Raw genomic sequence first — 144,179 nt, 5'->3', positions numbered from 1 at the left:
AGTGTAAAGTAATCAATCTTAACTTAACCAGCATCAAGATGCTAGTAGAAAAGGAGACAGTTTCTAGCATACATATGAACTTGAGTAACGTGGGTGGGGAAAACCTGAGAAGATACACCAGGTTGATATGTTTAAGCACCCAATGGTTGGAAGTTTACCTGGTGCTTGTTTGAACCTGTATAATCCTCTTGCATCTGCAAAAGTATGATGGGTATCTCCAGAGGGAATGCCTCTTTCACAGCAACTAAGGACCAGCGCACACCTCACCACCCTCTGCTCCAAGTGAAAGGAGCACTTCTTTGGCTCGCTTTTTCCAATGCAAATATAAAACAGTGTGTACATTTTTAAAGAAGTCCCCCAGAGCAAAAGGCTACACAGCACTGCACATACAATTATCCCCCAGTAGAGAAGTGGTCTCTGTGCACCAGGCAGGAGGCATCTATGCTTTGACAGTTCAAGGGGGCTGCTAGCACTGGCAGACCGAGATGGTGGCATAGCTGGAACAGGTTAGGCCTGGGCCATCCTTCCCCATGGGAGTGCATAAGTCAGTAGAAGAGCAATGGAGGCTAGTCTGAGCCAGATCCTCAGAGTTAGGCATCTAACTTCCAAATACCTTTGAGGATGTGGGCCTCTATCTGCACCAGTTGAATAGATGCTCTGCTCCTTGTCTCAGCACCTCTGATAGCGTCATGCCCTACAAAGACCTAAGGCCTCCAGGCACTCTGCTGAAGTATACTCCGGGGTCCCTTCCTCAGGGCAACTGTGTGACTACAGAGGCAATAATCGAGCCCCTAGCATGTATTCCTAGTACATCCTCCTTAAGAAATTTCCAACAAACTATTTTGTAACTGTAGAGAGAGAGACACTGCTCTCTATCCAGGCACTTGCTACATGGAGCTCTGGTACTGTTTGAATCATAAATTACATGCTAATGGCCTAATTCATAAACCATTGACATTTTTTATGAGTCCTTAACATTCAAAAATGAAAAATTTGTGCTCAAAAAATAATTTGCATTGCAAAATTCAATAATTTAGTTTCTCATATTCGTTAATGCTTAAGCCAACAACACATAACTTATCCCACCCTAACTACACTCCCCAGCACACTGATAAAAACAAGAGACCCCAGAGTCTCCATAAAATATTTCTATTTGCAACTAACACTTTACCTGCTCTGACTGATTACATATGTAGAGAGGAGAAATCCAGCTATGCGGCAAGTGTGATGAATGCACTATCCAATAGCTGCTTTCAGCTCTAATCCTGTTTCCCCCCTTACAGACACCACCCCATAGCATTAACTACCAAAAAATATGTGAGCATGAAGGGTAATGATAGCAGATGACAAAATCATCTGGCAGTTTGCACAGTCCCACCATATTAGAAAAGGATGCACGTTTCAGTGATGAAGAACTGCTGTGCTTTTGACCAAATGCCATTGATTGTCAATAATAGTAAATAATTCATAGATTCATAAATTCATAGTTCCAAGGCCAGAAGGGACCACTGTGATCATCTACTCTGACTTCCTGTATAATCCCAGCTATAGAACTTCCCCAAAATAATTCCTAGGACATATAGTTTAGAAAAATATCCAATCTTGATTTAAAAATTGCCTGTGATGGGGAATCCACCGTGACACTTGCTAAATTGTTCCAGTGGTTAATTATCCTTGCTATTAAAAGTATACAGTATGCCTTATTTCCAGTCTGAATTTGTCTAGCAATGATAAAACCTAGCTCGAATATAACTCTTTTCATCCAAGGTCTCAAAGCATTTTATAAAGGAGGCAAGTATCATTATTCCCAGTGTACAGATGAGAAACTGAGGCACAGTGAGGGGAAGTGAATTGTCCAACGTCATCCAGCAGGACAGCAGTAGAGTTGGGAATAGTCCCCAGAGTCCCAGTCTATCCATTAGGCCACATTAACTCTTTAAGGTGATCTAGAGTTTTAGCAACCTGAAACTATTACCCCTGAATAATTGAAGGGTCTGTTTGTGTGGTGGCTGTGGGGGAAGAAAAAAAGAGGGAAGGAATAACAGAATTGTGAACTTAGAAAGGGATGAAAAGAAAACTATATGTAATTAGAAATATCTCTCAACACTGCTTCTGTCCAAGAGACCACCTTGAATTGGCATTAGCATGGAACTTGGATTGCCCTGCCCTGGCACATTCAGATATGCACATGTGGCCGAATTTCTAAATGGCTCTCAACCAGGACTCTACATTTTTGTGGTTACAGTTTATGGTGCCATTGATATCAGTGGACAAGTGGACTTTGCTCAGGATTTGTGAAAGCAAGTTGAGTAGACGTTAAACACCCAGATTCCATGTGCAAACCATGTGGGCATGTGAAACTTCAGTGTGCGAATTATTGTGTACTAATATGGGGTCCATTTTAGAAAACATGATCCTAGGTTTCTGGTATGTTTCATTTACTGTTTGCAGCTCATGTCCCAGCTGAGCTGCACAGAAGATGGCTTTGAAATGGCAACTCCAGTGTGAAAAGCATAAAGCAAGGAAAAATGTAGACATGTCAGGATTCGGGAAGTGTTCTGCAAAACCCTGCCCTTCTCATATTATGCTGCCATTTCCACTCTCATGCAGCTGTATTTGACTTTTTGAACTTCACTTGCTGTGTCAGTGGCTTTGGAACTGCAGCAGCCATGATGGTTGATAGTTAATAAAACAAAAAGCTGCTACAATATGACTGCAGAAATTCCTGCACGAGGTCAGTCGCTAAACAGACCCGAAGAGTTGTTCCATAATTAATGTAATGGTAAAGGCTTCAGGAACGACTGAACCATGGATTGTTCAGTTTTAAAGGTCAGCTGAAATGCTACTTTATCATAAAATAAATCAATACAAAAATGTTCAGCTGCTGAATTATTATTAGAAAATGTGGATTTTTAAATGGCACATATACATGCAGACACGCACACACACACACAAGTGTGTCACTTCTTTATTTATTGAACTGGAAAGGCCCAGACTGAGAGTTCTGCATTTCTTCTGCGGCAGTGGATGTCTGCGCAAGCAAACAGGGTGGTGTTAGAGCTGCAGGAAATGCAGATCCTATACTGCATTCGGTGTTAGCAAGGAATCACTGGTTGCACGAGGAGGACAGAACCCAAACTGTAGCTTGGCATGTATCATTTAAAAAAAAAACAACACAGTATTTTGGTTGCTGTGATATAGGGTACAGATCTTTTAGTGCCCAGTAGAGAGGATCTGTAGCCTTGTCTCTGCCTGTCTTAGTGGTGCCCCTAGAAAGTGGCCCTGTCATGCTACAGAGAGCAGGCTGGGCTTTGGGGGATTAATTTGCAGCAAGGGTTTAGAATCATGTCAGGGAGGCACTCTCAGCTAGGAGCTAATTAGTAGCAGTGGGTTGTATTGCTCCCTTGGTGGGAGAGATTGGATTGGCTGAACAGAAACCAACAAAAGGGAGACAATGCTGATTTTCCCCCAGAGATCCCTTTCTTCTGGTTGGCCACCAAACCCTGCTTCTTTTTCCCTGTACCTAATAACCTGCTGCCTTCAGTGCACATTTCACACACATTCAAGGGTCCACCTGAGTGGATCTGACTGTGGAATTGGACCAAATCCTTAGTATCCAAACTCTGAGTCTGCAGTTGGCTTCACAAGTTTCAGCACCTTGACACTTTCAGATTACTAGCTTAGAGCAGTTCATAGATATTCAAATCCTGACTCATTATTCAAGATGCAGAGAATAGAGACGTGCAGAGAAAATAGCATGATCTAATTGGTTATTACTTTACACAAAAAAGTGCACAGCTGCAGAGAACACTAATTTTGAGCAGTGTTTTAGAACTCAACTCTAAGGGCCACATGGTCTTAATTGTAAGCAGAGTCAGGATGAGCTCTACCTTGACATCTGGTGGTGAGTTGTGGCAAGTTGTGGAAAAGAACTTCAGGGGCTGATCTCATTTGCATAGACACACCCACCCCACCTAGCAAGAGCCCATAGCTTCCCAAGTGGTCACTTTGGCTGCTGTGGGATCCCCAGTTTCTCTCTTATTGGGGCAGGAAGAATAAATTGTTATTATCCTGATTATGTGAATCAAGGACAGTGGAACTGCACTTGGCCTTTTGCTATGATGGAGGGACTCACCATCAACTAAGTAGCACTCGCTAGGCAAGGGACATGGGTTCCAAAACTCAGTAAATTGAGAGAGGCTGGGGATGGGTATTAATACTTGGTGGTATGGGCCCCCAGTGAGAGCCCTGTGTGCTAATTGCTCCACCTCCACCTCTCTCCACTGTGGAATATCAGAGCTAATTTTGATTCCATTAGGAGTCTAGTTATAGGCTGCTGAGCTGAACTCACTTTGGGCCAATGGTGTACCAGCACTGAGGCTCCCCTACTACAAGCTGAAATCACGAAAGAGCTAAAATTACTAAGAGCTGAAATCACTGAGTGTTGTGTTAAGTAGTGGGGGAGGGGCTCGAAGATATATTGTGGAGCAGTTTGCAGGATGGCTCACGGGGGGGTTGGGGCTGCCAGAGCAGAGTGATTCGTGGGACGGCTGGTAGAGCGGAGCAGGGCCCCATGGAGAGGTGGGGCAATCAGCTTTGGACCATGTAAGGTGCTCCCTTAACCCTCCCATTTCCACCCAGGTTGGGAGGTAAAACTCAGCAGACAAACTTTCAAACTCTGGGGCTGCACTAACCAGGGACAGAGACTTTTGGTTGTTGGACTTTTGGGACTTCGGGTGACTTTTGGGTTGCTGGACTCAAGAACCAAAGGGAAAGGGAAAGAGCATGGCCCAATTTGCTTGGGATGGGTTTTGCTCATGGGTTGTGTTATGAATCCTGTTGGTGGTGTTTCCCTAACATAATGCCACATTGTTTCTCTCTGTTATTAAAAGGCTTTTGCTACACTCAGACTCTGTGCTTGCAAGAGGGGAAGTATTGTCTCTTAGAGGCACCCAGAGGGGGTGGTATGTCTCAGGTCACTGGGTGGGGGCTCGAGCCTGTTTTGCATTGTGTTATTGGAATGGAACCTCTAGATACTGAACCCGGCCCTTGTTGCTGCCAACTCTGACAGGCAGAAGGGTTACATAATCATCATAGCTGGAGCTTTGTTGACCATCTAAGGATATGGCCATTAATCTGTGATAGATACATTCAATTCAATTGAATTCCTTCCCTTCCCTAGATCTCAAGTTGTAGTCATCTGTCTGCCTTCCATAAGGCAGACTACAGTTCCCTTGAAAATGCCCAAGTGCTCCTGCTTGGGGGGAAAGTAGATGTGGTGATACACCAGAACTTCCGTGTGGATAACAAGTCCAGGTGCCCCTAAGTAAAAGTAGCACTGAAGCCAGAGGCAATTCGAGCCGGTAGGAAATTTTTCAACAAATCATTTTCCCTCAAAAATGCTGTTTTGTCAAAACCAAACTGTTCATGTAACAGGGTCGGGTTTGGTGAACTTCTTGACACAGAACAGTTAAGGAAATAAGCATGTTGTTTTGATATTTCTTTTAAATGAAAAATTCTGATTTTTCTGGTTTGAAATGGCTTTTTGTTTAGATATTTAAGCTAATTATACTGAGAGTTTTTAAAATGAAAAAAATCAAAATTGACACATTTTGAAATTACTGAAATGAAGCATTTTGACATGAAACTAAAAATCCAGTGTTTCTGTTCATGAATACTGTTCAGCTTTTGACTTTTTGGCCCAATTTGAGATGGGAGAATAATTTCAAACTCTCAAATATTCACAGGTCAGGAAAGTCATTTCAGCTCTATTGGTAATTGCACCAGAAAAATCAGCCTTCCGCTTCTCCTCCGTTACATTTTGTATGTGTTGTGTCAAATCAGTTTTCTGCCATTGCAAGGGCATTGGTGCACCTAGGTCCCTCCTATTCTATCTGTGGCACACACCAGTTTATTCTCTAGAGGGCTGTAATACTTTAGTCTAATCCAGGTCATTGGGCTCAGTGCAGGGGTAACTTGGTGGGGTTAATAGCCTGCAGTGTGGGGGAGGTTAGACTACATGATCTGATGGTCCCTTTTTGACCTTAACCTCAGACACTATGACTCTATATCAAAGGGAAGTCTCTCAAACATATGCATTTGCATGAGATGCCAAGGTAGCATGGACTTCAGTGTTACCACTGCCTCTAAGTGAAGCCTGCATTTGTAATTTAAAGGTTTTTTTTTTTTCCTCAAAGAACTGATGGGAGCCAGGGAGTCATTTGGGGATAAAGAATATCAATCCATGTGCATGCAGATCATATTTTGCTTGAACTAATTCCTCCTGCTATGTTAATATCAAACATAACCCATGTGAGTTTTAGATATCAAATATATGTGGTATTTCAAAAAAAATAATTAATAGTGTCAGTTTTATTAATGTGCTCAAATATGAATTAAAAACATGACAAATCAACGAGAAACAGCAGTCTGTTTTAATGAATATTTCATCCTGTACATCAATAAATCATAGATCAAAGGGGATTCTCCAATATTTCTCTTCTGTCAATGTGTGGTTACTAAAAGTTTTACAAGTTAGTTGGCACTTAGTTGCACTTTTGAATTAACATCTTATGGAGGAGAAAAAGTTAAGGGTTTGAATCCCAGAAAAGTCTATCATTCAAAACTGATGTTTTCAATTCTTATTACTTTATCACTTTAAAAAAAATCATGATTGATCATGTAAGTGAGGGTGTGTTAGGTCTGGTGTGAGTGCAGGTACTTTGCCCTTCTAGCATTCCTAATACAGCCCTCCCAATTGACCATAAATGGGGACTAAAATAAAACCACCACATTCATAGTGGTTAGAACATCGTCTGTCCATCATGACTCCCTTTCCTAGCTCTGCAACTGATTCTCTCAGAGGGGCTTTGGACAAATCAAATTGCTCTGTGCCTCAGTTTACCCATCTCTACATGTAAACTGAAACATAGAAAGTGTATTAAGATCTTTGGAGGAAAGGCACAGTATAAATGGAAAGTATTATCACTGTTACCAAAGCTTGTACCTAAGCCAGGAATTTGAACTGGAAAAAGGTAAAAGGTTTGTGGATTCACTCACTAGCTCACTTAACCCTCTAATTCCATTATCAATTAGCTTCAGGGCTCGAATTGTGAGAGTACAGGGATAAATGGCGAGCCCATCTCTCCTGAACAGCCATCTTTTGATATAGAATCTCAGCTTTCCTTTAAAATATAAAGTCTCTGCCCTTTATGGCTGAAATATGACTTTTTCAAAATGTGGGCCAGTGTAACCAATGCAGCCAAGTCTGCCTGAGTTTGCAGACACTGAAATAACAACTCAGAGGGGAGAGATACCCTTGTTCATCTCAATAAGGTTTTAATACAGTTTCCAGTGGTGACAATTTAAATGTCAGTATTGACATCTATTTCAGTGCTCAAAGCATGTAAGAAAGGAAAGGGAAGAATATAAAATCTGCTGAGAGCGGCATGTTATTTTAGTTTGAGTGGAGGGAGCCTGGAAAAAGTATCCTTGCTTCCACCTCCCCAATTCAACTTTGCATCCACTCTAGTCAGGTATCCTTCCCATCCAGCACTGGGGCGCCTCAAGTTGTGGGCACTTTCTCTGTCCTTGAATCCCATAACCAGCTCTGGAGCTCCTCAGGCATCTTTATTACCAAAAACACATAGTGAGAGTCAGCTCATAATCTGAATAGATGAGACAGAAGGGAAACAGACACAAAGGGGTTAGGTTGCAAAGCAGGTTAGTGTCCAGATGAGGAACAGAACCCAGCTCACCTGACTTCCAAGCCCTAGTATCTGCAAGACCACGCTGTCTCTCAATCGGTATTTTTGGCTTCCCTAGCTACCTGCCCATTTCTGCAGTGACATCTCTGACATCTCTGTTTGCAGAAATAGGTGAGCAGGTCCGCAAGATCAGCATTGTGGGACATCTGCCTGAAAGGCAGGAGACAAAAGGAGATTTAAGACTGGGGAGTGGTATTCAAAATGGAAGCACTTTTCCAACTTCAATTTAAAAACCAGAAACTTTTTTAAAACCAGACCTCAAGCCAAATATTCCACTCAGATCTGCAGGGCAAATGCCATGTGCGTATGCAGTACAAAAGATTTCTGTCAATATCCATCCTGTTTATATCAGAGAAATTTTACCCCAAGACTGGCTTTTACTCTATTTCAGCCTAATTTATTTCAGAAATGGTGTACTTGAAAGTAAACCTGCTAAGCATTCTTCAAAGTAACTCTTGGAAAAGCTGATTAATAAGGATATTTGTGTGTTCTCAGGAAATTTTGTTTCAGTTCTCTATTTTCTGGAAAGTTGGTTGCTCATGTTTTTATAGACTATGGCCATCTAGCTGATATATTCCATGGCAAGCAAGAGAATTTTATTTGCTAAACATAAATTTCTAACTACAGATATTAGGCAAAGCGTCAGATACGCTACATGACTACACAACCCAATGAAAAGCCTCCCATTCACTTAAGTGGGCTTTGTTTTAGGCCCACACTTTGCAATAGTTAACTTATAACTAGAATTGGTACTATTTATACCAAACAATGTATTTGTCCAGTTTAGACCATTTTTGTTTTCATGAGTTGTCTGGGAAAAGGTTGTGAGATCTGGAAACAGAAGCTAACTTTTCGAAAGAGGAGGGAAAGTGAATGCCATGGGAACTGTGACTCTCTCGGGGGAGATTTCAGCGTAGCAGCCGTGTTAGTCTGTATCCGCAAAAAGAAAAGGAGAACTTGTAATGCTCAAATAAATTTGTTAGTCTCTGGGGAGAGTGATAAGCAGCAGACAAGTAGTCCATGGACATTGCAAGGAATTGTAAAGGGTTTCCTTTCCACTCTTCCACAAGAGTACTATGATTGGGGTGACCGTATTTCCCTAAGCTGAATACAAGACATCTGGTAAAATTCTTATTTCTTATTCAAGCAAGTTCAATGGCAATCAATCAGATCTAGTTAATACAAACATTCAAATTATCATCAAGTTGACTGAGGCCCTGTCAAAAAGAAATACTGCATAGTTGGATTCTTTTTATTTACCTTCTTATCTTTAAGGCTTTAGGGTTCACACCGAGAGGGGTCACACGCATGTACACGCACACACACACACTGTTCCTCATGTGTTCTTGTCAACTTTTGGAAATGGCCCACCTTGATTATCACTAGAAAAGGTTTCCTCCTCCCCCCTTCCCCCTCTCTTCTGCTGGTAATAGCTCACCTTATTTGATCACTCTCCTTACAGTGTGTATGGTAACACCTATTGTTTCATGTTCTCTGTGTACATAAAATCTCCCCACTGTATTTTCCACTGAATGCATCCGATGAAGTGAGCTGTAGCTCACGAAAGCTCATGCTCAAATAAATTTGTTAGTCTCTAAGGTGCCACAAGTCCTCCTTTTTTAGAAAATATGGGACAATTTGCCTGTTTTTAAGAAAATGTTGGGACACCCGCAGGAGGGCTTAAATAAGGGACTGCTGCTTTTAAAAACAGAACTTCTGGTCACCCTAACTATGATCTGGCTGTCTGCACCCACATTTAAACAGCCTGATTCAAATTTCATCAAGAATTTGGTGGTCCTATGACAGTAGATTGAATGGAATGTTCATGCATGCTCTGTAGCCAACCCCACACATTCAAAAATCATGAATCGAGGCTCCAAAATATACAATTAATAACATAGCAAAATGTGAGTGTTTTTATTTGCCCTTTGGTGTTTGAGCCCTTAGGGTTCACTTTTTTCCAGCTTTTCTCTGAAGCCATGAGGGCTAGAAATTTACTTTTTAATGAAAGCTGACATTCTCGCATAATCAAGTACACCAGGAGGGGGCTTGAAAAAAACATACAAACAGTGTCAGAGTTGGCAATGTTTTGCACAGTATCTTTTCTTATTTGCCTAGTTCTGTTGGTAACTTCCCAGTCATCCTGCCATCCCTATCTTCATTTTAACTTTCTAAATAACGAATTTAGGAATTAACCGTCAAATGCTCCTACATCTTGGAAAGGCAACATTGCTTTCACCCATCACCTGATTACATACCAGTATTTTGTGCTGTACAGAGACTGCTTCAAACTATACTCTAAACCAATTCACTGTTTGGGAATATATTGCAGGACAAATTCACAGATGATTTCCACCCAAACTATCAATTCAAGCAAAATCCTTTCAAGGATAGTTTTATACACTCTGTATTAGAGATAAAACAAAACAAAACAGCAGATCCCATCACTGCTGAGATTTGGATGGGAGGGATATTAGAATCCAAAACCAGATCTGAACTTTAGCTCTGACACCTTCCTCTTTATAGTGGGCTGGGCCAAACCCTGGGTCCAAAATCCCCAGAACTTTCAGTTCGATACATAGAGCTTGGGCATATAGGGACAATGGGCCAAAAGTTCTACAGACTTAAATCTTGTGTGATTTCAGTGAGTCCATTTTCTTTTCTTTTCATTTTGACCCAGCTAGCTTGAAGTCAATCGAGTGAGTTTTGCAATACTATTATCCTCTCCCAGATTTTTCATGGTAGGGGTTGATCAGGTTAATAAACTAATAGTAAATGTGTCTCTGGTTCAAATCCATTCCTTAGAAGTATGTATCAATCCCATAGATGCATCCAAGAAAATAATTTGGCTCTCATTATAAAACAATTCTACCCTTTCCAAGGAATCCAGCTGCCTGCCTTCTATCTAGCCCACCGTTTTCATTTTCCCCTTTTGCTCTAGAAGAGCTGGAACTAGGTATTATATTAGAATACGTTTAATGGGATCAAGGGAATTCACACAGATGTCAGTGTCCATTGCATTTCAAATGACTAAACTGACCTTGATTTATATCACTGATCTAAGTAACAAGACCCCAATTTAACTTAAAATGACTCATAAACTTGGTGACATCTCAGAAAATAAGAATCATTTGGGTAATTCTAGTGGGATTTCTTTATCAAGATCTTATTTCCTAGAGCTGGAACAAATTCATTTAGTGGAATTTTTATGCCTTTGAAGAGTGACGATTTGGCCTAAGTACATTATTTTAGATAACACACTGTAAGTACAGAAATTATATGAGATGTTTGCATAGGAAAATACAATAACTATTCAGATCTAATGGTGTTGGCTTTTCTTACTGAAGTTCAAGGAAAGCACTCTATTTTGACAAGTATCCTGTTAGAGTGGTGAAATGCAGGAAGTCTGGGGAATAGCAAAGGATATAAGAATAGGTGCCAAAAAGCACTAAGGAGCTAGAGAGAACTCAGAGGGTGAAATCCAAAGACTGACACCTTGATTCTGCATCCATGGAATTTTTCCAATGACTTCAGTAGGTTTAGGATAGAGCTTTGAATGGATTCAGTCAGTGAGGGAACAAGAAGAGGGCCAGGGAATTTCCAGGAAAGTTAGAAACTAATGATAAACAAGTCTTAAAGACAGAGGAGGCTGAATGCAATTCAGAGAGTCACCCAACATGTTGCATGCTTCCATGAAGCAGAATCTGAATAAAATGAGCCATGAGTCTGTCCATCTGGTACTGTAATATCTTCATTGTAGCAGCATCCCAATTATATAAAGACAGAAACAACAATGACAGTCTCTCTCGCAATATCTTTGCGGGAAGAGTGGGGCTGGTGTGTGGGTGTGTATGTGTGTGTGTGTGTGTATCTATGTATGCTGTCTTTATTTAGGGAAAGCCAAATCACTGAGATATATTTTTCATTCAGTTCTGAATATGCTGAGACCTTGTGGCCATTCATATCTCTTGCTGGACTGAGTGGCATAGTCTAGGTCCAGCTGCTGAGAAGAATCCGTCTTCCAGGCTCATGAGACTCCTGCACGTTGGTCAGCAGCTGCCTTGTTCCAGTGGAATGCAACTGTGTTGGATCGAATGAAAGGCACCTTCTCAGATTGCTAGGCCCAGTCCCAAGCAGGATATATTTTAATAATATAAGAAATCCTATTTAAAAAGAAAGAGATGGAAAAGCGGTGAGACAAAGAAATACCTGAATGTTGTTAATGATAGTAGGAGGTGCAGAGGCAAAGGTTCTCATACCAATAATTGTGTGAGCCAGGTAATGCAAGAAATAAGAGGGGTCAGGGATAAAAGTAGAGACAAGGCACCAAAGTCATCCAAGATATACCCTGGTGTAACTTGGTTTCTGTGTGTACTTGAGTGGAGTTCCACCAGGGATGTCTGTGTCCCCAGGTCTAGGAGGTAGGCTTGAAACATCTCTATGGAAGAGTTTAAAAATAAGGATGGCAATTTTGAATGGAGACTCAGTGAGAATGGGAGCCAGTGAAGGTGTCTGAGGATATGTGTGATATAGTCCATAAGAGAAGCCAGGCAGCAGCATTCTGCACACGTTGAATCCTGGTTGAGGCTGGAGATGCAACAAGAGATGGAGCGGTACAAAGAACTTGTAATGGACGCTAACCCAGCTGTGTTGTAAAACTATTGGAGCCAGAGTGCCTGAGAGCTCCCAATTATCAAGAAAGAAAAACCAGGTAAAGAGAAATCACATAGACCAGCATCTCAGAAAACGTCACCTCCATGTCTGACGGGAAAACTGAAATGACAGAATGTGCAGAGATTAATCTGAAATAATACCAGTTGCTGCCCATCATTTTCAGTATATTTGACATAATTACCTTACATACAGTCTAAAATTGTTACATTGTTGAAGCTGCTAGAAGAAAGAAAGGAATTCTGTTGATATCCGGTGCATCAGGCAAGAATGCTGAAGAACCCCCTGAAAAGTTTTAATTAATCTGTTTCTCCTTTTCATACAATTGACATTATTTTAGGCTCATTTCTTCCAGAGACCAAGCAGTTGGCTGCTGGTTTTGGCACTTCAATGAAATAAAGGTTTCTCTAGAGAGAAATAATAAAAGATGAGGCTATCTGCTGATATGAAAGATGCTGCCGGGTTACCTTTAAGAAGGGATGGTCGCCACCATTATGTGCAGCAGAACTTCATATATCACCATTGACACAAGATGGTGTTTAAATCCATAATTTTTTTAAAGCATTTATCTTCTCTGGCTGAGATCCATTATTTTATTGTATTAGTTTGAAATGACTACACTGCATGACACAACCATGTTTTTAATTAGTCTGAAAGGTTTTAATTGGGAAACAAAAGGAGAGATCCTGTAGATTATTATTGCAACCTTGAATTGCCTGTCCCGGGAGACTATTAATTATCATGATGGGGATATGACACCCACTTTTGAACTGGAGCATTCATGTTTACCCTAGCTTTGCAGAGTGTGGCACCTGTTGACTTTCTTCCAGATTTTCATTAGTAACTGCTGTGATAGGAATTAACTACAGTAATTCCATTACAAAACCTGCTGTCCAGTGGAATTTTTCTGGGAGTTTAGATTTCTGAAAGGGAAAAAGGCCATTTAAGCTAAACATTTCCTCAAGGTCCAAAGTAAATAACCAATGGAGAAGGTCAGAATGAATTTAGGCTCCTTAAAGGTCTGATGTACGCTTGCATGCAGTATAAGGAAAAATAAACAGCACAGCTTTCCAGTATGGTGGTTTTTATTGTTTTAAGTGTTTCACATTTCAGTTTAGAAGAAGAACAACATAGAGGATGAAATCTGATTGAAATGGGTTTACTTAGAGAAACTGCAACATTTTAAACAGACATTTCAAGGTTGAAGCGTTGCTGGTAACAGACATTTTAGATTGCTACCAGAGGCAAACACTTGTTATAACCATTAGGGCAGAAAGGTCTGGAGAGAAATAAAATAACCTTGAGTTCTGTTCGTGGCACAAAACATCTCAGCAGTGTATGGAGAACACACAGATCGCTGGGTTTGGGAACAAGTGCTTTCTGTACTTTATTAACTCCTCAGAATGCTTTGGCCCCAAACATGTCTGTCTATGGTAGGGTCTCATGTGACCCGTATTGGGCCTTGCTATCTAGGTGCTTTGTATAATGAGAGTCCTGCCCGCCTTGCAGCATCTGGGATATTTTCAAGATGTGGTCATTTTTTATTATGTCTATCATTGATTTTTAATTTAAGAAATAATAGTAAAGAGAAAGTCCTTTGCTATCAAGTTTATCCTGTGTCTGAGTATTCAAAAGCAGAAGAATGTAAACAGCACAATTAACTATGGCGGATATTCCATTTTTCCCAGAGACAAGCAGGATCTCCCCTGTGAGACAGATTGTGATTGGTACTGTGTACCTGTGCAAATGACCCACACCATCCTCTGTGACCCAATGCGTTATCTTAGAGCTTGGGTTCATGAATAAGTGCAGCCATGTTTCTGCTTTATCTCTCTCCAGAGTCGGTGGCTCCAGAATGGGTGGAGCCTTGTTTCCATACACCAACCCTTTTTCCCCCACTCATTCACCAGCACAACCCAGCTGGTGTGGTCAGTATCCTAATTTACTGATGTTGGAGCAATGAAGTAGAAGTGTATGTCTGAGTCACAGTGCCCCAAGAGTGATTGTGAGGATTGTACGATACAAAAAAAGACAAAACCCTTGCTTAGCACCTAGCCCTTCTTGATTTTTCTCACTAGCCATTCTGTGTGATAAGTCATGTAAAATCAATACCAATTTGTTGAACATATGGTATATTCCAGCATAGGGTGTATGTTTGCTTGTCAGGAGGAAGTCAATAAAAGGAGTAGATTATACTTTGTGTGTGTTCCCACTTACCAAAGACTGAGTGGGAAAACAAAGTTTTAACATCTCCTGTATTCATTTGGGGGAAATCTTTCAATGACCTCAAAAATCTTTACATTCCCTCTGCAGTAGCTACAGTCATTTGCAGCAAAGAGGCTATCAGTGATGCTAGAATGTTTTCTGCAGCAGAGCTTTGCAAATTAAAAGTCTGATGGTGCATGTTGATTGAATGCTGCAAACTACTTCCCTCTCCACTGTCCTTTATTTTTTCTTCTTCTCTCAAGATGCTGTCAGTAGTAATCCCTTTCCTAATATACTAAAATGGGGAAAATCTCTTTGGGATTTTTTGGTTTGTTTGTTTCCTTTTCAATTAATCTCAGCTACACCAACTTTCAACAGATGACATTGGTTTGCTATTCACCTGGGCAACGCTGCATAATATAGATGTGCCATGTCCAAAATGCTCTGAGGACAATATTGAAACCAGAGGAAAATCTTTAGCAATGCAGGCTGAGTGCTTAAACTTACAAACAGAATTACTGTTAGTTCTGTATTGGTTACTGATTTTAAAGGCGTCTTATTGGTAGGTTCATCTAACATCAAAAATTACTGTGACTTAGAGAACTTCAACAGTTCAAAGAAGCAATCACCAACTGACTGAATAAATCAATGATGGCATGGCTTTCAAAGGGTTTGATACCTGCAGCTCTCGCTAACCAGAATGATTGCCAGTGTACTTACTGGAGCCTGACTACATAAATTGTGTGTGCATGTGTGATTGCAGGGCAGGATTGTGAGATGGCTTCTACCCAGGAGGTTGGATATGTAGCTCCCAAACTTTTAGGTAGTTCATATCTGATTGAAACAATGTGACTTAGGTCTCTCTGGATAAAATGAGCTAAACTGGAAAAACAAATCTGAATGCCCCTGAACATGTTGGAAATTCAGATCCCATCGATTAGAGTGGGAGTTTCAGGTCTCAGCACCATGGAAAATTAAACCATGAGAGTATCAATTTATTTCATTTCACACAGACAGCACAATTACTGTTTTCTGATTCAATGAGCTTTACAATCCTATACATTTCCCTTCTGACGCAAAATTGGGGTGGGGGGAGTGCCTTTTTGGAGAAAATGAAAACAAATGCCACTTGGTTTCTGAGAGGTTTGTATACCTTTGTATACAATAATTTACCTTCTCTTGGTTCAGCATGAAAGCTATTGTAACAAACCCATAATCATTTAAGAATTTCATGTCTGACACCACGCTGTCATGCCTACTTGGAATGTCATGCCAAGAGTAAAGAATAGAACCCAGATCCTCCATTTTCCAAAGGAGATGTCCCTACCATTTGCTGGTAAAGGAGAGAACTACATCATTTATTAGCAGTATAGGGCCTTTCACTCATAGCTGAGCAGTTCTGATCTCACCCAGAGGAAGGGTAGTCATACATATAAACACTGGTCAGCTTGTTATGGTATTTCATAGGTGTTATGGAATTTCATTGGGGTTTTGGGGGTGCTTATACGCCCCCTGGCTTCAAGTAGTAATAACAACCCAAATACATGTTTTCCACCTTCAGCACCCCCACTGTAAAAATTGTTCCAGCAGCACTGTGGTACTTATATAAACAGGGCCCTGTGCTTGGAAGGACTGTGTGTCTTAGTCATCATCTTGCTACCTAGTCGGACAGTAATTGCTTGTCCTCTCTTTCCCTTCTCAAAATAATGCTATTTCTCTTGACTAAGTGCAGACATACCAGATAAGGGGGCTCTTAAAGCTCTTGCCAGGAAAACCGCTTTATGATAGAGTATGACTCATATACATCCGACATGATCCTGAGCTGCAAACTACAGCTCTGAGTCCAAAATTTCACAAACTACAAGGGTCCCAGAACCAGAGTTTCTGTTCCGTCAATTATACAGAGAGGACTATCTGCAAATTTGGAATCTGGATTCATATTCAGATCGGGGAGAGTGGAGGAGAAGAGGTTGTACAGAAAGTTATCTGACTCATACTGTTTGGATCTGGATCCAGATGGTTCATACTCAGTGTTTAAACCGGTCTCATATGTAGACAAACTCCATTTTACATGATAGAAATCACTAGGCTGTCTGCAAATATTTCTGTATGCTGTTTCATGCTAAGTATTTAACTCATCCCCATGCACCTAATATATGTGTGTGTGTGTGAAGCACTTGATTCTGCTTCCTCCAGGCATTGTTTGGTAATGAAAATGGCTAGATAACAGTGAGCCAGGTGATTCTGCTTTACATAATTAGAGTCTGCAACTGAAATAAGGTGAATATTTATTCACAAGGTAATAGAATCATAGAACTGTGGGGCTGGAAGGGACCTCAAGAGGTTGTCTCGACCATCCCCCTGTGCTGAAGCAGGATTAAGTATACCTGGACCACCCCTGACATGTGTTTGTCTAATCTAGTCTTAAAAACCTCCACTAATGGGGATTTCAAAACCTCCCCAGGTGACCTGGTGCAATGATTAACTATCCTTATAGTAATGTTCAGTTTCAATCCCTGCCTTGTGTAAAAAAAAAAAACAAAAAACCACAACCCCCCACACACATATGAGCGGCCCATTATTGTTGTCTCCTCCTTGCAGTTTTTCAGACTCAATCCTGCAAGAAGTTACATGAGTGCTTAGCTTTTCAGATGTCATCTAACTATTCACACAAGTAGTTCTTTGGCTTCAATGGGACTATTCAGGCAGGTAAATTTATTTGTGCATGCATGTTCAGTATCAGGCCTCTTGCCCCATCCTATTTTAAATCATTTAACATGTTTGCTAAATGTTAATGTATTGGGGATACAAATAACTATAGGATCACTGTATAAGAAGGAACCATGACATGATTGTATTTGTCTGATTTTTGCATGCACATTGTTACTATGGAAAGGGAAGTTCTGCATGCCTCTGGCGTGGAGAAGCAGTTTATTCTTATTTCTGAAGGATCTATTCTTCTCTTGAGGCATGCTTTTAATGTTAATGGGAGTTAGGTGTATGCTTCAAGGGGAAAGTTCACTTTGAAAGCAGGTGGAAAAGGTGCCAAATAGGTGCACCAGAAGACTTAGGCAGGCTTCTTTCACTCAGTTTGACTTGTGTATGGCTAATGGGCTTGATTTGCGTCTCCTTCTTCAGCATTATTGATTTTAGAGGAATTACTCCACATTTACAGTGTTGTAGGTGAAAGGAGAATCCAGGCCAATGACTGTGTTGGCTTCACAAGGTTGGAGGGCATTTGGAGGTAAAAGAATCTCGGGACTTGGAATGTACCTTATCTTACCAACTGCTCCTTGCCATCCTTTTCCCTCCCCTGTGCCCCAGTGTCTTAGTGTGCCCAAGGTCTTTTGCATGTATGGAGACTGGATCGCCTTTCCTTGTGTAAATCAGGAATTGAAAATATCATATTAAATTGAAAATATCATCTTTCCTAATATTACTTTTCCACCTAAGCAGTTGCCATAGGGATGGGATGGGATGGGAAGTGATCAGTGTGATTGCAGATGCAAGGGGATGATTGTCCTTGATGCAATCTATCTGTTAAGATGTAGCCCAGACTATGAAAACTGTTGAGTCTCTCCTGTTGTAACCATCTTGTATCTGTATGGGCTTCTTGCAACTAGCTAGTTTGGTGCTGGTACCATTAGCTAAAGGGCCAGATCCAAAGCTAATTTAAGTAGGTGGAAAGATGCCTTTAATGGGATTTAGATCAGGTCCCAGATATTGTTCTGGACCTGGACTGTTCATAGGGTGTGGAATCTGGATCAGGAATTAGATCACTAGGATGGCTCAGTGGCTCCCATCATCTTTCAGAAACAGGATGCCTGCTTTGAAAGGTCTGGATTAAGCATTTACTTAAGCACATATTCATAGATTCCAAGGCCAGAAGTGACCATTGTGATCAGTGACCATTGTGATTAGTCTGATGTCCTGTATATCACAGGCCATTCAACTTCCCCCAAACAATTCCTAGACCATATCTTTTAGAAAAGCATCCAATCTTGATATAAAAATTGTTAGTGATGTAGAATGCACCATGACCCTTGATAAGTTGTTCCAATGGTTAATTACTCTCACTGTTTCCAGTCTGAATTTGGCTAGCCTCAACTTCCACTCACCAGATCATGTTATTCATTTCTCTGCTCAATTGAAGAGCCCACTATTAAACATTTGTTCCCAATGTAGGTACTTATAAAATGTAATCAAGTTACTCTTTAACCTTGTCTTAGTGAAGCTAAATAGATTAAGCTCATTGAGTCTCTCACAGTAAGGCATGTTTTCTAATGCTTTAATCATTCTCATGGCTCTTCACTGAACTCTCTCCAATTTATCAACCTCTTTGAATTATGGACACCGCAGTATTCTGGCTGTGGTCGCACCAGTGCCAAATACAGAGGCAAAATAACCTCTTTACTCCTATTCAAGATTCCCCTAGTTATGCATCCAAGGATTGCGTTAGCCCCTTTGGACACAGCAATGCACTGGGAGCTCATGTTCGGCTGATTATTCCACACAACCACCAAAACTCTCTTTCAGAGTCACTGCTTCCCAGCATAGAGTGCCCCCAATTCTGTAAGCATGGCCTATATTTTTTTGTTCTTAGATGTATACATTTACATTTAGCCATATTAAAATGCATATTGTTTGCTTGAGCCCAGCTTACCAAGCGATCCAGATTACACTGAATCAGTGACCTGTCCTCTTCATTATTAACCACTCCCCCAATTTGTGTGTCATCTGCAAACTTTATCAGGATGATTTTCTGTTTTCTTCCAGGTTATTAATAAAAATGTTATATAGTGTACGACCAAGAACTGAGCACTGTGAGCCCCTCTGGAAACACAACTATTTGATGATGATTCTCCATTTACAATTACATTTTAACACCTAACAGTTAGCCAGCTTTTAATCCATTTAATATGTTCTATTTTTAATTTTATATCTCTCTAGCTTTTTAATCAAAATGTCATGAAGTACCAAGTCAAATGTCTTTCAGAAGTCTACGTGTATTACATCACTATTACCTTTATCACCCAAACTTGTAATCTCATTTAAAAAAAGGTATCAAGTTAGTTTGATAGGATCTCATTTCCATAAACACGTGTTGATTGGCATTAACTATATTACCATCCTTTAATTCTTTATTAATCAAGTCCCGAATGAGTCCCTCCATTATCTTGCCCGGGATCAGTGTCAGATTGACAGGCCTATAATTATCTGGATCATCCCATTTAACCTTTTTAAATATTGGCACAACATTAGCTTTCTTCCAGACTCCTGGAACTTCCCCTGTGTTCCAAAACTTACTCAAAATCTACATTAAAGGTCTGTCAGGAATAAGGCCTGGCAGCTGCACTTGCTTAATCTCCTGACAGCCTGATGAGTATAGCTGTGCTGCATCAGCTAGACTGCTGGATGGAACACCCCACCTCACTGGCTGAGGAAGCAGGCTTGCTCTTAAGCCCAGCAACAGTTCACTGACTGCTCAAAGCATTCACGTAGGGCTGCGATAGCTCCTGATTTGTTCCCACCTCTTGCCTTGCCTCACCCCAGGTAACTGTTCTGACCCTTGGCTCGGATTCCTAGCTTCCTATATTTTATAGCTGCCTTCACTTCTTTAAACCAGGTCGGTTTTTTAACCATGGATGTGGCTTTTTGGGTATCTGGTAAAGTGATCGTAAACAAGTCTCAATTATCATTCACATTTTTCTGCTTAAATTCTTCCTCCCAACTGATTTGGATCATGCTTGTTTTCAGCTTTGTAAAATTGGCCGTTTTAAAGTAACACACATATATATTGCTGGTCTGGACTGTATTCTGTTTGCACATTGTAAATGTGATCAAGTCATGATCACTTCTACCTAAGTTACCATTTAGCTCTGTGATCAGTTCATCTTTATCTGTCAACATGAGGTCTAATCTAGAATTTCTCTGTGTTGGATGAAATACTTTTTGAGTTAGGAAATTGTCATCTATAATATTCAGAAATTTCAGGGATGTTTTAGTACTGGCACCATGAGACCTCTAGCATATGTCACTCAATTTGAAGTCCCCCAGAATCGCTGAGGTTTTTTTCCCTACTTGTTATAGATAGATACGTAAGGATTTGGTCATCCTGTTCCCTAGTGTGATTTGGTGGTCTCTACCCTGTCTTGTACTTTATCTGTTAAGACATTGATCCAGAAGCATTCAAGATCATTTTGTTCCAAGTTTACAGTGACTCAGAAAAAGATAATGCCATTTTTTGTCCTAAAGTGCCTCTCTCCCTCCCTTCTTGCCCACTCGATCCTTCCTAAATAGATTATAACCATTGATTTTAACATTCCAGTCATGGGAATCATCCCACCAGGTTTCAGTAATACCAGCTAGATCAAATTTAAGCTCATAAATTACTCAACTTTAAGCACATAAGGGTCCCATTGACTTTAATAGGACTCCTCAAACACTTAAAAGTTAAATGCTTTACTGGACTGGGGCCAAGATGAGGGGCTTGTGAAACAGTACTTTGAGAGTACGTAGGGTTGCATGTAGCATCAAAGTGAGTTGCAGTTCAATACAGGGATTTTGTGATTACAGTCATTGCTCATGTATTTGCAACAAATGGCAAAAACAGTGGAACTTTTAATAATTTCTTTTCAAGTTTTTGACTGGCAATAGTTATTTTTTATTATCCTATATGATTAGATCAGGAAGAGAGAGAACTCATTCACTGGTTGAATGCAAAAGGAAAGGGGGATTCACTCAGGAGACCCAGATCATATGTTGAAGGTGGCAGAAGACTCTCTCGGAGATTAGAATCCAGAAGAAGAGGTGGAGCGTTGTGCATTTTAATTACAGCACCATATGTCAGACTATGCTGTGTATATAGCACCCTATGGGAAAGCATTGCGAGTGATTAGCAAAGCAACATGAGGAGTAAAAAAAAGAAAGTGTAAGTAGCAGCCATAAGCTGATCAAGTTAAAATTAAAACTTTGTAGTATTCAAGTAGTGAACGCCCAAGTTTGATAGATGTCCAATATTTTCTCTTCTTAGCAGCTGTGATAGTATGTTAGGTTGTACAGCCCCTTCATGGGTGTGCAGGGTTAATCTGACTGACTCAGCCTTGCAGTCAGACCAGATAGGTCTTTGTAGCTGCATAGCAGGAATATAACAGGTGCGGTCTCTAGGCAAGAGAGGGCCTTCTGGTGAGTGATCTCACAAGAAAAAACTAAGTAGGTGGCTCAAGAGGAAGCACAATCTACGGTCTATGTTTTTAGGTCTTAAATTTAGAATAAAGAAAATCCATGGGGCCAGGGCGTGATTTTAGAAACTAATCCCATATGGTGTGCTATGTAGAGAGCTCAGCCAACAGCTTCCAGCTGTTCTCAGATGCATTTCAAATGGTTTTGTGGGGATTAAGCCATTTGTTTTGGAACTAAACTGCCTAAGTCTCTCTTGAAAATGGAGGTGCTTATCACCTTTCTGCCAAGCTGAAAACACCTATCACTGCCCCCTTCAGCATGTCACTTTCTTTTTATAGTTTCAAGGGTTGTTTAGATGAGCAGTTACTGCGTGGCAAGCTGGGATGTAAATCTACTTCACGCTAGCATGCTGTGCACGAAGTGTCCACATGGACTTTGCTGCCTACCAATGAACATTCCCTAGTGCACTTTGATCCACTCCACTTTGAAACAGGAGTAGTAGATCAAAGCACACTAGGGAATGTTTTGTGTGAGCCAGCAGGATCCACATGGACAGTTAGTGCATGGCATGTTAGCGCAAAGTAGCTTTACACGCCAGTTTGGCATGCACTAACTGTTCATTTCTAGACAAGCCCTCTGATGCAGGGGTTGCACAATTATGACACACTGGGATACTGACAGAGACAATGGAATCTCATCACAGCACATAATGAGTCCCATTTTAAATGAGAGAAAAATAGGTGTTTCTTGCATGGTAACAGTGTAATTATAATATGTAATTTCATAACTTGGTTCTTCTTTTGGGTGGATAACAGACCTATCACACCATATTTTTCTAATTAGTTTATTCTGTACAACCTCAGTATGTAATTACTCCCTCATTCATTACAAGTTCCTCTTGAAATTTCCCTTTTTAAGAACTAAAAACCTCCAACACTGTGACTTAAAACATTCTTTGTATTCCTCCCTATTCTTTCTAAATAACATCTATCCTTTAATAATAATCCCCTAATTATTTTCACCTTCTGCATTACTTTCAGATATGCCCATAATACCATATTTCTTCTGTATGACATTTACTTTTCACCTATATTTCTTTGCTGAATGAAGATTTTCATAAAGTTTGCTGTAAACTTCTTAGTAAATGAGACTGCTGCCATATTAAGATGAGTTTGTTATTACCAGGATGGTTCAATACCTGCATAAACAAAATATAGTACACACAGTGCATGCACAAAGTTCCAATCCCTGCTGTTGTCAGAGCTGTACTTCACATTCACCATGTAGTTTGCATCCATATAAATAGTCACAGTCATGCTCATTTTCTTTCTGGGATTTGAGTCACTGCTGTGATGCTCAGTTCTCCTGTAAGTAGCCCTGATTATTGTAAAATGCCTCTGACAACACTCTAGTTCCAAACGGTTTCCATGCCTCACAAATAACATGCTCTCTTTCACACAAGCTCAGATTCCATTTTTTTCATCTTGCTTGTCCTTTGAACAAGTTGACACTATGTTAAATAACTGTGCCATGATTCCTGAACTTTCCCTCATTTTTCAAATCGGGTCAGGAGGTCCTCTCTCCATTCATCAAAATAACAGATCTCAGACATAAATCATGCCCCCTGAGACTGAGATTTTTAGGGGATTTGGACTATCTTCCTTGAAAATTAGAGGATTTAGACATAGCTTCCTATTAAGATGTTTTGAAAATCTCAATTTGTCTTCCCCTGCCTCTGTGTGACCTTGACTCACATGTGATGTGCTTTTTCTACACCTGAGAACTTGGGAACAAACAAAACTCATGAGATTTAGAGTTTTAACTTCACCTTCTGCTATCTGGTATAGCCTTAAATTCACTGCCAAGGTTGCCTGAGTTTCCCTGTCTGCCTTAAACCTTTTTCTGCCTGAAATAGAATACTAATTTAAGGCATACTGTGCTACATTGCATCACACCTGTTGAAATTTATATGCCAAGGCACGCTACACAAACAGAGGAGGAAAGAAAGACATGAATCAGAGGACAATTGTGTCTGCAGACAACATAGGTTCATCACAGATCCCACAAGAATACATGGGTTGTCAAATACATAGTGTGTGTTTCATAAGAGAACTGGCCACAGGCGTTGTGAAGGCATGCCCATGGCAGGCACTGACGCAAGGTACCAACTCAAACATGTAAGAGTCAAGGCAAAAGAGCAAACAAGCTGTTCATACACCTTGGGAAATGAGAAAAGAGCTAAAGGTCCATCACCCCAGTTGGCCCTTTCTGAACAGCATACAATACTCTTATTGTACAGAGGCAAAAATGAGGCACTGCACATGTTTCAACATGAGACTGTTACCTTGATTTTCTACTCTGACTGTGCAATAGAAGGAGAAAGAGCAGAGAGACTAGGCAATTTTGCTTTTAGCCACAGCCAAGCAATTGTTAGATGTGGATCCAAGCATCTTGCTGCAACCATAATGGTCTAGAATAAAGATGACCAATATATTGATCAGGGTGTTGTCCAAAGGACTGTACAATAATAATGTCCAAGGCCACCTGGAACTGGGGTACCACTGACTCCTCTGACCGACCTGCGTGGGCTCTCCCTCTCACTGTGCTTCTGTTACAACCTGCAGACCCGCTACCGGTCCTACACTTCCACCAGCATTCATACAGGTACGGGGGCGCCCAGCTGTAGTTACATGCAGGCTCTCTGACTAGCCATTGCATGAACCAACAGTAGAAAGGTTAAAGTCCAGGTAACTCTCAGCTCCCCAGACACACACACACCCCCTCTGGAGCATAAAACCAAAATTATTCTGTCTTGCACTGCACAGGGATTTGTACTGTGTAAGCTTATAGAGTTCACCCCTCCCTCAATGTGGAGAAGAATATTCAACAGCCTTTGCCCCTTGAGCTACAATTTCCCATGTATTTCACTTAAACTCACTGGTTTTTATAAAGCAAAAACAAGTTAGAGAGATTAAGTGATGGCAAACAGATTGAAGCAGATGACCTAGTAAATAAACAAAAGTGCAAACTATGCTTAACATACTAGAAAGATTGGATTTGAATTAACAATATCTCACCCTGGTGGATGATACAAGTGGGGTGCAGATTCTTAAGGCACAGCTACATTTGCTTTGCAACTAGGGGGCCCCAGGTGTTTCATACACAGGCTAGAAATCCCTTGGGCCTGGGTCCAGCGCTTCCCCCAATTCACTCTTTGTTCCTCAGATGTTTCCAGGAGTCATATTGTGTGGGGAGTGAAGAACAACAGATGATGTCAGTCCCTGCCTTATATAGCTTTAGCATAGGGCAAGAGCCCTTTGTTTCAAAACTTGGTACCCAGAGTAGTTTGTGGAAAAATACTGACATCCCAAGATGAAGTCCAGAGATATGTGGTCTGGTCACATGCCCTTGCAGTGTTATAGCAGCCATTGCTTACAGGCTGACCAAAATGCCCACAGGAAAGTCAGCTATTGTCTTTGCTGATGGGCTATCAGCCCCGTCTGGCTTCTTCTGTACATGAAAGACTGGCTGTGGATGTTTTCCAGAGTAATCCCATTTCAAATACAGACCCCTAGTCAATATTCATAACTTCAGATACAAAAATTATACATGCATACAAATAGGATAATCATATTCAGCAAATCATAAATGTTCCAATGACCCCTTATATGACTTGTCATGTACAAAATGCATCATAATTATGCCATATGCATATTATTATAATATTACTATGACAAATATGGGGTGCAGTGTCACAAGTGGCTCATTTAGTCCAGTATCCTGTCTCTGACAGTGGGCAGTGCCAATTGCTTTAGAGGAAGGTGTAAGAAATCTTGCAGAAGCCAGTCCTGGAAGAACCTCTCCACAAGGAAAATTATCTTTAAGCCTCCTTAGTTAGAGATTGCCTTGTGTCTTGAAACTTGGAGAGGAGGGGGGCATATACCATCCAAACATTCTTAGGATTGGTTGGGTGGATGTTTAACCCTGATCATTTTAATCTTGGATATCCTTATTATCTCTATAAACATTGTGGCAAGGCACCTTCTCTGTCTCACTAGCCTCCACTGTTTTTAGCCTTAGTGAGATGGGCTTGGGGTAAAACAGTCCCCCTTGGCTGCACAGGGGCAGTCCACTCCTTCTCTCAGCCAGTCTTTTAGGTTGGTTTTTCTCCCTTATGGGAGGGAATGCAGCCTCCCCTCCTGGTGAGGCTTGCTGTCTTGCTGCTCCTCACCTACTGGCAGCTTGACTTTCTCCCCTCGCCAGCAGGGGAGGGTTTAAAAAGGTCTCATGCAGCCCTTAGTTGGAATCAGCTGATCCTAATTGCCCTCAGGTAACTCCCTCTCAGGTGATCATTAACTGATCTCTGGTAGCCCCTTCTCATCTGAACCTGATAGACCTGTAGTCACCCCTCCTCAGTTGATAGGGAGGAGGACCTTTTACCCTTCTGGGACTGTTTTCTACCCCACCCTTGTAGCTGTCTGTCCTGAGTTTATCACAACATCCAGTCCAGCTCTTGGTCTCAATTTATCCAATGGCAATGAGTTCCTGAGGCCAGCTGTGCATTATGAGGTAAAGCATTTCCTTTCTCACATTCAACTTTGCCATCTTTCAGTTCAATTTCCCCTCTTTCCTGGAGTATTTTTCTCAGAATTCAAACAGGAACAGGTACATAGAAGATGATCAAGAGAATGGAAGGCTTACCTTATAAGTGGAGACTGGAAGGGTTTGGCTTGTTTAACCTAGCAAAAAGAATGCTGATATGATTGCTCTCTATAAATACATTGGGGGATAAACAATCAGGACGGTGAAGAGCTATTTAAGCTCAAGGACAATGTTGACACAAGCACAAAGGGGAATAAACTAGCCATAAACAAATTCAGGCTGGAAATTTGAAGAAGGTTTCTAACAATCAGAGGGGTAATGTTCCGGAACAGCCTCTCAATAGAAGTTGTGGGGGCAAAGAACTTAATTAGGTTTTAGAGAGCTGGACAAATTTGTGTGTGAGATTGTTTGAGGGGTTGCTTGTGATGGTAGGGCTGGGAGCAGGGTTCCATATCATAAGTGTTGCTTATGGTGTTTTATAGGGGCTGTGTCCCACAATGGGTTGGAAATAAGTAAGTGATACTTAGAATCAGAACCTTCACAAGTTGTGTATTAGACAAGCCAGAATAGTCAAGCTCTTCTGAGGTGATGTATCAGGAGTAACTCCTCTGAAGTCAATGGAAGCTACACTACTGTAAAAGTGGTCTAAAAGAGATCTGAATTAGGCCCTGTATCTCTTGATAATGGAATCCTTAATGTGTGCCTTATATACCTGTCAATGAATGATTGCCTTATGTATCTGCCCTTTTTAGTCTAGTTTGGCATATGCCAACAGCAATAAATATTATGACTGTAACTTTAAGGATGTATCAATATTTTTATCATAAATCCATTTTCTTGTGCTTTAATAACACAGCATTTTAATAAAAATTTTAGCTAGAAGCGTTTTTTTTAAAGTTTCAATGTCTGGCGTATTTTTCCCAGTTGTAAAAAGAAAACTTGTAGTTGTTTCTATATCTTTTTATTTGTTCATTTGCTTGTCCCTAGTTTCAGATTTAGTTTCATACCCCAGATCCTAACCTCCCAGACAAAGGGTTGATCATATTTTGCATGTAACAATAGCCTAAGTCTGTAAAACAACAAATCACTGTAATTGTAGGGGAAAATGCATTATCTTTGGCCCATCTACAAACCTATACTCAATTATTTAATGGTAAAACAAAAATCCCTTGACAGTTAATTTGCCTCCATAAGTGGTTCTTCAGTACAATATTATGTAATGTAATAGGTTAGGAGAAGAAATGGACAAAAAGCCCCTGTTCAACTGCTAAACGACATGAGGAAAAGTTGTTAAAAATATTTCACAATGTTGAAGCTTTACTGAAAAGCCTAATGGTTGTCATACATGTTGTCAGTAACTTTCAAACATTTTCTGAAAAGTCGACAGCTCTGTAAGTCCCCTCCAAGTTACCTGTAGCATTGGAACTTTTCAACTTTCTTAACCCATCCTGTTACTTGTAGGAAAAGAAAGGTAAAAAAGCGAGCGCTGTCTGTCTCTCGTTCCACTTTTAACAGAAGCCATCAGCCAGTATCTCTGACAAGCTAGCAGACTCCATGTGATTTGTTTCACCAAATATCTTACAGGCCATGCATTATTAAAAGGGACTTGTTCCTTTTTGTTTAGAGTTCATCAGGTCAAGATACATATTTTCTCCTATCTTCTGCTTCACTGGAAAAGACAAAGTGATTTGAGGGAGAAAAAAAAATATTTTCCTTCCCTCACCATTATGCTCTCATGTAGCAATTGCTGAACTCAGCTGTCTGCAGAGGGGAAATTTAGTCAGTAGCTGTTTTTAAAGAGCAAGATGAAGCCAAAGATGTTTAAAAATGGATTAGTGGAAACATAGGGATTGTCTATCTAACTTTGGCGATGGAGATCATACAAGTGCCTTAGTATGAGTGTGTCTCAATTTTTAAGGTATTTATCCTGGCAGTGCCCCTGTGTGGCAGGGAAGAGCTATTATCCCCATTTTACAGATGAGAAACTGAGGCACAGAGTGGCTAAGTGATTAGCCTGTGGCAAAGCAGTGAACTGAATCTAGGTCTCTTGAATTGCAGGCTAGTGTTCTAACTACTCGTACCCTCTTTCCTCTATTGTGCTAGATGAGATCACTGGTCCATCTAGTTCAGAACTCTGTTTCTGAAGAGGAAAGAGACAGCAATGCTGTGGTAGGCAGTTATGGGATAACCTGTCCCCAGGAAAAGTGTAGAAGGCAATGTCATCTTTAAAAAAATAAATCAAGCCAGATTTTGAACAGTGTAAATTGAGATAGCTCCTTTAACTTCAATGGAGCTGCCATGATTTACACCCGCTGAGGATCTGATCCATAGTGTTTGTTAGCCCTTCTTCTCACATTAATACTTTAAAAAGAGAGAGAGAGAGAGAGAGAGAGACTTCTGCATAAAAAAATCTTTCAAAGTACCCCACATCTCTGCTGTTCACCCCACTATGGACCCACATACCATGTTATGTCAGTGACATTAAATACTGACCCCCATCACTATTTTTTACCTTCTAAAACTGGTGGTTGTTCTTTTTAAGTTTGGGCTTTTGTTTGTTCACCTAGGACCACAGACTCCATATTGCCTTCCTCACAGCCAGAGACAGACAAAGGCTGTCATTGTGTAGTACACCCAGCATATCAAGTAACAGAGCCCGTTCTTCTGAAGTGAAGACACGGTTAATTATTCAGAGTTGTCTTGTTCTTCTACATCTTTTTCTTTCTTTCTTTTTTTTTTTTTTGCCAGTTCAAACAAGAAGGCACAACTACCCTGAGCCTCCAGTAGTGAACAGCGGTTAGTGAGGCTGACCAATTATTTGCACTACACACAGGTGGCTAGGAAAGTCTTGTCTGGAAGTGCACACATTTTGTTTCTTGTCACTGCAGAAGTTACTTTCTTAACTGCAGGGCTTTGGTGAATCGATTCTTTTGCTTGGGGGAATAGATTAGAAACATGCCATCAGGTACATTGTGCACTAGATAGCTACTATTGTATCGGCCTGTCAATCTGCTACATGGAATTGTCCATGGGGCACAACTCATAACACTGGTTTTTAGAGGGGTTAATTTGCTGCTGGTAAATTATCTATTTTTTATTACCTCACATCCTCAGATTGTCAACATCCTCAGCTTATTGCCACAGCTAATTAGACAGGCAAAAGTCTTGTAGTCGAAAGAACCAGTCTGAGCTAAGCACCTGCCAAAAGATCTGTTGTTGTTTTTTTAGGAACTTGAGTGTCAAAGTGTGAAGGGGCTACAGATTGCATTTAAATGCTCTCAGCATCAATAAGATGATTATACCCCCAAGACAAACTTTCAAAATGTCTCTTAGATGACCACTGAAGGAAGGCAAAATAAAACCCTAATAGATAAAAATCACTGTGCACAATATCAGAGCTAATTATTTTGCTGAACTCCTGGAGAAATCTTGCAGGGGGTGTTGGACTTGAGCTCAGTGTGGCTACTTCTGTTCAGGAGAATGATGTTTAATTGCCTAGTTGAATGCAGTCTTTTTGGAGAAAATATGGCTTATAATCATAGCAGTTCCTGCTACCTTTTGAGGCTGTTGTGTATACAATAGATCTGGGCCAATAACTGATTTTTATTTTGTTTTTTGGTTCACTGGTGGTTCCAAAACATTGACAAAAATTCATTTTGTGTCATCCTGAATTCAAAAAGTCAGGAAAGGAAATTTGAGGTTAAAAAACATTAGAATACCTGCTCTGGAGCAAGGACATAAATCCCAGTCTCCCACATCCCATGAGTGTCCTAACCACCAGGCTATTGGCTGTTCCCTGGTGGATCTCAGTCTCAGTTGAAGATGTTCTATTTTTATATACAATATAATTATTTATACAATTATATATTCATTGGAACAGGGACTAGAACTAGGGTATCTTCCCTCCCCGGGAGTGACCTAACCACCGAGCTAGAATGTCATTCTGTTTCTGTCCCAACAAATATTTAATTATTTATTCAAAGTAGAATTTTGTACCTTTTTGTATTTCTATCAATGTGCTCAGGAAAACAGAAAATGCAGAAATGTGTGTGAAATTCATCAGAATCGTCTTTGGGGGGAATCTCAAGAGACCAACCTTTGGACACAGTGGAAGCCTTTCACTGTGTTCAAACAGTTCATTGCCTAGCTGTTGCATGTTTCCTGCTGTACTTCTGCACAATCCCCTAGTATTATTTGTACGAATTACAGAAGTGCCCAGAGATCTCTCTACCAATTGTGGCTGGTGCTGTACAGACACTGTGAGAGGTAGCCCCTGGCCTGAACAGCTTCCTGTCTAAATAGTCAAGACAGACAAAAGGTGGGAGGGGAACCAGAAAGGTGCTGTGATGTGTCCAAGATTACATAGTAAATTGGTAGTGGAGCTGGGATTAGAACCCAGGTCTCCTGCCTCCCGGTGACTGCCTTAGCCACTAGACCATGCCGCTTCTCAGTACTGTAGTAAATCCTTGTGTTTTCTGTATTAATCTCCAATGTTTATTTATCTTCATATGTTCCTCATTCTTTGAAAAGAAGAAATAATGTTGCTCTTCAGATTTCTACATTCGGTGTTAATACACATGAATTCTTCTATTCCTCTAATGTTATGAAAACTGACAGGTATGTTTCCCTGACTTTTTTCATGGTTTCCATTTTAATCGAGGATATGAGCAACAAATTTAGTTACACAGGGTGCATTTAGCTTAAAATATTCTGTCCCATTAGTTAGTGTGTTCAGATTGCTGTGTATGGAAACAACCCCAAATCATATCTGTACATAGTGATAAAACACACACATAAACACAGCCACAACAACAACTTGCATTAGAAATTGACAATTGAGTTGCAGACAGGATTTAAAATACAGAGCACCTATAAAGTATGCACCAACTTCTCTTCATTTCTTGAGCTCTGAATTGTTGTGTTTAAAAAATAATGGGTGGCGAGGGATATTGAAGGGTTGTCCTGCCAACGAGTTTCAAAAAAACCCACTCTGGCATGCACAACAGATACGTTTTTCTTCGTTCTATCCATGTATGCACAATGTGCCCAGCCATTTAATGGTGTCATCATCAGCCAGGTGGAGAGCTAGTAGCCTGTCATCAAAATACGTCAGTGGGTACTCGGCAATGACATAGTCTGAAGATGACTACAGCTGCATCACAGTGTGACATTATGCCCCATAGTCTTCATAGAAATATTGTTATGATATCAATGTGGCATAACTAAGATATGTTTTATGCAAGATGGGTCATGTGAGTATCATTGGAAAGGTTATGATTTACTGAATGTGATTATCCAGTTTGTATGCATGTATCATTTCTGTATCTGAGGGTCAGAATATTGACCATGTAACAATTACAATTGTGTATTAGGTATTAGGCCGTTAGGAAGGACAATAGGACTTGGAAGATACTAATCTCCCTCCTTCCTGAGACGTTTTCTGGGATGCTGCTTTGACACTGCAGGGTCATGTGATCATATCACCTGGTACAGGATACCATCTTGAAATGCTGTTCCTTTTCCACAGGAAGGGAGTGGGGGTCAAAACTGGGAAACAAAGGATTCCAGCCATATGCAAATCCCATTTAAGGCTGGGGAGTGAGTTAATCTGGGCATCTCACCACTGCCTCCCCACCTAAGAAGGAAGACTGCTGAAAACACCTAAAGAAACAAAGGAACTAAGATGTGGGAGGCAGGGGCTGAGCCTGGGTCAGAAAGGTCAGCCTGTAAAGGGTATACGTGGAGATTTAATCTGCAATCAGTACAATTTACCTTCAAGAAACTCTGCAACTTGCATAAAACAACATTTAGGATGAGAAATTACTATTTGTAGCCTCATTTGCATGTTTTGTTTTATTTGCTCAGTAATCTGTTTTGTTCTGTTTGCTATCCCTTATAATCACTTAACATTTACCTTTTGTAGTTAATAAACTTGTTTTTGTTTACTCTAAAACCCAGTTTGTGCAATTCATAATGGGGGGGCGGGGGAGCTGTGCATATCTTCCTCCACGTTGAGGGAGGAAGCGAATTTCATGAGCTTATGCTGTACAGATATAATTTTAGGTTTAGGCATCAGAGGGTGTGAGCACAGGAGTGCTGGGCAATTCCCCTAGCTGAGTCCTCCCACACAGAGCTGATTGCAGACTCAGTGTAATTCTACAGCTGGGTGTGTCCCTACTTGTGTGTGTGCTGGAAGGAGGCTTGAGAGCCTGTCTCAGAAGCACAGAGTAAGAGGAACCCAGGCTGTTCATTCTATAATAATTCCCAAGTGTTTAACCAATGTGGTTTATACTGTAGGTTCTAAAACAAACTGATCATAGAGCAGAGCACATTGCCCTCGTGATAGCTACAGAAGTCTGGTATCATAACACATTTTTGGTGTAAAAATATGTTGCATTCTTCCTAGAGCTGGTCAGGAATTTTCCACAGGAAACTTCAATTTTGCTAAAACATTTTCAGGTTACTACCAGGAAAATCTAAATGAAATACTTAGTTTCAGGTGGCTTGAATCCAAATCAGAATATTTCATTTTGTTAACCTGACCCAAAATGTTTCAGTTTGAGTCAGCTGAACACTAAACTCTGTTTCCCTGCTGTGGTGCATTGCATTGTGAGAGTTTTAGTGCAGACCCTGTTTTCCCTTATGGCCAGGTCACAGGGGAGAACGATGTCTCCCGTAACGCAATGCAGACTCCTCTCTGACCAAACAGTGTGGTGCATCATTGGAGTCACATGATCGTGGGTGCATCATGTGCAATTTAGTTGGGCCAAGGAACCTGGGCTGTAGGGAAAAAAAGGGGCATCAGTTTCCAGAACTACAACTCCCATAAGGCAATGTGCCATAAAAGGGAAATACAGTTTAATGTTGAACAACTGATTCAAAATTAAGCATTTTCAGTCAGTTCAACAAACCAAAACAAAGCATTTTGATTTTTGAAATGTTGGAATTACAAAGATAATATAATATGTGAAAGTTAACACTCGAATATAGTTAATATTTCTGTTCAAGTTCAACCCCTGTATTTTATTATGTTTTTTACTCAAAACAATTAAATCTAAGTAATTGCTTTCTCTGGGGTCATAAGCGCAATAGGATCAGGATCAATTCCTATTGACTTTAATCAACTATCCAAGCAGAGCAGACCAACACATGTTCATTTTCATTGTCTGAGTCAGATGCCACCAGCAGAAAGTTAATTTTCTTTTTTGGTGGCCCGGGTTCTGTAGTTTTCACATAAGAGTGTTGCTCTTTTAAGACATCTGAAATCATTCTCCACCCCTCGTCCCGCTCAGGTTTTGGAAAGGACTTCAGATTCTTAAACCTTGGGTTGAGTGCTGTATCTATCCTTAGAAAGCTCACATTCGTACCTTCTTTGCATTTTGTCAAATCTGCTGTGAAAGTGTTCTTAAAATGAACATGTGCTGGGTCGTCGTCTGAGACTGCTGTAACATTAAATATATGGCAGAATGTGGGTAAAACAGAACAGGAGACATACAATTCTCCCCCCAGGAATTCAGTCACAAATTTAATTAATGCATTATTTTTTTAACAAGCATCATCAGCATGGAAGCATGTCCTCTGGAATGATGGTCGAAGCATGAAGGGACATAAGAATGTTTAGCACATCTGGCATGTAAATATCTTGCAACGCCAGCTACAAAAGTGCCATGCAAATACCTATTCTCACTTTCAGGTGACACTGTAAATAAGAAGCAGTCAGCAGTATCTCCCATAAATGTAAACAAACTTGTTTGTCTTAGCAATTGGCTGAAGAAGAAGTAGGACTGAGACTTGTAGGCTCAAAATTTTTATATTGTTTTTGAGTGCAGCTATGTAACAAAAAAACTATATTTGTAAGTTACACTTTCACAATTAAGAAATTGCACTACCATGCTTGTATGAGGTGAATTGAAAAATACTATTTCTTTTGTCATTTTTACAGTGCAAATATTTGTAATAAAAAATAATAATATAAAGTGATCACTTGTACGCTTCATATTCTGTGTTGTAACTGAAATCAATATGTTTGAAAATGTAGAAAAACATCCAAAAATATTTAATAAATTTCAATTGGTATTCTATTGTTTAATGGTGCGATTAATCACAATAATTTTTTTTAATCACAATACTTTTTTTTTCGTTAATCACATAAGTTAACTGTGATTAATTGACAGTCCTAGTTTTTTCATATTAAGTTTGTACCATGATAGCTTTCTGGATTTGGAAATGTCTGATACTGCAACGGATAAGACGGAGTATGGCTTATTCAATTAAAGTAGGGGATGTATCATCTGCTCACACCAAAATATTGTTGATTTTGAATTAGTTAAGCAAAAGAGTCTCAGAAGACTGAAAATACTAAGGAAAAAATTGGCAGACTTTTTCTAATTAAAAACTGGATGATAAATTTTTCTTGGTTCTTAATCTAGCCATAGGATGTCTTTCTATCGATTTCACGACATATTTAAAAATAAGGTCCAAATCCAAATTATTTAGTGTTAGAAAAAATCCACTCCACCCTGTCAATAGCTTTCTGAGCAATGAGACTTAAGATAGCGTTTTCTTATTAGAATCCTCAATTGTTTTATTATATGAATATTGTTTAAAAAGCTCTTCCTGCTACAAAGGCAGTATGAACTGAATCCACAGTGATTTGAGCACTTTTGAAAATCCCAACCTATACTTTCCACCAGTGATAACACCACTTGGAAGTTTTTCTACAATTCCCTACCATAGAAATGACTTGTGTTTTTCTCTTCAGTCTTAATCAGCAGCCATCATGCTTTCCATAAATATGCTGCTTTTTCTCTGAGCCTTTACTCTAGGCTCTAACACAATCGCTACATGTTGATTTTTAGTGGCTCACAACTGTAGTTAGGAAAAATGGAATGAAAGGCATGTGTGTGAGAGAGAGAGCAGTGTTGCCATATAGATTAGCATTTAAAGAAACAATAAACAATAACACAAAAGTGAATCAAGTTTTGTCACTAACTGGAGTTGGTCCAAAGGCCCAGAGCTTCTGAAGTACTCTCTTATCTCTGATATTAACAAAGTTGAAAGAAGTACAGCACTGCTTTTATGGCAGCACAGCTTGGAAAGAGAACGAGTGATTTAGGAATGGCATGAGAGCCAAACAATCTATTCTTTAACAGACCAAAGTTCTTTGTGGTGGCTGCACAGCATAAGAGACTCATTTCTGAGGTACTCCGTGACCTCTGTCTCCTCAATAAGAAGAATTTTTGGGGAAAAAAACAGACTTTTTAAATATTTTTCCTGAGAACTAAATTGCCAGCTTGAAAAGAGATTATTTAGTTGCTGTAGAGTCATCTGAAAAAAGTTAAAATGTGATAGAGTTAAGACAAATGCTTTGCAACATTATGTGGGTGTGAATGATACCAATGAATATGAATCGCATGTAGTCTTGTGTGAACTGGGGCATTCAATATTGTCTCATAATTTTTTTAAATGAGGTTGGATTTTAAAAAGAGGAAAGGTTGTGAATTTTTTTCAATTTTTTTTTCAAATTAAGTACCAAAAGACAAATTAATTGCTGTTGGATGTCGGTTCAAGTTGCAAAACTGGACAAAACTCTGTTTTGTGTAAAACCAACAGTTACAGCAGAACAGGCACTGAAAAAAGACATTCCTGATTTTCAGTATCTCACACTATAGTCATTATATAGACTGTGAACACATGTATTGTGATTAACATAGAGGTGGTTAGCAGCAGGCAAGAAGTACTTCATGTTTTTGGCAGGGGAGAGGGGAATTGTGGAATACAAATCGGTGACCTACATTTTAAAAAGTGACTAGTGATTTGGGATGTCGCCAGTTTTGGGGGTACACAAATTGAAGCACCTTTGAGACACTTGGGGTAAAACCCAGACCCCATGGAATTTTACCAATGATTTCAGTATCAGTAGGACTAGGATTTTTAGAAATACTGAGCATTGGAAATAGTACTTGGGAGAAGTTGGTGGTAAAATTATTATTTATCTGTATTAGAGTCTAGACTGAGTTCCCACCTGGAGCTAATAAAAAAAAAGAGTGAAGTATGAAAAATTCAAAATGTGGAATTTTTTTCCACTTTGCAGAATTCCAAATGAAACCATTTTTTCCAAAAAAATGTGAATTTTTAATTGAATTTTCAAAATTTCAAATTTTTGCCTTTCTGTGTCTCTTTTGGGAGTGAGTGCACACAATAAAATGAATGATGTCCAGGATATGTTTCTCTGGATATTTTGTAAACATCTCCAACTTTGGAAAGTTGCAGTTGGAAGGGTAAGAGTTAGTTGCATTTCCCCTTCTAACTTGTCCAAAATTGGGGAAGCTTTGAAAAATCCATAATAGGAAAAATAAAATAAAGAACAAAAGAAAATAAAAACAAGGGAAAAATCTAGGCATGCATTCATTCATTCATTCTATTTCATTCAATAGCAAAAGGGAAAGAAGGGAAACTTCATTTTACACTGAAAATTTTGATCACACACAAAAGAACCTCAAAAAACCAACACCCCCAAAAGCTTGTCATACTTTCTTTTTTAAACAAAACCAGATTTTTTTTTCAAATGAAAAGTTTGCAGAAAACATCTTGACCAACTCCAGCCCCAAACAAGATTAGGGCCCTGTCCATGTGTTTATGCTTGGCACTGTACAAACACCTAGCAAGAGTCAGTGTTTCCCTTGGAAATCATACCATCAAAATGGAGAAATGAAGCAAAGGATGTTGGAGAAACAGAAGCAAACGGAGGTGAAAGGCTTATTGAAACTCACACAGCAGCTCAGTGGAAGAGCTGGGAATTTGATCAAATCTTCTGACTGTCAGCATAGTGCTACATCACAGACCTGGCAAAAATATTTCACAGAGCCGGCAGAGCCTGGTTCTTTTTATGACAGTCAACTGTTAGCACACAGTTTGCAAAGGTTGATTTTTATTTTTAAATGGTGACCACTACTGTTAAAATCAGTAAAGAGAACATTTAAGAAAGAAATAGATTCCTGGTTGGACAGACGGTATTTAATTGTTTGTGCAAAATTGTCTCAATGCATATAAGACAGGCAGATGAAGAGCTTTCCTATGAGTTTATCAAATCAGATGCAGTTTTTAAAGGCAGAGATTTATACGGTGGTTCCGGGTGTACTTCCACCTTTCCTGGCAGAGGGGTAATGTCATTTTGCAAATCCTGGTGTTGGCAGAGGAACTCACTCAGCTTTTTGGTTCTCCTACCCTAGAAATTCATTCCTTGTCTGCCAAGACGTGAGGCAGCACATCCATAATCCATAGCTCCTACTTAGTAGAGCTTTGCTTTGCATGGATTTAAATAAAGGTTTTTGCAGGTCCCTGATGTATTTTTCTAAATTTTGGTTTTATCCTTAATACATTCTCTATATCTCCAGGCTCTGATCAGTTTGTTTTTTTTTTATTTTAAGGGAACACGACAATGATTCCACATTTTCATCTGCAGCAAAGCACACTTTTATCAATGTATTACTCTTTTATCTCCTGGAAGTCAACTTTGAGCAGGAATGTAAAATAAAAATGGGTCAATTTTAATTAAAGTGATGAATTTGAAATTACTCCTAAACTCGCCTGTAAAGCCCTGTACACTCCTGAAATGGGTCGCTCTGAGAGCTGCCCTTGCAAAGTCTGAAATAGTTTATTTGTAATTAACTGGAATTAGTTTCTAAATCATCTCCACAGTTAATCAAATCCAAGAAGCTGTGTCCAGTGCTCTTGTGGGGTCTGCATCTGAAAGGAGGTGCACTCACTGCACACGGGCAATAAGGAGGTCAAGAGGAAGGCTAACTTGAACTGTCATTCCTGTGAATCAAAGTGTAAGCTGATGTCCTCTGAGCACAGGTGTAGAAGGGTTGGGCTAGTTCCTCTTTCAGTGGATAAAAGAATTAAAGCCTTATTTAAAGGTCCAGTGCTTTTCCTCTCCTTTGTGATTAGTGAATGTAGTGCTGGTGAAAGGCACTTGGATGCCAGACAAGATATCAAAGTCCTCCCTCCATGCATAGCACACGTTCAGCACAGGTGATGGCAGTGTAACCTTCTCCATATGGGCCAGCCTATATTCCTCAACAGTGACTTTGGGGGTTAGTGGGTTGGTGGTGGTCCCTCCCGCTCTGGGTCAGTGGGAGGCCACTCTGCCTCACTACGCTGTTGTGTGTCACCCACCCACCCTGTGTGGGAAATTAGCGGGGCAACACATAGCCTATGGCTCTGGCCTTCAATCAGGGCAGAGTAGCAAACAGTTATGGCTCCAGCCCTTAGTCCTGGTGGAACAGTAAGAAGTCTTATGTCTCGGGTTGTACTCAGGGCCGAGCAGCGAACACCATTAGGAGCCCAAGCCCCTAGTCAGGGCGGGGCAGTAAGAGTCTCTGGCTCAGGCCTGTATTCAGGGTTGAGCAACAAGAGGGTCAGACATCCTAGCTCTGGTGGACGGCCAACAAACGCAGGCTTCTTGGCCTAGAGAGGGGGAACTGACACCCTGGGGGGCGGGTGGCGGCCGGGGTAGGGTCATGGGTAGGGGCACACAGGTCCATCCAACTCCTGTGTCCCAGCCCAGGGCCCTGACAGTGGCAGGGTGATCTGCCATTGGGTCAGCGGGGAATCCAGCCATAACACACTTACCAGGTCTCTGGTAACAAATGCAGCTGGGTTGGCTGTCCCTGGATCACTTCTACCTACCTCTCAGGATGTACCTGGATCCATAGGGGTTCATCAGGGTAGAAGGCCTGTGGCAGTCCTGGCAACTCCTCCATGGCTTGGTCAGCGGGTGGCTCCAGCAACTCTGGCCAGTCCTCAGCTCCATGGCTGTCTCACAACTCGGGAGCCCACAGGAGGCATCTGGCTCCTTCAGCAGCTGCCACCCAGCTGAGCTCCAGGACCCACCTTTTATACTTCCTGTTCTGTACACTGTTCCAAGCTCTGCTGCTGACCTGCTGTATGATCTTGGGCAAGTCACTTGCTCTGTGTTTGTACAGTGCCTAGCACAGTAAGGCCCTACTCTCAGTCCTGGTCTACACTACAAAGTTTGGTCAACGTAAGGCAGATTACGTTGACCTAATTCTGTAAACATCTACACTAAAAGGAGCTCCCACCCATGTGATTCGCCCACTACATGAATTTAATAACTCCACCTCTGAGAGGCATAGTGCTTAGATCACTGTAGTTAGGTCAACATGGTGTCAGACAGTGTGTTGCTTATATTGACTTTTGCTGCCTTTCAGAACCCATCCACACTGCCCCACTCTGAATCGATGCAAGTGCTCCTGGTGAGGATGTGTACCAATGACACAGAGTGTAGTGTGGACTTGCAAAAGTGATTTAATTACTATGGTGGCTGTACATTGATGTAACTTAGGTCAACTTAATTTTGTAATGTAGACTTGCCCTCATTTGGGTCCTCTAGGCACTGCTGTAATATACATGATGATGATCCATCTTCTAAGAATACCAACATGTCTGTGAAGCTGTCCATTGTGATTGGTTTTGTGTTTGTCTGAAGGAACTAGGTTGAGACCCATCATCTTGTTTGACGTATCCCTACAGATTGCAGCTATGAATCCACTTGTGACTAACAAAGGTGAATTATCTGTATTGCTTTATAAGTAAACAGCAGAATTCATTAAGGATGGAGTGTGACTCAATGAGGGCGGCTTCACTAGTTATCTAGAGGCAGATTTCATGGCTGCTCATTAATTTCATTACTAGAGAGTAGTAGAGACATCTGAGAGGGCACATAGCCTTCAAATATGCTGAGGGCCGTCATAAAGAGGACAGTGATCAATTGTTCTCCATGTCCACTGAAGGTAGGACAAGAAGTAATCGGCTTAGTCTGCAGCAAGTGAGATTTCTGTTAGACATTAGGAAAAACTTTTGAACTATAAGTTTTCTATAACTATAACTTTCTAACTAGTTAAGCACTAGAATAGGCTACCTGTCAGGCTGTGGACTCCCTGCATTTGGAGGTTTTTAAGAACAGGTTAGACAAACACCTGTCAAGGATGGTCTATGTATATTTAATCCTGCCTCAGTGCGGGGGTGACCTCTTCAAGTCCCTTCCAGCCCTATGATTCTATTGTGTTTCTCTCTGCCACCACCAGCTATTCTAAAATGGGGCTGTATCTCAGTAAACTAGCTCATTTGTGTTTTTAAGTGACAGATGTCATAGATAAGCATGGCTGCTTGATTCACCTCTGCTTGTGCACCCTTTACATGTTATCTGTATTCTTTAAAATGGGCTGAGCTCACAAAACTGACTATAAATAATAAGTTTCCCAGATCCGAAAAAGAGCTGTGTAAGCTCGACAGCTTGTCTCTTTCACCAAAAGAGGCTGGTCCTTTAAAAGATATTACCTCACCCACATTGTCTGTATAAATAGCATCATGCATGTGTTTAGTGCCTGGCAATAACTTCCAGTTAGATTTTTTTCAGTCTACAGGTAGAAAGATTTTTGTTTGTTTTCTCTCTGCAAACTCAACTTGGGGTCCAAATCTTTCTGACTCACAGACATCACCACCAATAATAGAAGTTTCCTGAAAGAGGCATATCTTAATGGTTTAGCACCTTTAACATGCAAATGTAATGAGCTTCATCTTGGTCATCCTTGGGAACTGAGATTCCTATGACCTTTTTGGGAATCTCAGTGGGACAAGCATGGGTGAGAAAAAGCAAGAATGGTACTTCCCTGCAGGTACGATTTCAAGGGCCCAAGTTAGTCCTAGTTTTAAATGTCTCCAGCTTTGAGGTTTTTTACCCTTCTCTTTGCAAATTTTCCAACCGATTTATAGATTCCACCAGTACCAGTGTTATCTGCTGTTCAGTCTACGTTTTCCTTTTTCTTTACTCCATCAATTTCTTCTTCTTAGTTCTCCCCTACTAGACTTCTCCAACGGGAACAATTTAGGGTAACAGAACTCCATTGTTCCTCCAGATGAGCTCTTGCAGCTGGAAGATGATTCCAAAGAATCTAATATCTGTGCTCATGCTCAGGAGGTGTTTAGAGGTTATTAGTGAAGGGCCTGCTGCTCCGATATTCTTTAATAATAAAAGGAAATGATGTCTCACACACACACCCTTTGCCATTTATTGTTTTGGGTTGTTTTATTGCAAAATATCAATAAAGTGTTTTTAAATGTAGCACTTGATCTAAGAATACCCTTCTTATTGACCATATAAAGCCCTGAGAGAGTCTCATAATTCTGCTTTGTTTTTAAATAAGTATTAGTTGTCCCTCCACTAATAACTAACTGATCACACTCGGTCTTAATCTCCCACCTTGTGAAATCACAATGATTTTTTGTTTGATCCTCAGCTAGTGTAATAAATTACCCTCCATTCTATTTCAGCATGTTCTGGGATTTGGAGAGCAGGTTTTGCTTTGCTTTCTCTAGACACTAGCCCCGATGTCTGTATTTCATTCTCTGTTTACTATAGTGTGTCCCGAAGTGCATTTCCTTATTTTTGAGAACTTTGGTTAGTGCTGTTGAAATATAAAATACCTTGCTCATCCCTGCATTAATTTCAACAATATTACACCTAAGGTACATTAAGCTACGTTGTGGCCCTGTGCCCAGTAACAGCATTTTGGATATTTGCCCCCTCCAAGGCAATAGAGGGGTTTTCTGACCATATTTGATTAGCTGGTTAGATTCTGATATTGCTGACTCTCTGTATGTAAGAAAACAGAGTAAGTGTGATAGAGGGTGCAGGTGTTTAGAATTAGATCAACATTTTCCAAAATGCCTAGTGATTTTTGGATGCCCAGCTTGAGATGCTAGGAGGGGCCTGATTGTTAAAAAGTACTGAGTACCCATCCTCTGAAAATCAGATCCCTTTAAGTTATTTCAGCTAGGACTCTCAAAATCACTTACTTTGGAAAATCTTGACTTTTTTTTCCTCTTTAGCGCCCCCTTACTTAACACTGTTCTATTTGCTGTCCCATATCAGACCATTCATTGCCAAGTCCAGTATCCTGTCTAGCAATGGACCTCATGTCTCAGAGGAATGTGAAAACACCCGATAATGCATGTGTGCTACTATAGAGGACAGGAAGTTTCTTCCCAGACCCGTTCATCAAATCAGGTGCATCCAGCCAATGCACTTCTCCTTTGCTTCCACATTCACTGAACAGCACCTTGGAATTCCATTGTTTTCAGTGGAACCATAGTTTCAAAATGAGGGTGAAGTTTGCCGCTAAGGAGGTAGGACTGAACTAGCAAATAAGTCTGATTGCTATTGGTCCACTTTTGGAGACACATCCAATTTCCCAGTCCTATTGACTTGAAAGAGTGACCAATCTCCTTCTCTTTGGCTGTACATAGCATTGATCTGTTAATCTATTTAACTTTAATCCAGATGAACTGGGACTCTGTTAACCAGGACTGGCTATAATACCCTGCTTTACATAATGTCCATTAGTAGCATAGCTTAGGATGTTAATATTTCTGTCATTTCAAAGGGTCTTTTCAAACTGTTTTCTCTTGGTTATTTACAGCAGCTTCCAGTCATCCATTGTTTTAAAGTATTTCATATGCTCTTGCTTGAAATCTGGAGAGAGAATTCTATGTTTGCCTGTAGATATTGAAACCCACACATCACAGCAGTGTGCCAATAATATGAGATCCAGCAGGTGGAATGTTACCAGTCTTTGTTTTGCCGTCTAAGCTGAGTGACGTGCCAAATGTAAACAAACACTGCAGAAAAGGAAACTGGATTCTTAACATTCTGAGTGGTGTTAATCTGATGACCTGACCCAGCAAATGCATAACAACTTGCCTCACATTTTTCATGTGAGAAGATTGATTAGGATCAATGGGAGTAAAGTGAAACACATGCTTAAGTATTTGCAGCATTGGGCCCTCATCTGTCTATCTTAGGTGTTTATATGTCCCTAGCACCATAGTATATGAGCACTTGACAATCTTTAATGTATTTATTGTCATAATATCCTTCTGAGATAGGGTAGTGATGATGTTCCCACTTTACAGATGGGGAACTGAAGCCCAGAGAAGCTACATCCCAAGATCACACAGGAAGTCTGTGATGGAGCAAGGAATTGAGGACAGGTCAATCAAGTCCTAAAGTAGTTCCCTACCACTGGTCCATCCTGCCGCCTATACTGCTTCTGTGATTCAGGCTTTAAAAACCTTTGTGTTTTTATCTTGACTATGTCACCTTCAATAGAACATTTAGAAGGGGCAAGGTTAATCAGCGATGATGCGTTAGTCTACACATCGCTAACCCTGATGACTATAGGAAGTGCTAGCTCATAAGAATTGAGTTATGAAATATGTGAACATTTATCTAGTGCTGTGGATGGAAAAACCTGGAATCTTAATTATAAACATTCCTGGGGAGAGGGAAAGAAAGGGTGTCTATACACAGAATTCTGATGCTGTGTTGGCCAGAGGTCAAAGCTACAGTGAGTTCTTCACCAGTTGCTTGTTCTCCAACAAATGGCTAACCTCAGGACCATGACAAAAATTCTCCATGCCTGTAAAATCCATGATGCATTTTTTTCTCTTCTCAAACTTTTTCCTGAAAATGAAAGGTTGGAGAACTGCGTGATAACTCCCAAACCAAAATCAGTTAGTTCTGCAGTGCTCTGCTCATTCAACTCATTATGGCAGTTCACAATTCTGCCGTAGAGCCACAGTGATCCGAAAAAGCTTCCAAAGCAGGAGCTGTTCCAAACAATATGAAAGTTCAGGCACGGATTATGAACTGATGCAGATTACAGGCTGTTTCCTCTGGTCTGTGTGAGCTGAGATTTGAGAGAGAAACAAAAAGGGAAGTATGAATCAGATGGAATCCCCAAAAATGATTTAAAGGACTTATTTTTCCTTGGGCAGAGAGGGTGAGTTTAAATGAAGTGGACTTAATGGACGATATGTTATATGTAACCCATCATTGAGGAAGATGAGATAGGCTTGTCCTGCACAGCTCAAAATTAAAGTTAGGATATCTGAGCACATAAGTTTAGTGGGGAAATGTGTCTTTGGCTGAGTGTCTATTAGGGCTGGTCAGAAAATTGCAGATGGAACACTTTCCCATTGGAAAGGGGGTTTTGTTGAAAACTGGCACTGGAAAAGATCAATTTTGGCAGAATTCTGTGTTGGTAAAATCTACTGAAATAAGAACGTGCCAGGCTACAAGATGTTCTCTCTGCAGTCTTGAAATCTTGGCCTCACTCCTTTCAAACCTGCAATGTTAGACACATGCACTCTATTGGAAAGATTTTATTTATTGTTTAGCAACCCCTTTGATGGAATGAATATACAGTGTGTGCATTCTGTGACTATACACGCTAGAGTGTGTTGTGTACAGTTCAGCAGAACGTAAACGAGCTAGTTTGTCCCTGCAATGGGGCCTTCATACAAATAAGGAGGTCATTGCAAGGACCCTAATGGAGAAACAGCAAGAAAGACACAAGGAACTGGATCTATTAGAGGGCTATGGAAGGAAAGGGAGCCACGTTTCTGTTAAAGACTTACAAGAATGAAAGGCAAGGTCTTATAGAATTTAAAAAGGGAGCTGTGTCCATGTCAGGAAGAGATCAGAATGGGAGCAGTTTATCCAGTCTGATACCTACCCAGCAGCATCAAGATTTGCAGGGGGTAGGGGAGAAGGTATGTGAACCTTTTTATTCATTCATATTTATTCCAAAGTAGCTTACCCAGCCCCAAGAAAGAGCCGCTTGAAGAAGAGCGTGAGAGCAGTGCCGGATCTCAATGGAAAAAGCCCACTGACCTCCGCTCAAAACCTCACACATCATGGTGGGACTTGCTCAGGAGAGAGAACCTGCGCCAGACGAGTGGCAGCACTGATTGCAAGGGAGCTACCAATAACCTTTTGTGAGCTGTTGGAAGTGTTTTGCCGGTTTCATTTGGATTGCTTTACACTCCCGCAAGAGAGAAGACTCACTGAGAGACACAGCTGGAGGGCTGCGTCCCGGATTTTGAAATTGATCTACACGTATGCCATTGTCCCGGGAAGGATATCCGAGATGAGAAGCACCCATCCTTGCCCCAGTGGGGTGCCAAAGCCGTATAACCTGTAACCAGAGGTGCTTTTTCCCCCACTTCCCCAGTACCTTTAACTCATTTCTGCCTGTTCTCTCATAAAATGGACACTTCCTGAGTAGTAATTTAAGGTGGCAGCTCTGGTTTGCGTGAAGTTCTCTCAGCTCCATGTGTTTGGGAAGCTTTCATTGTCCAGGGCAGGCTTTCAGCTGATCTTAATCCCACAGTCCCCTCAAGAGTACATCTAAAGCTGCCTGTCTGATTTCCATCAAAGATTGGGTTTCTAGGGCCTGGATTCTCTGCATAATATATTTTGTTCCAGCACAGCCCTTCAGCGTATCGCAAACACATTTGGAAATAATTTGAATTATGCATTCCCTTTGGGACCCAGAATCTTTTGTTTAAAACATTCATGTTTTCCTTTCTTATACCTTATTGTGATTAAAGGATTCCCCCCCTCCCCCATACGTTTCAGAGCTGGGAACACTAATTTGACACTGTATTGTGCAATGATCAATTAATACACTTTGGTGGGGGGCAAGGGACCGCAATGCAATGGGGTTTGGCGATTGATGGGGTGAAATAGGAGGTTTTATTTTCCTTTGTAATAAACTATACATTCTACAATGTAAAAAACCCACCAGAAACAAGTTACCTAATTATAGACTCGATATGTGATTTGTAGGCGCCACCATCTGGACATACTGTTTATTAGCAACTAGAATATAAAGGCTAAAACAGGTAGGAGATTCAGGCTTTTCCCAGATTGTCAAACAGGACTTGTCACAATTAATAAAGGGCTATTTTATCTGAAAAAGACATGTGTGTTGGGTGTTTGGAGATGATAAACAACAGCTAGTAACAGTGTTACTCTTCTATGGTTTAATTCATCACTCTAGACTGCTGGGACCAAATCCTAGGCTCCTTGAAGTCAGGACCAGAATTTAACCCCAGAGCTTCAACTCAGCAAGCTAAACTGCTGATTGGTGTGGTGGAAACATCTCTTTAGATTATAGATTCTCATACTGGCTTGGGTATCTGAAGTTTTTCCTCCCACTTTTGGTTGGATGCTTGAATAATGTTACAGCATGTGCTTACGTTTTCTGAACGGTTTGGGTGGAAATCTATGCTATCTTTGCACAACCAAGGTCCAGCTTCAATGGCATGTATTCAGGAGAGATGTGTATTGCAATGCACTGTGATACCAGCATGCAAATGTCACATGCTGTGCTGCGGAGGAGCGGGCCCAATCTTTCTCCGGGCAGCCAACTCAGAAGAAGCCTTTGTTTCAAAAGCCTGTCTCCCTCCAGCACCTCATAATGCGGTCCAGGGAGCAGCAATCAAATACAGGATTATCTAACCTTGTGCACAACAGCCAGACCCATCCTTCTTTGGAATCACACATATTTGTTATCATCCCCTTCCCAGGGATTTCCCCACACCCCCCACCCTCTGCCCCAGCCCTGTTTTGTGAACTAGTTACATGCAGTGTTGCCTGTTTAGTGATTGTTTGGAAATGTGAATTGAAATTGAAATATTAATACACTTTAAAAGCATATACAGTGTATGATAAAATACGTGCATCTGAAAAAGTATAATAGATTTGAAAAGTATAAACATAGACTAGCTTCCTTATACAGCTGTTGTTTTTTATGACAATGCCAGTGCATTCATTTTGGTGATGTTGGCCAACCTAATAATTTCAAATTATGATTTGTAAGCAAAGTCTAAATAAGCTCTCCCTGACAACTAGTGATGAGCTGGGGGCTGGGGGGAAAGGCTTCAGGACCAGACTGTATTTTACATTCACACCTAATCTACCTAGGTATCTAGCAAACAGAGCTGAGTTGCCCAAGTGATAGATTTTGTCTGGGGTTGGGTTACAAATCACTCGAATGCGGGGGGCTGGGGGAGTAATGAAATGTTGTTATTCTTATTGTATGAGTAAAGGGCAGTAGAATTGTACTTAGCCTGTGCTGATTGAGGGCAGAGAGAGAGAGAGAGAGGGTGGGGACAGGTGTTTTGCTTGATGGTCTGCCTGAGTCACAAGTACTATTTGACCTGCCCCTCTCCACTGCTTAAAGACAGAGCTGATTAGGCTCCATAGATAGTCTTTTGTTTTGTTAAGTGACCACTTTAGCTGAAATCAGGTCTAAGTGCTTAGTCCTGCTGTGGGACAGTGTTTCTGTGGAAGAGGTGGCCCAGTCTGCACTAGCAGCGAGGTTCCCCCACTGAGAGCTCAGCTGAAATCACTGAGAGCTGGGTGGAGCCTCAAGAGACCAACTCGCAGAGGTCACAGTGGCAGGTGGCAGCAGAAGGTGACGGTGCAGGGCCATTGGCAACAAATCAATGAAGTGAACAGTGGCACAAAGAAAAACAGTGGCCAGAGCGAACAGTGAGCAGCTGGAGGAATGAGCCAGGTGCCTTCTTGCCCCCCACCTGGAAGGTAAACTCATATGAAAGCACCTCTGAACTCTGAGTCTCCACTGACCAAGGACAACACTGGTGAGTGTTAATGAGGCTGTTAAGAATGCTGAAGACACAACATAATTCATGCGAACAAACATGGCTGTGGCATCATACTTTCTATTTAAGCAAGAGATACCACACACTACAAACTGGAGGCCAATGTTAAGTGCATTGTCACTTGTTCATCCTGAAGTTGAACACTGGTTCTAAACAAGACCAGCAAATGCTCACTATCCTTCTGCAAGAAATTCAGCTGACTGGCTAGAAGCACGTGGTGCAACAGTGAAAGATGCAACAGTTGAAAAAATGAAGAACTCTCTCACCCCAAAAAAAATTTTGCATAAATGGCTGATGAATGCACTGATGCAAATGGGCATCAAGTATTAAGTCATTGTGTACATTATCTTGAGGCCAGTAGATGCATTTCTAGATGTTCAAGTTATAGAAGACACATCGTCTGCATCTCTGATAACCCACATCTTAGAAGAGTTAAATGCTTGTCAATTGGACCCCCAAACAGATGGCTGCTTGTGCATTTGATGGAGCTGCAAACTTCTCTAGAAGACATGGTGGAGTACAAGCTTTGCTCAGAGAAAAGTGTAATCCTAATCTCTCCTATACACACTGCAGAGGCCATCTACTCCAACTAGCGCTACTACGAGCTGCAGACTCTTCAAAAGACATTTAAAAAGCTATAAATTTAATCTCTTCATTATATTCTGTTTTCAGCAAGAGTCCAAAAAGACTGAATATCTTTGAAAATATAGAAGATACACTGGGACTGAAGTTCAAATTAGTCCAACCTGGGAAAACCCTCTGGCTTTCTCATGAGTGATCCTTGGCTGTTGTCTTAAAATTACTCCAGCCATTATTACCAGCTTTGGAAAGTATCTACCAAGATGAGATGGATCTAAATAGTGAGGCTTGTGGATTACTTTTGCTACTACGTTCAGAGAAGACTATTGCCATTCTCTCCCTTGTAAGTCTACTGTTGAAACCACTTGGGTCATTAAACAATGCCATCCAGGCATCTGCTACAATGGTAGTAGATCTTTGTCCCGCAATAGAAGCTGCATTTGGATCAATCAGAGAGCTATCCATTGAACAAGTACTGGAAGAAGCAAAGACTTCAGTCCAGAAGTTGAGTAATGAAGGCATTTATATTGAATCCTTAAGTGAAGAGGACAAGAAGTATTTATTAAGACAACTGAAAAAGTACACAGACTTGATTCTTAAAAATCTACAACAGCGACTTATAAATTCTACTCAAACTGAGAACCTGATTCTCCTTGCCTTGTACCTTATACGGTCATTGACACCTGCGCAAAGTAGATGAAGAACATTCTACCCCCACTTTCCCATGTGCAAGGCCGATGAGAATAGAACCCAGAGAGTGAAATCCTAGCTGCTCTGAAATCAATGGAAGTGCCCAGAATCTCTGTTCTAAAGCATATTGGTCCTATCTGAACATACATAGGAACCTGTTTCAGAGTAACAGCCGTGTTAGTCTGTATTTGCAAAAAGAAAAGGAGTACTTGTGGCACCTTAGAGACTAACCAATTTATTTGAGCATAAGCTTTCGTGAGCTACAGCTCACTTCATCGGATGCATACTGTGGAAAGTGTGGAAGATCTTTTTATATACACACAAAGCATGAAAAAATACCTCCTCCCACCCCACTCTCCTGCTGGTAATAGCTTATCTAAAGTGATCACTCCTGTAATATTTGATCCATAAACTTTAACGTCATTAACATATAATTAATAATCTGGTAGTGAAATATAATGAAATAATCAGATTTTAAATCAGGGCCAGATGTTGTTAATAGAATCTTTTATGTGAACAAATCAGTTGGTTGGGACACAATGGATCATAGGAGCATTGATGATGATTTTGTCTCTGCTCCTGCTTTCTCTTCTGAAATTAATATTGTTCTCATGAGAAGGTAAGACAACATAATTCTTGTTGATTTCAGAGCAGAGCTAGCTGCCCAAAAGCTAAGTCTAAGTGGAACATGGTTATTAAAAAAAATGCCAAAATATCTTGCTTTGAAGTCAGCACTTGAAGGTTGCCCCCCATTTTCAGAAGCCCCTGTTCACCCTGAGATTTTGGGAAGGCCCTAATGCCATTGGGTAACTGGGATTGAACTGTCTGTCATAGAAATTCTAGCTCAGAAACAAATGCAAAGAGCACCTGAATTTTAAAAAGACGCCTTGATCTATTCTTTACATGTTTCATTCTATGGTTTGAATAGTCCAGGTGAGTTTGTTGATTTGAGGGGGGGATGATCCCATATGTATCCCATGCTTCATGTATCTAACCTGTGTATTCCTCCAGCTCCTGTAGGTGCAGCTATGTTGTATTTATTTCTATATATACACTATTACCTCTTCCAAAACATCTCCTGTTAACTAGTTGCAATGCACATGAGACAATGCATTTAAATGTTACATCGATTTGCTGGCGTTCATTGAGGTATTGCAGTTGAGAGATAAATGCACACTGGTAAACACTCTGTGCCATCCCCAAGGTGCAAAATAGATTAAGGTTAGAAAATAGCGTAAGTGGGGTATAGGGTCTGGGAGTCCAGAAGAATATTCCTATATCTGCTGGAAAGGCTTATGAAGTATAGCCACTCCTTTTTAAAAAAAAATGCAGCTTTTTTCTGGTCACCAAACATTACAATCCTTTTATTTCTATCCAACCTACATTTCTTTTCCCCAATGGCTTATTCTTGCCTGCCTCGGGCTTGGGTATTTGCTATTTCTGAAATACATTGTTAGCTGTATCTTTATTAGGTGTTTAGAATGTACCAGCAATTTGGTCCCTCTCCCCTGTCCTCAGCATTGGAGAGGAGCTGAATGTTTTTCTATAAAACAAAACTAGAACATTTGGGGAGGGGCAGGGTTTGGCATTGGTGGTTTCACAAACAAAAGAGAAAATGTCACTTTTAGCTGGTTCAGAGTTGATTGTTCCCTGCTATAATGGTATAACTTATATTGGTGAAAACAAACTATCGTGGTGACTATGAGCACAAGGGACTGTGCTATGCCAAATTTTGGTATTGATTATGTGCCTGTGTAATCCACTAGTGAGTGTGTGCTGAGAGTCCCCTCTGTACCTGATCAGCACAGGATATGCTGTGCCGTTAGGGAGCCTTGTCTCTTTCATTCAATCTGTAGCATCTCGTGCTTTTAGGTCTTGAGGTCCCTGGTTCAGTGCTCAGTCTGTTGGCCAGCATGGTGGCCTTCACACGTGCAATTCCCATTGACTTTCCTGGGAGCTCTGCACGTGTAACTGTGCACACACATTTGATGTGATGAGCTGAGGTGAGGTAGGGGAACACTTTCCAAGTATAACTGTGCTTTAGATAGCATAGGTAGAAAATTAAGCTGATATCATGGAGGCTATTTTTAATCTTTTTCAATTTTTTTTCAAAACTTTTTGAGAACTACAGTAAATTCTACTACTCTTGTGTTTCTTTGAATGTAGTGCTCCTAGGGCCACTCAAGGACCACCTGCATCTGCCTTGGTCTTCCAATAATGATTATTTTAGCTGCCTTTTTCAAGTCTTCAGTGTCTATCTGTTGTTATTGGACCTTCCATCAGGAACATTTCTATCACTGTTCATTCATTTCTATTGATCTTCCCCATTATCTTTGTTGTTTTACTTATTTTGCATCAGCATCTCTTACCAGAAATGGTAGGCATCTTTGACACTGAGGTTAGTGTCATGTGAAAAGTGTCCTGATCTAAATATCCTCTACTGAGAGTCTGCTCTACAGCAGCAGAGTTCAACTCCAGAAATGCTGTAGAGTTTTCTTGATGTGTTCAAGCTCATCCTGAATTTGTTCGTTTTCTTCCTCTATTTTCAGTATTTACTCAACCAGTTCTTTTTGAGAGGTCACTTTCATCTTTCCAGCCATTGCTTTGTCCTCATATCTTGAAAGATGATATATCTATGATTGCATTTCTATCAGTGTGCTTAAGGGGAAAGTCTATTGCTAATCCAATGCCAGTTGTCGCCTTATTTTCTTCAAGCTATTGATTAACCAGCTTGAGAATGTCTTAGATCATTTTTATATTGTATTTTCTGATGGTGTCTTTGATTTTTGGCTTCGGATCTCAAAAAGCTTAATGAATTCAACCATATCTTTATATTGTAGTCTCCTTTATGCAGCTTTTCCCTTCCCATAGATTTGGATCTTTTATTCCTCTTACCAAAGATCTTCTATTTTCAATGCTTTAACTTTTTACATATTATTTTATATTATTTTGCTAATTTCTTAACTTCTCCCTCAAGTTCATCAGACTGATTCTGATTTCACTTACATTAGCTTAAACCAAGAATAACTGAATTGGAATCAATGGAGTTACAACAGTGTCAATTTTGTATGAGAGGACAACCGGGCCCCATATTGCTTAGTTACAATGTTAAATAATGACTCTTACCACTCCAGTATCACTGAGTGACACAAAAAGAACCACAAATCAAAAATGAATTTAGAACTTATTATTGTAACAGAAAGACATCTGGGTTTAAGTTTAAAATACAGAGACATGATTCCCAGCATTCCCAGAGACAGCATTTTTTGTGGTTGACTAATTGATTTCTATGCTGACTCTAGGATTCTTTTACACAAGACCTTCAAAACAAGTTCCTAACTCCTCTGCCTAGGGATTAAAGTTTCACTAGATCTCTGTATAGAAGTAGGTATGCTCTCTCAATAAATTCAGGGTGCTTGGTCAAGATACCACCTTTCACCATTGCTGTGCCATTTTGGCTTTCTGGTCATTAAGATCTGTATGACAGTTGTGTATCTGGATGCTGCCTTCCACCCCAGAAAGGGCTACAAAATTAGTGGGATTTGGTTCAGGTCCATATAATATCTCTTAGTGCTGTAACTGCAGTTTGAAAATCAATGAAAGATTAATATAATATTTCCCTTTGAAGTCACTATTCTGTGTCTCCCCTCCCCTGAATGAATAAAACCACAAAGACTGCAGAAGGTGTGAGAGCTCAGAAATTAGCTGCTTTGGGACTCAACTTAACAAAGTGCTTAAACATATGTTTAAGTACGTCCCTATTCAGCAAAGTTCTAAGTCATGACTTCAGAGAGATCTAAGTCCATGCATGACATTAAGCACTTATTTAAGAGATTTACTGAGTAGGGATGATTTTAAGCACATGTTTAAAGTTAAACGTACTTAAATGCTTTGTTGAACTGGGGCCATAATCAACAATGTCAGTACAGGGGTCTTAACCTTCAAGACGGACTTCAATTTATAAATTGCTGTGATTTTTTGTTTTCAGTTTTTCAGGTAATTGTGCTATATAGAAGATTTTACCTATGCCTTTATCTTTCCATACAAATGGGCTAGATAAACGTTACCTTCTTCAGTTGCTCACCATCTAGGAACAAGCTTATATATTTTCCACTAAGCACTTACAACCTTAACAAAAGGATAAAATATCAACCTATAGGGCTTTTTTTGCTTCAGTTCTACTTTTCCGTGGTATGGCTCTATTAGTAAAACTGACATATTTGAGCCCTAAGATACACATCAACAGGGAATGCATTGCTGATATTTTCAACCTAGGATCATCCAAAAAGCCCTATTAGCAGAAGAAAAATGCTTTCTTGTATTTCAGGAATATTAAAGCTATCTATACTGAGATCTCAGTGTCCACTTTATTATCTACATTCTTACAATTATCATGTATAATGTTTCTCATGTACAGAGCTACTGGCAACTAGCCCTAAAGGCAGAAACTAAGGGCCACTGGGTTATTCCAGTTTTACCCTGATGTAATTCCATTGAGTTACACCCACATGAACCTGGAGTAAACACAGATGAATCAGCCCAATGTGTATGAATTCTAAGGTTTACAATTATAATACAACTCTTAATTAATGGAAATCCAGAATGGCACAGTTCCTGTAAAACAGAGCCATATGTGCTGCAAGAGGACTCAGAATAAACTATGGGCCAGATTTACAAAGGCATTTAGGCACCTAATAATGCAGATAAGTGTCTAGTTGGAGTTGCATAAGTGCCTCAAGTAGGTTAGGTGCCAAACTCCCATTTGAATCACTTAGCACCTATCTGCACAGTTAGGTGCCTAAATCTCTTTATAAATCTAGGTCCAGATCCTCAAATGTATTTAAAGGCCTAAATCACATAGAAATCAATGGGAGTTAGGCACCTAGATACCTTTGAGTATCTGGGCCCTGACCCTTAGACTTTAGGCACAGTCCTGTAAAGTGCATTGCCTCTAGAGTAGCCCAGGGAGGAACTGTTCCATCAGACACACATCTCTGAGGCACAGTTCTATCCCTGCTCCCCTCTTGCTCTGGAAAGGAGTGGAGGGAATAAATTACTGCAGCCTTTGAAGGAATATTGCTTAGCCACATGGCTAGATTCTCTGGCCAGAGGGTCAAGAGGATGGAACCAAGGTCACTTGCCTACATGGAGAAGTAACTGGAAAGCAGGGGCTGTGCTCCACACCAGACTCCTCCCAAAGGTATGGGTAGGTCTTAGTCAGTCTGACAAAGAGGTGAGAGGGACCCTATTCCCCCTGCTTGGCTGGGCACAGCCTAGCCCTTTATATTACTCTAGTTCTTTTTTATGCTATCTACATTTTAAAAAAAAATTATTGCTGAAATTATTGTTCAAAATCACGTCAAAGGACTTATTCCATGAATTTCGCCTGTTTTTCTGTTTGTGAGCAGTCTGTTTTTTTCTCAGTCAACAGAGCACAGCTACTGCAGACTATACAAGGAAGACATGGGGGGAGAGGGTGGATGGCCATTGTTATGGCCAGAACATAGTTTACAGCAGCCCAAGGCTGCGCTAAGCTGTAGGAGGGCAGAATTGGCCTTCACTTGCTCTGACAACATGGGGAATTTGGAGGAGGATTATAGCCACCTTCACATCTCCCATTGATTTTTAGGCTTGGGGTGAAAATAGAGCAGTAGAGAATTCGGGCCAAAAATTACGTTGGTTTTTTCACTGAGATCATTACATTGACACAAGTCAAAACATTAGGCTAAGTCGTTCTAATACTAAAGTGGAAAGCAGTAGAGGAGAGTGCTTCCCGTTACCTCCCTTTATAATGTGAATAAGTTTGTGGCATCTGTTATTTAATAAGGCTGAGATAAGGGGACTGTACTGTACATTGATATAACTCATGTGAGAAAACAAAACCAGAAAATACATACCAGACACAGTCCCAGAAAAACAGCTCCACTTGACCCAGTCAAATGCCTTTTTGGCACTTTGAGAGTTTAAATTTATACCTTGTTTAATGGGAAACAGGATTGTGTGTATTGCCCACTACTCTGTACATAGTATTGAAGGCAAATATTCACCAAAAAAAATTGCACTTAGTCTTTATGAGTGGGACGATCAATTACCTTAAATACTCAAGGTGCTGGGTTTGGTTAAATCTTAAGTTAGCATGTGTGGAGAAGCTGGGTAACAACATAAGCAGGCTTGTCCTCCTTCAGTTCTAAGATAATACTGGCAACCGATATGATATTGGGTAATTATTTAAAATGCAACAAATATTTACCACAGGCTGTGTTCTGCCACCCTTAGGCACACTGGATAGTACCTTTCTCTAAGTCCCATTGAAGTCAGTGGAGCCTGCTTGCAGTGTAATAGACTACTCAATGTGACTAAGGGTGGCAGAATTTGGCTGTCAGGTAAAATCCTCCATCCCTTATATATCTTTAATTAAATGCTTGCTCTGCAACTTTTATGATCTTACAGTGGTTGTTATGCATAATTGATATGCCTTTTTGCTTAGCCTGGTGTGGGGAGAGGAATAATTTCCCAGCCCATTTGCTCCTAAATGTTTCATTCTCACTGTCAGTTGCTAGTTCAGTGAACTTCTTGTAGCAAAACTAGTTCAAAGTCCTTTTGCAAAAATAAAGCATCTTTTTTTTTAAAGGGTGACTTAACCCTCTGGGGCCAGATCCTCTGTTGGTGTAAGTACTCTAGAGTCAACAGTTAAATCGTCAGAGAATTTGGCCTTTGGAGTTGCGATACATACACTCACAGTTGCTAAATATTGCCATAATAAAGATATATCCTTAACTAAGAACTTGATTCTGATACATTTATTCATCTTGAGCTGAACTGTAACCTTGAACTCCAGCCCAAGTGAAGGACAGCATGCATTTGTTCAGGTCCAGGAACAAGGCAGGAAACACAATGTGACACTGAGAGTGTCACTGCTTCCTACTTCCCCCTTTGCTCCTATGGGGAAGTAAATCTATGTCAACTTACCCTTCTGCATGCCACATTGGGGGTGCATCCAAGGCCCTGGGCATTCCCCTGTCTCCAGCACAGGAGGGAGAATAGCAGCCTGACAGCAGTGGATCACCCCTGTGCTTAGGCTCTGCCGATGGGGGTGGCCCATAAAGAAAAATAAGGAGATTTCTTACTCCCCTGGGCAGAAAGGCAACAGGATCCTGGTTGGAATCCTTAAAAATAATATCTTCCATCTTAAATTGTGCCATTGGAATCAATGAAAAGGCAGGAGTGTGGATAATAAGAAATCCAGAGTTATCCAGAAATCTAGAAATCCAGAAGGGACCACAAGGGTTATCTAGTCTAGCCCTCTGCCAAGATGCAGGATTTGTTGGGTCTAATCCATCCAAGACAGATGGCTATCCAACCTCCTCTTGAAAACCTCCAGTGAATGAGCTTCTGTGACCTCACTAGGTGTTCTGTTCCATTGTCCTACTCTTCTTACAGTTAGGAAGTGTTTCCTGAGATTTAATCTAAATCCACTATGCTGTAGTTTGAACCCATTGCCTCTTGTCTTGCCCTTGTGGAAAGAGAGAAGAACTTTTCTCAATCTTTTTTATGGAGCCTTTCAAGTATTTGAAGACCACTATCATGTCCCTCCTTAATCACCTCTTTTACAAACTAAACATACCCAGTTCCTTCAGCCTTTGCTTATGGCTGGCATTCCATCCCTTTGATCATATTTGTCACTCGCCTCTGAATCTTCTCTTGTTTCTCCACATCCTTTCTATATATTAGTGACCAAAATTGGATACAGTACTCCAGCTAAGGCCTCACCAGTGCTGAGTAGAGCAGGACTATCCCCTTCCTTGACTTGCATGCTGTGCCTCTGTTAATGCAACCTAAAACTGTATTTGCTTTTTTTGTAACAGCATCTCATTGGTGACTCATTTTGAGGTTGTGATCCACCACAACTCCCAGATCTTTCGCAGCAGTGCTACTACCAATCCAGGTACCCCTATTCTGTATTTGTGCATTTGGTTTTTCTTCCCTAAGTGTAGCACTTTACACTTGTCTTTGTTGCATTTCATTTTGTTGTCTATTGCCCAGTTCTCCAGTTTATTAAGATCCCTTTGAATTTTAGCTCTATCCTCCAAAGTGTTTGCAACGGCCCTAGCTTTGTGTCATCTTCAAATTAGATCAGTACGGTCAGTATTCCAACATCCAGATTATTGATAAAGATGTTAAATAACACCAAACCCAGAACAGAGTTCCTGAGACCTCCTTCCAATCTGACATCCTTCCATTAATAGTTATTAATTGTTTGCAGTTGTTTAACCAATTATACATCCACTTAATGGTAGTTTAGCTGAGCCCATATTTCTCCAGCTTACTTATGAGCATGTCATGTGGGACTGTGTCAAAAGCCTTGCTAAAGTCCAGTTCTATTATGTCCACCACATTCCCCCAATCCACCATACCCCTTCCTCAAAGAAGGAAATCAAGATAGTTTGGCATGACTTGTTCTTAGTAATTCTTGCTGGCTGCTAGTGATTACCTCTTCATCCTCCAGGTATTTGCTGATTGAATGTTTTATACGTTGTCTAGTAGCTTCTCAGGTATCGAGGTCAGGCTAACTGGTCTATAGTTTCCCAGCTCCTCCTTTTTCCTCTTTTAAAGATGGGCACTATGTTAGCCCTTCTGCAGTCTTCCAGGACCTCTCCTGTTATCCATGAGTTGACAAATAATATTGCCAGTGGCTCCAAGATTTCTTCAGCTAATTCCTTCAGCACCAGGCCCCACTGACTTGAATTCATTCAAATTAATCAGAAGATCTCTGATGTGTTCTTTACTTATCCTTGGCCTAAGTTAATTTCTAGCTATTAGAGATCAGGATGAGACCTAATGTAGGGCACAGATTACTCCACATCTACCTACTGCAGAATTCTTACACCTTCCTCAGAAGTATCTGATACTGGCCACTACAGGAGAAAAGATACTGAACTAGATGGACCTCAGTTCTGATCCACTTTGGCAATTCCTGTGCTCCTATGTGTTACTCCACGTGTGTGTAAAATCTGGCTCTTAATGGGTCAATGACAGAATTATTTTTGTTGTCACAGTAATGCCAAAGTGGCCGCTCTGTCCTTTGTAATATTTACCAGAACATCTGCACTGCTTGAGATTAGGTCAGGCACAGCAAAACCACTGGCAACTGGAGCAAAATAAAAATCAATCAGGTAACCTGTGATATGGACAACCACAGCCAGGCACAATAAAAATATTAGCACAGTATGCATAAAAATCCGCTTGCAACAGAAAGTAGTACAAACCTCCACGTGGGTGATACCATTTGTGATTCATGGCATGAGACAGGAACACAATTTTACAGAGGAAAGAACACCATACAAAACAAAATAACTGAAAGGAACATGCATGTTATATAATTGCCCTCGAACAAAAAGTATATTAGCTGCCAACACTGGCGTGCTTTCCACCTCCTTGCTATGGCAAGCAACCACAGGGAAATAAAACTTAAAAGTTAATATCAAAAGGTGGTTAATGCTCTCTGTGGGGGATTATACGCGAAAACACAATAAATAAGAAAATTGTTTGTTTTTAAAACTTGGAATGAGCAATGAAGAGCCCTTTAACTTGGAATTGTAAAAATGCACCAAGAATTTCTAACATTTGCTAAAAGAAAAACAACTGAAAGAACTTGGTGCTGGCTGGAGATGAACTCACAGATATATTCTGGAGCCACGGGGACAGGAAAAAGCTGTCTGACTATTTAAGCCCATAGAAATAAGGGTCTAATCCTGCAAACCCTAGCTGCTGGAGTCAATTGGTCTGCTCATATAAGTAAAGGTTTTCCCAAGTGATACTAGGTACATCAACAGTTTTGTCATCAATGTTTGTTCATATTAACAGAAATGTGCCGATTTCACTATTTGAGTGCATGTACAACCAGTTACTGAACCAATAGCTATAACAGAATCCTCTCCACTCCTCGGGTGCAACAGAAAAAGTAATTTACCATCAGCTCCTGGAAACCTGTATCAATACGCCTCTCAGAATGTCAACAGGGTCAGCAAACTTGGACTCAGACTAAGGGGAAAGTGAATTCCATCCTCCAGGGATCTTGTATTTAACCAGATGAGCTGTTGGCTAATCTCGGCTGCTGTCAGTGTTATCTTGGAAGAGGATTAGACAGGAACCAAGCTATGCAGGGAATCAGAGGTCAGAAACAGCCCAGTGAATTGCACCCATAAACAAACTGCAAACCCGTGCAGGTCCCAAATCACAGATGTGAGAGATGCTGTGATAGTGCAGAATCCGTCTGCCCACTCTATCTTCAGGTGTGCCATCCAGGCTATAAATGCCAGCCACGTGGAGCTAAAAGCTATTGATAAACTTATCTCCAGGATCCAAAGAAAAACAGTCACAATTTACTCCAGGGATTTCTGAGGAGAGCAGTATCATGCACTAGGAAAGGACAATCCTGCAAACAGTCTCTCAGTTCCTGAAGGGGATTGAAAAAGGGATGCTCTCCTTCAAATAAAAAGGTCAGCATGGCTGGTTACCGCACAGATCAATATCCCATTTGACGTGTTCGTCTTTATGTTTATTCCATTCTCCCAGCACTTTCAAATTTTCAGCACTTATGGTATATCTGGATGAAAGGAAATTTGCTTACACTAATTTATGGAGTCTGTTTTATCTTGAAACCAAAACAGTTTAGCAATAATGTGATGTGGAGGCTCGTTATCTTTCCCTCTAGCTTCAAGAGGCACCATGAATTCATAGGGCCCATTTCAAAACTCGTGATCCCGCTTCCCATTTGAAAACATCATTAAATAACTGATACACATACACACAAAATGAGGTTTGCCCTCTGCTCCTTCTACTATGGACTTAATATTCGATCTTCTGCTACAGTGTTCCATGTTTTAATTTTGTCAAGTATGAAACCCCCATCTCTCCTCAGTTCAAGACTTTCCACCTCGGCCTGTCTTTCTTTGCTCAACAACTTCTAGGCCTCCTTTCTCTTTCTCTGTTTATTTTAGGAGCCTGATTTGCCATTAAAATTGGGTCCAGAGTTTGTCACCTCACCTGTTTTATGCAGGGTTTACATTTGTCATCTTTGAGTCTCACCCTCTGATTCTTCCATCAGACTAGCAAGGCTTTCAGGGACACTTCTTTATCATCTTGAGAGAGAAGCTGGGCAGGAAGGCATAGAGTAATCACTGCTGGATCATGCTGGTGGGCAGATCTGGCCAACTGCCGCCAGATTACTAGAAGCAGTGGTGGGTGTCTCTGGGACAGAGGGAAATAGGGGCCAGGAATAGAAGAGATCCTGCAGGGAAAACCCTTGGAACATGCAGTATTGGGGAGAAAGCTATGGCTGAGATGTATGTTTTATTACTTCCATTTCAATAAAACCAAACTGCAGGGAGGAGATAAATTTTGGATTATGTAAAATCTGACCCTGATCCTTGAGTCCAGCTAAGCTATGCAGGACATGATAAAGGGGCTGAGTGGGACTGCTTCAGCAGTTGGGGATCACTGTGCACTCTGGCCATGCTCCCACAGTACCTTTGGCATGCCCCCTGAACTGGGATAAGGGGAGCAGCTTCAGACAAATGCAGAGGTGTTTTTATTAATAGGACAGGACCAGAGAAGGATCATTGTATTTGCACAAAGCTCCTCTAGAAAAAAAAACAGAACAAAAAAATCAACAAACATCCACATGCACACCACCCAAGTACTGAAGGTTGGCCAACATGTAACCCTCTGTTCAGTACTGTCTGTAATTGCTTGTTTAAAATTCCAGAGAGTCTTTTTTTTTAAAGACAATTCTAATTTTTTTGCCCACTCATTGTATTTCTTGGCTGAGAACAGTGCCTGAACTATAAGGGCTATATATTGATCACACCAGCCTCTGTTTGCATTATTTAGCTCTTGAAAAACATCTGCTGAGCGTTCATTAGTTTTGTCTGTATGCCATCACCATACGGAATGCCATCTGGTGGTTGAGTCAGGGATGTGCATTTATGCACCCATATATTCCGATACAACAATGCTATTAACATCTGGTATACCATGGTACATGGTTACTTTTGTGGCACAATAACAGGAAATGATTCATTCCTAACTACAATGAAGCTCCTTAATGAGAGTCACAGTAGTGACTCAAAGCCAAGTTAGAGAAACAGTGCTCCCATTACTATCTGTTCAGGCCCAAATTTGATGTGGAATATTATGTGGCACTATCAAATCCTGGAACTTTATTTTTATAACCAATATAAAAATGATGACTTTGGATCATACTAATGGTCTCTCTAATTATGCAGACTGTCTCTGATCATAGCCAGAACCATGGGAAGTCTACAGATGACAACTGTGGAATAGGCTGCTCAAAGGGGAATTGTTCTTCCTAACAGCCTTCAGTTAGAGATAGGCCTGTGCCCTGATGCATGGGGGATAATTGGTGTTGTATTTTTTTAATCTGTTGATGAAACTGTGGCGATTGTCTTTAACCAGATACATGTCTAACCCTCTTTGAAATCCCATAAAATCTTGGCCTCAGTGATATCTTGTTGCAGTGAGTTCCACAGGCTTAATTATGCATTGAGTAAATAAGTATTTATTTTTATCTGTTTTGAAATGTGTTGACTTTCAGTTTCATTACATGGCCCCTTGCTCTTGTAATATAAGAAAAGGGTAAAAAGGAGCACCTGATTTCCATTCTCTTGTTTGCATCCCCTCATGTCAATGGGATGAGTCACAGACTTAAAGTTAATCCACATACTTGTGTGTTTTGCTGGATTGGATTGGATCCCAACACATTTGGCAGGAACTAGGTGAAGGAACTATTTAAGATTCCCTTGGAAATGTACTTTTACATCATTGGAATTTGACATTTTTCTTTCTAGCCCCAAGAAGCTTCCCAGTGATCAGAGGACCATTTGTCTCTTTGGGGACAAAGATATGCTTTTATATAAATATTATCCTTGCTGAGCCATTTTGATGGGTAGCTGCCAAGGCACAGGGAATAACTGTGTCATATGGATTTGCCACATAAAATCTGGGGGTTTTACACTTTAAAATACATGATTTATATGAGTGCCTAGTGCTGTAGTGAGAGTGCCTGCCATGGGAGATTGTCAGAAAATTCTATTTAAATGTAACACAAAAACATTTTTCCCTTGGAATGCTGTCATGTAGGTAGGGTCAGTCATTTACTTAAGAGAATCTAGTTAGGTTTCCACTAAAATTATCTTATAGATATTTGCACCTTGCTCCTACTCTAGAACTGAAAGTGCTTCCCTATCTGCTTGGGTCATTCCTCAGCCCCGGAGTTGTCAACCTGTGGGAAAGAACAGGTTAATAGGGGTCCTGACTACCCTCCTTTTTATGGAGTCATGGTATGGAGGAACCCTTATTCCTTATCCCCGTCCTTCTCCTCTAGTCATGAAGGTGGGTATTTGAGATTCTGGTTAAGGAAAGGGTGCCAGGATGTGTCTCTTTACAATCAAAGGTGTTTGCGTTCCACATTCATTTTGGAATCTGTATGTGAAGAGGTCACATTGCCAATCCCTTAGTCACAGCGGTGAGCAGTTATTCATATAGAGTAATCTCATCTATGTCATTGTTGTGAGAAGTGATTGGTAATTTGGCCCAAATAAATTAGAACTGGGGGTCAGCAGGGGAGTCTGGGAAGTATTTTCCAAAGGTACAGTGCCTTGCACAATAGGTCCCTATTCCCGATAGTACATGCTGGTATGATAACCACCATGAGCAATTGCATTCATGTGTTTTGGGTGGGGGTGAGGGGGTGGATATGACTCAGACATGTTAGAAGGAGCTAATTTAGGACCAGATTCCTTGGATTTCTAACGTGAAAATCTGGTTAGTGTTTGAAAAGTTAGTTAATTTAAATTGCAGGGAGGGGAAGGAGGAATTATGTAGACATTTTCTCAAAGGCAAACAGTATTTCAGAAGAAGTCTTTCTGAAAGACCTGTACTACTTCAATCTACCTTAAAGGTGTCCCACATCTATTTTGATACCGTTACTTATTTCTCATCTGAAAGTAGTTGCTAGATTCCAGGACCCCTCCAGCTCGGTCCTGGGACAACCATTGAATTACTTATCAAGTGAAATCCAACCAACAGATTTACATTTTCTCCCGAGTCTCTGATTCAGACTGTAGTTGCCAAAATTCTTTCAGAGAAGCTGGACAAGGTCATGACTGCAATTCCTTCATGGCCTTCTAAACCAGAATTCTCAGCTCATGGGTAGACTTCTTAGTTGTCTTTAGGAAGGTTATCATCTCAGGGAATCGCTTCAATCAAAAAGATTATTCTTAAAAGCTGTTGAGTTATTTATTCAGTCTGTCGAGCCTCATTACATTAGAAGGCTTCATGACAGAATATCCAAGAAATTTATCTTTTTGTTCATGGAAGGAAATGATGGTCCCACAAAGGAAACTGCAACTTTAATTATATAGTTTTTTCCTTGAAGACAAAATTTCCAAGGACCTCTATATGTCAGCATTTACATTCAAATCTTAATAGTCAACATTGGCCTTCATTCCCTCCTGCTAACACGCTTCAAGAGACACTGTTAGTCCAAAGCAGTTTTCTTGGTCACGGTTTTGCAGCCCTTACTTACTTGTAATAGTATTTACTCACCCTACTAGTCCACGTAGAATTCAGTGGGACTACATGTATGAGTAAGTACTGGTTAATGTAAAGGTTGCACAATTGTGACCTTAATTATTGCTTTAAATTCAGTGTTAAAATCTGTGTGGTCCAGTGAGTACAACAGTGGATTGGGAGACCTGGGTTGTATTCCTGGCTCTGCCACTGACTCACTATGTGACCTTGGGCAAGTCCCTTAATCCCTCTGTGCCTCAGTTACCTCCTTTCTAAGTAAGAGAGGGTGATGCTTGCTTTCCTTTGTAGAGCACTTTGAAATCCATGAATGTGCACTGAAGTCAGTGGAAAGACTTCTTTAATATAAGACTATTTAATAGTAATACCTATCTCTTACATCATGTTTTTCATTAGTAGATCTCAGAGCACTTTACAAAGGAGGCTGGTGGTATCATTATCCCCATTTTACAGATGGGGAAACCAAGGTACAGGGAATGAAGTGATTTGCCCAAAGCTACCCAGCAGGCCAATGGCAGAGCTAGGAATTTAACTGAGTCCCAATCTAGTGCCCTATCTGCTAGGCATCACTGCTTCCTTAAATTACCCCTTCAATCTTGCTTCTCATTACAACTTTCCTGTCAAATATCCTTTTTCTTTTCCTCATTTTTCTTTCTGTCTCTGTGACTTCTTGACACTTTTTGAATAGCTGAATCGTTAGAGGGAAATTCCTGATAGGTTTGAAAGGGAGGCCCTGTTGGATAGCAAATGCAAAGCTCAATCTAATGACCTCCCTATTATATTCTGCCTATTTTTTTGACCCTAATGGGGTCCAGATTTTTTCTTGGCTCAAAATAATTAATACATCTTCCCCAATTTAATAAAAAAGCACGCAGTTTCCTTATATATACTCTTGGCCCTTTAGAGAATGCCAGTATAAACAGCATTAGGTCCTGGATCAAATCCATTCAGAGTTATTAAGCCAGCATTGATCTGAATCTCACTCCATTAAAAATTTGAAGTTTAAAGCAGTTCCTGCTATGAATGCGGTCTCCCAAGATTCATACATTAATTCATCCCTCTCCGTTGCCAGATGGTCAAGAACTAGAACGTTTCACCAACTTTAACAGTGCCCTTTGCAAAATGACTCTTTCCAATTAGTCTCCATTTCATCCATTAACTGTAAGGTGCTACTTCCCATATGTAAACAAATGGTGATTCATTACTGCAGTAACAGAGAAAAACAGATTGCCTTGAAATGCACATATAGGTAGTTCTGTTTCTCTTGGCTGGGATGATGAATCACCATTCTCCTGCCCACATGCTTTTTTAGGCACTTGCATGTTAATTAGTCTGTCTCTTTACATAGGGGAGAGGAGGATGGAGAAACTCTCTGATCACTTTTCCTGAGTTTTCCCCCAAATCATTTCTGAAAGGGTTATAGGCAGCAGGCCTACCCCTGGCTGAACCAGCCATGGCTCCACCCAGAGATCTGGGAAGAGCTCTTCTGCACGGTGGGCCAGTGCCTCTGAGCCAGCCCTTGAGTCCTTCACTCTCCTCTCCCTTCGTCTCTCACACAGTATATTATAGCCATGCTGCTGGGGTTTCTACTAGCTGGTTCCTCTGGTCAGTCCCAGCCCTCCCCTGTGTTTTGTGTCTAACACAGGGGGTGATGGGTACCACTTAAAGCAGTCTCAGTACTTCACTGCTGGCATCACGTCTATCCCCCTTTTGTTCTCTGCCAGCCCTCACTCCAGCCATGGATAGCGTTACATGGGCGATGGTTCTTAGTCAATAATTGCCTCCTCCCGTCCCCCCAAACAATCACACTGTCTACAAAGGATGGGTGAGATCTGCACCTCGGGTCTTGCTTGTGCTGGCAAGGCCCTAATGTAGGGGAATGGGTTCTGGAGGCTCCTGAAATTCCAGGCCACCAATCCGCTGCTGAAGCTAAAGCTCTAGGCAGTAGGGTGGGTGTGTGTGTGTGTGTGTGTTGTTTCTTTGAAAACAGATTATGTGCTGTACAGTACGTGATGAAGCAAGAAATTCCTGAGCTTTCACTGTCTAGCTCATTGATTTTTAAGAGACTGGGAGTTTGGAGGCTTTGGAAGCAGCTTGACACGTAATGTGAAACCTGCAAATCCTGCAAATTGCCAGGGAAAGGTGAGAGAGGTGAAAAAAATCATTTTACACTGTAGACTTTGGCTCATTTTTTGACAGTGAGAAAACAACTTCTGCCAGTGAAAGCAAAACCTGCGCAGCACAGGGTAGGGTGTGATGAAGTCAAGGAGGGGATCGGAAGGTCAAACAGTCAAATCTGCACTCGCTGCACTGGGCCCGATGCTGGAGGCCTTGTGTACCCAAAGCTCCCCAGCCAAACCAATGAGCTTTCACATGCAAAATCCTGCCTGCCTCATAGACAGCATTTACACTTGGGACAGCAGCTTTGAGGGCCAAGGAGGTGACTGGCTGTCAAGAGTCAGTGCTCTGGAGGAACGGCTGGAATTTTACCAACAAGGTGATTTTAAGCAAAATCTTTGGAGTTCATCTTTAAAATAATTGTGTGAACTCCATGCTGCTGCATGCTTGTGGGTGGTTCCCCAGTATCCCTGCACTACCCACATGCCCTGCCCATCCTACCTCTGCTGCTACTAATGAATGCACGTGTTGCATTTACATATCAGCTTTTTTCCGAAGGTCTCAAAGTGCTCTACAAAAGGAAGGAATTAAAGCTCTCGAAACCCGGGGTGAAATCTTGGTCCCACTGAAGTTGATGGGAGTTTTGTTGCTGACTTTAACGTGGGGCCAGGATTTCAGTACCAGTGAAGTAGGAAGAAGCCCCATTTCACAGACTGGAAGAGTGTGCTAACAGCAAGTGGGGAGCCAGAGAACAGCGGTACAGCTGCTAACTCAGCATAGATAGGGGAAACAGAACCAGCCTGGACTGTGGGGGGAGTTTAACCCTTGGACGCCAAGCTGAAAAATGAGATATTTTTAAAAGACAAACGAAAACAGATTCTAGAGCAGAATATGGCCCCTTCTGCAAATGCAAGGACATTGTGGAAAATGTTTAGAAAGTAGTTATACGTTATGAAAATATCCCTGCAGATGTATGTGCAGTGGTATAGCTGTCGTACTAGCTCTCTAATCGGGTTTTATACTGTGTCCACGATCACCACAGGATCTGAGTGTCTAGATTTTTTTATTTTAAGGTCTTTGGGGCAGGGTCTGTGTCTTCATACAGGCCAGATCCTGATACCCTGAATTTTGTGTGAGTGGTCCCACTGTACTCCGTGGAGCTATCCATAAGATGTTACTCAACATAAGAGAGGATATTGCAACCTGACCCCAAATGTGTGGAAAACATCTAGTACTACTGCAATATAAATAACAATAATCCATAATCATATTCTCCAATGAGCACCAATGCAAACCTCCTTGAAGCAGCCATCCTTAACTGAGGGCACCTCCGTCTGTGCATGCTACACATTCTAGAATGTTCTAGTTCAAGGGCTCTGCCACAGGGTGACTAGCCCCTTTAAGAATGAGAATGGTCCAGGGTACCAGTGATTGGTAAGCTGCCTCCCAGCTGGAGTTACAAGAAGGCACCAGGGCCATATAAAGGGGATAGACAGGAAGGAGCAGGTGAGAGCTGCTTCAGACAGCAGAAAACTCTTCAAGCCTTCTCTAGGAATAGGGAGGAATTGGCTTGGAGACCCATGGAGGAACTAGCTGGCTGACCATCCTAAGCTGAAAAGCCAGTGCTGGGAGGCTGAAAAGGGCTGAGTCATAGGACTGTGTTTGGGTAGAAGAATCGTGAGATTGGTCACTCTCAGTTGGATGGCCTGGAAAGTGCAGTCCTGGAACAAGGGGGAAAGGTAACTGGGAACTGGTGGACTCATGGATGGGTGATCTGGAAGTGATGTCTCTGGAAAGGGGAATGGAAAATTGCTGTACCATGGTATGTTTTACTGTGGGAACTGGAGAATGTTTTTTCCCCAAGGACGGGGAAGGTCTATGGATTATTGTGTGTGTAAATGAATAAGTTATGTCCAGAAGTGAGACTTTGTATTGAACACTGACAATGAGTGTGCTCTTTTTATAAGTTGATGAAGGGGAAACTGAGGCAAGTGAACTACTTGTGCCACAGGAGGACACCCCAAGGAGGTGGAGGGGAGGGTTGTCTTATTGCAAGTTCCATGAAAATCCAAATAGAAAATATTGTAATACACTGATGTCAACCCTTACCATTCATATCTTAACTTGTAAACCACGGAACTGATTGTCTTAAGACTTATTTTGTTTTTCTTTCTTCGGTTAGGACCATAAATCAAGCTAAGTTTGAAGTTACAGCTGTTTTTTTACTTATGCAAATGCGAAGTATATTTCCCGTCCCACCCCACCCCACCACCCCACCCACCAGCACACACACACACACACAAATCAAAAACAGTTAAACCAATTTTACTGACACTTGCTAGAAAATATCAGCTCTGGGTTGAAGCTGAACATGGAAAACTTCAGCCCAACAGGAATGCATATGGGTGACTAGGAGCAACTGAATAAGATGGAAACTGGAGCATTTAGCTCTACTGTTTGTCATTGGCAAGTACTATATTCTTAGCTTAATAAATACTCACTAGATATCTCAGGTTTTAAAATATGATAACATATCTCTTGGGCTTCTACGTAAAATAACACATTGGAAAAAGTTAAGTAGGGCATTTATAGTTTCACTATTTTTTCCTGATATCTTTGGTACTTTTTCTGTTAAGAGCTATTTTGCGACGATATAAATGATGATTTTTTTTTAGAGGCATAATTCAAAACCTCATGAACTGAGTTTGTTTGCTGAAGGAAGTGGATTGTCATTATCCCAACTGTCATACTTTTTTTTTTTTAAGCAGAGACTCCTCAAACTGTCTGGCAGCTCTAGTGATAAACTGTGATTTAAAGTGCTCCAATCCAACCTGCTATCACATTTGCAAAGAGCTTTCTGAAGTATTTGGATGTTGGATGCCAAAAACATTGATAGCTCTATATCATCACATCTCTAGCATTCACTTGATGTGCCATCTTTTGTATATTAGTATTATTGTTATTATTTAATTATTCTGGAGTTTACTTCTGGAGTGAACCCAACTGCACTGAGATTCATTCAATTACCAACAGAATAATCTAGACCAAGCATGTACTAAGAAGCCCTTCTGAGAACATTCCCCACAAACCAAGCTCCAGATACAACACCTGATTATCTCTTTCTCCTGTGCAGTCTCTCTTAATAAAATTATGACAGTAGCTGATTGCTAGGAAATTATCCATCTGAATGCTGTTTGTGTGTCTGCCAACAAACCTTAGCATGCTAAAAGCACAGGCTTTGACTTTCATCACTTTGCTTTAGAGGAGTGCTCCTCATTATGGAATAGTCCCTACTGTTGCAGTCTTTGCTAGAGCAGTGCTCCCTTGGTAGCTTGCTTTATGAAGGGAAAATCTACAGGATAAGCTTATTTTAGTAATTATAATGATATGCTTTATCATTCCTTTGCAATCCAACGTAAATCCCTTATGTGCTGTGCTGGAGAAAGTAGCCTTTTGAGTGAAAATCTCCTGGCAACAATCTCAAGACTAATATTTATTCTGAGAGCTGCAGAGGAGCCTGCTTTATCTGACAGAGAATTGCAGTGGAGAGAGGAGGATGGGAGGGGGGGTCAAATGTTGGACAATTGCAAATTAAACAGATTAAGCACAACAGGCAAAAAACAAAATCCCCACTCTGTTTCCTTGTTTCAAGTTTTTGGCAAATCCTCCGTGTTTTCTTTAGATCCATCTTATAGGAAGTTATGGATTTCTCACCATGTCAAAAGAATATAAGGAAGCTCTTTACATTTAATTGATGTGGCTGCAAGGTATGGGAGGTGAATGGTGACATTGTGGCACGAGAGCCATCCCGCCAGCTCAGGGCTTGCTGAGAGGAAATTCGTCACTACCCATTCCTTGCTGTTCCTACATCCACCCATACCTTACCCTTTCCTCCATGCATTACTACCCATTCCTTGCTGTTCCTCTGAAAGCCCATTCCATTGACTTCAATAAGAGTTAAATTGGACTCTTGGGTCCCAATTAAGCAAGTAATTAGTCATACTGGAGCCAGTGGAACTACTTGTGCTTAAAGTAAAGCATGTGTTTTAGTGCTTTGCTGAATTAGTGTCTTAAAAAAGAGCAAAGTTGAACTATTAGCTAATGCTTTGCTACTGCTGGCAACCTATGCTATAGCCACATGGCAGCCTGCTCAGGGCCACTTTGCTGTCCAATTACACTGCCTTTGGGTCATGTGAACATAGTGGAGTGGGAGCAGGTCTCCATTTGGGCACACTTCAGCATGCTAGGTAACAGTCTTTGTCTGCCACTGCATAGAGTGTGGAAGAGCCTCCCCTCCTCCCCCACCCCGCAATGCTCTTCCCTACCTCCCCTCACACCCTTTTAGTGGAGGGCAGCATTCCCCCCATAACAGTAATGCCTGCCTCTTACTGTAAGAGAGCACCTGTATTTCCCTGAAATCTGAGTATCTTTAATGCTGGATTTATCCTTTGCATGGTAAAAGGCCTAGTTTTGCTGGCTGCCTCTGTGCAGCTTACAACAATAGGCCACTCACATTGGAAAGACATATTATTACCCCAAACCTAAACATATTGTTTTACACATCTTGGCTTCCCTGAATTCCTTTGTGCCTCAGGGCTTCTGAGCAAAGAGTGGTTTCATTTGGAGCAGGCAGCGGAGAAAATACAGTTAGGAAGATATTACATTTCTGTGCTCCCTCCACTCTGTTCTTTCATCTTTCAGTGGCAAGTTGGGGAGAGGGGGTCGTATCTGATGGCTAAAAGTTGTTTCCATATCTACAATATTGTTATATGTGGCAGACCCATGCTTCACATTCTCAGCATGAACACTGGCAGCTGGATCCATGAGTTGGTCCCTTGTCTTTCATTTGACCCATGAGTTTGGAGCAGAATCCTCAGGGAAAAAATCCTGCAAGGTGATGCATACTGTGCTGGCTGTGGAATACCATCCTGGAGGGCACAGAGAGGTGCCCATTTCTGACTATTAGGCATCAAGTACCTGAATAGGCAGGATCTTACCTGAATCCTCGTGTTGTCTAACAGCCAAATCCTTAGCTCAGCACATGGCCCAAATATCAGGGCTGTGTACTGAGGAGTTCTGCATGGGCCTGGCCTTTACTGCATCTTCGCTAACTCTAATCCTACTCTTCCCTCATCCTGCTACTTAGACAGCACTGCACACAATGAGACCGCAAGCCCTGACAGAACATCGCTCCATGGCACGCAGGATTTAACTCCATGCAAAGGATCCTAGAATACTCTCCTTTGGCAGCAGAGTCAGAATGGCACCCCTGGATCAGGGAATTCTGCAGCCACAAAGAGGAGAGACCAAGGTTAGAGAGAACCATATTGCCAACGAACTGTTATTGCTTAATGAACTGTTTCTCTACAGCGGCAGATAAGAGCAAATTAACTGAAGATAACAGATTAATGAGGGGAGAGGGATAACTCAGTGGTTTGAGCATTGGCCTGCTAAACCCAGGATTGTGAGTTCAATCCTTGAGGGGGCCACTTAGGGATCTGGGGCAAAAATTGGGGATTGGTCCTGCTTTAAGCAGGGGGTTGGACTAGATGACCTCCTGAGGTCCCTTCCAACCCTGAGATTCTATATTCTATGAATACTGAAAATCCCTCTCTCTCATTGTGACAAATATGTATAAATATTCACAGCAATGTTATTGGAGGTGTTTAGGCAGCGAAGTACCCTCTGTGTCGCAAATTATTCAAAGACAATGCAAAGGGAGAGCTTCTGTTGCATATCAGAGTCATTAATTGTCCCCAAGAATGAAATCAGGTGAAAGGCTGCCTATGTACATTCTTTTGTATTTGCCAGAAGTTGGGTTTGGCCCAGCTGTCATCCAGAAAACAGTACATGATCTGCAAATAGAATTTGCAAACTTTTCTAAAGGTATTTTCTTTATCATGTAATATTACATGGCTACTAAATAGCCAGGTAATATGGAGCAGGGCTTTAGCCAGTCTCTAACTATTAAAGATTGCAAAAAGAAAAGGAGGACTTGTGGCACCTTAGAGACTAACCAATTTATTAGAGCATAAGCTTTCGTGAGCTACAGCTCACTACGAAAGCTTATGCTCTAATAAATTGGTTAGTCTCTAAGGTGCCACAAGTCCTCCTTTTCTTTTTGCGAATACAGACTAACACGGCTGTCACTCTGAAACCTATTAAAGATTGGGATGAGATTTATGTGGGGCAGGTTATCTTGTATCTGCCTCCTGTGGGGTTCTTATACTTTCCTCTGAACCATATGATGCTGGCTACTGTCAGAGATAGGGTGCTGGACTAGACTAACCTTTGGTCTGATCCAGTCTGGCAGTGCTTATGCTTCTATGTAATGATGTATGGTGAAAAAGCTAGCAAGTCATGGATAAGACTTATTTTGAAGTTAATTAAAAAAGTTTACTCCCATACCACTCAACCTCTATCAAGTTTGACATACTCAGAATATAAGTCCTCTCCAGTGACATGGTTCACATACAACTAATTGTACCATTAACCATTAGAGCTGGTCAGGCATTTTCTAAATAAACAGAAAATACCAATTTGTCAAAACTTAAACTGTGGGAAAGGGTCACTTTTGACACATCTCCAGATCTGAAAATCTTTTGGAAAAAATAGTTTTGAAATTGTCAATGTTTTGTTCTAATGTTTTTGGAACAGTTTTGTTTTTGTTTCAAAATGTCTTTGTTTTGAAATTTAAATTAATTTATCCTGAAACAAACAGAAGGCCAAAATCAAAACATTTTGAAATTATCCAAATTAAATGCTTGGAATGACCCAATCCAAAACTGTTTTTGGATTTTCAGTTCACAATCTATTTTTGAGATTTTGACTTTTCATCCTGATTTCAGATGGTGGGGTGGAGTGGGAATTTAATCTTGAAAACTCTACTGGGATGGGAAAACCATTCCCTGCTTCCCTGTGTTAACTATCCAGCATTGCATGCAAAACTTTTATTGATTTCAAAGGGAGCTATGCCAGTGTAAGCACTGTAGGATGAGTGTTTAGAAGTATAGATGTGCTGATTGCAAGAATTCCATTACCCAGAAAACAATGGACTAGTAGTTCCAGTGCAGGGCTGGGATGCAGGAGATCTGGATTTCTAGCCTGTCTCCAATTTCTGTGTGTGTATAAGTCACAGAATTATGCTTTAGCCAAATACAGGTCTTTGGGGTATATGGGGGTAACTGGGTTAAACTGAATGGCCTGTAACACACTGGATGTCAAACTAGATGATCTAATGGTCCGTTCTGGCCTTAAACGCAATGAATAAGAATATAGACTGTCTCAGTCCACAAGGGTAAACTGGAAATGCTGATATTTCTCTGCCTTACATGGGAGTTGTGAGGATACATTTGTTAACTTTTGCAAAGTGCTCAGGTATGTGGAGTTAAGTTGAGACGGGTTTGGCTTTCAACTTTCCAATATTTTAAAACCAGACACGACAGACCACCCCGTTGCTTGCTCCCCCATCCCCTGGGACTCACCTGACACCTGCAGGATGGGCTGGGAGCTTGTCTGTGTGCCCATTCGGGGAATGGCAGGGCTAAGTGGGGGTGGTCCTCAGAGCAAGGGGCCAGGGGCAATCATGGCATAGCAGGGTGCGAGGGAGTCAATCCTCAGAGCAAGGTGCCAGGGACAATCAGGCACGATGGAACAGAGAGGTGATTTTCCTCAGAGCGAGGGGCCAGAGAGAGACAGGGCTCAGCTGAGAACATGGTACCTACCTCCTCTCTCCTGTAGTTGGCAGCCAGTTCCTAAGCATCTCTCCAGTCCATTAGCTGATCTCCTCCAGCAGCAGCTGCTCTTCCAACCCTCCGAGCAGCAGAGGCCAATCACTGCAGTAACTGGACTTTTGGTGTCCGGTCAGCAGTATTGACCAGATGCTGCACAGGTCCCCTTTTGACCGGACTTTCTGGTTGAAAACTGGACATCTGGCTACCGTACAGGCGATCTGGCCAAGATTTTGAAAGTGATCTAGTGACTGTTTAAGAGTTTGGGAACACAACCTGAGACATAAAGGGGCCTGATTTTTCAGAGGGCGAATGCTTTTCACTTTTTGAAAATAAGGGCCCTGTAACTGATCTCAAATTGGTCACCTAAAAATTCTGTTGCGCCTTGTATTTGCTTTTTGACATGTTGACTCAGGCCTAATGCAAAACTGACTGAAGTCCTTCTATTAACTGCAATGAGCTTTGCATCAGACCCGTGATGAGAACAATCCTGAAAACGTAAAACTCCTCAATTAGAAACTTCAAATAAATATTTGAAAGGATGATAGTGCCTGAAAATTATTCATGAAAGCCCAAGTCTTTAATATTTAAACTCTGACTTTCCCTCTGCACTTGTGTTAATTAGTGATGGAACTGCTGCTTAAATATTAAAAATAAATTTTTAGAACTGAGTTTGAATCAGGCTTACACCTTTGTCTGAAACATTCAGTTGATTGATTTTTTTCACTCAATTCTTGGTCCCAACCAAGTGCAGAAATTAGGTAACTTTATTTATAGGAGGGCAGTAATGGCATAGTATTCTTTTGCTCAAGGAAATGCAAATTCAGGGTTCAGCTGTGCCCCTAGGTGGCCCTATTGATGCACTGGCCTTGTTTGATGGCTTTCCTTCATTTTGCTCAGCATTTGTTTGAGAGGGAAGCTCCTCCCTCTCAGACAGGAAGCCAGCCCATCCAGATCATGTCACAGAGAAACCATTGTTGCATCTGTGTTTTGGATGTATAAGAGTCTTAAGCACTCATTCTTCAGGCAGTTGAGATGGAGCAGAAGAGAGGGGGTACCACAGCCCTGCTGGGAGATGTCCAGAGGTGAAAGTAAGCTGGTACAGCGTACCGACAAAAGCCAGTGTGCTGTACCGGACCAACTTCCCCAGGTGGTGATTTAAAGGACCTGGGGCTCCTGGCAGCGGCTGGAGTCCTGGGCCCTTTAAATTGCCTCCAGAGCCCCGCTGCTGGAGCCCCCGGGTAGTGTAGGCGGCCAGGAGCCCCGGGGCTCCGTCAGCGATTTAAAGGGCACAGGGCTCTGCTACGGTAGCAGCCGCTGGGAGCCCCCAGCTCTTTAAATGACCGCCGGAGCCCCACTGCTGCTACCCCAGGGCTCCGGCAGCGGGGTTCTGGCAGTGATTAAAGGGTCAGGGGCTCCCAGCCACCACTACTGCAACCGAGTCCTGGGCCCTTTATATCACCACCAGAGCTTTGAGCCCCAGGGTAGCGGCAGCAGTCAGGAGCCCCCAGGACTCCATCGGCAATTTAAAGGGCCCAGAAGGGACGGGACCTCAACTGGAAGAGGCAGGGCCTTTAGAGCCCTGGGCCCTTTAAATCAAGTAGAGTTGGCAGGGAGCCCCAGGCCCTTTAAAATCACCACCCAAGCCCCGTTGCCGGGGCCCTGGGGTAGCAGCGGCACCCAGGAGCCCCTGGGGCTCCTTTGGCAATTTAAAGGGCCCGGGGCGCCGCTGCAGCTAGCGGTGGCCAGAGCCCCAGGCCCTTTAAATGACCCCCAAGCCCCGGGGCTCTCAGCTGCCTCTACCACAGCCAGAGCTCCTGTGAGTGCTTTAAATCAAGATTTAAAGGTCCCAGGTCTCTAAAGGCCCTGCCTCTCCTGGTTGAGGCTCCGTCCCTTCCAGTTGAGGCCCCGCCCCTGCTCCGGTAAGTCCTTTAAGTTACTTTCACCCCTGGTCTGAGCCAACAGGAAGGACCCCTCTTCAGGGAAAATGAAGTGAGAGGAAGTTAATGTTCATGTTAATTCTTCAGGCATTTAGGCCTTTGTACAAGATGAGTGCCTTTCAGTGAAGTGAGAGAAGAATCTAGGGTACTTGCAGATATATAGTAACATCTGTGGTCTGGTTGGTGTTTGTCTCTTACCACACTCTGCAGCCAGAGGATGGTGTCTGCGAGAGATGTTGGGTTGAGAGTTGTCTGGTAGTGCCAAGTCTCCACCTTATTACTAACCCCAATATCTTCCATGGCTGAGCTGTCCTCAGCCCAACAGTGCAAAGTGAAGTTGGGGTAAAATAAGAGGTAGCCACCTAACGTAGGCGTTATGTTCATCTGCTCCAGGCAGTCTGAAATGGAAGTGGATCCTTTGGGTGGCATTGCTCAAAAGGGTAGAGTCTAAAGGGAGGAGGGAATCCTCCATACCAACACTCACTGCTGGCATGAAAAAGTTAATTAGGACTAAAAGGCAAAGGCTCATATATTGGAGGGGAATCTGAATATTTGGTATGAGGGGCACTTATCTCTCATCTATCACCTGAAGGTTAAGCCAACTGCCCAAAAGGTATTACTCTCCGAGACATAACAGGCATTTAACCAGCTCTCAGATAGGTGTCACTTTCCAAGATCTGCTGTTTAAGTACAGAAGTTATCAAATAAAGATTATTCAGTTATACTCCAAAAAAGTCACACTGTAGACATGGCCCAATGGCAGGGCGAAGCATGTTTACTGTCTATAGGGAATTACATTCTAAATGAGCTGTGCTTACACATTACAAACAACCCTGAAAATTACCCTTGGGATCTGAGAGTAAAGCTGGATTTCTGCCTTCTTATCCATCAACATCCGTAATAACAGTTCTACTGACCAAATTAGGCCCTCAGTGACCCCAGTATCGCCCAATGGGCTCTAATAGGTGTAAATGTTTGGAAGTTAGTAAGCCACTCAGTGGATGATGCGCAAGAAGGAATAGAATTTATCTCACTGTCTTAGCCTTTGTGTCTATTAGGGAGAAAACACAGGAAACCCTCTTTTTTCGGTAGTGCAAATAAATATAATTCTGAATACATATGTTAAGTAGGTGCCCTTTTTTCCCCATAGTCACTATTCAGCATAGAACAATAATTTAAGGTCAATAGGTGCTGAATGCTTTCAAGTCGCATGGAAGTCAACAGGAAATGAGTGCTCAGCAACTCACAGCACTGGGCTGAGACAAAATGCAGTGCCTATGATTCTCATTAATTGTGGTACTCAGGCCAAATTCTCTGCTGACCTAATTCGTTGAATTCAGTGGAACAATTTGGCCATTTTATTTTACTTAAAGCGTTGCCCATCTTTTTTGTTTGTTTGTTTTCAAATGGCCTTGTTCTTTATTGGGACAGCTACTTAGCTGGGATGATGGGACACGGGACTAAGTGGGCAGGCACAATTAAATGTGCCATGTTCAGTTCTTCAGTCTTAAAATCCCACACACTTCCAAATTAATTTAGAATGGATTCAAACATAGCCATTTAAAAGGCCGGCTGCTGGGCACTGCATGTAGCAATTTACTGGTGGGATTCTGATTCTTCTGAATTCAATAGCAAGAATTGCTCATGCCTCATCTCACAGGACTAAATTGCTGGAACTTGTATGTTGATTGCATGCTGTCTTAATACTAGATGTGCATGTCTGTTTACATTAAAATGCTCTAGAGAGTCAGGCTAGGTCTGTGAGTTAATGCTGTGTACTGCCACACAAGAATCACTTTATAGTCTCTGGTTTCTTATTACTCCCAGGGCCAAGAAGAAGCAGACTTAGGTCTTGAGTTAGAAGGAATGCCTCCTCTTTTATCACAGTGACCCCTCTGATACATCTGAATCCCTTTACAGGCTCCCCATTTTACACCACATCAAATTCAAGCTCCTTGTTTTCTCCTTCAAGGGCTTTCACGACTCTTACTGCTCCATTTTTGTCTCTTATTGGGGCAGCCTCGGCTCCCTCCAATGGTTCCAGATGTAATCTCCTCCAAATCACTCTTCAATGTTCACCTCTGCTCTAACACCTACAAAAGCCAGTCAGCCACCTAAGCCGACCAGTAGTTGGGCATAGCTGACTGTCTTTATTAATTAACAAACCTTTCACATGACATGGAACCATTAAGCTGGGCATACGGCTCACCTGTGTTACTGTCACCTCCTTACTGTTACCTTTCTCCTTACTTGCTCTCTTGACTCAGACTAGACTGTAAGCATTTTGGGACTGGACTGTGTCCTTCAGCATCAAGTGCAATCCCACCTGGATCTTGATTGGGGCCATTGGGTGCTATTGTAAAACAAGCAATGTCAATGTACTTTTCTACCACACACAAGTTGTTATTGGGATATGAATAGTACTTTTTCCAAAGGGAAGAGACCTGATCTCACTTCTTGCAGGTGCAATATGTGTCTGGAAGAAATATGTTACCACAGTATTTGATTAGTAATGGGGCTGGCTGGGAAAAATGGACTCCCAATTCCATGAAAAATTCCAAGTTTTTGGAAAACTTATGATCCCAAATTCAGGTGGAAATCCAACGCCTCAACAGTTTTAATAGTCGTTTGTTTAATTAAGAACTAAATGTTCTCTGCAAAATGAACATTTTGGCGATTTCTGAAATGAAATATGCTCATAGGCTCTCCCAGCATCCTATAAGTCAAGCTACCGAGGAACTGGGGAGCTTGGGAGCCTGGGCAGGCTGCCACAGAGCCAAGGTTCCCAGGGTTTCCTGGCTCATTAGTGGCTCACCAGAGAGCCTGGAAGCCCAGGCTCCCCAGCCACCTGCCAGGGGAGCTACTGAGGAGCCAAGATCGTAGATGGGCCAAGAGGCTTCCATTGAAATTTTGTCAGAATCAATATGTTCCCATAGAACTTTTCTATTTTGACCAATCAACATTTTCTGACAGAGAAAAGTGTTCCACTGGAAAATTTCTGATCATCTCTCATAATCAGGTAAAGTAAATAATAATTATACCTAGTTGTTATATAGCACTCTTCTTCCATAGATGTCAAAAGCACTTTACGAAGGAGGTAAATATAACTGCCCATGTTTTTCATTATACTGGGGAACACATATGGAGAGGTGAAGTGATTTTCCCAAAGTCACCCAGCAGGCCAGTGGGAAAGCTGGGAATAGAACCCAGTCTCCCGAGTTCCAGTCCAAGTCCTATTCTCTCGAACAAGTACTAAGGTTTGTAGAAAATGCATCCACAGTAGAGAGCCTGCCCTGCTGAAAACTCACACTCCATTTTTCTGACGACAAAGAAACCAGTTTCCCTAAAAGTCCACTACAGGGCTTTTGTTCAGATAGCACCGAAATTTTTCTTTCTTTCCCTATAACGTAGCCACCCACTGTTTAGAGACCCTGGGACCCTAGAACTACAGGAAGCTGACTAAAGCCATGATTTCCTTGAAATCGTCAGAATTTGAACACTGCAGCTTTTCTTTCTACATATAAAACCCCATAGAAAATCTTCTTGAACCAGAAGGCAACCCCTGAGAATTTTGGAACAGTAGGTGCTTCTGTCAGGAAATGAATACAAATCCTTTTAACAAATTCCTCCTCCACCTCCCATACAGTCTCCAAAGCATTACATAAAAAACCATAGTAACTTTTACAGTCTTTAAAAGGACCTTGGCTGACAGCAAGAGAAGATTTTCTTCCTGATATCTGATTTCCTTTCTGATTTTCTCCAACTTTCCAAGTGAGTCCCTAGAAGCTCAGGATAGGTCATATTATTTTTCACAAATAGCATGTTACCAAAAAGACAGAGGGGGAAAGATGTGTAATCAAGTACCATAATATCCTCTCAGTATTCACTATATTTTTTTTCTTTCTTATGCCAGCTGCTCCAAACTTTAATGACATCACTGGATATGACATTATAATTCTCTGGCATCTTTAAAACCCACCTGATCCCAGAGTCCTCCACCTCACAGACAGTTGTTATTTCCAAAATTGCTTCAAATCTAATATGTTCTATTTTTTTTCCTTACATCACTTTTGGCAAAAACTCTAGCCCAGGATAGAGAAGTGATTTGGAAACCAACCAGCTTCCGGGACCAGTATAAAGAGTCTACAAGAAGCATCAAGAATTTAAACCTAAGGGGAATGGAAAAATAAGTGTTTGCTTCTCACTGTCAGATCAGACTATTTCTGGAATTTTAAAGCTCCTATAAAAGAAAATGTGAAACAGAGAAGTCAGTCATATGTTCTCAGTTTCTTGGGGTCAAATCCTTCAATCTCTGCACCACTCTCTCTCAGGTCTTGCTCTGGCAAACTCCGACTGGTTTATAATAAGAACTGAGTGAAAACTGAAGGCTATATCATGCCATGTATATTTTAAGCAGAACTCCCTAACTCAGTCCTTCATTAGGGGTTTTGCTACCTGCTCACTTGTTAATGATGCCCAGAATAGTGGGCTAGATTCATAGTTTGTGTAAACTGGCATAACCATGTCAATGGAGCTGTGCTGACTTACACCAGCTGAGGATCTAGCGCAGCATTGACATGTTTTCAATCCTATCCAGCGTATTTCTGAGATATCTCTCTTAGCAGAAGAGGAAATAAGAAAAGAAGTGATAAAAGGATGGGTATATAGTTTGGAAATTATCTTTATCCCCATATATTCAAAAGCACTGTCCATTTAAAACAAAAATCTAAATCTGTCATGGAACTGTATGTCATTTCTGGTTTTTTTTTTAAAGTTATAGTCTTATTGATCTCTTTTGATCTGCTGCCAACTTGTCTAACTAAGGAAAACTACTCCTCTGACATAAAAAATATTTACTGCCTTGTTGTGTCAAGTAGAAAGAATTGTTATAATGCTCTCAGGTAAAGCAATCCATAGAGGACGATAATCTGAGGAAGTAATTCTTTTTTAGAATTGAATTGATTTCTTCCCTGACAATGGAAGTTCCATTTCCAGTGGTGGTTAACCTGAGGGCTCCTGTAGAGGTTACCCATAATGCACGGGGTGCCAAGCTGCAGTTGTTGCGCACACACACAGTTTTCATTGTCGGAAGTTGACATTACATGTGCATATGGACAGTGGAACTCAGCTGATTTTGAGGGCCAAAGTCTTCTCTTTTGTAAGCTCCATTTTACTTCAATGAATTTGCTATCATTTGGCTGAAAATGGCTTAGGATGAATGAATTAAAAATAAATGAGGACAATGGTGATTCTGTGTTTTTCTCTCTGTCAGAAGCAGAATTACCAATTCATAAATTCAAAGTACATCTATCTCTTCTACCAGCCTTGCATAAAAGTTCTGCTGTCTCAGGGTGATGACACCGTTATTTTTGTCATTGTCATTCTCATCAGTATAAATGACAGAGGTACAGAACTTTTTTTTTTTTTTGCTCAGGCTTTCAAATTTTCATGACAACTTTACTAAGCTACTTAATACCTTATTAAACACATGATTTGTTTCTTCCTATATTTTAACATGGTGTGTTAAGTAGGAGGGCAAATAAATCCTACACTCAGTTGGGCAAAATTTCCAAGAGTGGCTCAGGTTCTGGGTGTTCAGTTTCAGGAGTTTTCATGGTTCCTGACAGAGTTACTGACTTTCAGTGAGACTTTCCTTTTGGCTACTTTGAAAATCTCATCCTTGGAGATTAACAACTACAGCTCCTACTGAGTTCGCCAGCAGTTGCTCATCTCCCCCTCCCTCCCCCAACCCTTTCAAAATCAAGCCATAGTTGTCTGGACTTGGACATCTAAAAGTAGTCACGCATCTGGTGGCCAATTCTGAAAATTGAGGTCACTGATTATATTTCTTATTTAAAACAATTTTTCAGTGCTACACTCATTCATTTCTAGAAAATCTCTTCATGGTGAGACACTGGAAGAGAACAGGTGCCCCAAGGGCTCAATCCAACTCCCACTGAAGCTAATGGAAAGTCCCCTCAATGGGAATTGGATTTGTTTTCTTATGCACAACAATAGCCAATTTTGCGCACTGTTCATAATCCTGTACTGCACATATCTCCTGGTGAAGAAGACTGATCAGAGCAGAAACTTGACTCTGATAATTTGCTTGCAAAATATGATAAGTGTCTCTGGATTATGTCCTCAACTTTTGTAATTGTCATAACTCTATTGAAGTCAAATTACAGCAGTTAAGAATCCAGCCCTCTAAGTTTGTAATGGGCTTGATTCAGAATATTAGGTTAGTGGTAATGGGTCACAGTAACAAATGTGCGCTGAACTTAGCAGACATTTCTAATATTATCTACATATAAAGTTAAGTTGACGGGTAAGGTAGTCACAACTCCCAGAAAAATATGACTTTGCAATTACACACACAACTTTCCATCCATAGATAGTAATACTTACTTACAAATCTGGGTAAAAGACTATCTTCTCTTAGACCTTTCTCAACTCTCACTGAAATTAGTGGGAGTTTGCCTGAGGAAGAACTGTCTTAAAACTGAGCAGGGACCTCAAGATTTGACTTGAGGAATTTTCCCAGGGTGGAACAATGTGTCATTCTGGAGTAGAATCCTAGCTACTTGTTCTAATCATTAAATAATGTTTTCAGTCAATAGGATCTTTCATTTATTTGTTGCAAGGGACTGTGTAATTTTTCCCAAAATACATTTTCCTCCATACATTTAAATTCTTGTTTTATTCTTTGCATTTCTTTGCAGAACTGCCAGTTGTACCTCAGGATAGACCCCTTTTCCTCCCCCTTCAATAATTTCTTGTTTTGCTGATAAGATTTTTCACACACAAAGGTTTTTTCCCCCTCCTTTATAGTGTATTCGATGGTATATCCAGTAGCCCTTCAGATCTAAAGCATGCTATTAGAAAAACCTAACACTCCATATACCAAATGGGTTGCTTCCCAAATCTAATGCTGAATCCTTTTAGCTAATACTGTTCAGGTGACTTAGTATTAAATTATATTTTAGAAAGATATGGTCTGCCCTTTACATTTTCATGAGGCTACCATTCAGTCAATTTTAAGGCTGTAATTCTTTCTCAGAGTTGCCATGGAAACAAGTTAGTGTTCCACCGCTGCCTTCTGAAAACGAGAGAAGTGATCGTAGATCATTTTACTGCTCCTGGGTCGTTATGTAGTGTTGCTGTTCTGAGATTCTCTTCTCCTACACACGCTTTAACAGTAGAAAGCCACATGCCATTTTAGCTCTTCTAGTGCCATGTGTCAATTAGTTCAGCTGAAGCTGTTTTTAACGTATGAATGCTCCATTCATTCTTCCCATCTGCTGCTGCTCCTAGCATTTACCTTAATACACACGCCCAGTTTGGGGACTCTTGTCATTGGAGGTGCAATTTCTTGAAACTTGAGCTTTGTATCAGTTAACATCATTGGTTAACTAGGGATGCTAAAGCATTTCTGGTATCAGTGTGAAACTAATGATATTCTGTTCTCCATGGGTTCTTCTATCACACACATCTGAGTAGTAGTATCTGAGTACCTTCCAGCAGTGCATTCAGCAAAATGGGTCATATTTGTCACGTGTTTGTTCTCTCGTCCTCTCCCGGGGGAAGAAATGTGTGCAATGAAGTACCTTGTTTGGGAATTTTTGAAATATATAGCAACAAGTGTTTATACATATTTTATGTCAGAGAAGACAAAGTCAAAGAAATGCACGCTGCACTTGGAGTGGAAGATGGTGAAGTTTATGATGGTCCTTTGTTCCTGGGGGAAGTTACTGCCGCAGTCTGTGGTCAGCCCCCCAAGAAACCTCTGGTCTCATGAAATGTTAAGAGATTTATAGATCAAATTATCTTGTGATGTAAATTGGTAGTACTTTATTGATGGCAGTGAGTCTAGGCCACTTTACACCACCAGAAAACTACTTGGCCTGCAGTGCTGATGGTAATATGGTGACCCTATATATACTGCTTAGGGTTATTGTACAGGAATTCATGCTGGTTTTATTTTGCATTTAAGCATTAAGTCATGTATGCTTCTCTAATATTGGCCAGGAAGAGGTTTCTGTGAGCACAGTCCACAACAGAGTTCAGTTTTTCAGGTAGGTCTGCTACCCAATGAAATTGTCATCTTTGTTCATTTGACCCTTTTGAAAGGTTGTGCGTCAGTCTGCGTTGCCAGCCATGTGCAAGAGTTCATCCAGCTTACTGAAGGGGTTTTAAGCTGTTTTTATTGCATTTGCCACCTTTATTGGAGAATGCCGTGAACAGAAAGCTTGCCATTCTAGTCTATTCTTGGTTACTTGCCCACCAAACTAAGGGTATGTCTACACTACGAAATTAGGTCAATTTTATAGAAGTCGATTTTTAGAAATCTATTTTATACAGTCGATTGCCTATGTCCCCACTAAGCGCATTAAGTCAGAGTGCATCCTCACTACCATGGCTAGCATCAACTTACAGAGTGGTGCACTGTGGGTAGCTATCCCACAGTTCCCGCAGTCTCCGCTGCCCGTTGGAATTCTGGGTTAAGTGCCCAATGCCTGATGGGGCAAAAACATTGTCACAGGTGGTTTTGGGTACATGTCGTCAGTCGCCCCTCCCTCCGTGAAAGCAACGGCAGACAATCATTTTGCACTTTTTTTCCTGGGTTACCCGTGCAGATGCCATACCATGGCAAGCATGGAGCCCGCTCAGCTCACTGTCACCGCTGCTGTTGTGAGCATTGTAAACACCTCACACATTATCCTAGACTATATGCAGAACTGAGCTAAGAGACGCCAGCATGAGGAGGATTTTGATGAGGACATGGACACAGATGTTCCTGAAAGCATGGGCTGTGACAATTGGGACATCATGGCGCAGTGGGGCTGGTTGATACAGTGGAACACCGATTCTGGGCCCAGCAAACAAGCACGGACTGGTGGGACTGCACAGTGTTGCGGGTATGGGATGATTCACAGTGGCTGTGAAACTTTTGCATGCGTAAGGCCACTTTCCTGGAACTCTGTGAGTTGCTTTCCCCCTCCCTGAAGCGCAGGAATACCAAGATGAGAGTTGCCCTGAGAAGTGAGTGGCGATAGCCCTGTGGAAGCTTGCAACGCCTGACTGCTACTGGTCAGTCAGGAATCAATTTTGAGTGGGCAAGTCTACTGTGGGGGTTGCTGTGATCCAAGTAGCCAGTGCAATCACTGACGTTCTGTTAGCAAGGGTAGTGACTCTGGGAAATGTGCAGGTCATAGTGGATGGGTTTCCCTAACTGTGGTGGGGCAATAGACAGAACCCATATCCACCTCTTGGCACCGCCTTGCCAACCATTACATAAACTGCAAGGGGTACTTCTCAATGGTGCTGCAAGCACTGGTGGATCACAAGGGATGTTTCACTGACATCAAAGTGGGATGGCCAGGAAAGGTGCATAATGCTCACATATTTAGGAACTCCAGGCTGTTGGAGCAGCTGCAAGAAGGGACTGTAGAAACAAGGAGTGGAGTCAGATCTTTCTTTGCCATGTGTTGCCACTTTGGTGTCACTTCAGCTAAGACTTCATTTGTGAACACCACCAAAATTGGAGAAGAGGTAGAGGCACAGGAGGATGGAGCCAAGTGACTTGCAGAGACTCCAGTAGCTGGGACCATTGGGTGCTAGTAAGAGGGAGGCCCAAAGCAAATCTACAGAGTTGGAGACCTTGAACTTCGAAAGGGTTTGGAATCTTAATCTGAATTTTGCAGCTCAGGCCCATTTCTTTAATTAATAATGGTAAACCCTTGCAAAGGTATGAAACAGCTGAGATACAGAATAAAGCTATAACAAAGTAGTCATGGCCATAACATTAAAGTAAATTCATCTGCATATGGTCTCCCTCAAGGTCGATATTTAATGTCACTTTCTTCTTGTTTTGCTGTTTTCTGTACTCCCAGAATTTGTGCCTAGACACTTAAATACATTAATATTCCAGTACATCATCTACTGCAGAGCAACTCATCTTTCTTTCATGTTGGAAGAACATTTCAGACTAGTTACATGAAACCTCCCCTCATCCACGTCCCACCTAAGAAGCACTGTGAATTGGGAAAGCAGGAAGTTGGTACTTTGTCTGGTACTTGAATGGAGGCCATCTAATCAGTCACCATTCATCAAAGGGTAGTCTAAGACATACCTTCCTCTCACCACACTAATAAGTCCTTCTTTATTATCTTTCTTTCTTCATTTGCACATGGCATTGGGTGTATCTCTGTGAAAATTGCTAGTAGCTTCCTTCCTAGATTCCTAAAGTCATCCTTGACTCTGCAATGAAAAATCCCTTCACTTGTGTCTCTGAAAATGATAATCTGTGGGATAGTCCCAGCATTCTTCGGAAAACCCTTCCTGTTACATCTCTCCTCATGGCATTTCCTAGGAGATGGGAACAGAACTGGTGAGCTTTTACCTGTGTTGTAGCTTTTTTGCTGAAGATAAATAGGTGACTTGATTATGGTGTACAAGTACCTTTATGGGAAGACAATACTGGGCTTTCTTTAATCTAGTGGGAAAAGGCATAACTAGAACAAATGGTTTTTGAAAGCAAAAACCAGACAAATTCAAATGAGAAATAAAGAACTCGTTTTTCATAGTGAGGATGATAAACCCTTGGAATAAAGTAGCAAGAAGTGGTGGATTCTGTATCTCTCTTTAAGTCTTTAGATCAAGACAGGATGCTTGTCTGGAGTGCTTTAGCCAAAACACAAGTTATTGGGCTCAACACAGAAGTAACTGGATGAAATTCTATAGAGAGTGTTCTACAAGAAGTCAGACTTCTTGATCTTCTGGCTTTAAATCCATGGATCTTGTTTGCACATTATTAACTTGTAAACTATCGTTTACAAAGCATCTCCCAAGTGAATTGTGCATTGTGCATCTCAGTTAATGAACGTTAATGCTAAACTATGAACTACTGCATTACCCTAAATTAAACAAGTTGTTTGCTTTACTTTTAAACAAAATAAGAGAAGATTAGTTTTAAAATGATACTTTTATTCCTTTTTTTGTTCTGTCACTATAAAAGGTGTAGTAAAAAAGTGCCACCTGCAGTGACCAGACATCAAAATACTGCTGAGTGTGGAAAATAACACAACCAATTAAGGCTGTTTCAATGACCTCCAAGAGAAAAGCACCATCAGCTGGATACATTGTGTCTTTTAGGTGTTGGGAGTTCAGAACACTGCTTAATGGTAATAAAATATGAGCAGCATCTTTTAAACACAGTTATCAAATGTTTGCTCACTGGATTTGCAACAAAAAAAAATAGGGGACATTACCATCCTGGAGGCATGAAGCATGTAATTACAGTGCACCAAAGAAAATCACCACCTCTGAGCATGTGAACTAAATGAGGGACTCACACTGAAGGTGAATCAGGGTGTCACAGGCCACCTCTGTCACTACCCACTGAACTTTACTGCCTGGCCAATTCAGGTGGCTTCCCAGTCGCAAACACACACCAGATTGCTCTTTTTCACCAAGGCGTGTATATATTACTTTCTTACCTAGCAACATCCTACAGTGTAGGCTTCCCTGCAGTCCCCCATTCCTCAGCCCAGGCTCACCCTTTGCTTCCTGTTTCTTCCCTTTATATTCTCCCAATTACCTTGGTAGCCCAGTGATTGCCACCCAGGTGCTCACAATCCCCCAACAAAACCAGTATAATTACCCACAGCTGGGCTTACAGCCTTCTTCAGGCTGCAGCAATGTCAGTGATCAGGATGCTCCTGATAGTGCCCTGTAGCATGGGGTCAGACTCAAAAACCTGATATCCAGCTGTGAAAAAAACTTGACTTGATTCCCAAGGCATGCTGGGTACCGGAAACAAAATAGTTGTCTGGCAGATAGATGGAGGGGGCTGGCTCCACCTAGGCTCAGGGCATGAGCTTACAGGCCTCAGTGTAGGTGCAAGGCTTAGAAGCCTCAGTGAGAGGAAGCCTCTTTGCAGACACAAGTGCTAAGGCTGAGTGTTGGGCAACTTAAAAAATATCCAGCTCAGGATAAAATAGAGAGAGGAAAAATGTCATTAGAGGTCAGATTATGGACTGTTGATGACGCTACAGATGCTGCTCAGCCTTCTTCACAGGGACATTTGTTCTGACCCACTGTGGTGGGCTGAGGGGAGAGTCCCTTCTACCAAAGCCCTGCTGCTCATGCATACCCTGCTTTTCTTTTCGTTGTCTGCAGCGAGATCTGAGTGCTGAGTTTCCAAGTCTTTGGGTGTCACTGGACCCTGCCTGTCCCATGACAGTAGAACAAATGGCACACACAGGTTATTGGGTGAAGCGGGGAAAACCCCTCACCTCATGGTTTCTGCACTGACTCTTGTACGGGTGGCCGTATCTGGTGCTGCTGATTCTGATGCCTCTTGGCTGTGAGTATCAGAAGAGGAGACAGCATAGAAATCAACACCCTGCTACCACTTATTCCCTTTGTTTCCAATAGCAATCTTTTCCTCATCACAAGGACTTTCTCTTAGTTTGAAATTTAGGCCAAGGTGCAAATTGTTTTTCCTTCTATTTCAAGTGTTTCACTCATACCTACTGTCTGTATATCTGAGGACCAGAGTATGGGTACCCATGTATTCTCCCACAAACAGTCATACTTAGACTTTAAGTATGTTAAAGTAATTCAAATGAGCAGATACTTGTGTACAATCATCTGTTTTTCTGTGGGTTTTATATGGGCTGCTCCTTGTGACATCAGTGGGGATTATCTGTAAGTAAAGCCCTGCGGATATCTGCAGACCTTGTTTGCGGATGGCGGGTTGGAGGTGGATACAAATTTTATATCCATGCGGGCTCTATCTATAGGAAGAATGATGGCCTTGATGTTAAGGAGCAGGACTCACCATGATGAGATTCCTTTTCATTTCTGATTGTCCCCTTTTAGTCAGCTTTTGTGGCCATGATCAGGACACGTCAGGCACCAGTGATTCAGCAAAGCATCTAAACAAGCATGTAACTCTTGTTGACCTCAATGGGATTTAAAGTGAAGCACATGCTCAAGTGCTTTGCTGAATCAGGCCCTTAACTGCTATAAGCCTCTTTGTACAACCATAACATGTCTCTTCCTCACAGGAATGTGCTGAGACTAAAAGAATGTTTGGGAAGCATGCTGAGTGAATCAAATGGAAGGTGCTGTGTAACTGCAGACTGTTCTTTAATATAATGAAGTAGTAAAAATTATAAATGTATTTGTGCCCCTTCTTTCTTATGACTAGTTGTTCTAGCAGTGACATCAGCAAACCAGCAGTTGCTCAGATGTCATGGTGGTATACATGCAGAGGTAAATGTTAGGGGGCTTATTCCTTCACCCACTTACCTCCCTGATCCTTCTTGCATGAACAGAGAGCAACAATACCCGAAGTCCATAGGAGCAAACAATTCCATGTTTATTGGGGTGAACTTCCAGCAAGCATGATTCCAGTTTCCTTCCTTAGTGTCCCCCTTCCCAGCTCTGACACCACAGAGCCTTACACCTGTGTCCTTGTTCCCATTCCTGCCCTTAGCCAAACATGATTCCAATTTCCCCACGCCCATTCCCTGTTCCCATTTCCTACACACACACACTTCCTGATTGACTGCAGACTATATAGTAAAACTTGAGTTCTGCTTAACTATACCTTAACCAATCATTTTACTGAAATTTAACTAACCAATCCTAACATATTGTAACATGATTATTTAACCAGTTATATCCCACCACCTTAATTAGTTTACACCCAGCAAAATTAATTATACAGCAGACAGAAACAATCACAGAACCAGACAGAGATTATATAGACAAACAATGGGAAAATGGGGACTACAGTGATAGAACAACACAGAAATGAGGATTTCACATCCCAGCTATTGATAAGTGAGTTCTTGTCAGACAGGATGCTATCAAACTAAGTTTCCTTTTACATCTTCTGGCCACTTCCCTTTCTCTGGAGACAATAGGCATTAATCAGGACAGGACTGTATTCCTAACAGCCCAAAAGCACCTTATTTCAATGTGACTAGTTTGGAATGTGAGGATGTGACCGGTCGCTTCCCAGCTTATGGCTGCCTCTGTTGCTTAGCCAAAGGCCTTAGCCTAAGCACAAGGCCTCAGACTGTCACCGTAAGAGAAGGACCTTACACTGGCAGACAGTGATTTTGATTCTCTTTTATACCCCTATAACTAGCCAAGTGATAAGAATACACCTAAATTCTTAGAGTATAGGCCTTTACAGACAGGCCTGAATATCTATATCCTAACAGTAGACTATTTAGAAGCTCATTTAACATCAAAGAATGATGTCTTTGTCAAATGGACATTGTAGAGTAAGAATTTTTTAAACAGTTTAATGTTTATGAGTCTTGATAAAGGAGAACTGCATGCAAAACTACTGCTCAGCCTAATGGTATGGAATAGAATAGCAGATTGCTGGTCCTTCAGAGCACCGAGATGAAGTTTGCCTGTTTCTTGGAGTAAGCCTGACCCTTATAGAAAGTGACTGCCTTCATTTTATTATTGTAATGTACTAATAGCAAGTCTTGGTATAACCTGCAGGGCTGGAAATAATGAGGGAGCTGAATACAATACTCTCAGGGCATGGGCTTAAAGTGATAACTATTCAAGCGTAGCCTTTGACTAATGCAGTTGCTCTTGCACATCAAATGTCAGAAATGCCACACTTCATAAGAAAGGGCTATAAAACTTCATTGTGATCCTCCAGCTCAGAAATCCTTGCTCAAAGGATTAAAAAGTGTTTAAATCTGCTGTATTACATGTAGGGAAATGTACAAGAAATGAAAGAAATTCCAGGTCACCTGCATTATATGAGAAATGTGCTTCCCATAATCAGAGTCTTTAGAGTACCATGTCCATACACAGTGTTCTTTCCCTCCACGAGTTTATTCTGCAATATTATATTAGCCAGATAAGGCCACTGGAAGGCAGCCAACAGAGTGATATGTAGAGAACAGCATGGATGTTTCTTAAAGCATTTTGAATCCTTCATTCCAAGCAAACCATCTTGCAGGAGTGAGTCTGATCCATCATGAGTTCACCCATCAGCTTGGTGGCAACAGCTGATGAAGATGTAAACAGAAAGCAAAATGTTTTCCTCCAAGCAAAGGGACGTGATATTACAATGATACTGTGTTGCTTTGTACTGTGAAAGAAAAAACTCTTTTCTTTTACTGAAATAGTCATACCAAGAACAAAAACAAAAAAAGTCTCTCTGTCATGGTCATTCTTGCCACATATTTTGGGGGGCAGGGACTGTGATTTTGTTCTGTGTTGGTACAACACCTTGCTCAATGGGCTCCTAGGTGCTTCCACAGTACAAGTCATTATCAATGAAATGAACATTATTAACACTGATACCATAATACCACTTTATATATGAGATCTATTTCAGATGCATTCACTATCAGCTAATGTCATCAAAATGTGAGTAAGCAAACTTAGTCCAGATGTTACCTAAGATTTAGGTCATTTTTTCCTTTCCTTTCCTTTCCTTTCCTTGTGTAGACCTCTGGGGAAAAAAGGCAGGCACTGTCTAACCTGTGTGTTGGGGAACAGGAGTCTCTGGAGCACTACTATTGGCTGATTGGTGGGATTCAGTAAGATTGCAGAGCTGCTCTTTCAAATAAATATTGTAGAGCCTCTCTTGGAAGTAAGAGGACAGGATTTTTTTTTTAAAGAGTCCTTCAACTCTGTGTAACTTCTGCCTGCAGCCACTAACTTGGTGCTAGGAAATTATTAAAGATGTATCAAGCTGGTTGCATGCATTTCATGTTTACCAAAATTTGGATCAGATATTTAAGAGTTCTGTTCTCAAATACTCTAAATCTCATAACGTTGACTTCAGACAAGTTATCATCTGGAACTTTGCCATGATTCCCAAAAGCAGCACTCCCAGTGAAGACATCAGCATACTGGACATTGCTAATTGGCCAACACTATTATACAGTTGCCAAGGTGCCTTGCTTTAAGGCCTTACCTGCAGTTCTTACTTCTAAAGACTCTCACTGGGCTGTGTAAAATGCTTTCACAAAAATATATTCCAATTTTGTTTCAAGCAACTTCATACCTGCAAAAGTGAGCCTTTTCCCAAAATGTGGCATTATTATTATTACCATTGTGCCCTGGTGCCAGGATTCCAGTGTTCGAGGTGCTGCAGCTGTACCCATACAGAACAGAGAGCCAGTCCCTTCCCCGGAAAGCTTACAATCGAAGTTAGGGGGATTACATATCAAACACATATCAAAAAGGTTAACGGTCTCATGCTAACAATGCATAGCCATCTTTAGTCAAAAATGAGAGTACTAGTGCTCCAAACTTGGCCCATCTTCAGTCAGAACTGATAAGAACAGGGCGTTCCCCCATTGTTTGTTCTACAGGTTCGTAAACTAGGAGTGCTTCATTTTAGTTCCTTTGTTGTCTCTGGGATCTCAGGTAGCACTGGTGAGCTAACAACTTCTGATCACGTTTGCCATCCTTTCTCTTGGACCTGGACTTGGCCTGAGTCTTCCATAGTGTTGGGATTCCCACCAAGACCTCTTTCCACTCAGCTTCCCAAGGACTCAGTTCGACTCCAGCCTTCATCATTCAGGTATCTTTATTTGGCATACAGCAGTGCTATGCTCAGTTGATTAGACTCAAATACAGGGTATATCACAGCTCCAAAGTTACTTCTCCATTTATATACAGTACACATCTCGCTGCATTTACTATACATAACATCATATATTTTTTGATTGGCTTGGTTGCTTTGCAGGAACCAATCCCTGTGAAGCATGCACTGTCCATGTACTGTCCATGGTTCGACTTCCTCTCTACCTCATCTCCACATTCCTAATTTATTTTGTCCTTTATCTAGTTCATAGTAAATAATTCCTTGGGCGGTTCTCCCTCTTATCTTGGTTGGCTCAGACATTCTGTCGTCTTAGGCTACTGACCTATTTACTTATCTTATTTAGCACAAACATTCTGTTTTCAACCTGATGATTCATTTACCTCCCTAATTCTAGTCTTCCAGAAAATGAGGCCTCCCTCTATATGTTAATTACTCAGGTCAGGCCAGGCCTCAGCTACACATAAGCTTTGTGACTTCTTGGCTGGATCCTTGTAATGCACTGTACATTAGCCTGCCCTTGAAGTCTCCCAGAAGCATAGGAGCTGGAACTATCGATGCTGGTGGTGCTGCCACATCCTGCAGCTTGAAGTGGATTCCATTATATACAAGGTTTACAGTTTGACTTTCAGCACCCCCACTATAAAAATTGTTTTAGCACCCCTGCCCAGAAGCTATTGCAGGTGCAGAACATGTAATTGGAAACATAGTGCACCTATTTTCTGGAGAGTTCACTAGTTCCATGTTTGGCCGCAGGTACAATGAAAGCTATTTCCTTTGATCTATGAAACTATATAGTTTGGGTCCTGGCTATTTGAAAGAATGGCTCTCCCTCATGTATGTTGACCTCAAATTAGGTGCTCCACCGAACAGTCCCTAGATTTAGATTGCTGGGACTAGGTGCTGGTCATTCTCAGTACAAGAATTTGTTTCCCCTGGGTCTGATGGAGGATGAGTCTTTCGGTCACTGGGGCTTGGTGCAAGGCACATCTCTTCCCTCAGGCTTTTAGGTCTGGTGGATTGATGCTAGCCTGCCTTCAGGGAAGGTCTGCTCTACGAAAAAAAGTTTTCTCTTTCAGATGTGATCTGGGTGTTTTGAGTTTTTATAATTAGGCCCATTTTACACATTAAGAATTATACATAGATATAATTCATCTGTTGCTGGTGGGCATTGCGATGTTTTTATTTCAAAGGGGGCCTGTTTTATTTATTTTATTATGAAAAATGTGTGTTATACACAGTGCTGGGTAAAATACCAGAGCTATATATTCTCTCCCCCACTGTCTCTTGAACTGTCTGCTCTCAGCTCAGCTCATCTCTGCGGAACAGGTTGTTCTGTGCTCTAGATTACATTGGAGGCATAGATGCATTATTTGTGAAAGACTCTTTACCTCTGAAACTTTATTTTGTGTTAGTAGCTCAATAATTCAAATGACTCAGTCCAATCACTGTTATTTAGTGACTTGGAACAGGAAGTACCGAGTTGCAGGGGTTTAAATTCCTATGGTCCAGTGGATAAGGCACAGAGATCTGGATTCTTTTCCGGGCTCTGCTGTAGACTTGCTACGTGACTTTGGGCTAGTCATTTCCCCTCTCTGTCTTTCTCCTCCCAGCCTGTATCCATTTTGCCTCTTTAGAGTTTAAACTCTTCAGAACAGGAACTGTTCCTTCCTGTGTGGATACGTACAGCGCCCAGTGCAATGGGGCCCTGATCTCGGCAGGGCCCTCTGTTACCACGAAAAGCCAAATACATCCATAGCAGCCTCTTTCTTTTTGCACTTTGAAGAACCATAGTGACCGGTACAAAAAAAAGTCACTATATGCCAGTAGTTGCCACACAGCAACTCAGTGTCTTTGGAAACCAGCTCTTCCCTATACCTAGCTCTGTGCTCACTCTCTCTGGTAATGGTTGGTATATCTGGTTTAATGCCTTCCACTCTGTGCATCAAATGTGCCTGATTTGACAACAGGTTGGGTTGGTGGATGTTATGGGTGTATTACTTATTTGTAGTCAGCACCCGCTGGGACGCTTGTACAGTATTTAAGTAGTACTGGAATAAATTGTCTACATGCCTCAGTTATTGACCACTGGAAATAATCCTCCTAAAGGCCCCCTATACTGTCAACCCCCAACTTCCATGAAAGCATTACCACAGTAGTACTAGTTCCCGCCGCCATCAGTAGACACTTTCATACTCTGGCTTATTGAATCCTTGTGGCTCTAAGGGGGTTATTAGGTGCAGGCAGCACACCGGTGGCAGTTGCTAGAAGCATTTGAACTGCAGCAGTCATCTCTGTTCATGACTGTGGAGAGCCCTCTGCTGTCCCGTTAGGAGCCTGCCAGCTGGTATGAAGCGGTGTCGGGGCCCTGTGACTTACCCAGTGTTTGTACTCCCTGAATGCTGGGATTCTGGCTCACACCGTGCCGTGTAAGAGGTAGGGGAGAGTTCCCTGAACCTTTCTGGTCCATTCGTGCCTCCACCACATGCCACACACAGGGAGAGCCACTGGCCCCAGCTGGCCTCTGCTGTGACCCCTTTATATGGGGATTTAGCCACACTTCAGCAAACGTACCCCAGACCAAGGGCTGCCCTGTTTATGGACTGACATAATCAGCCTACCTTATTCCCCTTCGGTAGCTGCTGACACAAAGGGAGCAGGGCAGGGCTAGAGGACACATAGCCTGAACCAGCAGAGCAGGCCACAGATGGCTAGGAGATGCCTCTGTAACTTAGCTGAGGGGCCAAGTTGTTCCACATTGGGCTGGGCCCAGAATCTGTGATGTACAAAGTCCACTTACAACTGTCTTTTTACCCCCACCCCACCCCCAGTTCTCCCTCCTGAGAATCGCAGCTCTAAATTTGGGTATAACTTCCCATCCATTAACTGCTCTTAGTTCCCCTCCCTCAAATAACGAGCTGATTATCAAAGTCACCCTGTGACTTGTACACTGGGTGGTACAAGTCAACAAAAGCGTTCAAGGGTTTCAAAACAAAGTGCAAGACTTCCTGGTGACAGCAAAATCAAGGCAGTTTCCCATATGATGTTCTCCATCTTGCAACAGCAATTTTTCTAATGCTTTTACCCTATTAATAAAGAGCAACAGTTGATTTTTCCATAACAATTCATATTTACTAGCCAGTTACGTCAGAAGCCAGTAATTGGGATTCTCAGTGAATATCTTTTTTCTCCATTAAGTCCTTCACACATGCAGTTCAGCAAAACAGTCAGACAGGGATTGAAAATTACACGAGTCCAAGATGCAAGACTTGATTTATCCTGCCCTAAATCATTGCTCTCAAAACACCCGACTAAGGAACCTGTGAAGGCCTGACATAGCTTTTAAGGTCTTATCAAACATTTGTTTCTATAACAGCTGAAAGCAGTGTGTCCTCATTTCCAAATATTTGACTTTAGCTCTGGTAAACTATCAAAATCCTTAAATCACATCATTCTAATTACCATCTTGCCATTCTCCTCGCTTGCACTCTGACTTATTTTAGCAGCTTTAGAGTCACTACAGCTAGAAATCAGTGTCTGCCAGTTCGAAAATTCCCACAAAAAATTATCCATTTGTATTCTCTTAGCATCTAGGAGTCACAGACCATTGGGATAGTTGTTGTGCAAACACAGGTGGTGCCTGCCCCCAAATCATCAGGGCTTGACTCTGCTGTCACTTTCCCGGGTTTGTGTAAATCAGGAGCAACCCCACTGAAGTCACTATAGTGGAAAAATCTGTATAAAGGAAGTCAGAACCAGGCTTCAATTCATTCATGGTCAACTGATATATTAGCAGTTAACAATCATGTGGGAAAGACTCTTGCAAAGACGATTTGGCTGCAAGGTCAGAACCAACGCAGTCAGGGCCAATGAATCTCGCAAAGCACTGTCCTGAGACCAGTGATCAGAAATATTCTACTCTATACAAAAGCCAAAGTCACTCAAAATAAGGTTTCTGTCATTTACTATCCAATTCCCTTTGCATTTATGCTTTTTATGTACCACCATCCAGAGCATGGATGTGTTTGCCAAAATTTACTGAATACCTGTTCAGAGATTTACATCAGTGGAGTGTTTATCATAAGACAATAATTCCAAACTCTTGCAACAGTGCATTCAACCATTAGGCATTACACATAGCCCATTGTTCACTTATGTGATCATTTTAGTTTCAGTTCTGTCTGGGTAATGAATAAAGACAGTTAAGACTGTAGCCTATTTTCAGAAACCAGAGTTCTATCAACACGCACTTATTTATGCTAATGAAAATGATCTTTTTATAGCACTTGTCACTGAAATAGAATGATGTCCTGCCAACTGTGCATGTTTGCCAGTGGCTACAAATTAATCAGCTAAACCAGAGTGGTAATTGGAGTAAAGACAAGTCAAGGGGCAATGAGGCCAAGTTTAGCCGAAGGAGTTGTAAAGAAGAATATACCCTGTTTAGTCAGTGAAACAAAAGAACTGTTGGCTTTAAGTTGCTTACATAATTTTGTTGTTTAATTAACTCTTAGTAGCTGCTTCATCAAGGATCTTTTGAAGATAAAACACAGATGTGTCGGGGGAGTCCAACATAATCCAAAGAAAAAGAGCCCAAACTTATTTTTAAAGCCACTATCTTGATATTGAGGGGGGCTGTCTCACAATTTTTGAGCATTTGGGGTTTGCAGTGCTGTGAGTTTCCAGGTAGTGTCTGTATTCCGTGGTGCACACAGAAGTGCCTGAGATCTGCATGGACTGGGCCGCCCTGAGTGTTTTGTCCCTATCTACGACAGTTCCAGTCTCACATATTGTTCTAGAATCCATGCACTGACTTGGAAAGTGAAAAATGAAACACTGAAACCAAGAGCAAAGGGTTGGTGAGGGCCTTAGTGAAGCTTCAGTCCCTCTTGTGCATGTGCAGAGAAGTTTGCACATGGTGCATAGCCAAAAAAGACACACATTTTGGTGATGGGCCCATTTTGACATGACAGGCTCTTTGTACCTGTAGTACAAGTGCCAGATTAAGGTATAAACTAACAAAGCTACATTTCAGGGCCTTGCAATATGAGGGGCCTCTAAAGAAGAAACAACTGACTCCATTTCAAATTTTATCCAAATTAGTTGATAAAAGAGATATGGGAAAAAGAAGATTCTCTCTAAATATAGACATTTTCATTCAAATATGACAAAAATATACACATCTGGTTACACAAATACTCTTACCCTTCACTAATTGTTCAATATTGACAGACAGGAGGCCAGGGCTGAGGAAAAAAATGATAATTGTAGTTGTAAAATTAGTATTTCTACGAATAAGTCTGTTATCAGTTTCCTAAGGCAGTGTTTTGTTGGCCAGCTGCTACTGGTAAAATTCTGACCGTACCTTCATAATTTATTTAAATAAATAAATCTCACTGCCTACAAAACTGGGGAAAATGTGAGGTCGGAGATGGCAGTGTCATGAAACCATCCTGCCAAGTTCATACTCGTATGTTACTGTGTTCTTTCTTCTTTTGATCTGTACATACGTATAATTGTGTATTTTAGTGCGCACACCGCTTTCTGCATCATGTGCTATCCATGCTCCACAGGATTGAGTTTGCAGGTGATCGTCTTATGGACTTGGGTCAAGTGGATCTTGAGGAGGATAAATTTGCATTGGTTTCCCTCCGTCAGTTTCAGGAACCTTCACAGTAAATATCAGAGAATGCTGACGAGAGGATAAATCAAGGGTTTTGAGAGAAGTGAAGGAAGATGTACATATATATATCATATATTCTGAGTACTTGGTGAGCAAGTTATTTCAAACTTTGTGCATATATGATTTATAGGCTATTAAAGTCTATAATATTCATTATATTTGCTTGAATATAGGCTAGTTTTTCTTACTTTCTCAATGCATGTCTAGAGATTACCAGTCTTTTTTCTGGTAAATTCTTTCTCTCTTTCGCACATTTAGCTTGTTGTCACTCTGTGTGTCCGAGGTGTTTACTCAAGATTAATTAGTGGTCCTGAGGGAGACAGAGGATAGAGAAGCAAACGCAAAGAGACATGTCTGCCTAGAAAAGGACAGATTTTCTGCTTGCTGGGTTTGGAGAACGCAAGATAATATTTTATTATAGGTAGTATGCTATGTAAAAATTCTTACACAGACTTATAAATCACATATCATATGCATAATACATTGTATTTATATAGTATAGCAAAAGAAAAATCCCAACAATTCATTGTTCTGTAGAGAAAATTAAATCAGAATAAACATTTGTAAATACATTTTATATATAGTCTGAATAAACTTTGTATTTCCCTAACAAAATTAATCAAATGTTTTTTCATTAATTCATATGAAAAGAAGGATAATTTTCCTTATTTGTGGTATAAAAAAAATTATATACCCTCTCTTGTTTTCGTGTGAGAACATACACAAAATAGCACTAACTTTCACAGAAATATCCTGGTAAAATAACACAGGTTTTCGTCATATATATACATAAAATAAAAATATTGTTTGTTGTATAGATATATAAATCTCAATATTTATAATAAAAGTTAAATTTTTTGCTTGTTTCAATAAAAAACTTTCTGCTACTAATTTTAGTACCAATATTAGGTAATTCAGCATAAGCTTCTATTAAAAAAAAATCAATTTATTGGAAAAATACAATGCACATAGAATTTGCTGAAAGTTGGCTTATTACCTGGGTGTAATTCATATTAATATAACTACTAGTTGAGCTTTAAGCTTGTGGGTTATCCGCATCCTATATCCGCTATTGCCTCTTGTAGCCTCTGTTGCCATCTTATATCCTCTCAGTCTCATTGCATATTCAGACAAGGAATTCCACAATTTAGATGCCACAACAGAGAAGAAAAATTTCCTGAGAACTCTTCTAGTAAATTGTATTTTTTACTGTATTTTTTTTATTTTGTATTTTTATATTGTTTACTTCTACTTTACTTACATGCGCAATTAGTTCAAAGAATTAGTCTAAAATTTATTTGTCATGATGTCATCGTCACAGAGAGGGCTGCTGAAAATGAAGATTATTATTCTATTTTTAAAACTTCACCTTTGTATATATGCAAATATAAAGCTTTTGCATTTATGTATTCAATGTCCTTTCTGTGAAAATAATAAATTAATTTTTTTATGGTAGGGTGCCTCTTTTACGTGACATAGTTTAGGGCCTCAGAATGTGATAATCCAGCTCTGTTTCAGAGTAACAGCCGTGTTAGTCTGTATTCACAAAAAGAAAAGGAGTACTTGTGGCACCTTAGAAACTAACCAATTTATTTGAGCGTAAGCTTTCGTGAGCTACAGCTCACTTCACCGGATGCATCCGATGAAGTGAGCTGTAGCTCACGAAAGCTTATGCTCAAATAAATTGGTTAGTCTCTAAAGTGCCACAAGTACTCATTTTCATAATCCAGCTCTGTGTAGTACAAATAAAATCAATTAAAAGCTAAAGCTGGTTGAAAAGTTTCTGATGGAACAGCTTTCCATCTGAAAATGCTGTTTCATTGAATCTAAAGGTTTTGCAGGAATATGTCAAGTTAGACAATTTTTTTAAAAACAATTTAATTCAAAATGGAGCATTTCATTTCAGCTGTCTCATTTCATTTTGACTTTCTATTTCTTTCTTTACACTCTTCACAATTTTTGTTCCAAGGTAAATTTTGAAATTTCAACTTTTTGTCACAGTTAGGAACTAAAGAAAATTTCAAAACAGAATTTCCCTTGGGATGGAAAATTCGATTAAAAACAAAACACCTTGTGAAATGAGGCGCTAACCATTTTGCTCAGGGAAGCAAGGAGAGCGCTTACATGGTGAGAACTCCTTTTACCATACACTGAATAAGCACTGTATTTAAAATTGCATTTGGAAATATCATTTTATGACTTTCTTAAGATAAAGACATGGTCCACCAGACTGCAGTGTTGGTATCTAGTTAAGCACATAACCTGTCCCAAATGAAAAGAGAGGATTTTGTATTTAAGTGTTCTTCTTTACATCCTGTCATTGCACAGTTTTGCAGTGTTGTTGTGCACTGTTAAAGACAGTGTCTACATGCCATCCCAGAAAAAACTGCATTTCACTTATTTTACAAGTATCTATTTACATAGGTTGACAGTTTTGACCTGGGTTGAATAGCAACAAGGCAAGAAAAAGGTTACTAGTTTGAAACAGTATTTAAAATTATGCTCAACACAACTTAATATCGATAAATTACGTATCACCAGGGATCGTCTAAAGTCTTATTGCAGGTACCTCTTTGTACATACTCAACTGTTTTTTTCTGTAGCCATTGTTCTTTCTCTTGCCAGAGAAGTTCATTTGCATGAACAGCGTGATTTGTAATTCTTAAACTCAAGTGCCTTTGTTGTGTGTTGTTAGGCGTTAGAATGGTCGCTGTTGTACAGTTATGTGCTTAGCAACTCTGGGACTCAGTTTGCAGTCATTTGTAGTGATGAAGGTGAACTTTGGCAGGATTGGGTCCTATTTGAATAATACAATGTTCTGTAATTATGAAAACAACTTGCACATGTATACAAACACAGACACCCACACACTCCCATTGCATTTGTGAGCTTGGCCCTGTGGAATTTTCAATAAAATGTGAGTAATTATGGTATAAGGGGTATAAAGAGCTTAGCCAAGGTACATGCTCTGATTAAGTTCCTTCAGTCGTCATTTATATCAGCCCCTAAAGGACAACAATGCTAATAATGCGTTACAGGCTGAAAACAGTGGCATTTAATAAGAAAACTCAGTGGAGTGATTTAAAAGCACTAAGCATCTCTTGCAGCCTACCACTGAGGGCCAAGAGAATATGAATGTTTGGAATTAGTTAATCCTTCCCATATTACATGTGGACTAATTTGGATGCTCATTATTTACTTGGTATGAATTCAGCATAACAAATCAATTTATGGTGATACATGAGAATGGCTAGGAATTCAAAATCAAAATTAAGGGGCAAGGTGAAAACTGGCTCTTTGTTTCAAACAGGAATTTAACAGGGAGAGCCTCTCCAATGGCTTTCTAGCTGCAAATGGCTGTGTATATTCAGGAAAGCTTAACGCAGAGGGCTCGGCAACAATTATAACCTGATATAATATAGAGAAATTATCTTCTCCCATTTCCTTCAGCACACAGTACAAGAATAGTGCAACTGTAGATGGAAAGGAAAGGCAACAGCTTCATATTTGACTGTATTGGGGCCATTTCACCCAGCATTTTCTAGGATCACCCCATGCTGGGGGATCTGCCTGATGTGAAGAGCCAGCATTGCAGGTTCTACACAACCCCCCACTTCCTTCAGGTCAGTGTAGGAGGCCTGGCCAAGAGAAATAGGGTATGGGATTCCCTGCACCTCAGTGCCCCCACGCTGCTGCAACAGCCCCTCAGGAGCCATTGGCAGTGAGTATAATTTGGAGCGGCCTTCAGGGCTAGGGACCAGCCAGCTCAGGACTGAGGGAATGCAAAACTGGCTTAGAGCCACCTTGGCACATGCACATGTTCCTTTGTGTTCACCTCTCCAAGAGGAGGGAGCACTGGGTGCTCCAGGGCCACAACAAAGGATCTGGACCAACTTCTAATCCCCCCTTTTAGCACAATGTATCATTAACAATGTGTCATTCAGCACAAGATATTAATATGGCACAAAGCTTATTGATTTATTGAAAGGCTCAGACAATGATATGCATGAAAAATATTCTCCATGGTTACACTTGCTAGGATAATGTTACAAGGGCTGTCAGATGCATGCTTCGGTAGATAAATTGACAATTCACCTTTACTTTGTGGTATACTGTTTTGCAGTTAGTACTAGGGGAAGTTTAGATGTCCTCGGAAGCATCCAGCATTGTCAGCTGCCAGAGGCAGGATATCTGTCTACATAATGTTCTCTGGTGCCAACTAGCAGGTACAAATTTGGAGTAACTATTGATTATTCTGGATTTACACTGGTGGAACTGAATCAGATTCAGGCCTATGGCGTACTGCAGTATGACAGCTCGTTTGGGTCTTCTAAAGGAATTGTCTTGGTTCAGAGCTAGCTGTACCTCTGTCCCCTTTGAGATCTTTCTTCCTTTTGCAGAATGAATCCCTTCAGAAGTCAGGCCTCTGCCTTTTACCTCTCTCTATGTGCATGTTTTCCCCCACTCTCAGACTAGAGATCTGGGTTGTAGTACCCTGTGTCCCAACCATTCTTACCTTACAGATCTGACTGGGTCTTACCTGTGGTTCTTGTTCCCCTCCAGGAGCTTGTAACCAGTGGGTTTCGGTGACAAGAGCCACCTTCTTAAAATTAATGTATTCTTTATTGAGGAACAAAGTATTTCAAAGAAAAAGAATCAAAACAAGAAGAGGCCAACAAATGTTTAACTTCTCCAGCGTCCTACTCATGTAGACATCCAAGGTAGGCCCACTTCTTCAGGCACCCTAGCAGGTTCTCCAATCTCAGCCTCAGTTTCCCTTTAGCTCATCTCTCCCTCCCTGTCTGTCTGAGTGGCCATCTCAGCCTCCTGCAAAACTTGTCTCCCTCCTGCTTCAGGGAGAGTTCTTTCTAGAACAGGCAAAGTTCTTTGTTCTCCGATTCCACAAATTCAAGTCTCATCACTTGCCAAACTCATTGGACAAGTCTACCAGGGAATTGTGCCAATGCACTGTCTCCTGAACGTTGGTAGATGGATTGCTGGCTATCTGGATCCACCCACCCTTCTCCTTCCTGTAGTCCATTTTCTTATAACCCTATATTGCACAAACTCAACACATGAATTCAGACAAATGTATAGAGCATATGACGTGCATGAGTTGCTGCAGCCAACTCCAAATCTGTCGCAGGAATACAATCTAAAGCTGAGAGGTTAACTAACAATAGGCTACTACCAATGGCAGGGCATGGGTTTGGTCATTCAATAAACAGTAGATGCTTGCATCTGGAATGAAGGGCAGAGTTCACTCTGCAGTCACAGCTCACTGGGTACCGAAGATTTACCAGAAGGGTAGGCTAGAGAGCTAGTAAACAATTTTCCTTAGAAGGATTAAGAGAGGATGGGAAAGGCAGAGGAGGAAGATATGGAACATCTGATAGCTTATCACTAAATAGCCAGAGGGGTGTGAGCAAATGTCCCAATATTAAGCCACCACTTTGCTGTTTGACTCCATAGTCTAATCCCCACTCCTCCCCCCACACACAACCACACACCTAACAGACTTTGTAAGTAGTGTGACTTGTACATACTGGGTTGTTTTAAATATTTTGCAGTAGCTTTTCAGATTGTTCTGCCACCCCCTTACCCTGGCTGTTGTTCAGTTCTCTCCCTGTCCCATTCAGAGGCATAGCTCCTCTTAGGCATTTTCAAAGCTGCTGCCGCTATTTATGAAAATGCATCTCCTGCTCCGAAGCAAGCGGATGGGCTAATAGCACAGGTGGGAAGGAGACATATGCTTTCCTCACCTCTAGCAGTGTTGATGATCCTTCTAACATGATTGATAGGTTTCATTCACAGGGTCCTGCTGGAGCCCAGATGGAAAGCAGCATTGTTTTTCTAACTGCCTCATTTCACCACCCACCCACCCACACAACAGAGACAGTGAGTGAAATCTACTAATCAAGTTAAAAAGCGTGCCTGCAATGCCAGAGCTGTGACTGGCAATCTTGTAGCACAGCATCAACTCCGCGATGAAAAGAAACAAGTACTGAGGGCTACTGTTTGGATTGGTGGGAGTCTGCCTACTTGGCCATGGCATTATGCCAACCAGCTCTACCCAGTTAGCTACTCATTTTCCAGCTCCCTTTCCTGTTTTTCATTTTCTCTCTCCTCCTCCTCAATACAAACCCTCTGCTCCTGTGTGTGGGTTCAGCTCTGATAAGATTTTAAGCTGAAAGCTACAAGGCAGCTGGATAGCAAGTTCAACCTGCTTTATTGTCAGGTGTATGATACTCAACTCTGTCTTTGTGTCCACGATGCCCTGTGTCCAAGGACCCTGTTGTCCATTTGTGCTAGTTAAGTTATTGGGTGTGGAAACAGCTTGATACAGTATTCATTGGAGACTTGCAGAAGCCATCAAAGATTGGCATCCACTTTGCACAAAGTGTAACACAGTGGAGAATCAGGCCCAGGCATCAGATCCATTAAGAAGGCACAATTTTCACATCAGTCACTCTCCAGAGTAGAACTGCCTCTGAAGAAGTGCTCACAGCCAAATAAGGCAACCACATTGTTGCCGGCACCCAGTGCCAAGAGGCTAAACAACAGCTGAAGTTGATTCGTTAACCGGTGTGCTACACCCAATAATCACAACGGGGTGGAGAAGCAGAAAAGTTTATTTGAAGCTTCAAAAAGGTACAGGGAGATTTGAATCTCAGATCCTGTACACAGAGCAGGAAGTTACACAGGCTTTTATACATCCTTTTTCCCAGCATACTTATCCAATAGCAAGCTGCCCCAAGTATCCATATAGCCAGCCAATTCAGTTCCCAGCTAGTTCCCTGGTTCTCTGTATCGTTTATTAAACTATACATAAAGCTGCTTTATTCAGCATTGTTCTTCCATATCTCCCCTGTTTGGCCTTGCTTAGTTTCAGGCAGTCTGACTCTGCAACATATTGTTGCAGATTCTCAGCATAACTGCTGTGTGTGCCTCCAGGCGAGGGGGCCAAGGACACTTGGGCCTAGTACGCAGAGCTGCTGCGAGTGCCTCCAGGCGGGAGGGGGGGCCAAGGACACCTGGGCCCAGTGCAAGGGGGCTTCATCGACTCTCATGGTCTTCCATCCCGTCGAGTTACCTAGTGGCCATGCCCCAGAGTCCCCAACAACATCTTTTCCCTAACCAGATCCTACTACTACTCGTTCACTTTATTGCCCATTGTCTAAATTTTAGATTGAAAGTGCTGTAGGACAAGGAGCAAGACTCATTTTTGTCTACCAAGTGACTAGCATGCTTTGGGCACAAGATAAAAAATGATGCTCTGATTAGAGCTGGTCATTTTGCTGGAATTTTTGAAAAATGTGTACTGTTTTTTGTAAGTGGAATTTTTGACATAATTTAAAAAACTTTGGTGACATTTTTTGGATTGCCAAGAAATTTCAACCACCTCTGTAGCTAGCTGAAAAACCACAGAAATTTTTATCCCATTTTTTGTACATTTTGAGGCGGGAAAGGGGGGTGGAGGAGGCATTGTCAAATCTAATTTTTAAATGAAAAATATCAACTCAAAAATCCAGGAAACTTCCTACCACCTCTAGCTACAATCTTGTTCTTGCCCTCTGCAAATAGAAGGCCACGTCGGCAGTTTGTGTGAAAGTAGCCACGGGAGTCAATGGATATGGATCTCTGTCACGTGACTCTGGTACTAACCTTTTGTAACCCTGACCCACATCAGGTAACTTCAGCCATTAAAAAAAAAATCGCTGTGCAGTGCCCTGCTGTGTCACACATTTAATACAGCTTGTTATTATCTGTGTGTTTGCATCCAACTATATCATCTATGGGAATCTATAATCTTCACATTTAACAAGCATCTCTGTGAGTGAGTGAGTGAGTGAGTGAGTGAGTGAGTGAGTGAGTGAGTGAGGGGCTTGAAGAATGGCCGTTCAAGGAGCGATAGAAACAGAGAAGGCACTTGGGGTAAATTTTAAAATGCAGTGAATTTGCAAGAGAATATCAAGTCTCTAAGCCTCACTTTCTATTGAACTGCCAGTCTCTGTGTTTCTATTCTGCTGCCTCCTGTTTATGTCGATTCCCTAAATATATACATATTTGATCCAGGATTCTACTATATTTATAGTGAAACCATATTCCTGCCCTTCTCCTTCCAACCCCCACAAATATTTTACCATGAATAAGGATTCATTACTGCCAGATTCAGCTAGGTACATCAATACCGGTCCAACTTTAAGCAAATGAACATTCACGTTTAAAATTAGTCAGGTGCTGAAGTACCTTAAACTGGAATTTGCAGTCTGTGATGCAGTGAAAACAATTGGAATTTTCATTGTACTTCACTATGAGCCAGATCAGTCCTTTCTAAGGCAGACCTCCCACAGACTGCATCCTGAGTTTTGCTTGTGTAACCCTTTGGTCAGAGTTTGTTGTGTGTCCTATCTGTGAGAGCGTCACAGCTGTCAGCTCTGGAACCTGGCTCTTTAGCTTGAACGAAGTCCCCTGTTCAGTCCATCCCTGGCGTTGGCCCAGGGGCAGTCATTGCACCTAAATAAAGACCATTGGATGATGTCAGCAGAGTTTATTATGCCCAACTTAGGTACAGCTAGGTTCTGCTGTACATATCAGTTGCAAGAAGAGACTCTTTTGGCTGGCTGGCTGGCTCAGTGAATATTCAAAAGAAACAGGTGCAACTAAGCTTGTTGTAGGTTAACCCCAAAAGTGTTGTTTGTTAATATTTCTGGCTCACAATTTATTTACATTCATTTACTGATGGATAATTATGCACTATGTTAGCAATCAAAGTGAGTCTTTAAAAAGTTACATTTTAAAGTAAAAGGTGGTGAAAATTGTTGACCTTTACAGGAAGGGGAATTCATAACATCTCAGCATGGACTTATCACTTAAAAAAAAAAGTGGTGCTCTGTGTATATATATGTGTGTGTGTGTGTGTGTGTAATATATATAAAAAGACAAAAGAGATTCATGCTCAGAATACACACATTTGCTTCTGGTTAGATTTCATTAGGAAAAGACTATTGGGGAAAATAACAAGTAATGACTGAGGGCACAAAAAAGTATTCTGATGGCTAAGTACCACACACTGACTGTTATTGCCAGAAGAAAAACTTCATTTATTTAATACTACCTATAAATCCTATACACCTATAAATCATATTTGCTGACTGTACCTTTCAATGCTAACTCAGCTAGTCTCACCACTTCCAGCCATCTGTGAAATGGGGATAATGTTACTCTTTAAGGTGCTTTGAAATCTATGGATGAAATTTTATCTGACAGCTAAGTATTATAATTATTGAATGCCAGTGTAGGACTTTCATTTTATCCTGTATCTCTGTAATAGTGCTTCCTAGGCACTATGATAATAATAATAAGTATTTCTACTACTAGTAATAATCATACGCTATGATTATGCCACAATGTTTAGGGCATTACATGAGGCAGAATCCCCTGTGTGACCCTGAAGGATATTGACAGAACTATTCTAGGCTCACTTTTGTGAACTGTGCAATGAATAAGCAACCGGGATTTTTCATTATATATAGCAATGAGACAGTGATTAAAACAGATGCAACGTATTCTAGGTAAACTGGTAAGTAATCAGGGTGCCCATTCTGCAAATATTTATGCATGTGAGTAGCCCCACTTACACACATGAGAGGTTTAATCGAGTTAAGTGCTGTAAGCAAGCCCATAATTATTGCAGAGCAAAACAAATTCCCAGCTGCCTACAACCCACTGGTTTTTGCTGCTCAGATACATTCATATTTCAGATGATCGCATGAACTTATTACAGTTCTAGTTTTCCATAACAAAACTGCTACCCACAGACACTAATCGGGTTTTTAAAGCCATCGGTTCCTTCCTCTCCATCCTCCCTTAAGGAAATGGCAGTCAGATCACAAGAGTAGGGGACTATGTGTCATGAGATTCTTTGTGACTCTACCACTAACTTTCTGTGTCACCTAGGGTAGAAAATCACAAACTGTCTGTGCCTCGGTGTCCCCGTCTGTGTAGCCAGGGTTATAATATTTACTTCCATGGGCATTGTGATGTTAGATTAGATTAATTTCATTAGGTCTACACTTTGAGTAATGACAACTGATTTGGGGTTTCTGTTTTTTCAGAGCCCAACTTTTAAAGGGGCCCGACTTTCAGAAAGCAGGTGCTCAGCACTTTCCCAAAGAGAAACAAAATAAAGGGGCCCTTTACGATACCTCAAGTTGAGGATCCAAAATGGCTGTCATTTCTGAGACTAGAAGCCGTTTTGGCTCTAAAGCATCCTGAGATCCTCCTGTGGAATGCGGCATGCACTCGCTGCACTGATGTGGCTTATGTAAGTGCAAACTGTGTGTAATGTTGGCTGCTGCCAGATTTAATGGGTATTTCTGAAATTTCAAGGTGCTACTGCCATGGGGTGGGTGGGTGGGTGCGTGCGTGTGCACGCAGCTCCCTTACCTGCCAATCACCTGAACTGGAGGAGGAGATATTAGAAGCTGAATATGTTCCTTAGCCCTCCAATTCAATTAATTACTTGAAGAAAAAATGCCTCAGCTAATCCATTTGCACATTGTGGAATACAAATATCAACAGCATCAGATGCGGAAAACCATTGGTCTGAACTCAGTGTCTGTTTTATTTAGGTTGGAAGCTCTCCTGGGCAGGGACCAGCACAATGAGGTCCCTGTCTCAAACAGAGCCTCAAGGCGCTACTGTAAATAGAAACAACTAATAATATTGATACACCCATTGACTTCAGTAGGGCCAGTATTTGGCGGTTCATGCATGGAGCTTTCTGTAGCTAGTCATGGCAGATATCATAAGGTCTGAGGGAGCTACAGGTACCATTACATAGTACCGGAGCAAGTTTAGTTTGGTTTGGACATTCTACTTTAATTCCAGCTGACGCCTAGTGTATGAATAATTCATTGATATTTCTCTGTTTGGAACTGAACTTCGCAGAGAATTTAGGAAGTGTGAACACTGCCGCAGTGAACATATGCCTTGGCTTTTTTGGGGGGGAAAAAAAAAGCTAGAAAATGAGGTTACTCCCAAAAAAAAAGTGGGTAAAATAATTAAAATGTAAATTGAAATAAATTATTCACACTAGCAAATTTAAATAAATGACTTGAACACCTAAACTCAATTAAGCCGTGTTGTTAGAATACTTTCAGTATTGTATAGCAGATGTACAAAGCCAGGAATTGGCGGAAAAAAAAGTCTTCAATGTGCATAAATGTTTTATAGGTAACAGAGTGTATAACCTAAGGGCTTTGAATATTATATTAGATTATACATTTCTAATAAAGAAAATATAAATGAATATGGAACAAATGCCAACTTTCTGTTTAAAGCCCAAAAATACTTCTTTTAGGAAAGAGCCTACCCTTGCATAACAGTTGCAATATTATCTTGTTTCATGGTTTAAACACTGTTGTCAACGAACTAGCTGTGTGTGTATGAAAGGGAATAAGCGCCACTGGCAACCATTATGGAAAGTGTTCTAAAAAAAAAAAAAAAGACCACATTTTGCTGTCTCTTCAAACTCTCTAAAATTTTCATAGAAATAACATATTCAGCAGAGAGGACTTATTAATTTGTAGTAAATCTTTTTTTTTTAATGGCTCATTTGCCAGCATAAATGCAAATGTATCATCAAACCAAGATGTTAGGAAGGAATTATTCCTAACTTTCTGATGGGCACAGCAAGTAGCAGAATTTAGATGGTGAAATTTGAGGAACACTTTATATATTTGTTTATCCTTTATGCTTTGGAGCTTTAACAGCTACAATAGAACACAGATGGAGCTTCTTATGTATATAGAAGTTAGATGCTTAGAGTGAAAGGAGCTGTCTGTTGATGGAAAGGGAGAAGAATGGCTATAGAGAGCCTCATTTATGTATGTTACCCACAATTCCACTGGTCACACTTGGAAATTACCCTAACTGTACCAGATTTAGACTTTGGTAGGGAGATGAAGTTTGAACCATGAGACGGAAGGGCTCTCTCCTTGTAATGAGAAGCTCATCTCCAAGTAGCAATGTCTCTCCTAGATGCTCTTGGCTTTCCTTTGCTGAGGATCCTTACAGAGACGGTGCACTGAGGCCTTCTTGGCAGGAGATAGCCTAGAACAGAGTTCTCAGTGGGATGCGGGTGGGACAGTAACAGAGCTGAGGTGAGTACAGAGTTCTCCTGAGCTGAATCATAAAGTTGGATCAGGTAGTGACAGCTCAAGGTGGGACTTGGTGAGCAGCTTCAAGAGGGCCTGAGCCAGTTCTGCACAGAGCACAGCCCTTACATGCCCAGAGTGGTGTTATTCACTGATCTGAACTGTGGGTGGGGTTTGTGGTGGGTGGAGTGACATGGCCCAGGAACTCTTGCCTGTTGGGCCTTCATTGAATGGATTCCTGCAGAATTACAAAGTACTCAAATCTTTTATTTGAATGTTGTGTTGCTGAGTTTTCCCAGAGTCTATGTCCCCATTTCCCTTCATAAAGATTTCCTTGTTTTACATATAGACTCAGAGTGCTTATGAGCTTATGAGCAGTTCTGCCTGCTCAGGGAAACCACAGGAGGATATTTATTTATTTTTCCCAGAATGTTGGGTGAATACTCAAGGTACTAGTGTTAGTCTACAAGAGGCACCCGTTGAACGGGAGGGTTACCTGTAATTCATTTCTGATTATATTCCAGAAAAAAAATACTCATGCAGACAGTGCAAAAAAGAGAGCATGGAATACAGCCATGCAAGCGTAGGAAAAGGTATTTGTTTAAACCCATAACCTCAGGGGTGAAAGAAAGGGGATCTGGTGAGGAACACTGCTCCCACCTCCTTTGCTAAAGTCAGCAAGGGCTCCCTCCCTTTTCCCGGGACTGCTATGCACCACCTCCTGTTCCTAGACTGGCACAGTGAGAGCTCCTCTCCTGTTTCAGTCTTTAACCACTGGAGAGCATGTATACTACACTCCTTAAAACCAAACACCCATCTTACCCATCCAGCTACAGGATGTAGAGGCAAGATATTTATACAATGCCAGCTGTCACACAGCCTAGGCCCAGTCCTGCCCCACTGAAGTCATAGGGGCCTGATCCTGTGTTCACTGGATTTAGTGGAAAGGTTCCCATTAACTTCAGTGAGCTTTGGAACAGACACTACGCAATTTGAATTTACTCACCTGTGCAGGAGCAGGATTCCCTTTTAAGAAGTGTAATATCAAGGAGTCATGTGATTGTAGAGCTGTGTCTATTAGACAGCAGGAATGATCAGCCCTCTTCCAAAGGTAGCTTGTTCCAGTATTTCTAGCTCCGTTTCGCAGATACAGTAGTCCTGGACTGTTAAAATCCCTGGGCAGTGGCAACTGTTGTAATAATGTAATGAAAACACCATTGTACAGAACGAGATCTCGCTCTTGAAAATCCAGGCTGAGTTGTTTTTCTCAGACACGTGCTACTGGATGTGTAGAAGCCCTCATGTGACTGGCAAGGACAGGGTTAATCTTCTCCTTTGGCAGAGAGCATACCACAAATGCCTGTCCTCGTTGCAGGAACTGCCAGGGAGCCCAGCCAAGGGGAGAAGTATGCCCGGGCACAGCTGGAGTGAATTACTTTATCCCATAGGAAACTATAAAACTAATCTGGTGAGGCTGGCAGGTTTTCCTAGTCTAGCTTAGCAGGCAGACTCTTCCTGTGGGAAAGGGAGAGGAGGGAGGGACCTTTACTGGAAAGGGGGACTGCAGTGGCAGCAGTGAATGAAACTGGATTTCTGAGTGACTTTTTGTAGCCCTTTTGGCTAGAGAGAACCGTTTTTCTTATTTTGGGGAGCAGTCTTAGCTTAGTTACAAGAGACCATGACAAACAGCCCTGGGTTCACTTCCGGTTTATGTCTGATGTTTCTAAAAGCTCATGTTTCAGGGTTTCAGCCAGCCACCTGCAGGGGTCAGGAAGGGAATGTATATTCAGGAAGGTGGGTTTTTTTAAATCTCTTTCCTCTGAAGCATCAGGGATCGCCACTGCTGGAGATGGAACAGTAGCCAAGGGTGGGCCAGGGCTCTGAGCTGGCACTGAGCATTCTGTGTGGCTGGCTGGTTCTTGCTCAAATGTTCAGGGTCTAAGTGATCGTAATATGTGGGGTCAGGAAGAAATTTGTCACCAGGTCACATTGGCAGTGGTCTGAGGGGAGGTTCACCTTCCTCTGCAGCATGTGGTATGAGTCACTGGCCAGGATTATCTGGCTGTACCTGCCACTATAGGGGCATCAGGCACTGATGCACCTTAGTCCCTCCTATTCTGTGCCTATTGCATATCATAGTTTAGTCACCTGTGGGCTAATATTTTGGTCTAATTTTTGTTGTTGGGGTTAGTGTGCAAGTGCAGGGTGATATTGGTCTGTGATAGGAGGTCAGACTAGATGATCTGAGAGCCACTTCTGCACTTAAACTCAATGACTGACTGTGGACTTCATTATATTTGTTGGGTAAGCAAAATAAAGTCTAAACAGCAATATATGTACCTGGTGCTTTTAAAAGGCCAATTTCCCAAAGCCAAAAACTCCTGTGAGCCAATTCAGCTGACAGAAAGAATTTAAATAAACGTGAGTGATAATTGGGAACTGTTTAAGAATATTTTATTAGATGTCCAAAAAGCAATAAGTGGGAAAGAAAGCTACTTTTATTTAAAAAAAACAACCCAGCTTAGAGGGAAAGTGAAAGGGGTTTTTTGTTTTTGTTTCTGCAATTGTTATCTAGGAAATGGAGATGGGGGAAGGGGTAGTTGATAGCCGTTAATATAAATTAGAAGCTAGGAATTCTAGAAAAGAGGTAAGGGAAGAAAAAGGGCATGAGGAAAAATATATCAGAGTTAAGAATAATAAGAAGGTGTTTTTTAAGTTTGTGAGGAACAAATTGTTCCCTAACAGTATGATCCAGTATTAGGTGTAAATGGTAGAACTGTCAATAATGCAGAAAAGGCAGAATTAAATAAATATTTCTGTTCTGTATTTGGGGAAAAGACAGATAATATATTCATATAATATGATGATGAAATACTTTCCCTTTTAGAAGGGACTGAGGAGCATGTTAACTAGCAGCTACTAAAGTTAGACATTTTAAAATTAGTTGTTCTGGATAACTTGCATCCAAGAATTTCTAAAGAACTGGCTGAAGATCTTGCTGTACTTAAAAAGTCTTGGAGCAGCAGAGAAGTTCCTGAGGACTGGAAGAAAGATAATGCTGTGCCACTATTTAAAAAGGGTAACCAGGATGGACCAGACAATTATAGGCCTGTCACCCAAATATCAATTCTTGCAAAATAGCAGAACAGTTGATTTGAGACTTGAGTAATAAAGAATACAGAAGGATAATTAATGCCAATCAACGTGAGTTTATGGAAAATAGATTTTGTTAAACTAACTTGATGTCTTTTCAGATGGCTGATGAAGGTAATAATGTTGATGTAATGTACTTAGACATCTGCAAGGCATTTCTATTTAGTGACATGTGACATTTTGATTAACAAACTAGAGCAATCCAAAAATCAAGATGGCACACATTAAATGGATTAAAAACTGGCTAACTGATAGGTCTCCAAATGTAACTGTAAATGGCAAATTATCACTGAGCGGGTGTATTCCTAGTGGGGTCTCACAGAGATCAGTTCTTCACCTTACACTATTTAACATTTTTATCGATGACTTCTCACGGAGATGGAGTAATTATGCCGACAGGAGCACGCTCTCCCATCGGTGTAGGGCATTTTCACCAGACGTGCTGCAGTGGCGCTGATGTAGTACTTCTAGCATAGACCTGCCCTAATTCTGTTCTCCACAATTCAAGAAGGATGTTGATAAATTGGAGAGGCTTCGTAGAAGGGCCATGAGAACGATGAAAGAATTTGAAAGCATACCTTATAGGAAATGACTTAAGGCGCTCAATCTGTTTAGCGTAAGGGAGACAATGTTAAGTGGTGATTTTATCACTCTATTAGTATCTACATGGGGAACAAAGATTTGCTAGTAAGTAGCAGACAAAGATATAACAAGATCCAACAGCTGAAAGTTGAAGCTAGACAGTTCAGATGAGAAATAAGGTGCAAAATTTTAAGTGAGAATAATTAACTATTGGAAAAACTTACCGATAGTTGTGATGGATTCTCCGGAAACCTTTAAATCAAGGTTGGGTATTTTTCTAAGGCCATGTCTACACTACAAAGATAAGTCGATCTATGTTGGTCGACTTACAACCACTGCAGTAATTACTGTGATGGCTCAGGTCCACACTACACACTGTCTGTCAGTGGTTCACATCCTCACCAGGAGCACTTCCACCAACTTAAGAGGCACAGTGGGACAGGGGCTTGGAGCCCAGGCTCTCGGCTAGACTCGCAGCTCCCTGCCAGAAGCTCAGCTGCCCCCTCCCATTCTCGGTTCCTTATTCCCCACTGCCAGGAGCCCACGGGCTCTTAGCCCCCCGATCCCTGTTGGTGGGAGCCCAGCTGCCTCCCCACTCCCTGGGCTCTTGGCTCCCACTCCCCACCACAGCCAGGCTCCCAGCTGCAAGCTCCACATCCTGAGTCTGGCCGGCTCCTCATCACAGGAGGCCCAGTGGCTGCCCTGAAGCTCCTGGCTCCCCATGGGGAGCCTGGCAGCTGCACCAAAATTTTTGGCTCCCCGCCGAGAGCCCAGCTGCCAGTGACAGGGAGCCGAGAGACTGAGGGGAAGCCAGGCTCCCTGTGATGAGGAGTGGGAAGCCTCCATGCAGCTCCCAGTGGCAGGGAGCTGGGAGGCTCTGGGCAGCAGCCTGGCTGGCAGTGGAGAGCAGGGAGCCAGATGGGCACAACCTGGCTCAGAGCGGGGATGAAAGGCTCCAGCATGAAATGACAGCCAACTGCCGATGTAAGTAACTCAGTGTCAGCATGAACGCTGTTGCCTTAACCACACCAACATAAGCCCTTTGATTCTCATGGAGGTGGAGTTATGTAGGTGTGGTAGGGCACTTACATGGGCAGGAGCAAGGCTGTAATGGGTACTCTGACATAACTTGGTCGACATAAGCTGCCTTATGTTGACCTAACTCTGTAGTGTGGACCAAGCCTAAAAGATACACTTTAGTTCAGTACAGCTATTAGACTTGAAGAAGGAATTAATTCATGAAAATCTTATGGTCCATGGTATGCAGGAGGTCAGACTAGATGATCACAATGGTCCCTTTTGAACTTAGATCCATATAGACTCACAGGTTTTATCATTATAAGGGACATTCTTAGTTGTTCCTTTTAGCCATGCCAGCTCCTTGGCTTTTATTTAGAACCTGCTTGTGAAAATCTTTGTTCTTTTCTTCCCCCCGCACCCTTCCAAACTTACTGCAACAGAGAACTGGGTCCAATTGTGCTTTTGGTTTCCAAGCCCAGATGGAGCGGTTCTCTCCTCACATGGCCATTGTCCTCTGCTGAGTTACATCATCTATTTTATTACACAAGTAAACCAACTCATTTTCTTCCTATCAAATTATGTTCTATTAAATGGCTTCTGCCTTTGCTAAGAAGATTAATTAAACTAAGAAAAATAGTCTCTATAGCTGAACTGAAATTGTGACAGCGTAGAGGCACATGAAGTGTTTTGGATGTCACGGTATCTGGCATCACTACAAAATGGATAGTTGTATGAATGGTGATCATTTTTTTAAAATTATTTTAGCTTAAATGGAATTGTTTAACACCTTTGTAGATCACAGGATACTAGGAACAGAAGTGATTAGGTTGATTGTTCATGTAGAAGTTTCTCCAGCTGGCTCCTAGGGATTGATATTTGCTATATTGGGACATACAATCAACCTTCCTTCCCCAAAGAACTTCACGTTGTCAGATATGTGACTCTAAGTAGCACACAAATGCTGAGCATACAAACTATAGGGACAAACCAAGTGACCTTTAATGATTCTGTAAGTGTCTCCTTGTTGTTCTATTGATAACTTATATATTGATCACAGAGCTGGCTGGCACAGAATTCCTCTGGAGAAATGCACCAGCAGAAAAGACCAACAAAATCTTTAAGCAATGTCGCTTCACTCCCTGGTCTCTTGCCATAAGAATTCAACCTCCAAGATTGCCCTTTTCATGTACTAGCTTGAGAGGAGTCTCTTCCTGGCCATGATCATGTTAGTGTTTCAGCAGCTTCTGAGCTAACATTTAGCTTTCAGCCTAACTCCTGCTTATAGACTGCTAATGAAAACCTAGTGCAGAAACAGATGTGTGATTTGTAAGGAGCTAGGACAGTCCAGTCTGTATCTCATTTTCTGAGAGTATACAGGATTGGAACATGTTCTGACGAGCATTCCAGATCTCCTGAAAACTTCATTAGCAATTAACCTGCTAATTAACTCATACTAGAGCAATTTAACAAAAATGTAACCAATGTCATTTCTTACACTTGTAGTTATTTCCCTGCCAACAACTTTTGTCTTCTCACACTATCCAGTGAAGAGCACTGCCAAATGGAGGTTCTAATTACAAGGGCTGGAAATAGTGCAGGACCGATTTTTTGTTTTAATGTCTTTAATTTTCCCCTGCGTGGTCTGTCCATCTGTCTACAATTCAGATGCTGTGCTACTTACTTATTATTGTAGTGTAGATTAATTGTGTGGTATATCTTTAAATAGTTTGTGAACTCTCTAGTGACTTTCACTGTGTTCTGTGTTTTAGAAACCAGCCAGACAAGTAGTATGTAAGTAGTTAGGTCTTGTGTGTTTAGTAAGTATGCTTATTTGGACCCCATTATACCAGAATGGTTCTACATGTTATGTTATGAGTAAACACTCAAAGAGAAAACAGTTGGTGTGGTTTTTTTTTTAAAAAAAAAATCAAATTTGAAAATCCCATTCCTTGATGTCATCTGGAGAACCATCTGAAAGCATAAACAGAGCATGATGGTAGAGCAAAATGGTATCAGGAGATATAGGTCCTAGTTCCACTTCCATCACTGATACTCTGATTTTGAACAAGGGACTTGCATTAATTGGGTGTGGAATTGATTAATGTTTGCAACGCACTGTAATATTCTGCAATAAAAGGCACTAGACGAATATTATTTATATCATGCCAACAGCACACACCAGAAGCTTTGTAGAGATGAACAAAAGTTCCCTGCCCCAAATAGTGTGCAGGATAAATACTTTGCTAAAGAAATACAAAATATCATAGATTAGGATTGCTTATTAGTAACCTGTGCAGTGATCATTACAGATAGCAAAGAGAACAGTGCACTTTAAAACAAAACATGGACAAGTGTGTAAAAATACAAATCTCTCTTCCACTAATATTCTGCCTTCCATTGTCTGATGTATTGCAATAATACATCATTGGAGTGATGACAGTCTGATGATGTATTGCGATCATTTATTATCGGAATATTATCACTGGCATATTATTGCAATGTATCACCATAGCAGTAGCCAGCAGGAACATAACTGCAAGAGATGGGCATGTTATATGTTCTATTAATTTCTAAATGCTAATATTAGAATTAGTATGGCTCAAAATCAGCATACATCCGTTTTCCCTCTGATTCACATACACGCAACATGGACACTAAACTATTTCACCCAATATTTTAAAAATAAGACCCTGTTTTTCCAGTTGTGAATTGGCCTTCAGTGGTGAAATTTAAGATTGTAAGTCTTAGCTGGAATGTTATTACTTTCATAATTGTGAAATTATAGGAACCAAAAGAAAATAGTTTGATTTTGTTCTCTCTTCTTTTATTATTATCTTTATTATTTGTATTGTAGTAGCACCTAATAGACTTAATCAGGAATTGGTGCCCTATTGTGCTTGGAGCCACACAAACATTTATTAAAAAGACAGTCCCTGCCCCAATGAGCTTGTCATCGAAGTATCTTTTCATGTGTGCATGTGCTTCTATTGAAATTTAAATAACCTAGCTGAGTGAAACCACCGAAAAAATCAAGAACAATGACCAGGCTGTGGTATATTTACTATTATCACTCAACTATAGAGTTAGTAAGAAGGCATCCAATATTTAAGCATTCTTGCGGGACTATGGTTCATCTTAAATTAATTTCTGCCCATCTCACACTACTTCCCATAAAGCAAGATTGTAACAATACTAAAGTCTCCCTTCCATACCAGGAGGAATTCTGGAAGCTATCATGTGAGAGAATGTCTGTTGGATTTATTTCTGTGTGCCCCTGGAAAATATGTTCCCTGTAAGCGGTGTAAAAAGCAGCTTATGCAAAGGCAAGCTCAGTTCTGTGATTCAATCAGGAGGACTTTGTCTTGCCCTACTGATAGCACTGCTGTATATGGCCTACAAGGGTTCAAGTTGAAATGGCAACTGTGGTAACACAGGATACTCCTGCCACTGGATGGGGGACTGTAATAACTGGTTATATCCACTCTATTGCTTGGCCACTAGCTGCTGGAGACAAAATCCACCAGTACACAAATGTTCTCATGTTTTTAGCAGTATGCTGTTTTAGGCTGACAATGCACCTCTGATGCATCAGCTGATCTATCCAAGATTCAGAATTGATGTAGAATCAATATTAAGAATGAATTATAGAGTTATGAGAGCCTTGCATGTTTAAAAATAAACTAGTTTCAGTATGACAGCCCCAGCAAAGACAACTAATGTGTCAAATCATGGCTGCTCAAGGCAGTGCAAAAGGGGAAGGGAGGTGCTTATTAGGGTTGATATAGTGAAAAAGTGGAACAAAACCTGAAACTGCATAGAAAGAGCACTGCATCTAAATCTGAATGATTCTGGGGCTAGACTTTGGGGTGGAGCTGTCTAGTGTAATAATAAGCTAGAAAGATAGAACAGCAGGGCTACGAGAGAAGGGGGAGCAGAGGGAGACCTGAAATCCCAAGGAAAGTCTTCTTGAAGGGAAGATGGCCTTCTGACTTCTTGTGAGAGGCAAGCAGTACCCATATTGGGTTATTTCTGGAGAATGCCTCCCAGACACTGGCTGTGACCAGTGAAAGCACAGGGCAAGCTAGTGACGATGATAAAGAACTGCAGGTTACATCAATCTGGAAGGTGGAGCCATTCTTTCTGTCTGGTGCTATTAGCAGCAATTGATTAAAGTTTTTTAAAAAAAAATCAGTAAATTGCAATGTGCTAAAATACGTACTGTATGTCAGACTATTGCCACATTTGTAAGAACTGCAGTGAGTGCCGCCCATTGTTTTGTATAGGACAAAAGTGTATGAGACAGTAGTGTTACACATACTGTATGCTGTAAATGATTCATAGGTTCCAGGGCCACAAGGGCCCATTGTGATCTAATCTGATCTCCTGCATAACACAGGCCATTGAATTTCCCCAAAATAATTCCTAAATATGTATTTTTAGAACTGTGAACATGATCATTTGCTGTTTTTTTATTTAATCTTCTACAGTGACATTAATGAATCTCACCAGCAGTAACCTCAGCCCACATTAGTAGTTGGGATGTCTGAGTCCTCTTGTCAATTGTCATATAGATTGGGCATCATTAAAAATGGTGTCTTTCCCAAGAGAGCATATAATCATAATCGACAATAGCTTAATCACACTGTCTGACACATTGTAAGGAATTCAGTTCAAAAATGGTGGAAGAGATAGGGAGCTAATGGAGATGTAAAAGCTTTTTTTGGCATACATTGGAGAAGAGAATTTAATTAAGCACAGAACTAGAGAGATTGATGCTTTGCTATGATCATCAGTGGCTGCAGTTTGACATACTCTAGTGTCTGTCATCACAAGAAAACATCTGGAGGATGGTAAGAAATTGCCAAACCTTGGCATCCATTCAGCATCATAATAATTTTAAAGGCTTTTTGTCTTTTATCCCCCTAACTTCAGTGTATGGGTTCAGGGAGGGAGAGGGAGGAAGGAAGGGTTCTGAACCTAAGCCTGATTCAAATCCAAAAATCCACACTTTGTATGTTGCTACCATCTAGTGAGTTGAATAAAAACAATGCTTGCATTTGCAGCACAATGAATAATATGAGGGTTTGAACATTCACCACTGAAGTCAATAGGAGTGGGAGCATGCACTAATGAGGGGGGCTATATTAAACACATCAGGCATTTGAACTGTGTACATGACACTAGAAAACGTCATTCTAGAGAGTTATACAGATTTGTGAGCTAGATAATCACACTAAATTGCCCAGAATAACATTGCTCTAAAGGAATTCTTAGCAATTTACAATTTTAAGCCAATTCAAATATGTTTGAAGGGATCAAAAAGATACAGCCAAATGGTACAAAGGGATGTGTGCTTAGGAGTCTTGCATGCTTAAGTGAATTTAAGCCTGGGGGAATGTGCTGGATCACCAGCCTTAGAGACCAGAGATGTATGTTTTTGCAGAAAGTGGACACAATAAGGGCAGGAGCAATATATGCTCTGTCAACATTCCTCATCCCTCTTCTGGAGGAAACACCTGTAAGGTGAGAAGACAGCTAAGTCTTGATGCCCATTCAGGCTTTGGTGAGTCTTGTCAAAAAGGCTGTTGGTTGTGATGTGGACTTGTCCACCCTATCATCTCACAAGCTCATCCACCTTAATACCTCCAGTGAAATCCTGGTTCCATTGAAATTAATGTGACTTTCACCATCAACTTGGAGCCAGGATTTTGCCCCATGGCTTTTGTTCACTAACATCATGAATTGAGCTGGTAGCCTATTGGTGAAGTGATCCCTATCCCACTATTAATGTCTTAGGCCATTCAGCCCCTCCCTGCACCAGTAGGCCTCTTTGCATGTGACATGCAAGGTCTAATGGTTAGAGTAGGAGGCAGGGTGGCAGGATCCAGTTCCCAACTCTCCCAGTGGCTTTGTGCAAAGGCATTTGATGATTTTCAAAGGTTCTTAGTACTTATAGCACTCATTAAATTTGCAGACGTAAGTGATCAGGACTTCTGAAAACAAAGCTATTCATTCCATGTGATTCAGTTCACGTATATGTACAAAGGTATAATGGCACTTGCCTGGCATGATAACTGAAGCATTATTAACTAATATTTAAAAAGTACTGTGAGATTCAGCTATACTAGTCACAATATTAATTGGTACTTCTATTGTCTATAGAGTAGAAGCCCAGTTCTGCAAGGGACAAGCTACATGCCTAACTTTAAGCGCATACATTGTCCCATTTACTACACATCCTTATAGTTAGATGCATACTTAAGTACCTTGCTGGATCAGGGCCTTGATTTTGATCTCACTTACATCAGCTCTACTCTTCTGTACTCAGCATACTTTTCTATAAGGTTCGTCACCATAGTATCTGAGCACTTTCCAGCAGTACGTTACCCAATGCAACTAACATCTGTCACATGTTGGTTGTTCTCTCATTTTCCCCGGGGCAACAAGCATGTGCAATGCAGTGTCTTGTTTTGGTAGGGTTTAGGGGTTTTTAGTTTATATGTGACTTTTTGTTGATGATTAGAGAAGGCAAGGTCCAAGAAGTATACCTTGCACTTGGAGTGGAAGGTGGTAAGGTTTGTGATGGTCCTTCATTCCTGAAGGAGTTCATTTCACAGTCTCAGATTGGCCACTAAGAAAGCCCTGTTTTCTGTACAGATGGGCTTTATCGTTATTTAGAGAGTTTGCATCAGAGAGGCGTAGCTGTTTATTTGGAGCCACTCCTGATTTACACTCAGGTGTGTCCAGAAACAGACCTGTTAGTAGTAAAGAGTTGCTTAATTCTGTAGCAGAATTTATCTCTTGTGACTGAAATATCCCATGACTAGAGCTGGTCAGAAAAACTTTGATGGAACAATTTTCCACCAGAAAATGCAGTTTTGCTGAAAATTGAAATCCTTCCTGAAATCATTTCAATTCTGAAATTTCATTTTGGAGGGAAAAATCTGACAGATGTGAAAATGGGATGGTTCAATATTTTGGAACAAAAAAAATTGATTTTTTCTTGCAAAATGGCTTTTTATTTCAATGGGGTATTTTTAAAGTTGTAATCAAAACAAAATGTTTGTCATAGGCCTAAAACAAAAACAAGCCAATTAGACTATTCCTAGGAAGAGAATTTCTAAATGTTGGAGTTTCCTTCCAAATTGGAAGGAAAACAAATTTGTAAATATCAAAATCCTCCATGAAATGGAATTTCCATTCTCTGCACAGCTCTATCCACTGGCTTCCAGAAGCTTGGCTCTACTGTTTTAACAGGTACTAACTTTAGGGAGGAATTTTGTTCCTTGATGTGATTTAACATGAAGAATCATTGTATAGTCCCCTCCCACTCCAAAACTAATGATATTGTTTACCAGTGCAGGCTTCAGTGGCTGTTGTATTCTAAGATACATTTCCTTCCTCCTTTTAGTGGTTTCTTCATTATAACTTGTACTATGAGTTGCTACCTAAAGCATTATTTTTCTTTCTTTGTGGCAAATAGATGGCATCTTTACAGCAAGTGATTGTGAAATGCATCTTAACTTCCAGATCAGCCTTCGAGAAATTAATTTCCACTTAGTTTTTGGCATCAGTCCAGCTCATCCTCATGAGTCAAATATGGACATCAGAAAGTAGAACCGAAAATACAAAGCTAATGATCTGGTTCATGTTAGTTAGTTCTCTTAATCCATTGAAAGATTGCTTCTCCCCACCCCCCCACCCCCAGTCAGATTTTAAAAGAAAAAGACAATATTTGCCATATGTTACATATCACAATTAACTGAAGAGGTAAAGATGATCTTTATAGCCATTGCTATCAGCTTATCATAAATTAGTTACATCAGATTGCAAGGACAGGACTTTCTTACCATTCATAATAATTCTCACTGAAATTTAAACTATTGCTTAAGGTAAAACTAGAAAGGACAAAGGACCTCATTCTTCAACACTCTTATTGGTGAGAGTTCTGAGTGCACAAGGATTACACAATTGTATCCATACTGGTCCTGAAAAATTCACACTGTCCTCTTCTTTAAACCTTTCCTCCTGCCTTCCTTGGGTATTGCTGGTACTCCTGTCTAGAGCAGAAATCTCTCAGTATCTGGTTGTGTTTGCAGAACAGAGCTCACTAAGCTGTAACTCAAACATCCCACTGTGCAAGATACCACTCATTTTACCCCAAAAAAATATACATTCCAGGCCAATTAGGTGTGTCTAAAGCAGGGCAGAAATTTTCAATCAAAACTTTTTTTTTTGCCAGAAAAATTTGAAAAGTTTTTTGTGTGAAAAATCTTGATTTCCCCCTCCCTCAAAAAAACCAGAATATTTCTGCCAAAAACTGAATATTTTGATTTGGAAACAATATTGCTCTTTGTTAGTAGAGTTACAGTTCAGTTGCTTCATGTCTCCCTTCTTTTCTTTGAGCTGGCCCCCCGGCCAACTACATCTCCCATGATGCACCATGGACAGGGGCTCTTCCCCTCTCCAGGCAGGAGACCATAGATCATGGGAGATGTAGTATTACTAGAGCCTAGGCAACAGAGGGGAACAGGAGCATGAGGCATCCAAATTGCTGTTTCAGTACCTCATGGGAGTTCTATTTTCAAATTAAAATATCTTGTTTTGCAAACTTCTGCCCAAAAAAATCAAAATTTTTCCTAGAAGATTTAGATTCATCTTTATTTTTCATTTTCATCTATGTTTTCTGCAGAGGGAGAAGGGAATCCATTTTTCAAGCTGCTCCAATGACCTCACTTTTATTGTTGGAAATGACTTACCTCAGAAATAAAGAGTCATGGAACTGAGGTTATAGAAAGAATGACTTATACTAGGGGAAACAATCTCATAGCACTTTGTTTCCTGCATGCATGCTTTTTTATACTCCTTGTTCTGGGTCTTTGTCTCCCATTGGATCCCACATTTTGGCTTTGCTAAGTTGAGAGCTACACATCAAGCGTATCTTTTGAATATTGGCAAAAGTGTTTTCAGCTGCAACAGTGACAATACCATTGGGATTGGCACAGACTTGAGCAGGAAGGGGGAATTAAAATCCATTGTATTTTCTTGAATATGTTGGCAGTCTGATTTTGTAATATAGCATGTTAATTTAATGTATTTGTAAATGAGTTTTGCATACACATGTGTAATGCAGTGTACTGATTGGTTGTCAGGAGCAACAATCAAACCCTGAACCTAAACGTCTGAGCCTCTACCGTCTGAACTAAAAGACCTGCGTCTGTTAGCCTGAAGAGAATAACAGCCTCATGAAACTTTCTGCGGTCCAGGAGCCTGGAAGGAGACACGATTATATATTCATCAAATCTGTATAGGTATCTGTCATGGGGTTTATGTACCCCACATTGGCCCAGCGACCAAAGCGTTAATACAGGCACTGCCAGCAACTGCTGATTGGAAACTCAGAGGAGTGAGCAGGCTGGAGAAAGGCGCTCCTGCAAGCAAGTTACTAAAGAGCTGCCCAGAGACAACAGCCCAAAAGGGAACAAATTGACAGACAGGCTGGAGAGCCTGCAGAGATCCAGGGCCAGGCAGGAAGAAGCTCAGGGCACTGTCAGAACTGAAGAACCCTGACACTGCTTATCTAGCTTGAGGGCCCTGAGCTGGAACCCAGAGGAGTGGTCGGGTGTGGGTTCCCCTACCAGACCCCAGTGGACTGGGGCATGAAAAAAGTTTTCAGACTCCTGGGCACCAGGAATAGACCAACAGCCCCACTATGTGATCTCAGGGAATGTGCTACACTTGGCCAGAGGGGGGTGTCATTGCACTGATGCATCGCCCCACAGTACCTTTCATGCCTAAGGTGGCAGCTGCATTTGAGGGGCAGATGAAGCAATCCCTGTATATAATCTGCATAAAGCTTTGGGATGAAAAGCATTGTTCACAAGTAAGACCATGACCACTGTAGAGGTGTGTGTTGATTGAACAAGTAATGGAAAACTATTCAGAGCAGAACTGGGTGAAAAATGGAAATAAAGGAGAAGTGTTTCACTTTTTTTTGTCGTCAAATTTAGTATTTTTCCAACCTGTTCTGATCAGCAGTGAACACTGCTGCCCTGGCAAGAGGCTTCATATCAATATTATTGGTTTGCAGAATTTGTTTATTAGGAGGTGAGCAATAGACATACGAAGCCAACAGGGTTTTTATTTTTTTGTCTGCATTCGTTTTGCATTTTAGTATGAGACTCTCCCATATTGTGACTTCCATCTAGTAATTCTCCTGTTCAACACCCAGGAGAATGTTCTCAGATGCCCTTGCCCAGAAAAGCTATAGCACCTATCACACATATATAATGATGGGTGAATATGAAGAGGGTAGACAGTTTGGTTCAGTTCCAACAGGCATCCAAATATTTGGATGCTTATCAGAACTTTGAATTTCTAGTGTAAGACTGTGAAATTCACAACAAGTTCCTGTTCTGGCTGTGGTCAGAAACTCTGAAAGAAAGGGAAATGTATCCATTTGTTTTCTAACTGCAGGAAAGGTTTGGTTCTTAACATGGATGAAGCTTCTTGGAGGGATCTAAATTGTCACCAATTTCTGCTGGAGATCAGGGTATTGTTTTGGAGATTATTCATAATCTCCCTAAAAAAAAGATAGGCCATGTTCAGATTTTGAGAATTTGCTCCCCACACGTGTACAGATTATACAGCTGTTGGAGGCTCAGATACTAAAGAAAGACCTTGTAATGGGGTGCCTATCCCATACAGGTGGTGAAAGGGTTAATGTGTGGCTGAGAGGTCAATTAAGCCATCTGGTTGCACCTGGAGGGTGAGCCAGCACTAATTAATGATGAAACCCAGCTGGGGAGAGGCTGGATAGTGCTATAAATAGAGAAAGGTTGGAGCAAAAGGGGACTGAACTGTACAGTCACTCTCCTGGTAGTAAGGAGTAAAGAGACTTCTAGGGAAGAGGAAGGCTCTTGCAGGTTGAGGAGAACATCCAAAGAGACTTTTTAGGAAGAAAACCAGGGAAGTGGCAGCAAGGAGTCTGGTGAAATAAGCCTTGACAGCCTCTCCTAGGTCCCTGAACTGGAGCCCAATGTTGAGGGTTGGGTTTCCATACCAGCCACTGGTAAGGTGGCATGAAACCCCTCAGAAGGGGATATGGACTACTGGAAACCCTGAGAGAACTTCTGGACCCAGAATTGAAAGTGGCAGATTAGATTGAGGGATCAGACATTTGTTTTTGCTGGACTTTGTTACCCCAGAAGGGGTGGGCGTAAAGCGTGACCTGGGAAGGCTGAGTCACAAGAAGAGGCAGACCACTATAGGACCAGTGACCATTGGCAGGGGGCATTAGTAGAAGAGGAGAGCCCACTATGCTACACCCAGCTGTGAGGGGGTATTGCAGCAGTGGGTGGACCCAGCCACAGACCTCAGAACACATTTGTTCTTCTTTCTTCACTTTTCTACATTCAATTCCCTACTTAACACGAGGGAAGACAAAGGACAAGATGTTTTCAATATCCAGCGCTAAGGAATATCCCTGTGGGATTACCAGCAGCTCCACATACCATTGAAAAAGGAAGATTAAAAGTATTAGTCATGTTATTATTTCACAATCCACAAACAAATCTTCATTTGTTATTCATGGGCTCCCTCTCAGGAGCAAAATACTGCAGCATATGCTAAAATGGTACCAAAAGTAAACCATGAAGGAGGGGCAGGCTTTCAGTAGGTGGCTTTATAGTTCGTGTACAGTAAAGATATTGCAGGTAAAAGATTATATTGGTTCCTGCCTATAGAGGGGGATACACCAACCAACTATTAGTTAGCAAGAGGGTAATGCCCATGCCTCTTATGATGGCTCATAAGTGTAATGTGTTTTTGTAACTGGTACTTTATTGTTAAGGGAGGGGTCACATTAGCTAATAAAGGCCCCAGTACTCTAAAAGCACCGGCAAGAGATGCTCTGCTTCTTAATATCCTCCATTCCCATGACATGAGGGCACACATCCCTTTGTGGAACTGAACTCATTGTCTGCCTAAAATATAGTTTTGCTATGGAGGGAACTTTAATTAAAGACAACAGCAATAATTCAAAACTAAATGTGTTACCTGAAATTGAGAAGGAATAGTGAGTCTCTGGGTTATTGAGATGGTCGTTTAATTTAGGCAGTGAGTCCATTTTTTATAACTAGTATCATCAGCGCTTAGCACATCAGAACATTATAGAGCATTGTTTATAGTGTCACATGTGCACACACTCTTTTAGGGGTATTTAGTGAATGATGTTGTGATGATTCTGTATATGCCTCTCAAGCCACTCTGCCAGTGCATCTCAAAAGTCACCTGAAATACACCTGCTTACCTAAGGCTTCCAAGTTATTGAATTGAAACTGGTGTCTTAGATTGGAGGAGGGATAAATGTCTGCTAAGAATTGAGTTGAGGCTAGAGATCAGCCCAAGCAGAAACCCGAGTTCTGGATCAGAATTGTGCCCCTTGCAAAGCTAGCAGGTAATGTCTCTTCAATGGAGTGACTAAGTCACCCCCATGCTCTGGGAAAGTTCAGCTCTAGATAGTTCGGACCCTTCTGTCTATGAGCCACCAGAATCATTTCACTTGTGGTTTGGAGCGAAATTGTGGTCTTTAGAGATAAGACTAGTGCAATTATGCACTGCACTGTTGAGCCCCAGAGCCAATTGTCTTTGGAGTATAAAGCTATACACCGGAAACATGTAATCAGAAAAGAACGAAAGATCAATATACAAAAAAAAGAGATGAAACCCAATCCCAGATCCAAACAGTCTCAGAATTCAAAGTAAGATCTCCATCTCATAGCTCATCTGTATAATGGGCTGAACCAGCACTGCAAAGGGCTGCATCTGATCCCCCTGAACTTTGAAGGGTTTGAACCCCATATCCAGATCCAAATTTGGTAGCTCCAGCCCATTCGCTTCCAGACAAAAGCATCCCTTCCTGCACAACATACTGTAGCATATACCCCCTCTGTAACTATAGCCGCTGAATCACTAAAAGTATCCTCACACCTTCTTGTGAACTGTCTAACTGGGCCATCTTGATTATCACTACAAAAGTTTTTTTTTTCTCTCCTGCTGATAATAGCTCATCTTAATTAGCCTCTTACAGTTGGTATGGCTACTTCCACCTTTTCATGTTCTCTGTATGTATATATCTTCTTACTATATGTTCCATTATGTGCATCTGATGAAGTGGACTGTAACCCATGAAAGCTTATGCTCAAATAAATGTATTAGTCTCTAAGGTGCCACAAGTACTCCTGTTCTTTTTGTGGATACAGACTAACACAGCTGCTACTCCAAAACTGAACTGTGCAGGGAGTTCTCCTTAGCTTCTCTTAGAGCAGAGAGGGGACATTAAGAGAAGCATTGATAAAAGTTTATTTCCCAATCATTTGCAAAGTCTCCCCTAGAAACTAAATCGATTTCTAGTTCAGATAATTACTATTATAGAAGCAGATGAACCCTCCCATGATAAACCTGTCAGACTCCCAACTGATGAGGGAGATGGTTTCATTTAATCTATAGCCACAATTGCTGTGGAAGCAGAGGACTCTCTCTTCCTTCCTCCCTGTAGCTATATCCCTATAGCTCTTTGTCTCCTCCAGCTATTCTTTTTTTTAAGCACATACATGTTTCCCAAAGCTGCTTGAGTCGTGACAGGAAACTTCTAAGATATCTTAGTAATTGGCCTACATGTGAGGAAGGAACAGGTTGAGAATGACAGTCCAGGGGAAGAAACCCTTGAAAAACTGTGTATTGGGAAGCCTCTATCATAACCAGCAGCAGTTATATGAAATTGTCGTATATGCAGAAAGAGCCCTTCCTTTCTGGTCAATGTCTGCTCCCGTATTTATAGGAACAGTGCTTGCTTTTATGTAGCAATACTTGGTACATCAGTTTCTTGCTGTTCCTGGATTTTATAATCCATGTAAGCCATCTTCTGTAGCTAAGAGGAGCAGGCATTACATATACAATTTGTTTGATCTGAAAGGTCATACAGTTGGGCCCTGTTTCAGCAAATGCTTAAGCACAAGCTTAACTTTAAGCACACAAATAACCCAAATTGGCCTACTTTAAAACTAAACACGTGCTAAAGTTCTTAGCTGGACCAGAGCCTGAGCAAGCTGTAGCCATTAGATCAGTTCCTCAGCTGCTATAATTTCATTGACTTTGGTGGAGCTATACCACTGTACATTAGCTGAGAATCTGGCTGACAGTGAGACACAATTTTCTTTGTAGGCCTGCTGAAAATAATTGACTAGAAGCAAAACAAAATCTCAAGCTGTGATAACTTTGCACATTTGTTCTTAAATGGGTGATGAGTTCTCCTGACCTGATTTCTCGACACTCAGGTTACAACCTGCCGGCCTGGTTTTCCAGAGAGACTAAGCACCTGCAGGTAGCAGCAGTGTTAGTCTGTATCTGTAAAAAGAAAAAAAGAGTACTTGTGGCACCTTAGAGACTTTATTACATTTGTTAGTCTCTAAGGTGCCATAAGTACTCCTTTTCTTTTTAAGCAGCTGCAGTTCCCCTGTAGGCAATGCAGGGGCTCAGCACCTCTGACAATCGGGCCATGTTTTAAATCCTAATCAAATACACCTTGTTATTGCCCCTTTTTGACCCGAGTGTCCAGTGAAATTTCAGGGCCCTTGGAATGCTCCAGTTACGTGAAGAAGATGGTGATTGGTATTTCTTTGCTGCAATCTTGATTATTCACAAGGAATGTAGAAAGTCCTGCTTCTCAAACACCCCACACCTTTTTAAGCAATAGACCCGGTCATAATTATAAAGGGAAGGGTAACCACCTTTCTGTGTACAGTTCTATAAAATCCCTCCTGGCCAGAGGGAACATCCTGTTACCTGTAAATGGTTAAGAAGCTCAGCTAATATGGCTGGCACCTGACCCAAAGGACCAATAAGGGGACAAGATACTTTCAAATCTTGTGGGGGTGGAGGGGGGGGAAAGGCTTGTGTTTGTGCTCTTTGTTTACGTGGGGGGCGGGAAGGCTTGTGTTTGTGCTCTTTGTTTACGTGGTTGTTCTCTCTTGGGACTGAGAGAGGCCAGATATAAATCCATCTTCTCCAAACCATTCTAATCCAAGTCTCCAATATTGCAACCAGTATAGGTAAGCCAGGCAAGGCAGATTAGTTTATTTTCTCTGTGCTAAGAGGGAGGTTTATTCCTGTTTTCTGTAACTTTAAGGTTTTGCCCAGAGGGGGATCCTCTGTGTTTTGAATCCGAATACCCTCTAAAGTATTCTCCATCCTGATTTTACTGAGATGATTTTTACCTTTTTTTTTTTAAATAAAACCCTTCTTTTAAGAACCAGACTGATTTTTCCATTGTACCAAGATCCAGGGGTTTGGGTCTTTGATGATTTTGTAACCAATTGGTTAGGATATTATTCTCAAGCCTCCCTAGGAAAGGGGGTGTGTATGGCTTGGGGGGGAAGACATCTCCAAGTGGTCTTTTCCTGTTCTTTGTTTAAAACGCTTGGTGGTGGCAGTGTACTGTTCAAGGGCAAGGCAAAGTTTGTACCTTGGGGAAGTTTTTAACCTAAGCTGGTAAGAATAAGCTTATGGGGTCTTCCATGCAGGTCCCCACATCTGTACCCTAGAGTTCAGAGTGGGGAAGGAACCCTGACAGACCTAAAAGCTCTCTTGCTTTTTTCCAGGGTTATGCAGTTCTCACTGGCTACTGTTTGGGGGTTTTTGTCTCTACTTTTCTCTGTTCCGTCTGTTCTCAATTTGTGTATCCTGCCCCCCAGCCCGGTACCCATCCCCACAATACTCAGCAAAACAACGCTTCACCCACTCAATCCAAACTCTTGGGCAGGTTCACAACCTCCTTTTGTCTTAGGTGTGTAGGGCAGGGGAGCTTTGGATTAGCTCATCCTGATGTTTGTTAATTGAAGGATGTCTTTTACCCAGCTCATAACATTATTATTAAAATAACATGTTTCCCCTCTTTAACTATTTAATGGAAGTAATAGGCAGACAGTGCCACATCTCACCATTTCAGGCTTTTTCACCTTCTGGATGACTCAGGTGAAACCGTGGTTTGTTTATATGAACAAATGTTGCAATAGAGATGGAAGAACTGAGTAAGAAACTCCTTCCTGAGTATGCTCAGTATTAAACCACCTGAACATGGCTGAATAATAATGATCTCACTTATCTTTGGTTCACCCATGCTAGGTAGAAACAACCAGCACAGGAAGAAAACAAGACCAACCATAAACAGTGCCCAGTTCCAGCCTCCCCAGAACTGTGACCCAGGGCAAGGAGAAGCCAGCACCAGAAGGAGGGAAACAGAGGGCTCTAGAGGCAACATCCTTAGCCCTTCTGGAGGGACTGGGGAAGAGGAGCAGCGGAGGAGAACACTAACAGAATCTGCTGGAATTGGAGAGGTAGGAGAAGTCCCTTAGACCTAGTAACAGAAGTGTGTGTGTATAAGTTTCACAGACATCATAGATGCTCACAGTGAGGTGACCAACCTCCAGATTTAATTAAACAACCAAATAAAGTTAAGGTTGATTGGGTGGTAGAAATTGATTGGGATGGTAGCGAATTATGATATGACAGTAGGGACTGACTGGATACCCTGGCTGTGCAGTTCCCGTCTTTATGATATATGGTTTGGGGTGTTTTGTTTCAATGTGTCTATTAAAGGGAAGTTTTGAAATATTTGGGTAGGTGTTAGCTGTGTGCTGACATCCTTTTAGCCTTAACTACCCTGTAACAAAGTTTTTTGGTAGCAGAATTTCCTAGGTCAATTTTCCTATCCTTTTTCCAGATGCCTTAGTTAATGTACTCAATTGAACAGGGCTTAGAGGAAGACACAGAAGCCTCTAAAAATAACTCAAAGTAGCTTTTCTATATCTAAAACTGTCATAATTTAAAGTTGACTATCTCAGGCTTTCCAGGGCTAATAAATGAGTGCTGGATTCCAGTGGGAGGTTAGGCATTTCCCCCACTTCATTTTCACCTCTGCAACATTGCAAAATTATATATAAATTTTAGTATAGAAAAGTTATTGGCCGAGGACTGAATCTTGCCCACCTGTAGCCTCAAGAACATCTAATTTTGAGGGGGGGATTCACATTTGGCGAAAGAAGGTGGCAGCTGTTTGAAACCTCTCACATAACTGGAATGTTAGAAGAAATTGGGCAGAAGGCATGTGAAGTGCCTACTAAATAAAGTGGGCCACATGGAAATGCAGTTCATCACATGGACTTCCACATGTGTTAAGTGTCTTCCCTCTTCACCCAATGTATACACCAGTTTGACAGTTATTATATTCCCAATCCATTTAGCTTGAAAATTACTGAGTGTGTTTCTCAAACAGAGTAAGCAGGCTAAGATTATCTTTTAAAAGTTAGATGCAAGACCTCCAGTTAAGAAGCCCGTAGGTGGTAATGCAGTGTAGCATGGGATAAGAAATTTGCCAGCTTTTTAAGGTATGATTTAGGAAACATTTTCCCTCCATTGTTGGTACACAATTATAATTACCTTATGTTCAGAGAAAACTGAATTTTTTGTTTTTGATCCAAATTGGAATGAAACCAAATTTTGAAATATCAGAATTACCTTTCTCTGCACAGCTCTAGTTTAAAACAGTTCATTAAAGACTTTGAGACGCTTGACTGTAAGGCATTCTTTTATAGAGTACCTTGCCCTGAGTTCTATTTGTCAATATTTGACTTAAGTATATGTTGCTTTATCTTTCTCCGTGTGCATGTTACTGCTACTGCTGTTTTAGGGTCTGACCCTGCTTGCTGCTGATTGACTGCTAGGTAGTGCATGACCTCACTGACTCATTTACGTAGGGTGAGATCATTAAATATCGGGGAAGGCAGAGAAATTCCTCACCAGATTCCCAAGGAGTAACAGATCAATACAACAGTTCAGCCAGCCCAGCTCTGCATCCAGAGATCACACTAATTCATTAAACAACCTATAAACTATTATAATTTTATTGCAGTGTGCATGTTTCTGGGCACTTATAGCCAATAGTTTAAAAAAAAAAAACATGGACTTGAGTTTAGGTCACATGCACAGACAATTAACCCGTTGGTCACCAGACTAAACTAGACCACTGCAGAACCCACATCTGACATTCTCCACACTTGTGCTTATCTCAAACAAGTTCTGAGGGACCACTAGCCCTGCCCATATGAGGAACAGCTGTTCTGACAGCATCAACCTTCTGCTCCCCAGGGCATAGACATATGGCCTCCTTCCAGATAAGACATGAGCTCCTGATCAGAGAAGAGCTTGGCAGGTGCTACAGGAGCAGGACACTAAAGGGGAAAAAGGCCAGGAGTTGCCCATCAGGAAGGGGCAGGGCTAAATGGAGAGAAGTTAGGAATGGCATAAAAAGGAAAATGAATGGAGCTCTTGGAGGCAGACAGCTGACAAGAGAAGAGCGCAGAGAGGCAAGGAACTGAAAGAAAGACCCTCAATACAATGAGGAGACTTGAATGGATATCACCTCTTATCACAACAGCCTGGCACTGGGGAGGAGAGGAAGTAGTGACTTCTTTTCATGTAACTAGAACATGAGTCTATGCAGGAGTAAATAATATTTTTAAATGGCCATGTAACAGGGCTCACTCACTACTCTAGCACCTCCTCAGCCTGTCTTGGAAATTAGCTCTGAGGTAGAGCGCACCCCCTTTGCAGGGGGTGCATTGCCACTATGACTCCCATTCTTGGGCCCACATCTCTCCGAGGACTGAAGCATCCTTGTCAGCAACACAGCCCTCCGGCTATGCCACACACTGTGCTCTCCTCGGGGGACCTGCAGTCCATTATTTAGCCACTTCCCATCAATGGCACTGTAGTCCACAGTCTAGCCACTTCCCATGTGGCTCCAGCACCCTCTTTACCCTTATGTCAGGGCTTCCATCTGCAACCTCTTTCAGCAGCCAGCCAGCCAGCCAGCCAGGAGCTGTCTCTGGTTCCCTTGGTCCCTGTTTGCAGCACTGCTCTGTCCAAGGTGCTGGCAGTTCTCTTGGCTCTTCAGGGACACAGTCCTTCCTCCCTGGGCTCCCAGAAGAGAACTGCCTTCCTCTACCTTGCAGCTCCCTTTTTATATGGGTCTACTTGGCCCTAATTGGCTGCTCCCTTCAGCCCTCCTCTGATTGGCTGCCTCCAGTGCAGCCTCCCTAGGGCTGCTTTTAATGCGTTTTCTGCCAGTGAGGGGCAGCCGCCCCATCACAGGCCACCACAGCTGAGAGGAGTTTTTTTGGAAATCAACAGAATTGAATCCTCACTGATTCTAATTGAAAACTGTGAACGATATCCTGTCACTGCCCCAGTTATGCCAGTTCTTGTAACTTTCGTGAGATAACACTTATGTGATAACATCTTCCTGGATCCTCATGCAAATAGCACTGGAAAAGAGGATAGAGCTGTCTGGATCATTTGTGCTGGGGGTATGCCAATAGGCCTACTACTTACATCAAAATCCATGGGCATTATGTACCTAAATACCTTTGAGGATCTGGGTCAAAGGGCTGAGCCCCAGATGCAGAGAGTTAGGCCCATGTTTAGTGCTTTGTTGGATTGGGACCAGAATACTCAGCACCATGCAGGATCAGTCCCATAATGCAGAATTTGTCACCCCATTCTGGGCAAGTGGACAGTCCTTCTCATGGGGTTAATGGTGATTTATCCACCTTGTAAGCTGCTTTGAGTTCTCCAGATGAAAAGTGTCATGTAAGTATTAAGTCTTGTTATAGGCCATTAAGCAAATTGCAATCCACAATTTAGACCAAGTACTGTACACAGTCGCTCTCTATTGATGGCGGGCAAATACTTAGCAACCTGCAGTTAACCTGCTTTTGGTTTGTTAGTGTGCCTTCAGTCAGGAGGTACCATAAGGAGATAATTGCATGGTATCTCTGAACATGGCAGGGGCTACCTAATGGCTCTGTGGGAGGTGTACAATGAGCTCCTTGCCTACTCACAGCTTTGGGGAAGTTTTGCCATTCAAAGGCAGCTGTGATTAGAGAGAAGAAGTTATTCTCTTTAGCTGACATGTTTTAATTATTTTAAAGACACTCAATGTTTATGAGTAATGAAACCTCTTTAATGGTTTCGTATGTTTCAGAGCAGTGCGCTTATTGTTTGAGTACCCCACAAAGGGTTCTGCAGGTGTTGGGTGGTAGCAACCGTTCTCGGGGTTTGGAAGCCCCAAACGGAATCCGGGTGCAGTAGCCTCTCACAGTATGACAGTCAGCAGTTCTGTTCCACCCTCTGCTCAAGCATCTCAAAGTCTTTAATGAACCTGAATTAATTAAATCTCACAACTAGAGCTGTGCAGAGAAAGCTAATTCTAATATTTCAACATTTGGTTGCATTCTAATTTGGATCAAAAACTAAACATTCCAGCATTCTCCACAAAAAGAAATGGAGCCTTACATCTGGGGCAGTCTGTCTGGTGGATTACCCCCAAGGAGCCATGGACCCTGGTGGGCTGCCCCAGGAAGCCAGGGGCCATGGAAGCCTAGACTGCTGAAGTGCTGGGAACCAGGCCTTCCAGACTCTGAGATCCCTGTCAGCCTGCCAGACAGTCTTTGAGGAAGAGGGCAGGTGAGCTGGCAGGAAGGCAGGCAGGCAGGCAGGTTTCAAGTGGAACTCTGCCCAGCAGGAAGGGTTCTATCGGAACTTTGTCAAAATCCAACCATCTTCATGGACCGTTTCGACTTCAGTGAATTGGCACATTCTGACCAGCTCTACTCACAGCCCAGCTGTGAAGTAGATACTTTATTGCCATCATCCTCATTTACAGCACCACTAACGGTGAAATGGCAAGTCCAAGCTCCACAGAAAGTTAACCGCTAAGTTGGGAATAGAACACAAATTGCCTGAATCCTCCTGTTCCCGTAACCATCAAACCATGCTTCTCTGCATCTGTACCTCCTTTCATAGGGACAATATCAGCCGGAATCCAAGCCAGGAGCTATCTATTCTTATTTGGTGCCTTCTATGAAATGATTTGCTGGTCTGACAGTTCCTAGCGAACTGGTGTCCACCTCACCAAAAACACACCTCAGTTGTCACTGATCTTGCACATATTTACTATTCAGATGGAATGGGCATGAAATCGGAACTGTTTTCTCACTGTCAGTAGTGGGCTTCTCTAGGTCAGAAATCATACTTCAAACCTGTCCCTGTTACAGGCCTGCCTGTCGTCTGACCTGCACCTCACACCAATGTGATTTTGGGGGAGAAATTCTGTGTTTTGCATGGTAAAGAAAAAACATTTTCTGTTGTGTTTCTTTGTTTTCTTCTTTAAATAGTGGGTGTTTGAAGTTGATGAGCAATTTGGAGCGTGAGCAGTACTTCTACTGGAGATCAGGTTGGTGGGCATAGGAGCAGGTCAAAAGTCAGTGATAAATTTAGATTTTCACATGGCTCTGTGATGTAGTTTGGTGATGCGCATGCCATAGGTAGTATACATTACTTTCATATGTCTAGGTTTGCACTGTATATAATTTTTAAGACTCTTAGTTTAACTGTACATTGTGAAATTCCTTGAATTTGATGCATGACTGCATTATGCAGCGAACAGTGTAATTTTCCTTGATGAGTCATTGGCAGGGTTTTCCCAACTTTTAAAAGACATCCTCTCCCTTAGGCTAGCAGTCAGAAATATCCTCCTAACTTGTCTACTGGAGCTGAGCTGGTGACAAGACAAGCTCAGGTGTAAATCTTTTCCTGCCAGTCCTCCCACCACCTGCTTTCCACATGCACAGATTCAGGAAAGCTCTCCAAAAGAAAGTTGTCCTGCCCAAGCAATAAACTGGGTCTGCTTCTGCTCTTTAGAGGAAAAAATAGGTTGTCTTTTGTATTTACAGTTCAGACTTGTTACCGCATTTTGTATCTAGAAAGATCACAGAGTGATTTAGCCAGTCCCCTCTTCTGTCCTTTGAATATGCTCCTCTTTACCTGAATGATACAGGCATGAGATTTTCTTCGCATTTATAAAAAGTGGACTCTAAAAGAGGTGTTGTTCTGTAGATGAGGTCTTGCCTAATGCATGTGGGATTGCACGTGGTACAACAGGCAATTCAAAAAGGTCTCAAATTCTTTAGAAACCTATGACTGGATAAGCCTAACATAAAAGGATTGGGGCCTATCTTATAGGGCCCGCCTCGTACTGGACCAGGTTTTGGTCTTGCTGAGTCAGCTCATCCCCTGGGTTAGTTCTGTCTCAGCTCACTCAAGAAATCCCGGAAGCAGTTTCCAGCAGGGTTAGTTGTTTTATTTTAAGCCTTCTTAATAAACAAATCAAAACTTCACAGACCCTTCCCTCAAAGTCTGTGCAGGCCAGATAGTCCTGTCCCCAAGTCTTCCCCTTACGCCAGTAACATCAGTAACCAAAACGTCCTGGCTTTTACCTCAGAGCCTCAGCTATAAAGGACTCCACACAGAATCCCTTCTGTCTGTTTGGTTTGTGGAGCAAGTCCTCTCTGCAGTAGCTCCAGTAGCAATCCATTGGGAAGCAGAGCCCCTGGCCCCTCAGTTTTCTGGAAGATGTTGCAGTTTCCCCCTCCATTTCCTGCTGCCCTTTATAAGGGTCAGCTAATTAAGTTCCAGCTCTTTCTCAAGTGCAGTTGGTGGGGCTAATCAGCCAGCCAAACAGCTGCTGGCATCTGACCCCAGAAGAAAAAAAATGAAAAACCATAACACTCCCCTGCACACCCTTCTCCCACAGGGAGAGGATGAGAGAACAAACATGTGACCAATGTTAGCCACATTGCTTAATTCACTGCTGGAAGTGTTATCCAGGGTTCTTTCAACCCAAAGGTCTTGGTAACTTTAATTCTGTGCGAGGTGGTGTCAGGAAATAAATCAGGGGAGACACGGCCGTCCGACCGATAGATGGCTGGCACAAACAGGACAACACAAGAGAGCTTTCACTTAAAGCTAAACTTTACTTAGTTTCAAGCACTTATACACACATCCGCAACACCCCCAACCCTTGATAATTACCAAAGTTGAATGTGACTCTCGAGTGGCACAGCAGCAGCCCGTCTGTTAGTGGGGAACACAAGGTGCATCCAGAGGGAGAGTCCAGTCCTGAAGAGTCCCCCTACCTCAAACTTTTTCCCCTTATTTATATATTATTAATAGAATGACATGTCCCTTAAAGCAAACTTGTTAAGTAAGCAGTTCCAATGGGCAAGCAAGAGGCTCCTTCTGATTATTGATTAACCAGGTGTGGGTTTTTCCAGAGTTTGCAGCCTTGAGGCCCCAATAGACATTCCTAGGGCACATCCTGCTCTTCTAAGATACATGTATCAGCAACTTCTACACAATTCTTATCAGGAAGGACGTGGGGTCAAGCTGCCTTCTCTGTGACACCCAAAACCCCCCCTCCTCACCCAAAACCCCCCCTCCTCTCCTGCCTTGGTTAAGCTAAGCCTGCTGACTTGGCTAATTTACAGCCTGCTGACTTGGCTGCTTTTAGCCATAAGCCATAGTGGTTTCAGGCACTTTACTGGTTTGCCAAAGTCTCCCCGTACAGAAGGCGCTCACATACTATGTCAATGAGAATCGAATAGTCTCTGGTTAGGAAGTTGGATGCCATTACAAGCCATCAGTGAAGATGCAGGTGAAACTTCGATCTCTTAGTCATGGGTCATTTTACAAGATGAGGAATTTAGCTGAGAAACAGTGATCGTTCCTACCAGTAATCTGAGTAATGTGATTTATTGATGCACATAGTGTAGCATTTTTCATCTTCAAAGCTCTTTACCTTAGTGGTATCACGAATACCACTTCAGGAGAGGTAAGTGCTAATGATTCTGGGAAAACTGAACCCGAGAGGTTAAGTGACATGCCCAAGGCCTTAGACGAGTCAGTGATGGAACCACAAATAGAAATCATTGGTTTCTGGCTGCTGCTCCTATCCTGGGACCCACTACAGCACACCCCTCCCAGCTGCACTGCAGGGCTCTTGAGTTTGTAATGTGTTTAACAGTCCTTTCCATGACTGTTCACTCTAGGCCAGGAGTTGGTAGACCCAGTGTGGTGACACTGGCATCCTAGTGTTCTAATTAGCCTGTGAACTGAGGAGAGAGGTTTTTCCATAGTGTGTCTGTATTTCTTGCAGCTGAGAACTGTCTCTTCTCAGCCAGACGAGTGTCATGTAGTATTATCTAGCTGTGATCTTGACCACAAACCTAACACCTCTGCATTTTGGCTGTGTTCCTGACCTCAATCCAGATCCAAAATCCACAGTTGGCTCCCAGCTCTGGAATGGATTGAACTAAACCCAAGCTCTGAACTTTCTTGAACTCTGGGATGTTTGCAATGTAGATCTGGTTACAAATGCTGTTGGTTTGGCCGAGCTCCAGTATTATCCCGTTTGCTTTCAGTTTAACATTCAGCATTGATGGTACCTGATATTCAGTGAGTTTCACTGGAGACAGCAGCATCGGAGAAGGTATCAACAATCTACTGTCCCATACTAAATGCTTCAGAACCTACTGAGCCTGTAGGAGTAAGGCCAAAAATGGTTGCTCTGGCCAAGTTTTTTCTCTTATGAATTCCCCCTTTTCATTATGATTTGGACTGAGCTTTTCCCCAGATTTATAGCCTACAGCATTGCCTGGGAAGATGAGACTTCACTGAAATATTACACCCCCTGACAATGAAAGTGTGCTAAATAACAAAGGCTGAGCTATGTTTGTTGCAGGGAACTGAAATCACTCATCAGAGTTCCTACTGTCCTAAGAGAGAATACAAGTTACAGGGTGCTCTTTTAGGCATTCTGAGCTCCAAGAGCATCTAAGCCTGGAAAGTCTATTGCTTTAGGTTTTTAAACCATGTAGTAACAGCTAGCCAAAGAGAGATTTTTTGCCTTAATGCAAGTGTAGGATGTGCTGCTGTGATTTGTTGGAATCGATGTGGTTTCTTAACGATGCATGAAATGAAATCTTATTGTCCAGTGCACAGTGAATATCCAGTGTTGTGCTTTGTGATTGGCACTTCTGGAGTTGATCTGATGGGGGGAACAACCACAAATGCCCATCGCACCAGCCACAACCTCTGCCCTCCCTGGAAGAGTTACCAAATTGTTTCCTATCTTTTGCTGTTCTATATTCCTCATTAGGCTAATACACTGGGGAGAGAGCTATAGTATTTCAGTCAAGAGACAGAGAAAGAGCATTTTCCATGCAGAACCACCACCTTTGGGGTGTTGAATCAGGCCCAATGCTTCTAAGCACTCCAGGATCAACTGAACCAAATGTTTGAGCTACTTAAAACCATCTATGGCAAGATGAAATGGCAGCCTGGAAAGGGTTAAGGGATCCTCACCTATCACATGTCCTAGTGGCATACACATGGAAGAGGAAACTGGGTCAAGGAGGGAAGGGTGAGTCCTATTATCCCTGATGGGGGCAGTATGAGAGAGCTTCTGTGGGCGGAAGCCATGTTGTCAGGGGAGCTACAGGTTTGCTGTTACCTGTTACTGTGTTGTTTTCAAACCATAACTGGTGCTCTGAGGAAAGGGCCTCAGACTTGAGTGTGGGGATCATCTTCCTTCCCGGGGCTGGTGAAACAGCCCACCAACTTGGGGCTAACCTATATGGGAAATTGACTGACACAGCTATAGTGGAATGAGTTACCCCTGTATCGCTATTCTGGTATAATTCCCTGTGTAGACACTTAATTCTAGATTAAAAGTTACTTGGTTAGGAATAGACATCTGCAGGAAGAGAAGGGTATGTTAATCTCCAGTTGCCTCAGTTCCTTGTATCTCTCACCCCCAAATCAGCAGGATTTTTCCCACTGTAAGCTCTTTGGAGCAGTGACTGTCTTCTCATTTTCTGTGTGCTCAGTGCCTAGCACAATGGGGTACCGACACATCGGGCCCCTAGGCACTACCACAATGAAGATATGGAAGTGTATGTGTTATTAGTGATTAATATTCCTTCCGACTCCACTCACTAACTCAGTTAGGGCTAGATTGTCCCAGCCCTGACTCAGCCACACCCTCAACCCCAGCTCACCTCTTCACCTTGGTGCCGACTGTAACGTCAACCATGAAGAGCAAAGGAAGGGCTACTCATTCAATATTCCCCACTGCAAGTGAGCGGGGGAGAGAAGAGGAAAGTGGGAGGAGCCCTGGCTGTGCCTCACCTCCAGTCACTGACCAGCATAGTGGGGAGTAAGCTATTCCATGGTCGTGGGAGTAAGCTATTCCATGGTCGTGCAGAAACTTCTCCCTCAGAGCTGTGGAGGAAGAGGATAAATTGTTACTCTGAGTTGCAGTAGCTTGTCTGGTCAGCTCCTGGGCCAGGCCAGCTAGATGCTACCCCTGGGACAGGGCAGATTAAAAGGTTCTGATCTAGCCCTTAGTGGCTATGGTCAGCCTGCAGCAATCCTTTCCTGCCAGCAGCTACTCTGCTGTAATACAGACCAACTTCAACTTTATCTTCATCTGTTTAAAGCAGCTGGAATCACCAGCTCAGGGCCTCCAGATTTATGGTTAAAATTAAGGCTTTGGCAAGTCTCGGGCAATGAGTTGCCCATTACTGTAGAACAATATAATGTAATTAATGTTTTTATGTTAAAGGAAGAGAAGGCACATATGGTTCTTCAACTGCTGATGAGCAGATTTATAGGTAACACGTCGGAGTCAGTGCCCATGTTTATATGTTAGCCTGACACATCACTTATCATCTTCTGAAGGATGTGCACCACTGCCCCGCTTTCCTAGATTTGCAAGCAGGAGCGTGATACCACAGTGTGATGATAGATTTCAGGTGACACAAGGGGAGGAAGCAAAACATCAGTAAATGTTTCAGCATATCTGTCTCTTCATAAGCAGCTGTTCCTCTTAATAAGTACCATTCAGCTACAGTATACCATGCATTTTCTTAAAAGAAAACCCAGCCAGATTCCAGCAGACATTTTCAAAAGCACAATACCACAGCATATCTATACTTAATCTAAGCCCTTGAAATCCTTATTGAGGCAAAACTCTCTCCCTCTCATATGTAAGATTTTTGCCCAATTAAGTAGTATGGAAGTGGAGCCATAATTTTTTACACTTCCTTTCCACAACTCCAAGAAAGGACAGGTATTTTTCCCAAGGAAATCATAGATGGGCCTATACAAGGCCAACTATATACACAATGCATTTGTGGATTTAATGCTACTATCTAGAGATAGTAGGCTTCATTCTTGTCCCAGTTACACTGGTGCAAATCCAGAGTAAGTGCCAATTAATGCCATTAGTCCAAATTTATATTTGCTGTCACACAAAGCAAATTTATATTTGCTTGCCACCCTCTACTCACCAGATAGCATTTGGGGGATTTGTTCTCACCAGTGCCGGCCCTGCTCCTGATCCACCCCTAATATAAGGCTGCTCCACAGGGGCTACCATGCAGTCAAAAGAGAGGGATAACAGAGGCCCAGGGGCAGGGGCTCATTTGCATGATTGCCTCATTGCAGGCTGCTGTATGCCAGTTGGGCAGCAATCTTCACCCTGAATCCCACTAGCCTGGCCATGCTGTGGCTCAGTTAGCTCACTGCAGAGTTCCCCTCTGCTCAGTCAGGTCCACAGGATTTGGGCCACCTGAGGCACCCTCAATAATTTTATAATAGGTGTTGTGTATTCAAGTGACTATGGGATTTTTTCATTCACCCTGATGTTATATCAATCTGAAATCTAAATTGGTCTGGGCTGTCTGGTCTTAGACTACACCCCAGGAGGCACCACAGAACATGATAAAGCCACTATGTCTAAACATGTCCTGCTTCGGTTAACCAGCATGTGACACTGATGACATCTGCTCAAGACAGGCTAGGGACAGTGCTGGGGGTGAATTATCTTGTGATCAAGAAAAAGGAATCCTTTTCAAGCGGCTCTGAGGTCACAGGCCAGCATGTTGGAAGCAAGTGTAGGTTGTATTCTTACCATGTATAATGTCCTGGGACAGAAGAAGAACCTTGGTTCCCAGAACTGACAGCCCCAAGGATCATGCAGATCCTTCAAGTGAAGCATTAAACAGGGCCCAGTCTGCTGAGTGGCATGTCTGTTAAATCTGTTAATGCAACACAATCAACTGTCAGAAAATTCAGAGTCATAGTGGTGTCAACATTTGTGCTCTTCCATGTCAGTTGAGATATCCTCTTCTGTACTTGTCTTTTGCAATGATTAGTAAGCTACGGGAAAGTGAAAGATGTTTTTGTAAACAGCTGGCTTGGATATTGTAAAATGAATCCACTTTGCATCCCTCTGAAATCTGGTGACAGTTCATACTTTAATCCAACATGGTTGGCATTTCCTGCAACAAAAAAAATGTAGGGATTTCCACACAAAGCATTTATCAGAGAAGTTTCATATTTGCACTAGAGATGGAGCAGAAGACCTGATTCTCATTTACACTAAGGTGCCTTTATACCACTCTGGCACTGAAAAGGGGACTTTAAGTGAGATTTAAGGTCGCTTTACCTTACCAGAGCAGGGTAAAAGGGCCTTCATCCAAATAAGAGTCTGGCCTGTAGCGTTCAGGGATTATCAAAGTAAAATACTCAGTCTGATTTCATCCATTATGTTGATGTAATTGCAAATAAAAGTATGTAATGAAAGCTGAAAATAAGTCAGTTTCCACACTGAGCTTTCATAAACACCTTAAAAATATTTTTAGACTTGCTCTAAAACTCCTTGTGAGATGGGGTGGCCTAGACCTAGAGGCCCCTGCCACACCCTTCCCAGGAAAGGAGCAGTGGAGCTAAGTCCTCCTCTTCCTCCAAGCAGCCTAGAGAGACTGTGTGGGAAGCAGCCAATCAGGGTGAGGCTTCAAGAGGCTAACCAATCAGAGAGGTGCAGGCTAGTTCCTTGCTTGAGGCAGAGAAGTACAGATGGTGCTCCTGGCCAGCAAAGGGCACTGCAACACCATGGACAGCTCAGTGCTGGCAGGGGAGTGAGGAAGAGCTCCTGGCTGGCTGCTGGGCCTGAACACAGAACAGCCCTGTGGTAAGGATGAAGCTTTGGTGAAGGCTGGGGCTGTGGGGAAGTGGCCCAGGGAACTGAAAGCAGTTTTGTTAAAGGGACATGGTGGTATGTGGCTGCTATTCTTAGGATCTCCTGCAGTCTCCTATAGGCAACTGGGGAACTGGCCTCCAGTTAGACAGCAATAAACCCCCCAGAAGGGGATATGAACTACTTATTGGCCCAGCTGGGGCCAGAAGGGCCCAGAGCGGGAAAAAACATTGCTTCCAGGGAAGAAGCCCTGAGGATACAGCCTGATACAAGGGCTGGGGCTGTTTAAAGACTGCAGGCACACCTGACCAGAAGGGGGCACTTGCA

This window comes from Lepidochelys kempii, chromosome 10 (assembly GCF_965140285.1).
Source record: "Lepidochelys kempii isolate rLepKem1 chromosome 10, rLepKem1.hap1, whole genome shotgun sequence".
NCBI lineage: Eukaryota > Metazoa > Chordata > Testudines > Cheloniidae > Lepidochelys > Lepidochelys kempii.
This window is presented reverse-complemented; position numbering follows the sequence as displayed.